The 114,584-nt window shown below is 34.9% G+C and overlaps 3 protein-coding genes and 2 long non-coding RNA genes across 8 annotated transcripts; all 5 read left to right on the forward strand.

The window, feature by feature from the left end:
• Window positions 1-1,309: 1,309 nt before the first annotated feature.
• Window positions 1,310-5,876, forward strand: LOC127836537 (uncharacterized). 2 transcript variants are annotated; one of them, XM_052363193.1, is made up of 5 exons: window positions 1,310-1,817; window positions 3,798-4,064; window positions 4,295-4,331; window positions 4,643-4,738; window positions 5,115-5,876. In XM_052363193.1, exons 1-5 carry the CDS (start codon window positions 1,806-1,808, stop codon window positions 5,501-5,503), a joined length of 801 nt encoding a protein of 266 aa, XP_052219153.1. In that variant the 5' UTR covers window positions 1,310-1,805; the 3' UTR covers window positions 5,504-5,876. The 2 variants fall into 2 exon arrangements, with proteins under 2 accessions (XP_052219153.1, XP_052219154.1); XM_052363194.1 differs by lacking the exon at window positions 1,310-1,817 and adding an exon at window positions 1,895-1,980.
• Window positions 5,877-12,626: 6,750 nt separating this feature from the next.
• On the forward strand, window positions 12,627-17,099 carry LOC127835311 (uncharacterized). 2 transcript variants are annotated; one of them, XM_052361673.1, is made up of 5 exons: window positions 12,627-12,733; window positions 14,822-15,082; window positions 15,656-15,692; window positions 16,163-16,258; window positions 16,502-17,099. In XM_052361673.1, the coding sequence occupies exons 1-5, from the start codon at window positions 12,728-12,730 to the stop codon at window positions 16,894-16,896; spliced, it is 795 nt and encodes a 264-aa protein (XP_052217633.1). In that variant the 5' UTR covers window positions 12,627-12,727; the 3' UTR covers window positions 16,897-17,099. The 2 variants fall into 2 exon arrangements, with proteins under 2 accessions (XP_052217633.1, XP_052217632.1); XM_052361672.1 differs by lacking the exon at window positions 12,627-12,733 and adding an exon at window positions 13,118-13,404.
• Window positions 17,100-26,562: 9,463 nt separating this feature from the next.
• LOC127835313 (uncharacterized) lies at window positions 26,563-59,094 on the forward strand. Its single transcript, XR_008028451.1, has 9 exons — window positions 26,563-26,672; window positions 27,150-27,198; window positions 27,922-28,115; window positions 34,157-34,246; window positions 51,664-51,789; window positions 53,689-53,848; window positions 54,150-54,236; window positions 55,852-56,011; window positions 58,469-59,094. It is a non-coding gene; the product is annotated as an uncharacterized LOC127835313 (long non-coding RNA).
• Window positions 43,826-48,430, forward strand: LOC127835314 (uncharacterized). The gene is made up of 5 exons (XR_008028452.1): window positions 43,826-43,988; window positions 44,501-44,767; window positions 45,164-45,200; window positions 46,193-46,288; window positions 46,986-48,430. It is a non-coding gene; the product is annotated as an uncharacterized LOC127835314 (long non-coding RNA).
• A 2,468-nt stretch (window positions 59,095-61,562) lies between the features above and the next one.
• Window positions 61,563-77,230, forward strand: LOC127836517 (serine/threonine-protein kinase Pink1, mitochondrial-like). Of its 2 annotated transcripts, XM_052363162.1 has the most exons (9): window positions 61,563-61,588; window positions 66,180-66,363; window positions 67,244-67,468; window positions 68,449-68,595; window positions 70,019-70,166; window positions 72,806-72,985; window positions 73,872-74,690; window positions 75,107-75,582; window positions 76,180-77,230. In XM_052363162.1, the coding sequence occupies exons 3-7, from the start codon at window positions 67,462-67,464 to the stop codon at window positions 73,891-73,893; spliced, it is 504 nt and encodes a 167-aa protein (XP_052219122.1). In that variant the 5' UTR covers window positions 61,563-61,588; window positions 66,180-66,363; window positions 67,244-67,461; the 3' UTR covers window positions 73,894-74,690; window positions 75,107-75,582; window positions 76,180-77,230. The 2 variants fall into 2 exon arrangements, with proteins under 2 accessions (XP_052219122.1, XP_052219124.1); XM_052363164.1 differs by lacking the exons at window positions 61,563-61,588; window positions 66,180-66,363; window positions 67,244-67,468; ... (1 more) ...; window positions 70,019-70,166; window positions 72,806-72,985 and having other exon boundaries at window positions 73,894-74,690; window positions 75,107-75,390.
• Window positions 77,231-114,584: the final 37,354 nt, after the last annotated feature.

Here is a 114,584-nt window from a genome sequence, read left to right on the forward strand (position 1 = left end):
GAATTATTTTATGTGCAAGGAAACAATAAAACTGATCATTAACCATGCTCTAAAATATCAATTATATGCATCTTTTGACGATTTAAAAACCTGAAACTTATAAAACGTTACAACCGCGAAACGATTGAATAATTTGGAGAGTTCTTGTATGATTGTAATATTTTGTGACACTACCTGGATTGTTTACATACCATTAAAAACCAAATTCCATAAGATCAGCAATGGATGGCCGATTGGTTTTAGAGTAAGACTTTTACTCAAAGGGTCAGTGGTTCGAGCCAGATAATATAAAATTGATATGTAATATCGCAAAAAAAATCACTATGCTATGATGTTTTCAATTTTAAATCTCACATTACACGGTCGTTTCCAATACCATACCTTTTATTCAACCCATGTGAAGGTCGCCGGCGTCTTATTTTCTGTTCCGTTTACGGCTATATTTATTTTTGCCAGTTATCGGTTGTATCAATGCGTCCTTGGCCCAAATTACACTACAGAAAACGTTATCGGTCGAGCTCATATTAGCGTTATTGACTTGCATCTATGAATAGTGTATTAACAGAAAAACAACATTTATGTCTTCGTTTGTGCGCGTGCAATAACAGTATTCTTTAATAACGTAATGTTTGTATATAATTTGAAAAAGGATCAATTTAATTTCTTCCTACAACTGCTTATGATGCATGTAGTTAATCAACTGCTAACAATGTATTTAATAGTAAACACAATAACAGCATATTAGTGATTCACTAAAATGCACGTATCATACAAGCATACCTTAAAAAATAATATATGACAGTTAACAAGGCTAACTGTTGTCCTTATAACCTGGCAATAACGTGCATAAAACTTAAAAGGTACTATCAATATATGTCACTAACGCGCATGCCATCGCAATTGCTTTATAAATGCATTATAGGTCTATTTACTTCCCATAAATATGAAAAAAATCAACTATCGCTTATGAAGAAATTATACTTTTTAATGCAGACGAATTTGTTTTAACTCATGCTCATGCATTAAAAAACGAAAATGAAACTATGTTTCGTAAGCTATGGCATTATACTTTTTGTTCAACCATGCGATTTGATATTTGATAGAATTAATTACAGCTTTTTTGAGTTCATCTGCACTGTATTATAGAGCTTTCCACACGGCACGACCGATTTTCCATTTTCCAAAAATGATATAAATAATAGACAGTACATAAAACATATACCTTTGGAGATAAAAAGTGCTGCAACGAACAGATAATTCGCAATCTGTTTAAGCCTGCCTGCATGTGGTTTCGATTTGTTTTACCAAGTAATAGCATGACCCCGTTATCTATACCTTCAAAGGGTATAGGTATGGGTAATTATCGACTGTCAACAAGGAAAGTGAATTTATTCATGTACGAAAACTAATTTTTTGTCTATTGGTGGTTTCAATTATTAAAATGTCCAAAGTTGAGCCAAGTATAGGTTTTTGGAAAATGGCATTTAAATGAATGGCATATGTTTAATGGTAATTCAATGGCTTTAAGCCAGTCTGGATCGATTCAGACCACTGCGCAATACCGTTGGATTGGTTGATTATTGCATAGGTCATATACCAAATGTTATTTAGCAAATTTAAATTTCCGTGCAAAATGATAGAATTGATCAAGTGGTCATTCACTTCTGTTCGCCACAAATTCAGCGCATACATAAAGCCGTTTGGCCTCATTAACGTTTCACATTTAACAACCTGAAGTGCATTGTGCAAGCAAATCACGGACGCACTGAACAAAACCACGTTTAAACTAGTTCAAGTCGATAATTATGCAAATGCAGGTAAATAATAACGATTTAAAATTGTCTAAAATATTGTTGGGGTTGAGTGAAAGACTAATCGTTTAATAGATCAGCACGTTTACTTTCGTTTTAAACAGTGTACGAAAGATAACAAATCCATTTCTTGTCCATTTCTTGGAATTTGAGGAACAACGAAGTGATGGTAAGATTGTTATATCCATCGTTGCAATTTGTGTGTTTATTTGTGAATTTTATCAATTTGATAAGTTTAAATGCAATGCATTTTAATGCTGTATTGCTTAATTTTTGCGTATTTTATGAAACCGTGTCTATTCACCAAAGTCTCGATGAAACTTAGCTTATGACAAGCTTGCATGGTGAACCTTGTTGTGATTGTATATGGGTCTTTTCGGGTAAAGGTAAAAGTCATGGAACATAATAATAGAAATGTTATCAGTAACTTCAGTTTTGATAAAGGTATTGCAGTTAAACTATGTGTGAATATAGCCCGCCTGCAAATCTTAATTTTGCAATTGAGGCAAATCAGGTCAATGACTCTAGAACTTAAAATAAACAAATAGTTTTCGATATAAACGTATAATTTGCAAGGTTGTATTGCACAAGCATTGTGTGTGCAAATTTCTTGTATGTGGACCTAGCATGGCAATTCATTTTTGGTCAGTCGAGTGAAGGTCAATCTTTTTTTGCAATCAATTGAAATAAACAGTTACTGCTTAAAAACTTGAGTTTGTATGGAAATACTGTGCTGCAATTGTGTTTACATGTATACATTGTTTGGGAGTTCATATGGGACTAGTTGGGTTAAGATCATGGTTAATATTTTTTTTAATGTTTCAAAAAAGTGTTCCGCCCAACAATTTGTGTTTTTATGCGGATCTGATTTTTGTGTCGCTTGCTTTTGCGCAAACCTAACTAAAGTGGCATTTTGGGCCAGTTAGATCAAGTTGAAGGTTAAGGTTACACAAAAAGTTGTCCGTTAAATAATTTGAGTTTGGAACAAAGGAATTAAGCTGAACATGAGTGCTTACAAGAACACCTAGATCGGGATGAATTATTTAATTCAAATTTATGTAACAAAAATGTTAGAAACCAAGATTCACAGCGTATTGCATGTTTCTTTCTTTAATTTATTTAAACCCTTTAACATACTGCAGCAATGTTTGTAAACAAATATGGTCTAGTTTCTGTATAAGCTCGAGTGCACAGGCGACCGATATTTATTCGATTTAGCTTTAAGGTGGTTTCCCAATCTTTGCATTGCAACATTTTATAAATAAACTTCACAGCAGTTTTTAGATGTTATCAACTCGACGGTGCATCCATGCACATTATCGGGTCCTGGTGGTAAATATATCGGAGTTATGACGCAAACATTCAGCGAAACTCTTTTATAATAAGATCATAATTCACGTACCGATGTCAGGAAATAAAATAAACAGTTCACATATGACATCAAACCATACCAGTATTTATTATCGAACACAACCCGAAATCGCGATTCAAGTACATGTAAATTGTTATTTGAGAGCAAAAACTTGTCAGGACAAGTAACTGTAAGTTCCGTATCTTTTATCGGCACCAGATTCAGCGAAATTTGGTCTGGCCTCTTCACAAAGAATTTATATGAATTTATCGTAAAATAATCTGTTTCTTTCCGTGTTCAGCAAATGCAGTGCGTGTAAAACACATTTAAAGACAACTAATAAATATGTTACTAAGTGAATTATTGTATGGCATTTCCTACGCAAATGGTCGGTAAGGTAAATGAATCAAACGCACGCATATTAGAGTCCTGTATGTTATTTTGAATAAAGTCATAAGGTTTTTGTTAAGATAACTCTTGTGCATATATTGCGAATATGCAATTAGTTTGATTGAATAATGTTGGCCCGCCATAATATTCAAACGGAATGTCATGAAAACTCATAAAGCGGTTTAACAAGCTGTGTGTTATTATTAGTATTCATTTATCATATCTTATTCCTGATTATTTAACAGAAAACCGTTTGCAAACCAGCGGTGTATTGCTTAATTACTATCACGATTGTGCAGTCTGTGGTATTCTTGGTCGTTACCAGTAACTGGACAACAATACGCAGAGTCAACAACGAGCCCAACACCGTACAACTGTGCACGGTGTGTGAGGTCCTCGTACCAATGATCGACAAAAATGGCATTGCCAGTCAAGTTGCAAAGCTCAAAGAACCTCCAAACTTGCAGTGCTGTGGAGGAGCAGCAGAAATAATTACTTTATCGGCACAGAAGGCAAGCAGTATGTTTACCAATAATAAGGATTTACATTCTGAGTTTTCTTTAATGTATTCACATGAATGTGTTGATGGTATGACGCAAGACAAGTTAAACGTAAAGAATGAGGCCAGTCTTTCTTATCTGATTGACACGTTTGCTTGGTTCTAAATATTTTATATCTAAAGAGCCTATATTATTTAAATATAAAATTTATTATTTGCATATATCCTCTTTTCTTTTTATAGCAAACAGCGGATATTTTCTACAAGCGTATTCGTTATAGTGAGTTATTATTTTGCAGATAATTACAATTTACACTAATATGACATTGTCTTTCCCATTATTATTATTCTTTAAGATGTTGCCAACTTTTTTTAGAAAATGATTCTATAAGCAAAAAATGTAACCATGCTGTCAGCGTTAGAGTAAAAGAAGACAAATGCTTCCGCCAAATATAACTTTTTTGGTTCAAACACATGTATGTCATGCATTGTAATGAAGGGCTTACAATTCTATGCACTTTTTGTGATTTATTTTTACGGCAATCATCAATATAGCTGAAGACGAGAATTCCATTCATTATTTAACTGTAGTGGTGCCAGAGGCTGTCTATAAGATGTGTGATTCGTCGGTAGATCAGACACCATATGTGCGGGCGGTGGGAATAACAGGGTTCAAACATGTTGGAGGTAATACATAACACGTGTTTAGTTTGGCTAAGCTGTGCATGCATATGTGGTTTCATTTATTGTTAACGGTGAAAAGCATTGTCATGCATTATCGTGCATGCATATGTGGTTTTGTTAAATGTTGACGGTGAAAAGCATTGCAATGTACTATCTAAGTTTATAACGCTTCTTGCAGTATTAATTTGTTTATGAAGTAATTTACCTATCGAAAGCTGCGACAATATGGCTTTTGTCGAATAAATATATAAAATTATATAAAATTAATTTTCTATTTTGCGATAATTGTGCATGACACATGTACTCGCACAATTTCTAAACGCACTTAATAAATATACGCAGAAAGTGTCAACTTGTAGTCCAAACTTCTATTTTTTAGCCCTCTATCAACCTCTCTGGAACCAGAACGGTCAGACGGTGACGCAACCAAGCATTAATCACATTACCCACTTGCAGGACGAGGGCGAAATCTTTATCCGTCTTGCTGGCTTGTACATGATTTCAAGCCGACTTGCCATTCAGACTAATGCTTCGACCATTGATAGTGTATTTTCACACTCTATTTACGTACTGTCACATAAATATGGGACTCGACGTTTGCTCGGAGAACGAAGAACGACTCTTTTCGGTGGGGACCAAACAGTCAGCACGTTCACAGCAGTCTACAGCCTTGACCTACACGACCGACTTTCTGTTGGCATCAATAACCCCGAACACATCGATGCACAAAGCAATAATAATACTTTCTCTATCCACTCTGCCGGGTAACGCGTTTAATCACGCATTTAAACTGGTACGTGTTTTCAAATATAATTTAAATAAAATCCGACAATGTTTTCTATTCCATAACAGTAAGAACCACATTTAAAATAGAAAAAAATGCTCTAAGGTCCGCGCGAACAGCTTGTCAGTTAATTTGCACATTTAGACGTGTTGGCATATTTTCAACAACAATGTGATCAGCTGTTTTACAAAAAAGACAAAGTGACCGTGATTTGAATAAGTACGTGTTTATGTAACCTTAATTTTCATATTGGTTACAATCGTTCGTAAACCGTCCCTTTCAGTGCAATGTTGTTTTATGCGTTACAAAGTCGTTAAATTTTGATCAAATTATTTATCATTCATAATGTTAACAAACAATTTCTTCTCAATAAATTATGCATATTTAATTTGTTTTGAAAATTATGTATTATTTTGTCAAAGTCTAATTCTGACCATTCAATCATAAATTCTTGTAAATAAGCATATCTCTATAGTTTATGTACCGTTCTTTGTTTACACGTTGCATAATTTCACCATTCAAAGGACTTTAGCACTCTTTTCTGCAGTCTCAATGCAGTTTCATTCATTGTGATTTTTTTTAATTGACTAATCATGTTTCCGGGTATATAACGTAAATAAAGATTCCTTGCAAAAAAAGCTGAAAGCACTACAATGAAAATACATCCTCTAATAATACCTGAAAAATCCGCGATAATTACAAAGAAACCACGTTTTCATCGAATGTTTATTTTCGATATTTCCTCAAACAACAAAATCTCAAACACAAAGTCGATATTAGCTGTATGTGCTATTATAACATTCCAATGGTCACAGAGGACGTGTACCCCCTGGCGAATAAATTCCATTTAGCTTCTGTTTCATCTTCGACAGGGCATATCTGTATCGTTTTCGCAAAACATTAATATGATTTATATATTGACGAACGTAATGCAAGTCACACTGGACGATGCTTCCACAGCGTTTTCTAGGCGTTTTTAAAACCGGTCAGAACGCCGTGCGATAAACGTGAAAAAGTCACATAATATAAGATATTGTATGGTTATCACATATGATCCTCAAGGTGTCCTTATTGCGCTCTCACGAAGTCATCATAGCGTCTTGACAACGTTCAACCCGTTCTCAAAATGAGATAGAAGCTTCTACTACAGGAAAAAGGCGTGCTCATGGATCTTTCGGCGTTTTAAATAAACTGTATCTACAATTTGTACACAATCTAACGTTATCAATACCTGTTTATCTTTCGACGCGAAAGCATGAAGTATTGATGCATATACATTGAAAAGCCTATATACAAAACTGAAATTAAATTTTATTTAATTAACCTATGCCAATAACGACGTTATTCTATCCAAAACTGTGATAAAACAACAATATAATATGTTTTTATTCATTTGTTACATTTTCCATCAAAATATTTGTAAAATGAAAAAATGTAGGTATTGAATAATTTCAAATATCACTGTGAAACTTAAATACACATATGCAAAATCAAAATTATTGTACAATTAGTATGTTACAAACAAAACAATTTGATGGTCTTGCAGGCCCAAATGGAATATGGCATTAACACATTAAACTGATTACGACATACACAAATATGCCGTTGTATTGAATATTTAAATAATCGTTAAATGTATAAAGATGGTTTACATTATATATTTATAATACACATCGAATAATGAATTATAGGATTTATATAATATAATATTGGCATAGTATATGTCTTGCTGGATCAATATAATAATGCCCTCACGTTATATATCCACAAATGCATATTGCATAATTTCAGATTGACTTACTGTAAAGACATTTGACTTAATATTTTATTTAGACATAACAATAATTAATTGTTTTCGTATAAAACAGTTCTTTATTTCCAAAAGCCTTGATGCAAAATAACAGGATCGCAGTCTTCTACATTTCTAATTGTCTAAACAAAAAATACGCATTTAATGCGAATATGTTATCAAGCATTATCATCTGTAGCTACTGAATTGAACTACCAGAGTGAAGGATCACATGACTTTATGCGAACCGGAAAGTGGTGCGCTTTTTTTCAAATAACTTGTTTTATTCTATATCCAATAAATTCATTCAATCGGCATTCTTCATATGTAACACGTGACCGTCCAATATATTCCGGTATTGGATCCAAAAAGTCTGTATTTTTTCCATACTGGACGGTTGAGTACAAGTGCACTAAGCAATTGTTTTATAACGATAAAAGCCGTTACCGAGAAAAAGTATCCGAATGTACTATAATCGACTCGGGCGCTTGTCTTGAAAATAGCATAGATGCAATTAAAGCATTTTAAAATCAAAATTAAAATGAAACAAAGAGCTGAAGAATAATAGAATCTATAGGATATAGAATAAAAAGTTTATAAGACGTTTAAACTGTACAATACGTGATATATTTGGACTCGCACACAGTTTGAAGTCATATTAACGGCTCGTCCAATATGACGTCAAACTGTGTGCTCGTCCAAATATATCTCCGTATTGTACAGTAAAACGTCTAATAACCTATAATTAACGATTTTTCTTCAGAATTTAAACGTGTGCATGAAAAACAGATTTATATGCTGCTTATGTCAATGTAAAATACATAATAATTACTTTATTTAATAAAAATGTGTTCCTGTTCAAAAAGTCTACTGCATTCATTTATACGGTTATGCAACGAGAAATTTTGTCACCGATTTCAGACGTATTCATGGATTTATTCTTATACATTAAGCTATCGTCACCAACTGCAAGAAAAACTGACTTTTATGCAATAAAGATTTTTGCAAATGAATTTCAATAACTCGAGATATTTGCAAAAGTAAAGCTCTTAACGGTGTGTTTACATCGTGTGTAAACACCAGAAATCCCTATTGATTCTGCACCCTGACTAGAATTACAAATATACAGAGTTTAAGCAAGCAGGGGGATTACCGTAGTCGGTTTAAGAATAAGTGTTACACAGTTCGGTCCCTTTTTACCTTTGATACATTGATGTTCCTATTTAAGGGGTGTTGCTGCAGTTTTGCTGTTTTTTTTTCCATCGAATAGATTTTGTCAAAAATGTATATTTAATATATACATACAAATACTATGTGAAAAATGAATAAAAACATAGGGTCAGCGGCCTTGTTTTAATTTTATTCACCATTATATAACATGTACTTTTTCAATAAAACTGAAAAATCTCTAATTGCGTAAAAATAATTAATAACCCATGAAATTGGCAACATGTAGATATTATATAAGCTAAGATACAAAATATATACAATTTAATTAAACCATACACTACCAATAAAATGGAGTACACAAGTTTAATTTTAAGAAATTAATTTTTTAAATTTTTTATGTCACCCAAACGACATCATTTTTTTTACTATTTTAACCACATAAATGGAATTTAAAAAAAATCTGCCAAATAGAATTCTGTGAAACTGCTAAAACATGTTCATCTACGTATATGAATCATAAAACACAAATAAAAAAAGGGGGTCACCGCACTTTTAACAAAGATTTTTTGTTTTAATTATCCCTACCGTCTAGACGTCAAATTTCATTAAAAAAAAAACAGCAATAAGACATAAAACCCAAGTACCGGTACATAGATTGTCAGAAATATGCATAAACATTGTTTACAATCTTAACTGGGATCACAACAGCTTACCAAAAAAAAAAAGATATTTAATCACAAACATACAACCATACAGTATCAAACTCGACCTTAATCATTAATAACTTACATGTTTACAGATTTCGGCATGTTTTGAAGTTTGTGTTTAAATGCTTTAAATCGATAAATGTAAACAACAGGACTAAAGAGTTCCAGTATAAAACAAGTATGAAATTAAAGAAAGAAAAAAAGTTTAAAAAAAAGTTAACCCCGCCTGGGATCGAACCACTGACAATTGTTTTATGAACCAACTCGGTCATTGCTGATGATACTGATACTATATTCCCTCATTCGTTTGTTAATTATGAGTAACAATATGTGCTTTTAAATAAAAATAAAATATATCGGGTATCGGACTGTGTCTTTCAATGATTACGATGACCTGGCAATCCCTTTTCTAGTTGATTTAGGTTGTCGCAATCTTAACGCCTGCATTTCTGTGTAAACGAGGCGAATCCACTGTCTAACAAGCAGCGTGCGTGACGAGTGACTTGCATCATGTATTATATTTGGTCGTGTCCGCCGGTAAGGACCCTCCACAAGAAGTTCCCAAGGACATATGTATTCTTGTTCTGACATAATGAAGCACAAATAAGAAATCAAAGGACAGTTAAGTTACATGGTAAATTATCAATTTAACTGAGCGAGTATCATATCGCATCAATAATTGTATCATTATATATTAAAAAGTATGTCTAAAACCTGACTGTGCATTACTGCGGTGGTTTATTTTTCAATCAAAAGATGGTACATCCACAACATGTGCATGTTGGTGCTCGAAATTGCTCAACTTCTGGATCTGTTGTGTTGCCTCCAAGATTGTCTTCACTTGTATCGCTGTCTAGAAAACGTTCCCCAATTGTTCGTTCATGTATTTGATCATCATCATTAGCATCTTCATCCACAGCTTCACCGTCTATGTTTTCATTTTCGTCTACCTGTGAAATAAAATATGTTATGTAAATACAACATTAATACAATTGAAAAACAACAACAACAAGTAATATTTTATTGAAGATGTTAATAATTTAATAAGATTGAACATACATTAAATTTTTAAGTTTCATAGTTTAAAGCAACGCAGTACCATAGGCTACGTATAAATATTTCAATCAATATTGAAAGCATAAGTGCAGTGATTCCATTTTAAATGAGGTTGTGATAACGTGACAACAGTAGAAAAAAGGGAGAAAACATTTTAAAATCCCTTTTAATTGTGATCATCAAAATCAAGATAGTACTTTTTTAAGCAATGCTTATTACAAGCGAAATATAAAAAACAGGTGTAATACTGTGAAATATTTTCTAAGTAAAAGTCAGGAAATATATTTTGCACGAGTGCTCGTGTCGTATGTCTTATGTCCTTATTTGTCGCGTTAGTACTACTCGTTGCAAGTCGGTATTTTCTTAACTACGCTATGAACGATAACCACCGCATCCGCCGCATCTGAGGCTATTAATAGATGCGGGAAAAAAACACTTTTTCTGATAAACAAGTATAGTGGGATGTTTTTAACCTCGTTTATAGTGCATGCTACATGTACTACAGCGGGGTTAAATGTGACATTTCTGGGGAAAGTTCTTTTGTTCTCAACAGATAGCGGCGATCTTTTGTATTTACGGATGCTAACAACGCAATAGTAGAATGTTAAGCTTGTTTATATTCACAGTTCTCAATTTATAAAACGTTGAATATGAGTTCACCGATTACTACAGGTATGCTATAGACAACCACAAACATGCTTTATAATCGATTAAACCGAATAAAAAAGAACAACTACATATAACAAGAAATATCTTTTAAAAAGGTAGTCGGCGTAAATGCTGACTTTGAAATAAAAATTGCAATTTACGTTTTTGAATAATTAAATTGAAAACAAAAGTTTAACTTTTGTGTTTATTTTTCACTTGTAAGTCGCATATTCACCGCATGAAATGTGTGTTATCATTGTCAAACCACACATTACTGTAAGTAGATAAAAATTATACTACCTGAGAACACATCATATGTGTCCTTACATGCCTTATTATGAGTATATTTCTTCACCATCGAAATATATCGTATGTTATTATTTGATTTACATGCAATGTTCTTTCGACCCATTAAAATCACACTATCATAGCCGCGTCATGCGAAAACGGGTCTGTTTTTTTGCTGTTCGCAATAAAATCACTCAATGTGTTATACATTATGTATCTCCTGACCAGACTGAGAGATGCGCAGGCTGAGTGGGCTATATATATGATGGGCGCATATGGAATATGACCCATTTTCGCATGACGAGGGTCATTAAAAATCTCATTGCGAATTGTAAACGGCACATTTTAGCACAATGCTTTTCGATACAAAATTGATTTCAAAATAGCAAACTTGTAAATAAGGGCAGCCTATCCAGACGTCCAGGAACGATTTCCAGACGTGCTGACCGAATACGGCAAACATTTGTGGTTGAATAATTAAACGATTTTCCTCTTACCGTGACACTATACTATTTCGGTAATGTTTGTTTTCTCATCTTGAAAGCAAAACTGTGTTTATCGATAGTCAATAATATCTTCCCCTGACGATTTAGTGAACGAGTACTGACTCTGAAATTCTGCGAGATGGATTTTAACGCGAAATTGTAACTGGGCCACAATTTGTGTCGTTTGAACATACAGAGAGAAGTCCGGAATTCCTTAAACTGAACAGTGCTACATCTTTTGCGCTGAGCACAGATACAGTGATGTAGCAAAAGTTCAGTGGCTTTATCTCGAATCAGCCTATGAAATATTCGAAAATATTCATGCGGGTCTGCTGACGTTATGTAAAAGTCATGTAAGTTGAAAAGCTGGGTAAACAGCTATGCCGAAAAAGCGCATTAGTGCTCTATACCTATGTTAAGGTCAGAGTTGTTGACACCGTGTGAACTGCTAGGGTAACAAGTGATGCATAAACAACAAAGTACGGTCAACAGGGCTGTCTGTATGACTAACTAATTCGTGAGTAAAAAGTATTGCTCGCAGATTTGTTTTTTTTATTTATTTTCATCAATTATCTTATTGTATATTTCGAATTAGTATATGGTGTAAATTATATTCTTAATGAGATAGGTATTCGATATTCCAACAATATTCATTTAATATGATGGTTATTGCAAATTGTCTTCATATTCAGTTCTAATTACCATTTTCATCATAATTTCTATGCTTTCAGAATGTCAACAAAGGGCCATGTTGTTGTTATTGTGTCTAAGTTATCTCTATAAAATAAAAAAGTGCACACAAATCTCGACCCGTGCAGTATGACACACTCTTTATAAATTTGAATGGCGTGTGTTCTTTTTAAACTTGCGATTATTTTGGAAAATTGAGTTGAGTATTAAATTATGCAATAGCGAACAACTTCGGTGCCTTAAGCGCTTTGATTTATTCCACTGCAGTGTTGCACTGACCCATTAAAGCTTGACCCAATTTCTAAAAATATTAGCAGCTAAGATAAATATAATTGTCAGTGCAGGCCTTATCCAGTGTTGTTATTTGCGTTGAACATGAAGGTAAGTCTCATTTATTTCCAATTTACAATAGTTTTTCTATTGCAGTATAATAGTTTGTGCATTTAATGGCTAATGCAGTTTTTAGTGCATTAAAGTTAAGCACTGTATTGCGCATAACAGAAAGTTAGCACATAGTTTAACAACGCGGGTTTTGTTCGCCTCTTATAACGAATATTATGTTATTGTTGTTGGTGGTGGTGCCTGGTGGTGGAGGTGGTGGTGTTTGAATGTTTAGATGCCGCTAGGTTGAATTGAAAACATGCCTATAACGTTATATGAACGTAAATAATCTCGTTGGGATCCCATTAATTACACAGTATTCAAACTGGCATTTTGATAAAGCTTAAAATAGACAGTGATTTGAAGCTTTCATAATATCGAATTCGTATTGTATTGTATTTGTGAACGTTATTGTTAGGAACAGTGTCTTTACCGAACACCAAAGACCCAAAGGATTTTTTCAACATGAATATGTAATTTTGGTGAAAATTTAGTACAGGATTCAGGTGCAAAAGGAGAATAAAGTGATAAAAAATATTTAAATAAACGCGATAAGCAGGAACATATCAAAATTGTGCAAATATTTACATGGAGGATGTGTCACTGCCATCATTATGTTATGCTTCGGCATGTTCAGCCTGATGTTTACCGTCAAAGTCAACTTTCACAAGGTTTCGTGTAAAGACTAATTTTTACAACGTTTATTTCGTTTCTCTTCATTACGTATGTCTAGAATGAACTGCTATTTATTATTCAACATGAATATAATGATAATTTAGCTTGAATACATACATGAGTCATACAAACGTTCCATGCGAATCAGTGAAAACCAGATGTTCTTTGTCACGTTTTTGTGACCAGTTTATTTTCGTTTTTGATATTTCGTTTGTATACATGTATCTTAAATCAGTAACAAATAAGTAACTGATCATTTTATCACTTACTTATTTGTTACTAGATTTAAGCGACAAAGGTCGTTAAAGCGGTATGTGAGTGTAGTATTCACTTTAAAAACTAGTTCTGTATACTCATGAGATTTTAACTTGTCAAACATCGCGTCTTTTAGAAAAATGAGGACTCCTCCATTGTTTATGCACAGAAAGTTTTTTCTATCACCATATCTAAATATTGCAATATTGTGTATAATATCGCTTGTGAATACTCTGCTTTCACTTTCTTATTCTCAATAATATGTTTAATCTACCACGACCGAATATATGTGAGAAATGCCCTTGTTTACCTGTAAAGATAACGACCGAATAATTAACCTATTTAAAATCACAATTGTCATCCAAATAAGAAACTGTTTTGTTAACGCTATCAGGTATTGAAGTTCTACTACCCAATAATTTATATTTTTATGTCAGGGTCTCATAAATATGTATATGCATACACTTACCGGACATAACGTTTAAAGTAAAACATATCTTTGGAATTTTGTAAAAGCTATCTTAATTGAACATGACCAGGAGAGAAACACAAGAGCAGCAATGTTTCACTTCTCGAAACTTTCACCAACTGAGCGATGCACAATGGCAACCCCGTAAACATAATTGTCGAAAACTAAAAAGTGATTTATGTAGTCTTCTAGTTGAATCCGTATTTTCACAATCCGTATATATTTGTGTACTGTTTTGATAGTTTAAGATTATTTCTTAACATAGAAAGTATCATAAGTATGATCATTTATGATGCTTATGACTGCACTATATATAAGATTTATGTAGAAGTCTTCACAAATGTACAGTATAATTATGATTATGAAAAATAAAATAATAGTTTTTAATTAGAATACTTCAAAATATACAATCGAAAATATGGGGATTATGAGTTAACACAATTTTTTTCAACTTGGTTTACGAATCGGTATTAAAAATAATGTACTTGATCGACATTAAGAGACAATGCGGTAAACGTTACTTTCAAAAATTTATTTGCAAAATATATATGATGTCAATTGTGATGGAAGTACGATAAGCAATAGTCAAATACACAATGTAATCTTATGGCAGCACAGAAGTGGAAGTTTCAAACGGGTACGTAACTTACTCGTTGGCTCTTAAGATAATAACACTTTCAAATTTTTAGATAACCGAAATCGTGAGCTATAGCCTTCTAACGGCCACAGGTCTTCAGTCGGTCGTATTTCTGACTATCACCATCACGTGGAGAAGAGAACGGAGTGAAAACAATGAACACAAGACATCAGAGCTTTGCACGGATTGTAAGGATCTGCTACCACATTATGATTACAATGGCATAGCAAGTAAAGTTGAAAAGCTCCGGAAATCTCAAGACTCGCGCTGTTGTGGAGGGACGGGGGAGATTATTCGACTGGCAGCACAGAAGGCAAGCAATAGTATTGACTAACGGAAATCGAATATAGAATATATTACAGAATTTTCATCTACTAGAACGTAAACTTCAGCAATTGAGCAAACAGTACAAAGACGTACTAATCGTTTGTATACACAGTAGATGAAAGAATGAAACACCAATTGTCCATAACGACTCGATGACCATAATTTATTATCATTTAGGTGATATAATATAACAAGTGTTTTACATATACATGCATGTAATTGATTTATATTAAAGAGGTAAACAAAACACTTAATAAATGTACTGTAAAAGTAACTTTCCATATTTCAATAAACAAGAATATGTAATTGAAACGAATTAAAATGAAAATATAGAAAATTCTCAGCTTACGTCTTGCAATCAGTTCGCTTGAAGCTATATTTCACAAATTGATCTTAAAAACAAACAAACAAGTATTTTATACAAGAAACCGAACAATCACGCGTAAAAGAAATATCAACCAGATTGATTTTGTTAAGCAGTATCTAAAATGTTACAAATGTCATTATTTTCTTATTCTGTTAAATTATGTTTACATATTTTTTATTTTAATTATGATAGGAAACAACAGATATGTTCTTCAACCGTATCCGCTATAGTGAGTATATAATTTATACTTACGAGAAGCTTTGTCAATTAATGATTTTTTTAATGCATTGCTTAACAAGTTAAAACCTGAAAACTTTCATTTTTGCGTTATTTTTATTTCAACATTACACTTAGATACGATATGTCCAGAATGTTGCCGCCATTAAACTCGCATGAAAAGGCATATTGCTGATCTGAAACTATTCTGAGTGTACATCTGGACAGAGCATTTTCTATAAACCTAGCGACCCCTGTAGCTTCTCTTTGTTGTTTACTTTCCTATCAGTTAATTTTGGCTTTGCTCTGAACAAAATTAATTTGTGAACATATCTCACACGTTTGTGAACTGTTTGTTGTGACTTGATGTCAAGATTGGCTAAAGCAATACTCGCAAACGTGTGCATTGTCATTGCTTTAAGTAAGTTGTCTTAAGTAGTTCTGGTGTATATGAACTTCATATAAAAATATCCTCGTCCACAGTGGTGACAGAGGCTGTATATCAGATGTGTGACTCGTACGTAGAGCAGACTCCTTACGTGCGTGCAGTTGAAATAACAAGATACATTGCTGTTGGAGGTAGGATACTGTACATGTTCCATGTGCACGTGTATGTAGGTTCATTTTGCAACATTTAGACAAGCCGTGTAATGTGCTTTCTAATTACAGACTTGCTTTGGTGATTTGTTTTGAATAAAATAATGTAAAGCTAAAATTATGGTGCGATTCTTATGATGACTCATACAATTATAATCTTTCAATTTCGAAACGCCCTTAATTAAGAAGCGGCAAATTATTGTAATGTTGACTTGCCTTCTTTAGCCGTGTATCAACTGCTATGGAACAAAAACGGTAGGACGGTGACTCAGCCGAGCATTCATCACATCACACACTTGCAGGACGAGGGTGAAATATTCATCCGTCGTGCTGGTTTGTACAAGGTGACAAGTCAACTCGTCATAGATACCAATGGAACAATCAGTGATCGTATATTTTCACACTTCATTTACGTTCTGTCACACAAATATGGTACTCGGCGTATTCTCGGTGAACGAAAGTCGTCGCTTTTGGACCGTCAAAATACGATAAGCATTTTATCTGCAGTATTCAACCTTGACCTACACGACCGGCTCTCTGTTGCCATAACGAATCCAGTACACATCGATACCCGCAACAATGATAACGTATTCTCTGTCCACTTTGTCGACTCCAAATAGTGCGTCTAACCTCACGTTAGAAGTGATGCGGGCCAGCATATTGTCATGCAGAAGGCAAAAATAATAAATGAGACCTTTGAGAACCTGGCCGTTTTCATAAGTGTCGTATCTTATTCGTTACCATACATATTAAAGTATTAACATCTAACATTAGTATCTCCAAAAATAAGTTAATATATATGTATAAAGTGTCTAAGAATGTGGCTTTTCTATACATTATTTTTTTAAAGAAAAAAGTCATTCGTCCTGCATAAACAAGTAATGCAGGCCGAAAGCTCCGCAGACCTCGAGTGATATTTCAGCTGTACGGAAGTACTTAAGAGACTGGAACAAATTGGAACTAAGAGATGGCGTTCTTTATCGTATAGTAGATAATGGGAACCAGTTGTATAAACAGCTTATAATACCGGAACATTTACGGAATGAAGTATTCCGTTCTCTTCACGATGATTTTGGCCATCATGGTAGGGATCGCACTAAGTCATAATTTAAACAGAGATTTAACTGGCCTGGTATGCACACTTTCATTAGTCGCACCGTAGCCAGTTGTCCTAGGTACCTTCGGCGTAAGGCACATGCAGAGTCAGCTCCATTGGGCAGTAGTCAGGTATCTGCCCCTATGGAAATGGTGGGCTTAGACTTTCTCGCTCTCGAGAAATCAAAAGGTGTCCATGAGAATATCCTCATGATCACTGAACATTGTAGCAGATATGCCCAAGGTTTTCCTACCACTAATCAGACAGCTCGTACAACCGCCCGTGTCCTTTTTGAACATTTCTTCGTCCATTACGGATTTCCAAAAAAGAGTCATAGTGATAAAGGAGCCAATTTTATGTCCAGCCTCATTCATGAGATTTATCAACTTGCAGGCATACATCAATCTCGGACCACTCCTTAAGTGTTTTTTTAATTGTAACATAATTTATATAACTGAAAAATCGGTAATTTTGAATTTTGATTTAGGTCAGCTTTTGATATTCAAACATCAAGGGATGTTTATAACAAATGATTTTTCACTAGATATGCGTTTTTATTTAGTTATTCTGATATAACTGTTTTCTGACATGCTCAAAGTAAATAAAAGTTCAAGAATATTAATTTTAATATATTTAAAGGGGCCTTTTCACAGATTTTGGCATGTTTTGAAGTTTGTCATAAAATGCTTTATATTGATAAATGTAAACATTAGATATAAAAAGTTCCAGTACAAAATCAAGAATAAAATTTAAAAAAGAAAAAAAAAGGTAACCCTCAGCAGGGCTCGAACCACTGACCCCTGTAGTCCTGGAGTAAAAGTAGTACCCACTTAGACCATTCGGCCACCCTTCCGGATATAAAGTATAATGTATTTTTTACTTTATAAAAGCAATCCTCGTAGTTTCACAGAATATAACGACAACAACAGAACTCTCCATTAATAATTCGTTTCGCGTTGCAACGCTTTATAATTTTCGCGTTTTTAAATCGTCACAAGATGCATATAATGGTTATTTTAGAGCATGGTAAATGTTCAGTATTACTGTTTCCTCACAAATATCATAACTAAAACGAAAATATGCGAATCTGAAACAACTTTTTTCAGTTATCGTGTTACCATCAATAAGCCTTCACTCGTAAGATGCTTCACAATTCAATAGTCCTATGCATGGATTGATTAAAAAGTACTTCCTGGAAATGATGACCATTATGAGATGCGTCTCATGCAAGTTCTAGATCACGATCAAGATAAAACTTTAAGATCAAAAGTAAAATTGACGAAATATGTCATTAACACGTTATCTGAAGTATTATTTGATCTAGCATGGATGGATTTTCACAGTACTTGGTGCGAACAATAAGCTTAATAAAGATAATTTCGAACGAAAATACCAGGAACCTATGCCCGATGTTAATGTCAGAATCAAAATCAAATAAAACATGACAACCGTCGACTTTAAATCTTTTTCGCAACCTATCTGCCCAGCATTGAATTCTTTTAAAATAACATGACAGATCTGATAAAAATGAATAACGGATTGTTGCGTGCAAAACACAAATGTTGATTTTAGTGCGCTCCGATAAATGTATTTCATTGCATTCGCAATTTTGTGTAAATATACGTAGTGTTTTTGAGTTAAGAATCCGTAAATTTACAATTATGTGGAAATTATTTTCAACTTTGTTGACATAACGTAAATTTGCGAATTAACGAAAAATACCGGATTCGTGATGATATTTGAATGGAACTGACGACATTTACGAAGAATGTTTTTACTAAGAAAGCATAACTTAAACCTAGTTGTTGCTTTTTTCAATTTAATCCAAGGTAAAACATTTTACAAAATCTTATAAAATATTAAATTATTAGTTTTTGTTGATTTTAGTGAGTTTTGATTAATTTAGTAAAATACTTTTGCTAATGCTTAGAAATATACAAAGTGATTTTGGTTAGCAATAATTTTACCAAGTATTTGAAAATGATTTTTAATTTTGTTGATGATTCGTATCTTTAAGAACTCTTGATATCTTAATTTATTTCAAAAGTTTATATTGTAAACTTTCTATAGAATTTGGTTGACTCCGACCAATATTTTAATGTTTTATCAAATGTGAGTTCAATAACTATGTATGTTGGTCTGAAGAATCACTTACTTTAACCAAGGATTTTATTGAATAAAAGTAGGAAAAATCAACTGTTTGTCTTCATTTTGAAACATAAAAAATACTGTCAACGGATATTCTCCGATGAAATTGCATTGAGTTATTTATTAAGTTGATCAATATTCAACGTCATTCGAAAGTCACATTTATTAAAAAAAAAATTTCTTAAAATGTTTCCGAGTATCATGTATTTTGACAGGCAGAGAACATTTTAACTAGTTTGCTTGTATCCCGCTCCAACTTCTTAGTCTAAATCAATTGAATGTTTTAACCATTATGTCTATATTTGCATGACCTCCATGCATGCAATATTTACATCTTTTGAATGTTAAGCTTTGTATTATACAAGTTGAATTATTGGCCACTATTCAAAATGTATTAGGTTTCCTCTCCAGCGAAGTGTTTTACAATTAAAATACAGCTGATTCTATTTTTAAATTACTTGACCGACATTCAACAGCATAAAGGATAAACATATTACGTTCTAGACAACCTTGAACAGTTCATGCCAGTTAAAGGGACATTTTTCACAGATTTTGGCGTGTATTGAAGTTTGTCATTAAATGCTTTATATTGATAAATGTAAACATTGGATCTTAAAAGCTCCAGTAAAAACAAGAATCAGAGCGCTGAAGGCACTGTAGGTGTTCGTTGTTGTATAAGTTTAGACGCAACTCAGTTTTAAAAATTATGTTATAGCTTTTTATTTTGCAAGGTTTTAAATGAACCCATTCAGATTTATAAAGAGTGTGTCTTAAAGCACAGGTCCGATGTGTTTTTTTAATCATTAATAACAAATATAAGTTAAGCTTCATTTTGGGAAAACAGGGCTTAATGCATATGCATTAATTGTCATCCCAGTACCAGAGACTCTCATTAAACGAAAAACATTATACAATCAGAAATGTCGTCCTTGATTAGCTTGTGCGCATTAGTCAGTGTGCACAGGCTAATCTTATTTGACATGCATTAAGTCCCGTTTTCCCTAAAAGCAGCCAATATGTACAGATTTCAATGATAAACAGTGAACTGGCCAATGTCGTCTTACAAGCTGTTAAACACTATTAGTCATATACACCAGGGACCCTGTATACACCCACTGCATGTGGTGGTTATCTTTCCTAGCAGACAATTATAGCTTTTGTCGTCTGCAACAGGCAGTGGTTGTCTTTTCATAGCGTAGTTAAGCAGTTGAGCGCATACTGATTTGCAAAATTTGCTCTTTAACATTAGCGTGAGCTAACGCTCACACTAATATAATTAAAGAAAGATAAAAAAGTTACCCTCAACTGGGCTCGAACCACTGATCCCTGGAGTAAAAGTCTAACACTTAGACCACTCGGCCATGCATGATCACGCAATCAGAGATGTATTTTATACTTTATATAAGCAATCCTCGTAGTGTCACAAAATATAACGAAAACAACAGAATATTCAATCGTTTCGCGTTGCAACGATTTATAATTCTCAGGTTTTTAAATCGTCAAAAGATGCATATAATGGATATTTTAGAACATGGTAAATGTTCAGTATCACTGTTTCCTCACAAATATTATAACTACAATGAAAATGTGCGAATCCGAAACAAAAAATTTTAATTTGTCAGTTTACCAAAACATGAAAAGGTCCCTTTAAGCTCAGTGTCATAATTTTAAACAGGTATTTACGTATTTATGTAGCTTATGGTAATGTTCCGTATCTGGAATGAACTAAATTGAAACCACGTGATTAACGGGATAATGTTATTGCGCAGTTGTCACTTTGCCAGGCTGGGTTATTTTTTTTCAATAGTTAAGACCTTTCCATATTTTGCAGAATATAGAGTAGCATTGGCTAATCAGGTATTTATAACAAAATGTATGTTTGGAATGACTCATATTTATTTGAAAGTGTGTGTACAACGCCGGAAATATAGAAGTCTCATTTAAACGCAAAATCCTCTAATTTGGAATCTGTGAAAAATGTTCTCAACATATGAGCAGGTGCCTTCGACACTGGATTCTATGAAGCAAAAACTAATTCATACAATTCTGTATCACAATAAGGCAACAACTCATCTATTCGACCGCAGAACAGATCAGTTGCAATTACATTTTCAGAACATGGCAGTTTACATCACTGAATAAAATAATCAGCAAAAGTGGTATACTTTTAAAGGGGCCTTTTCACAGTTGGCATGTATTGAAGTTTGTCAATAAATGCTTTGCCTGTATATTGATAAAGGTAAACATTGGATCTAAAAAGTACAAGTAAAAAACAAAAATAAAATTAAAGAAAGAAAAAAAAAACCCCTAAACTGGGCTCGAACCACTGACCCTTAGAGTAAAAGTCTGACGCTAAGACCACTCGGCTATCCGTGCTTATACAATGAATGATGCATTTTAAACTTTATAAAAGCAATCCTCGTAGTGTCACAAAATATTACAACAACAGAACGTTCAGTATTACTCTTTCCTCACAAATATCATAACTACACGCAAATTTGCGAATCCATAACTTTTTTTATTTTGTAAATTTACCAAAACATGAAAATGTCCCTTTAAATGTTATTGAATGATGTCAGTGTGATCGCATACACTGTTTTTATTGCAGTTGTCCTTGAAACTGATATTGGATATACCTTAAAGCAGATAATGTTTTTTCAAACTTAAGGCCAGTTAATTTAAATAAATTGTTTAATGTTTTAAAACTCGCTAATGGTGAACTTACACCATCCACTATTAAAATGGTCGAAGTATCAACTTCAAGAAATCTGACTTCATAATCTTGAAAGCGTAGCTTAGTAGTAATGCCACTAGGTTTTTATTGATTTGATTTAGATTTTCGCCTTGTTAAACTGATTGCCACTGACCGATCGGGCTTATTTATGGTATCCATGTCTTGAAGAGCATCTTTATTCAACGAAAATGTTTTAGTTTCTACTCTCTATTAGTTGTTTACAAGAAAACGAACAATATAAATTATTATTCAATAGCACATATATGCGTTCACTTATCTTATGATTTCGTATGGATGCAGGTGCAGATGAAAAAGCTGTATTGTTATATCCCTAAAGATGTGCCAGAGACATGTAATTTTCCGAAACGTTTTGAATGTATTGGAACTGCTATAAGTTGTTTAGCGATTCCTCGTTGCAGTAATGTTGTGAATTCTTGTTGTCTTCATATAAGATATAACAAGAACAAGAATATTTTTTATTTTAGTTATAACCGATTATAAGATTGTATTGCGATGGGTGCTAGAAACATCTTTTCTGCAACATTTGCCTTAAACAATGTCTTAACCGGGTTATCTAAATTTAACCACCACAAAAAAAGATAGTGTTTGCATACATCTTTTCCTATGCCATGTATACCTGAATAATTAAGTTCATATATTTAAAAAGGAGGGATTTGTAGGGGAATTGTGAACAACTTATTTAGACCATGGTATGTTAAACTACGTGAATGAGCGTTTGTGAACCCAATCGCATTATGGAAGAAGGACGTTTCGAACAGATAATTACACGAAAGGCTTAATTCAGACAGTATTTAATATCTTAATAATACTTTCAATAAGATCACAAATTGTGTTCATATATTAATACACGGAATCTTTGTATGGCATTGTGAACCACTTATTTTTACCATTTTATTTAACATTTGTTAAACTACATGAATTAGCGTTTGTATACTGAAGCCCATCATTAAAGAAGGACGTTTCGGGGAAAATAAACGGAAGGATTAGTTCAAAAAATATCAAATACCTAAAAAATATACTTTGAATCAGATCTTAATTCATGTAAATCAAAACTGAATTTTCGAAATTCCGTTGCATTTCCAGAACTTTAAAATAATACCGCTGATTGACTGCTGAGTCTCAAATAATGCTACACAAAACAATTTCAATTATACTTAACTCATTTCTCCAACATGTGTAATGTTATATGATTTAGTTTGTTCGTTTTCCATTACGAGTAATCGTTGAGGTTTAACGTTGTGATATCAATATATCGTGGATATTCAAGCCAAGCATTTTATGATGAAATAATGGTGTAACATCGCGGCATCAACCTTATATTTAAATTTAACGACAACACCAATACACCAAATTTAGTATTGTCTTTTAAATTGACATTCAATATTCAACTTTCCAAATATTCCGGACCGAATAAATATTAAGTATACATACGTCATTAATCGGGTCGGATTTAAGGGGCTGAGAACACTTGACGAGTTTTTGTTTATGCTACAACAACATTGTGCCATAAACCACAGGTAGCAGACTTGTATCTGATCATTTTACAATATGTATTATACTTATGTGTACTGAATCGGTAAGTTGTAAGGCATCGTAGGGCAAAGGTCATATGGCATATCTAGGTTTTAGTATTGATATGTCTTTTCATGGAGTAATTTAATGCGGAAAAATTAAAACTCAATCATTACGACACGTAAAAAACGTCCGTGAATGTAACGTCGGTAACAAAATAATTGGAACAATAACATATGACTCAAAATAAGATTATTTATGTAATGCAAATGATTAATGATATAAATTTCGAGATATCTGTCACTCATTATCACTTGAATGTAGATGTTAAAATGCACGGTTAAAAAGTGCAGTTTCCATCATGTGCAGACGTTGTTTGTTTTTCAGTTGTATATTGATATTCATCCATATTGTCAGCCAGTGTTAACAAATAGCATCTTATTTAAGTACTGCCATGTTCTTCGCTTTTTATTATGAGCCTTTCTTTTATGATTGATCCAAGGCATCGCTCTAAATTGTATACCTTTAAATCATTTCTTGACATAAAATGAAATGCGAAAGAAGAGGAAAAGTAAAGAAAAGTTGCACACAAAAAACCCCATAGACAAAGATGGAAAATAATTCTGATGTACTCGTCCCTTTTTTCAGTGACATAGATATACTTTATGTAGAAAGTTATTAGTTTTGTATGTTTACAAGTGCTTTAAATACTGACAATCGTTCTTTTTCAGTTTCAGTTAATTTTATAGTGCTATATATGGATTTGGTAACGTTTTTTTTTCTTCTAGAAGCAAAAATAATTATGTTTTTTACTTCAAGAGTTAATATGTTCATTTTTTTCAAATAAAAAACTTCAAAGAATAAATGATTTACATATCATTGTATCATGTATATTTAAGCTATGCAATAAGTCTGCTTTCAAATTATTAATCAGTATTTTGACAGTGTCACATTCCCAAAAAAGATGGTCGATAGGTGATTGTGAATCATGATTTCAATTCCACATAGACTTTTATGGTTTTTATTGCATTCGAGATTTTACCAAAAAAAATAAATGTAGTGTTTGTTAGCCTAAAAGTTAATATTCAAGTTGTCTCCCTTGTTTATCTTTTTGACATTCGTTTACAATAATAACAATAAATAACCACTAGAAAAGATTGCCCTTTAAAATAAGACTAAGTTACGCCACAGGGGCAACGGTTAGAAAATTTCTAGATGAAAGTCTTGTTCTATTCAGGGATCTAAACAAACGTTTGTTTAGGTCCCTCTTCAAGTATAATTAATTACTTTGTGTTTTGGCATTTTAGGTCAAAACACACCATATCAATTATTATACCATCTCTACTGATGTAGACCGTTTTAGTAATAACTTTTCAAACACTTTTACTTTTTGGACACCCCCTTTTATAGACAAAATATTTTTTTTATGGCTCTATAATTTCAAACAGTTGGGATTTTCATCCATTATTAATGATTCTTAATCTTTTAACAGTTTATATTACCGCGATATTTACCAGATTTCTTCTCTGTTTTCGCTTTGATCTATAGTCATGAGTACAACCTGTTTATAAAACCCTGACAGATGAATGCATAAAGAGCAATGAACCATTAAATGCATACATGCCAGACGTCCCGATCTCGGCGGGACAGTCCCGCGTTTGGGCCCTTTGTCCCGGCGTCCCGATATGAGACGAATTGTCCCGACATTCGTAAAAAACGATGTAAGGTCTATAGGTTTTCAATAAAATTCGCTATTTAAGCTCTGTTTCTCTAACACCACCGCTAATCCCTTTATTGCCCCCAATTAACAATCCGATTCTACTTCTCATGTGTACCAGTGTTGTTTATGACACCTTATCAGCGATTTATCGGCTAATTATTGATTTTATCAGGCATTTACACCATGGTGGTCTTCAAGATAGTGGTGGCTTATTGATATCGATAGTATAAACAATTGTTTTGTAAAATTACTTCTACGTCATTAATGAGTCTTTTACATTCAATGTTTAGTTCCAAAATAGCGGGATAATCCGAATGTGCAATATACCAAAATCGCAACAAACAGTCCAATAAGTGATACCCATCCTGTCTAGTGTAATTGGGTGTAATTGTAATAAAAACAACGAGATGCTTTGCATGAAAGTTTGACCCAACTCCAAAGCTAAAAACAACGAGGTGCTATGACAGTTTGACCCTACTCCAATTAAGCCGCGACAATTGACAAGTAAGTTAACTGTAACCCGTACTTTCAGTGTACTGGATAGCCTCCCCTGCGTTAATGTTTGCCATTGAAAGTAATATAATGAGTATTGTTGTCGTAATGTTCCAGATTTTGTAATCTAAAAAGATGAATATTATCTTCGTTGTTTGCTATTGTCTTATTTAATAAAACTGTTATGTTTCATATCAGATGTTTTATGTCTTGAATAAAAGTATCAAGAGTTTATGTTATTACTATACTGACTACAGTAAAGATGGAATGATAGATCGTTTTAGGTGTCCTGCTTTTTGGTCAAATGTCCCGACATTTTTTTATGGAATGTCCCGCTTTGGACCTAAAATATTCTGGCATGTATGATTAAATGTGTGTTATTGGCTTTAATTACCGTGTATACCGATAATAAACAATGGTTTCACCCAACATTATTTGAAATTATATCATATAATTTATAAAGGAAGCAGTAAATTTATGGACCTGTTTTCTTTCTACTATGATAGATAATTTAAAGTGATATTAGTCAACAATATGTTAATTAAATTTGTATCTTCTTTATAACAGATGCAGCGACATGTATTGCATTTGCCAAGGAAGCAATTAACAGATGTTTTAAGAAGGACACTAACATCCAAATACAGTAATGGAGAAACCTTGACTATTCAAGAAAGTATGAATATAAAATTATTTTATTTTTGTTTACTTAAAATATTTACCCAACAACATTCTCAAGATTATTTTGCAGTGTAGTTAAAGCTTGCATTATGTAATGCCCCATTTTCAAGGTTCTTGTACTTTTGAAATAATAAACCCACAAAAAAGTAAAAAAACATGTGTTTATAAAGCTTCATTATATTGGACAATGGTTCATATGTTCAAACTCATATTTAGTATCATGCTGTGTTGCAATAATTGCATAGCATTTTTTTATTCCCTAGTTAACCAACTAGTGCCTGGTATAACAAATTTTTCCAAGTATAATCCACATGAACTAATCAGTTCTAAAAACCTTGGTTTTGTGCAAACCCTGCATCTTTCAGTTTCTTGAATAAATTTGCAAAGATGCTGATTTAAGAAACATGTTTTTTGTGATTAACTGTAAAAGTAGCACAAAGTCAGAAACACAGAACTGTGATATATGTTCCAGCAAGGGAGAAGTTGAAGTTGCTGGTAGGAGGAGCACAGACAACGTGGGGGTATTGTATAAGTTTGCTGTTTAAGAACTTAAAACAATATACCAAAAGTGAACAATCTAACAGAACCCTTTTTTAAAACACTTAGTCTGTCGGCTGGTATTACTTAGTATGCTTGCAGTTTTGGGGATGATTTTATGTTTTATTAAGGTCAATTGGACTTTAAATCGTTGGATGTACATGTACCTTTAGAGAAAACTTACCTTTTATAACATACCATAGCACTCTGAGGCATTTCATGACATGTTATTTTTTAGTATGGTTTAATATTGGTCAAAGTTAAGATGGATTTTTGAAGTCCTACTTCAACCTATTATTTTAAAACATTTGACTTCACTTGTGGTTCTTGTTCATTTGCAGATATTTCTTGCTGGAGATGTATTATTTCATACTCATTTGAATATGGAGAGCTTTGGTCTAGTGGTGCATAATAATAATTTTTGCTTGAAAACCTGCTTAATTCCTGAAAAACCTTGAATTTATATTTTAAAATACAACAACTGCACTGTACGTTGAAACGCAATGATTTTTTAAAACAAAAGTTTTCCAACAACTCAACAAACTTTAAAAAAGACAAATTCCTTGATTTGTTGTTTTTAGTGAGAGTTCATCCTCCTCCATTAAAATTTGCCTATCCAAATTTCAATTAGGTTCCTAGCATTGTTATTGCAGTAACTTTAAAAAAAATTGTTTTGCAAATACAAGATTTATTCTTTGCCTTTACAGATCATCTACAGCTGACTCTCATGTAGCCCCTATTGCAACCAGCCAGGATGATATACCACCAAGAACAATGGCTCATAGCTTTCGGAAGGTCATTATTCCCCTTGGCACCAACCCAATGCTAAAGGAGAAATATATCAATTTCTACCAAGGAATCAGATTTGGGAGGATTCTGGAAGACCTGGACACATTTGCAGGTATATTTTGTCCTCCAGTCAGCTTACGTCGCAGTTTTCATTTGCCAAAATAATCATTACTATTGTAGAGATTTTTAAGCTCATCTGTGTAATACAAAGGGTGAGCTTTTGGGTATTCATTTTGTCCGTTGTATCTTTTTAGCTCATCTATTTTTTGAAAAAAAAAAATGAGCTATTGTCATCACCTTGGCGTCGGCGTCTCACTCTGTGTCCGCGTTGGCGTCCGGTTAAGTTTTGCGTTTAGGTCCACTTTTCTCAGAAAGTATCAATGCTATTGCATTCAAACTTGGCACACTTACTTACTATCATGAGGGGACTGGGCAGGCAAAGTTAGATAACTCTGGCATGCATTTTAACAGAATTATGTGCCCTTTTTATACTTAGAAAATTGAAAATTTTGGTTAAGTTTTGTGTTTAGGTCCATTTTATTCCTTAAGTATCAAAGCTATTGCTTTCATACTTGCAACACTTACTAACTATCATAAGGGGACTGTGCAAGCATAGTTATGTGACTCTGACTGGCATTTTGACAGAATTATGTGCCCTTTTTATACTTTGAAAATTGAAAATTTGGTTAAGTTTTGTGTTTAGGTCCACTTTATTCCTACAGTATCAAAGCTATTGCTTTCATACTTGCAACACTTATTAACTATCATAAGGAGACTGTGCAGGCAAAGTAATGTAACTCTGACTGGCATTTGGACGGAATTATAGGCCCTTTATACCTAGAAAATTGAAAATTTGGTTAAGTTTTGTGTTTTGGTCCTCTTTACCCCTAAAGTATCATAGATATTGCTTTCATACTTGGAACGCTCGCAAACTATCATAAGGGTACAGTAAAAGGACAAGTTGCATAACTCTGGTTGTCATTTTTACGGAATTATGGCCCTTTTTTGACTTAGAAACTTTGAATATATGGTTAAATTTTGTGTTTCGATCCACTTTACTTCTAAAGTATCAAGGCTATTGCTTTCAAACATCAAATACTTTCATGCTATCATGAGGTTACTGTACCTGGCAGGTTGAATTTTACCTTGACCTTTGAATGACCTTGACTCTCAAGGTCAACTTATTAAACTTTGCTAAAATTGCCATAACTTCTTTATTTATGATTAGATTTGATTGATACTTTGACAAAACTACTCTTACCTGACATACCACAATAGACTCCACCCAAACCATCCCCCGTGCCCTCCCCTCCCCCCCCCAATCACCCCCCCCCCCCCTAATTTTTTTTTTTTTTTAAGATCATCTCACAAATGACCACCACACCCTCACACTATACCCACCCCCCCCCCCCCCCCACCCCCATTTTTTTTTGAAACGGTTGAAAAACAAAAATATTTTTTTTATATTATTATTTTTGAAATACCGTCCAACCATCGCAGCCAAGAATCCCCTCCCCCCCCACCCCCCCCCCCCCCCCCCCCACTCCCGAATTTTTTTTATTTTTTTTTGCATTTTTTCCCGCATTTTTGGAAGATAATGTAATAAATTGCCACACACCCACAATTTTGTGATTGAAATTGAGAGTCCCTTCACCTTTAAAAAGAAAATAGATGAGCGGTCTGCACCCGCAAGGCGGTGCTCTTGTTTAATAATCTTGCTTCACTCAAGGGTCATATGATTTTTAAAGACTTATTCAGTAAATAAAAAATATCTTTACTGAAAACAAAGCCACTTAGCTTTGCTATGAGATGTATAAAATAATAAAGTTTTATTATAATCAATTTGTTAAAATCATGTCCCCCTGAGGTTAAAACTTGCCTTTACCCATGGATCACATGATTTAGAGAGACTTGCATACAAAATAACTTTTAAAATGTCCTCTGAAACGGAATAGGTCACGGGTGAATATTTGGTATGTAAAATTAAAGGAGTCTTCTCATTATCATCCCCTTAGTGTCATAATCTGCAAAATAACTTAAAACATCTATAGATGAAACCACACAGCTGCTTCGATTAGTAATACTAGATTGGTCATTGTCGGCTCAGGAACTACTTACATGTATCCCAGGTACTCTTAAGTATACTTAAATGTACTGGGCCAGGTACGGAAAATATACTAACACATACCCGGCCAATTAAGACTGTACCCAAGCTTTATTCCCGCCTAAAATACGATGTGGTAAAATGCGCTACAGAATACGAAACAAAATTCTCTTTGCCAAAAATCTTCTTCAAAATGATTTTTGAGCAGGAGTTTTGATAATAGAGGCCATGTTTTAAGAATATTGACATTAATATGAACATACTTAATTTGAAAAAAAGCCTACAACGAACAATTTAGGGATAGAATTCCTGGGTACGTTTCAGTATATTGTCCATACCTGGTGTACATTTAAGTATACGGTACCCAAGCCATCAATGATCATAGTGTGGTAGACTACCATATCGTATCAAGTGAATTGTTTAAATGTATTGCACACTTAAATGTACAAAATTTTGATGACTCTGATCATTTCCCCTTGTACGCTCAGTTAAAGTTCTGAGTTATCCGACACGATAAGTTATGATCGTTATATATGGCGCAAATATGGTCATGAAACGTTCATAGAAAATTTTACGCGTAATTTCGCGTCTTTGAAAGATAATATTTTAAGTACTATCCAAACAAATGTCAACGATGCAGCTTTAAAAATAACACATGTTTATAAGATGTCTGCCGAACATATGCTTTTTAGGCACAAAAACCCATTACGTAAAAAACAAGAGCCTTGGTGGGACAGGCAATGCTTGTTAGCAAAACGAAAGAAATACTCTCTTTTTAGACGCTTTCGTTCGACTAATAATACCGTCGATTTTTTAAACTGTAAGGTAGCTAGATCATCTTTCAAAAACATGTGCAAGACGAAACTATGCACATATCAACGTAAAAAAACGATTTTCACTTCTAAAATCAAGCAACAATCCAAAAATGTTCTGGAAATTAGTAAGACGACACACAAAGACGGAAACGAAAAGCAATTCTGTCTCACCTGGAAATGGCGAGATTATTTTCAATCTTTACTTTACAGTGATGACCAGATTCCAATCCATAATGTCCGTTTTGATAACAGTGACGATTATGATGTAAATAGCCCTTTTAATAGACCAATTAGAGATGAAGAAATAAGGATCAGTATATCTAAGCTGAAAACTGGTAAATCACACGGTAAGGATGGGATAGGAGTGGAATTTTATAAAAACACACAACATATTATAATCCCGATCTTGAATAGTCTTTTTAATCAAATTTTGGATACAGGTATATTTCCGGAATCGTGGTGCGAAAGTATTATAGTTCCAATATTTAAATCGGGCAGTATGTAAGAGCCGGTTAATTACAGAGGAATTTCACTGATTAATGTCATGTATAAAATTTTCTCAAGCATAATTGCTGACCGTATAAATGAGTGGGCATAGAAAAACACTATCATAGAAGAGTCACAAGCCGGGTTTAGATCTGGGTACTCGGTTGTAGATAACCTTTTTTGTCTCCAGAGCATGATTCAAAAGTATACGTCGAAACCTGGTGGTCGTTTCTACGTACTATACGTGGACTTCAAAAAGGCCTTTGATTCATTGGTTCATTTCAAGCTTTTTACCAACTTATATGACACAGGTATGAACGGCAAGATCCTAATTGTCTTGAAATCGATGTACGCAAATTTACGCGCACATATCAAAGTGTCCGGAAATATCATCACGCAACCATTCTGCTGTAACATCGGTACCAGGCAGGGTGATTTAAGCTCACCGATAATATTTTCATTATATATTAATAATTTAGTAAGCTACCTACGGGAACATTGTAGACATGGAATATTCATAACAAATGATATACCAGATATTTATTGTTTGATGTACGCTGATGACGTAGCTAATTGCGCGGACACAGCATATAATCTTCAATTACATTTAACCGCTGTTACAAAATTTTGCGAAGATACTGGTATGCAGATTAACCTGAATAAAACCGAAATCATAGTCTTCCGTAATGGTGGTCCTTTACGTAATTATGAAGCGTGGTTTCTAAATGGTCAAAAGGTTAAAGTTGTTTCAGTCTATAAATATATGGGTCTGTTATTAACACCAAAGCTATCGTGGACAGCTGCTAAAGCCAAGTTGGTGGCACAAGCACGCAAAGCATTCTTTTCTATCAAACAGTTTCAAGCTCCGTTTGGTTATTTTACCCATAGTGACATTTTTAAACTTTTTGAGACTATGGTTGTGCCCATACTCACATTTGGGGCTGAAATATGGGGTTATGAAAACTGTGATATAATTGAAAGATCACAGATCGAATTTTGCAAATATTTCTTAGGCGTCGGCTTGACGGTTAATAACAGCATGGTCTTCGGGGAATGTGGTCGATTATCACTTTGTTGTGTGTATATTTCTTTCTGAAATGCATAAAATACTGGTTTCAGTTTCTACAGATGCCTAACCATAGATATCCAGTAAATTGTTACAGAATGCTGAAGTCATTAGACGATATTGGAAGGAAAAATTGGGCAACATTTGTGAAGGAACTCTTATTTAAATACGGTTTTGGGTTTGTTTGGGTTTTCCCAGGACGTTGGCGATATGAATATATTTTTACAATGTTTTAAACAGCGCATACAAGACTGTAAAACCAAAGACTATCACCATGAGATGAATGCATCTCCGCGCTGCGACATTTACAAACAGTTTAAGTCAATTTTAAATCCGGAGAAATATTAAACAATAGATGTACCCTTTGAGTCACGTCGCGCATTTGCACGTTTTAGGTGTTCTAATCATAAATTGAACATTGAACTTGGCAGGCATTTTAACGTACAGCGCGAAAACTGAACATGCTTACTTTGTTTAACAAGATTTGACGTACATGTATTGGAGAACAAATTTCATGCGTTCTTTGAGTGTCCCCAGTACACAGATATAAGAACAAGTTATTTGTATAATTGATATAATGGCCAAAGAAACGAAACATCATTTAATATCCTAATGAGCAGCACTAATATTTCTGTTATTAAACAATGAACATTATTTGTGACGAAATTAATTAATTTCATTGGGAATATAAATTTACATTGATAACAAACTGTGTTATGTAATAATTTTCGTTGTACTTTGTTATGTAATAATTTTTGTTATATAATAGTTTCATTGAAAGACTCTACTTTTGTCACAAAATGCAAAAAATAATATTTTCAAGTCTCTCATATATGAATGATGTAGATATATACGTGTGTGCACTGGTATCACGGATTTTTGTATCTTTTGAAAATGTGTATTTGTTAAAACACCAGTGTACAAAAAAACACAACATTTTTACAAGGTGGCATTTTATCATTATGAAATTGTAAATGAATGCTGTATTTTGGACCGGAGGCCTTTATTTACATGATACCTAATAAATCTTGAATGACCAATTGAGCGTTAGAAACATCAAGTTGTTGTCCTTTTAAAGCCACACACCTTGAAATAAAGTACATGTTAATCAATACATATGGATGCAATTTAAACGTGTGCAAAATTGTTTTTAAATCTAGAGCCTTGTTAGCTAGTAATTAATTATTGATTTTTAATTTAAAACCGAAAGTAGGATTTCTATACGTATATGTACATTTCGACAAATGCGATTATTTTTAAGTTTTAAGCGTAAAAAAGACGGATTTCTACCTTGTAACCACCAGATATATTCTAATTGAGATGGATAAAATTAAATCTATAGCCTAGTTAGCAAGTCATTCTTTTTTTTCAAACAGTACCGCTTTTAAAACCGAAAGTAGGATTTCTAGACGTATACGTCCATTTCGACAAACGCGATTATTGTTAAGTTTTAAAGCGCAAAAGAGACGGATTTCTACCTTGTTACCACCAGATATATTCTTATTGGCATAGATAAAATATGTTTCTTATTTATACTTAAATTTTCTATACCATGTAATTCATTTCAAGCTGTGTGGCTTTAATCCCTGGGCATGTAACTGGCTATGTTTCATTACAAATTGCCCACTTTAATTGTTTTATGGGCAATGTTCATGCTATGCAAATGTAACTTATTGTTTCAGTTGACATTAGTTACGCGCACTCCCACGATTCTGCACACGCTGATATGAAGTCACCACTCAGGGTTGTCACAGCTCTGGTGGACAGAATAGGTGAGTTACTTTTGTAAATGTTGATATGCTGATTTTAGTTGTTCATATATTTGAATGCCTTTGATCATGGCTTAAGTATAGATATTGATTTTTGTGTTTAGTTTTTTTAACTTCTGTCTGACAATATATATTGAATTATATAGTACTTTTTTGTTTTAATGATCCATTGTTGATTGACCTCAACTCCAGTAGTTGATTGGTTTAAATTTATTTTCTGTATTGATGTATTATATGTGAAATATTACAGAAAATAGCTGCCTTGTGTGACATTAATGTTTGCACATTTTCTACTAATATAACCGGCTTGTAGCTTATTGTTTTCACGAAGCATATGTTACAGTGGCTTTCGTAATGATAATGATGATATTGATGCTGAAGATGCTGCTGCTGCTGCTGATGATGAGGATGATGATGTTGATGATGATGATTAAAATTCTGTTTTTCCTAAATGTCAGTGCTGTGTGAGCAGCCAATACTTCCTGACCGGGACATCAGCACCCAATTGTATAAACAGCTAAACCGGCGGTTAACCACATACCGGCTGTTAAAAGTCGGTAACATATTGGTTACTGGTCGGTAAGCGTTTGTATAAAATTTGGTTAGTTATACCGATCGGTTAAAACCCAGTTAAAACATACCCTGCTTCCCTAGGTGGGTAAGTACAAGTAACCGAGAGGTAACTTACACAAAATGGCCGCGGCGCGCGACATTATAAAAGCTAACCATTTAATTTAATGACGCACAGAACGTGTTTCTTATATTCTGTTATGGGTATGCCGTGTGTGATCCGATGCATCAATTTTGGCGCCCATGTTAAAATCATTTCTCCGAGAACAGGGAACAACAAAAGTACAAACAAAAAACAAAAGACGTTCGAACTAGTATCTTACCGTTAATAATCCTTTAAAATCCATAAATAATCCATTTAATTTAATAATTGACGAGTTTGCATCTAGGGTCTTTGATAATTATTTTAGCATAGTTAAATAAAGACCCTTATGTCATCATATCATTTTTTTCAAATAAGAACTCAATAAACTTTCTTCTTTGTCACACGCTACGTCATGTACTCTATGTACATTACTGCTGTTAAAATGAACCGGAGCAGTTTATCGAATGTGTCGTGTTCTGAGAAAAATGGGCATAATGCATGTGCTTAAACTGTCGTCCCATATTAGCCTGTGCAGTTCGCACAGGCTAATCAGGGACGACACTTTCCGCTTTTCTGACATTTTTTGTTAAAATGAAGTCCCTTCTTAGAAAAAAATCAATTTTTGGCGGAAAGTGTCGTCCCTGATTAGCCTGTGCGAACTTAACAAGCTAATCTGGGACGACACTTTGCGCACATGCATTATGCCCAGTTTTCTCAGAACACGACACAAATAATAGCCGTTGGTGAACTCGGTTGCATTTGCAGATTTCTGCATACAAAGATATATTTAAACTTGAACAATGTTTTATTTGTCTATGGTAAATTCCCTTATTGTACAAGAAAGTAAGTAAGTTTATTGTAAACATAAGCCAAATTAGAAGAATAGTCGAGCATGTTACGACGACCATGTATAATTTTTATGTTACATATAGAACAACTAGAAGAATAGACGTCTTTGTAAGCACTCTCTTGCAGTTTGGAAGCACCAGGGATTCCGCTAAATGATGCAAATCCCGACATCATTATCAATTTGTCCCTGGTCATTTTGATGAACTCATAGTTAAAATTTACACTTTATTTTATAGTGAATTCATTTGTAAATGAATTTGATAAAAAAAAAATACATATCGCTGTTTATAAGCGTGACACTTCGCGCGAAAATTACGTCATTATAAAATGCATTGTGGGAATGTTTTGGTTAAAGTGACTGGTGGTTAAATTCCACTATGCGCGGTTAGGTTACTTTGCGGTATATCGTGTTTATACAATCGATTTACCTTGAAGGTTACTATACCTGAATAACCGCAAATTTACCAAGGTTTGAATGTTACCGAGCGGTAACTTTAACCAGCGTTTATACAATCGGGTGCAGTTTTGTTCAAAAATCCAAACGCGAATCGACTGTAGATACTGCGCACACTATTTATATGTTAATGAATGTAGGTCATTTGCATCGAATCCATGTTAAAATTGTTATTGTTAACTGTAGAATTTAAATTGATCATATTTCATTTTATTTATAACAATTGAAGAACACAGTTAATGTTTGAATAAAACATTTTGATAGTATGATGTTGCACACACATAAATTATCAATTGTTGTTTGTTTATTCTGTGCATAAAGTATTTATAGATACACGTTGATCGTGCTAATTTGAGCTCGACCGGTAACGTTGTATAAAGTGTCCTTAGTGCCAAGGACACATCGATTACGCCGATAACCGGTTAACATAGTTATAGTTTAAATATAACCAAATAAGGACACTTAAAATGACGAATTTTATAACGCAAATATGTAACGATTTTATTGTAGGTAGGGATCTTCTCATTTAGCCATGGCTGTACCAGATAATTATCCGTTTTTTTTATATCAGACTGCACTTTCTGATAATATCAATTCTGTTTGGGTAATGTATGAACGTTATGTATTACCCTCAATCGTGCATCTTAGCAAATATATTATTGAAAACAAATCTAAAAGGCTTGAATTGCATAACATTATAAGATTTAATTCAGTGTAATATGTTCTATAAAATGTATATTAATTGTATTAAAGTAAATACGTTTTTGCTATTACAAAACGCACTTTTTGCACCAATTATGATATAAATGACCTTAACATTAACTGTGACGCTATCAGTCATAGTGGGTAACAGTAATGAGTAGGTTAGCTTTGTAGTGGCGGCTTAATCGGTAGATAATGTATTTCTTATTTAAAGTTAATCTGTTTTACTTGCTATCGAATGTCAATTGCATCCAACAAAACTATTTTATTGCTTACAAATATATTCCTGAAGTGGTGACGGAGATGGTCTCTAAGCTGTGTTACTGCTACAGAGATCAGAAACCCTGCACTTATTATTACTATCGCTGGCCAAAATAAATCATATGGATTTTTATATCAGTGTTGAATACAGTCGCGAAGATGCGTCTTGAAGGGAAATATTACGAGAGAAAGAGCAAGATGCTGCAAGTAGACTATCTTAGTAACGACTTAAATGCTTAGTTGACTTAAATGCTCCTTGGTTTGTAAAAATGATTGAACAATATCACCAAACTGGTCCGGGCACTTTAAAGCAGCACAATGTACTTGTTTTTACTCTTGTTTTGAAGTTTTCCCAGCGTCCGTAGCTAGTAACCATTCCCTTCAATACTTGTACAATCAAGAATGGTGGCGCTTCCATGTTCACAATTTGTGATCAAGGCTTTCTCATCTCCATTGTTAAATCTTTAAGATATATTTTTGGTCGAAACATTAAACTTTATGCTTTTGCATGAGAAATGTTTTTCGCGATCGATAGCTGTGTAAAGCTTTCATCAAACTTACTGCTGTTGGGATAGCTGTGTTTTCATTTAGATGCGACAGACACCGCATTGTTGCAATCGGTGTATATTCTTTTCGATAACATAACGTAATGTCGCCATACAGAGTTGAACGGGTATTATCGTGGGAGATTTTGTTACAGCTATACTGTAAATTAAGGAAAATACTTGGCACAAGTGTAGCCTTTGTGTTTCGACTTTTGCAGAGTCAATAACATATTACAATATAAGCATCTACATAATGGCTACGCCCGCTAAATTTCATCAGGTATAACATGCCAGCACTCAGTTGACAAAATTACGACCTTTCGGTTATCGTAAAGACTAAAGACCACATATCTATAAATGTTACATAAAACGCATTCTATTAAAAAACTTACGCGTCTCTCTGGTAAGATATTTTTCTAATCGAGATACAAAATATGAACTTGAATATACGTTTCGGGTTTAGAATTTATATTGCAACAAATTTCGTGAATCAACTTGAAGTCAACCTCGTTAAATTCGGACTTACAATTGAATTGCGATCTCGAAAAAAGTTGAATGTAAATAATAGTTAATAAGTCATTTTATTACATCTATATGTCAATGACTGTTAGAGTTTTTTTTTTATTTTTTTCGCGAGCGATATATTGTTGTATATTGTGTCGTAAGGGCATGACATATCGGGAATGAATTAGACCATAAAACAAGAGAATTAATGTGCATGTTTCGTAATCCCTATGTGCATTTTGACAGCTGCGCATAATCCCTTGTAAGTGATATATTCTGGACAAAATGTAATGTAATGTATGTCATGTCATTTAATTGGCTTCAGCCCCAAATTATCTGTTCGGATCTTTCCAATTTGTTGACGCATTATAAAGAAACATAGCTAATCTTTTATTCTCTATACTATAAGTAAATAATTACAAGTATAACATCATATTTGGTTAAAAACAAATTTTACAAATTTTAATCTTTCTTACATCAGGATACAATTTACATTTAATGGTGCAATACTATTTGTCTTCGAGGAAATTACAAAGGGTAATGGTATCGACCAGTTTCAACTCTAAGCTAAGGTGCACAGATGGTAAGTTTTGAAAGAGCCAATCTGTATTTAGAAAAAGTTACATTATTTAAATATAATTGGAATATAAAATCTGATAATTAATACATATGTTTAGCTCTACTTGACTCGCTTTAAACATCTACGACGACATTATATTGTCTTTAATAACATCACTCCTTTATTAACCCGCTTTTTACAAAATAAAATAAAGATAAATCTTATTTAATGTACATCTATATATGTGGCAAAAATGGGATGAAAATGTCTTGCAAAAAGCTTTGGAATTTCACTTGACTAAAAAAGTTTCAAATTACATGTTCACATATATTGGCATGTTTTCCTCTCACAGAAACATTACATTTTGGAATAAAGGGACGGTCAAATTAGACATCGCTGATTAGAAATTGTATGCGTGAACAATCAAAACATGAGTCAACAAAGATTTACGTTCCTTTTTTACAATAAAGTTTTCTAAAATACCAAACAAAAAATAAAACAATCAATCAAACAGTTGTACAAATTCGGCAATTAAACTATGACCAACTTTATAAAGTTATTAATAACACATGTTATGCACTGCTTTTTCCCTATGCATTTTTGGAAGTGGTTGAAGTGATAAGTACTGCATTTCATATGTAAGACGAGATTAAATCTATATATCTATATAAATAATGTATTACCTGTATCTTCGTTTCCAAAGTATCTTATTCATTTAGATATGTATACAGGTTCATAAAGTTATATATTGCGATTGTTAAACTCTCAAACTATATATTTACATAAGCAACGTAACGGGGCCATGTTTAAGATCAGTTGATGACCGCTTCAAATCAACACATTTTTTTTATTTCCCTCAGGATGGAGATTGTTGAGACTGTAACAAATAAAATTATCAGAGAACGGATGGAGATTGTTGAGACTGTAACACACAAAATTATCAGAGAACGGATGGAGATTGTTGAGACTGTAACACACAAAATTATCAGAGAACGCAGCCCGTTACCAAAATATATATCTTGTTAATCATACTTCTAAATGTTATTGATGAGGAAAATGAAATAAATCTTAATATATTGTGCATTGTTTAATACACGGATTATTTCGAAAATAATTTAACACTTAGATAAGATATTATACGCTCATTGTTAACACTCCCATACAAGGCCTCCGAATGCAAACAAGAAGCGCGTGGCTCTGATAAATATTGTAGGAGCGTTTCCGCTATCGATAAAAATCGACCTAAGTTTTGTTTCCTAAGTTTCTAAGATATTAATGAAGAATCTGATATATTGATTCGACCTAAATATAATTAGGTCAAAAATGTGCAAAGTAGGCGCCAGCATATTGAATAAAATACATATATATACCAGGATATAGCCAAATAACGAAGAAAAGTCACTCAAATAATATAGGTTGTACAAACATGGTATCCATATAATCACCGTATCGGTGTCATGCATTACCTTCATGCAGCTCATAAGCTGATTGTAACTTTAGTTATGAATTTTTGTCTTCGCATTGTTGACGTTAATATGAGTGCTGGTATCAAATATGTCAATTGATTCATTGGCTTTGAAAACTCGTACGCAACATGTACATTGCAATAACGACATTCATATGTTGTTTGTACATATCTCCGTTGCTTTAAGTTGTTTTCCATACTATATTTTATAAGTAAAATTGATGTTCATTTAAATTTTGAGCTATGAAAAGTTTAGTTAATTTTAATGCTAATTCTAGTCGTATATCCAGTTTGAACTTATAATTTCAAGAGACATAAACATGTTGTGTGTTGTTTTCGCATCAAATGGGATAATTGTGCAGCGTTCATTTCGGGACATACGAATATGTTTAATGATTGTACCGAATGCTATTGGACGGGCAGATAAGATTCGTATCCTCTTCATTTACAGTATGACGGTAGCCTTGTAAATCTTTAGTCGTCATAGCCGCATTCCACAAAAAGTCAATGCATTTAGTTGGCATTGGTTTAAATAAACTTAAATGCAGTTTATTGGTGTGTGACTAACTGAACACATTTTTTAAAGAAAAGTATTCAAGTAAAAGTATTCGAAAAAATTAAAAAGTTAGTACTAACTGAAATCATGCTTAGAATTATTGCATAAATGAAGCACCCTCTATGCACATTTGATGCATATGCATATTTCAGCGATCGTTTGTTGGAGCATTATAAAAAACCTGTGTGTAAGTTTGTTAAGCGAACTAATTCAACATTTTCCAAGCGATAAGATTAAAACTTTAAGTATGTCATCAACAGAAAGTGACCATGTGCATTGTTGTATTTATCTCCAATGATCAAACGATCTATGACTTTTTTGTTCTTTAACATGTATGACAAAGCGACCAGGGGTATTATTTGTAGTTACGTTTCTGATTCAGCTTAAGTTATAGTTTGATCCTTAAAGGTACCGTCAACCACGAATAACGAAAAAAGAAAAGTTGTAAAATACTGTATTTTTTCACAATTATTAGTTTATATTGATAAAATATCACAACTGGTATATTTACTTGAAAAAAAGTTATTAAGTTTTCATGTTTTCATTATATTCGGTAATAAATTTTACTGGGTACATGTACCAGGTAACTACCAGTTAACGCCAGTAGATGGATCATCATTCTCACGTGGTAAACCCAGGAATGTAAATTTTGCATGCGTAGTGAATTGTATATATTATATATACATAATGATTAATCTACTTTCGTGATTTATAGTGTGTATATCGTTATGTCACCTATTTTCGCGATGTGCTTTCGATTTCACATCGCGAAATTCTATTACCGAATAAACTGAAAATATGAACTTTTTTCAAGTAATGTAATATACCAGTCGTGATATTTTAATCATTATAAACTTATAATTGTAAAACAAATACGTTTTTTTTACAACTTTTCTTTTCTTTGTCGTCGTGGTTGAGGGTACCTTTAAGATCAATAAGAGACAATTTGTGCTACGTTTCCTAGTTAATATTTTATAAACTGATTCTATTACAGAGATCAATATGGGAAGTTATTAAATCGACTTTATTCAGTGTAGATGTTTCCGTAAATAAATGAGCGATATAAATAGCTTCAGTGTATTTATGTCCCGAATAAAAGATCAATTAGCAAGTCAATATAAATAGCCTCATTGTATTTATGTCCCGAATAAAGGATATGAATAAGTTAGCTAGTGGATATAAATAGCTTCAGTGTATGTATGTCCCGAATAAAAGATATGGATAAATGAGCTAGTCGATATAAATAGCTTCAGTGTATTTATATCCGAATACAAGATATGGATAAATAAGCTAGTTGATATAAATAGCTTCAGTATATGGAGGCACACAATAAAAGATTTGGATAAATGAACTAGACGATATAAAAAATTGTATTGTACATTTCGTATGCTCATAAATTGCTTTGGCAACTGATATCGTAAATATTAAAAAAAATTTTTTATTTAAAATTGCACATGTGATCATTTGACTATATTTTTTGGCAAGCTAACCATAAAATCATTCACCCGTAACAATCGGGCTCTTTTGCACGTGGGGTAGGTGAGGTTTCATCTTTTTGCACGTGCACATTGAATTAATTTAAAAATTAATATGTCCCGTATAAAATTTCTGATGCGCAACCGCGCAATCGGCATTTCGCAGGCTACCTTCCCCACTTGCTGAAGATTCCGATCGTCACGGATGAATTATTTTATCGTAGTGAAATGATCACATTCTCAATTCTAAATCAAATTATTTGCTCATTACTAAGATGGTTAAGTTTGAAAAATTCTGCGTTCGAAAAGTCACCAACTGTATAACAACACTAATATAATTCCAATTAAATTTTAATTTCATCATTCTCGGTGGGTTTTTACACCGAAAAACACAATATTAATTAGGAAAACAATATAGCTCGTCTGAATATTCATGAGCCCAATGTTGCAAGCCGGTCGGTCCTTAAAACGTGTAAGTTCATGCTTTTTAATTTTCACATTATTTATTTTACGATGCACGATTTTGAGAATTTTTCTTTTTCAGTGATTTTTTTATTTGTTATGTTTGACATTTTAATGTTGGTCAATTTCAATTAAATTTACATGAAGTACTAGATATGTCTTGAATTAGTCCGATTCAAAAGTTCAACAAAATCCGTTCTAAAATAAGGAAGCTATATTAATTTGAACACGTGTTGCGTTCGAAAAGTCTCCAAGTGTACATATTTTAAGTAATATAAAAAAGTTTAAAATTGGGGCACTCAACCGACCCTATCCCCCTCCCCAAGACTGGGCGTTAAATACACGTGATATGTCGTATAAGTTTAAATCTATTTAATATAAACAGTACTTTTACATATCTCCATCAAACTTCTTTGAAAGTAAATGCTTCTTTATCAAGAACTAGTGAACAGATTTATTACTTCCCTCTATAGCGAATATAGTTTTTGGAATGGACCCGAAAACAAACAAACAATTTCAATTATTATCCTAATACATGTAAATAAATGAATCGATATATTAAAACGACATTTTAAGGGCCATTAAATGTGCGCGACATATAACAGGAATATATGCAGTTGTCCCCCCTGATATTTTGGGGTTGACTCAATTCATCGTATATTTCCAGCACACCTTAACAATTGTTTTCTGAATCGTTTAAACCGTTAACGTAGAGTCAATGGACTTTTTAAAATTGTTATTTGTGTATGATAACGTAATTAAACATCATAGGGATGTTGCTTCTACAACCTTATTGCCAATGAATGTTATAAAAAGTACGTTTCCTGATTTGTATTTAACCTCACGGGTTCGGCATCATTTCCTCTGATTTTTTACACTTTGTCGAATATTAAACACTCAAGCTTTATAACCCACGTGTGTACTTAAGTTAGAATAAAACATAAAATAAATAAACATTTCCCTATGCAAACATAAATTGATATACACTTGCAGGCCTGTAAACCAGGTACATTTGAGCTCGACCGGTTATTGGTTCAGTAGCTTACTCATGCCCAGGTCAGGGACATCTGGGTAATTTGAAGTGTTGACTGTATTGATAACATTATGGTTTGCGTGATAGTGTTAAATGTAATCTACTCCCCCACAAACCTTCACCGAAAAACCGATTTTAAAGACAATAAAACTTTATAAAGAAACACATATAAGCCACTACGCATTTCATTTCTTTCTTTTCTTTGGATTGCCGTCAATGATGCAGGTACATATAAACATTTAAATGTTTTCTTTTCTTTTTTTGTATAAATATAATTATTAGAAATGAGAACCTCTGACATAATTTACATTGACAGTAAAGATGAAATACAACTGTTTACGAATAGTAATGAAAATGAAATAAAAAGTAATACATATTTAACCTAGATTATTTTATGTGTGTATATGCTGTTTCGCTAAACATATTACATGATGTTAATGTCAGACGTAAATATTTTGTTTCACATACTCATATTAAATAACAAACAACAAAACAAAAAAACACAATGATATTGACACTTATGTGTAACATAAAGGCATGAGAGTTTTGCAATCAAACGAAGATCAATTTAACTCTTTTATAGCTATTACATTATTATACTTTAGACCACCTATAAAAGAATACGTATATATTTAAATCGATAAATTTTAGTTTAACAAACGTAAATTTACCTGCATTTTCTGCAATATCGATGCTATTGATATGCATTTCCTCTTATTACACTTTTAATCACACAGCGTTTCGGTAAGAAAACGATCCTGTATGGCCTAATTGTGGCAATGGCTCTGCTATCTTTAGCATGGGTTATTATCACCGTATATTGGTTGAGAGTACGAAGTGTCAACCAAGAACCCAAGCCCACACAACTGTGCACCGATTGCGAGTATCTCTCAACAATATATGACACGGAGAACATCAACAGACAGGTTGAGAAGCTCCGGACATCACACACCGCAAAATGTTGTGCAGGGATTGAAGAGATTCTAAATCTTGCATTGCAAAAGGTGAGCAATTAGGCTTATTACCTTTGTTTTGCTTATTTGACAAGATAGAAATGCAACATGAAAAAATAATTATTAACGACGTATTCGCACAACATATTCACATGTACCTGCCAACTAACATATTTCAATTGCTTTGTTTACCAAAGTATACTATACTCAAGCATGTTGTGCGTTAAAGTATGCGTTTCAAAATATAACTATGGCGACGTAAGTGAAATTTTTTATTACATGCATAAAGTTGAATACATTTTGCTATAACGCCACTCACTTTTTTATCATATCTAGTACATTTTTTATAAATTAATCAAATATGTACTTAACAAAAACTTTGCTTTAACGTTTTTCGCTAAAATTATTATAAGAAAGTATCAAACAATAAATATTACTATATTTTAGGAAACGAGGTAATTGTACTACAGCCGCCGCAGACATTGTGAGTAGTTATAACACATATTATATAAACGGTATCCAAGTAAGCAGGCTAAATGAGATCCATATAGGTCCCGTTCGTGCAAACCATATGGGTCCCATATGGGTTTTGCAGCCGGAAAGTATATGGGCCCCATATGGTCTGCGTCTTGTTCCTATGTACGTTGCATTTTGGAAACATGCGGCTCCTTTATAGTTTACAATACGGACTGTCCATATTCATTTTTTTTATTTATTCGGCATGCTACCTAAACAGTCATTTTCAAGATTTCCACATCAATTAAAACCAACATTTAAGCAAATGGTGGTTTAGGCTGGGATAATGCCCATTCATTTTTTGACATCTGTCTGCCTCTCGCCGTCTCGTGATCACGGCTTCTCGTCCATGTCCTTCATTGTTTGCCTATACCTCCAAACATAATCTAAAAAACAAAATTAAAACCAAATATCTTTACTATTTACGCATGATGTGTCTACCTCGTCTTGCCAACATATTCCAACATAGTTTCATACATTTGCACAAAATTCAAACTGACCCTCGCAAAATGTCAAACACAACTTTATACTATCAAATAAAACATGTTATCAACTGTTCTTTAAACATTCTTATGAAATATTAACGTTTGACTGAATGAAGAAAACAAACTATTAAATAATGTAATACGCTTCAATTCATTTTTTCCAAACAGTTCTGCGATATGATATAATTAACGGAAGGTATCTGGGCATGCGAATAAGGACATGTCCCTGACAGACCATATGCGTTCAGTATCGGCAAGCCCTTAATGGCACGTCTATATGGAACCCATATGCGCATTTTTTGCTGGGATTAACTTACGAAATTCGAATACGTGTTTGTAATCACGCTGGTTTGACAGGAACACCATTAAGTGCAAAGCCTAATTTATTAGCTTTAACCCTTTTTAAAACTCATGTACGATTTTCAATATGTATTTAAATGAATCATACCATCACCTGCACATATTTTTTCTGCAGCAGTGACAGAGGCTGTTTATAATCTGTGTGATTCATACAAAGATCAGAAACCTTTTGTGAAGGCGGTGGGAGTTTTAGAAGTCAAACGGATTGGAGGTACGATTGATATTATTACATGTCATTACTTACAATATGAAGCTGTAATAAGTTTGCTTAATGTGGGAGAAAACAGTCAGCGAATAAGCTCTTGACCTACTCAGTGTCCATGCTCGCCATTCACACTCGAACGTTTCGCCTCTGATCGATCTGTACACACCATTCATTGCGCCATGGCTGATTAAACCTTCTTATCTGCATTGGTTACTTCCCGAATGACATCTTTTCTGTTGCGACCGTTTCTTGTTTGGATGTGAGAATCAACCATACAGCCATGCAAGATATATGTTTCATTCCACCTACATTTAAACCACTCTTTGCAATAGTCAGTAGATAAACTGAACGTTTCAATTTGTGAAAGGTACAACTTGTTTGGAAATTGATTTTGAAGTACTACGCGTGTATTTGTTTTCCATTAAATGTTTTAATATCTAGAAAAATGTTGAATATTTGAGCTTAGAATTTGGTTAATATTTTTTGCAATTCATTTAAGAATTGTGGGGGTATCGTTTTAACATTTGTTGCTTTAAAATTAAGAACTGTCGTAACAGAACATTGACATCATTACGCAACAAGCGAATAAACAAAATTGAGGCCATGAATATAAAGTGTATTTGCATGCTTGATAATTTGCACAAGGGGTATGAAAAACGGATCACCTGAGCGAACAGTGATATCACAATTATACTATTTACAGAACTGTTCAAGCTGCTGTGGAACGAACATGGAGCGACGATAGAAGGGCCAAGTACGCAGCACATAACGCATATAACTGATGAGGGGGAAATCTTCATACGAAGTGCGGGTCATTATCGTGTGCTTAGCAAACTAGTCATTACAACGAATAACTCTAGTCAGGGTGACGCAATATTTAGTCATTACATATATGTCTTGTCCCACAAGATTGGCACACGTAGATTGCTCGGCGAAACCAGGATGTCGTTAGAAGGCCAAACCCAAACCAACAGTATTTTTTCTGCTGTCTTTCAACTTGATCTACATGACCGCGTCTATGTGATTGTATCACACCAGGAATATATTGACGTGTCTAGTCATGAGAATATCTTTTCCGTATACCATTTCTAAAGCAGATGCATTTGTTGGTTTAGTGTATGTTCTTAAATGCATTGAAACGTTCATGTAAAACACATGTTTATGCTTATGAACAAGATGAATCACAAGGTTTATAATACAGTATATTTAAACTATTTTAAACTTGCACTTAAGTGATGTTTTTTTTGCACATTTTGATGAACGTAGATATTTTTAATTATTGTTGCATTGGTAATTTATCATATATATGGACAAGATGAATCACAAGGTTTATAATACAGTATATTTGAACTATTTTAAACGTGCACCTAAGTGATGGTTTTTGCACATTTTGATAAACGTAGATATTTGTAATTATTGTTGCATTGGTATTTATCATTTATGATACTTTATTGCTTTTTGTCGCCAAAAACCTAACTTTCCTTTATAGTCATAATTTTGTTTGAGGTACTTCTTTTGTCCGCTACGTTAGGTTTTAGGCGACAAAGGGTGTGTTATTTAATCCATCCGTGAACGTTGATTTTTTTTGTAATCTCTAATATTAGATTGATATTATTTGTTCTTTTATTCTTTTGTTTCATGTAAAACGATCATTCTTGTTGAACTTGTAAACGTATCAAATGCCTTTTGTATTCGATCCATACTCATAAACAGGGGTACACTATGTACGTGTATCGGTACCAAGAAGTGGTCACAATGGCGATGGCTGTATTCAGAAAAGAATCAGTGATCACAACACTGCCGGATTATACAACACACGGTCTCAATACTATGTGTGTGTATTATTCTAGATGTATCGAATTATAATTAAATGTTCACTATGGGCTTAAATATCATTTTTGGCAATAGTATAACACATATTTACATATACTTTAAAGTGTATACAGTCTAACCTGTCAATAAAGACCATTCAAGGGATTTGGTCGATGTGGTATTTGTTCACAGGTGGTCTTCATTCCCAGGGTCGATTGAAACTTTGCAAAATATGCTAGTAGTTTTTTTTACATGTACCTTATTTATGAATGTGCTCTTTTGTATAAATGTTTGAATACTTGTACATGTATAATGAAATAAAGGATTGATAAAACAGTTTTGTTTTTATATTTATTGTTTCCATTCGCTTATGTTTTTATTATTTATTTCATTAATCATATACATGTATAAATAACTATTGACATACACGTATATATACATGTAATTCAGAATGTTTTGGATTTGATTTTTGCCTACACCAAGATCACTAGCCACCTGTCTACAACTGCGTCCTTTAACTATTAAAATAATGACCTTAACGCGTTCTTCCAACGTCAAGAACTTACGCTTGGAAGCCATGATGGTTAACATGAACTGAAAATTTACTTATCTATAATCTATGCACGACTTTTTACGGAGAATTTTAAGAAGGGAATGACTATCAAAATGTTTGTATTTAAGGCATCGTAATTGATATGAAACCGTTAATTTCCGCAATAAGTTGATGAAAGCCCCAAACCTGTCTTTGATATTTTCGGCAATTAGTACATTAATCGCGAGTCACTTAAAATACAAAGGCAATTTTTTACACTTTTGACAAACAGTCAAACGCATAAAAGAAGCAGGCGAATACCAATTAGCAATGCGTGTAAAATTAACAAACAACTGCTATCGAGTGCAATAAACTGTCACTTGCCAATATCTCCATAGCGACCGACGTGTCCACTGGTAAGATGTGTATCACGTGACTTCACAGCGTCATGGCGGCTATTTTGTTTTTTTAAAGTTGCGAAATCGTTGATTTCTATGATTGCAGTGGTCGTTGTAAGCTATCAAAAAGGACTTTTGGGAATGTAAAAGGGCGGTCTTTGATGCATTCATTCTTCATGAAGCTTTTATTATAGCTAATACCTTAATCAAGATATGCTTGTGTTAAGTAATGTACTATGAAACATGTTTCTAAATATTTACAATGGCTATTTCATTCTATAGTCAGAACCTACTTCTAGTGGGGAATATTTATCACAATATGAATCTAAAAGCTGGTTATTTTAGAATAATTTTGAAATATTGCATACTTTAACCTCCAGATTGTTTTGTCCCTAGAATTCAGACAGTTTGTACGTAGGGCGTGGGCTCTTCGTTTGAGTCACATACATGTAATTGATCGAAAGGCTCGGTATTGTTTTTCAGTGACATTTTGACATTAATTTGCATGAATCTCAATAATGAACTTAATTCATGTCTTTATTTCATCTGTATTTATTACTATTGTTTACTTTTTGAGCCTTTTACTATTTAAAAATGTAAAGTGTGTTGCTTTTCCATGCAAACAATTTTGGACCGACACTGCTATCTGCCTTCGCCTTCAGCCCCGTCAGGCAGATCTACTCAGAATAATACTACTTTGCCTTATTTTTCCTGTTTGGATATCTTGCTGAGTTCAAGTTAAATCAAGTATTCAGCTGAAAACACAAACATGATAGTAATATTATGCTTTCTTTCCTGGAACGACGTTGTTGTGATAGACCGTGCGTGAAAAACAGGAGGGAATCTGTATTTAAGTGACCTCAATATTATGCGTAAACCTAAGTGTGCATTTTTAGGTGGTGTCGAAATTGGTCTTTAGCTCTGCCCCAAACCTGTCTTTGATATTTTCGGCAATTAGTACATTAATCGCGAGTCACTTAAAATACAAAGGCAATTTTTTACACTTTTGACAAACAGTCAAACGCATAAAAGAAGCAGGCGAATACCAATTAGCAATGCGTGTAAAATTAACAAACAACTGCTATCGAGTGCAATAAACTGTCACTTGCCAATATCTCCATAGCGACCGACGTGTCCACTGGTAAGATGTGTATCACGTGACTTCACAGCGTCATGGCGGCTATTTTGTTTTTTTAAAGTTGCGAAATCGTTGATTTCTATGATTGCAGTGGTCGTTGTAAGCTATCAAAAAGGACTTTTGGGAATGTAAAAGGGCGGTCTTTGGTCTTTGTTCGCAGGTGGGCTTTATTCGCAGGTTCAATATATAGTGAAATCGTTCGGGAGGAAATCGGTGTGGTCGTTATTGCCTGTTGGTTGCTATTAACAGGCGGTCGCTCGGGCAGGTTGGACTGTAATGCTTATTATATTATATTTTTGCGGTTATTAGGATTTTAGAATGTGCGTGTGCGTGAGATGATTTTGAATGAGTCTAAATAAATACATTAACGGCTGTGCCTCTATAACATTTTAATTTTTTTGAACTATTCGTTTATTTTTTTGGAACTATAGTTTTCTTTTTGTATTTTTTAATTGAATACTATGTTCTGAAATAGTATAAATTATTGGAGAAACGCTTCCCTAAATTGTTTGTCAGAAGACTTTACCGGGACTAATTTTTTAAGTTTCGATATCACTGGAATTGTTTTATGATAACGTCTTTTGTACAACAGTAAGTACATGTCATCCATTCATGAAATAAAATCATTTTAAAGCGGTGAAGATAATACCGTTTTTTTAGAACTGCTCATTATTTCCGAGAATCACATAAACGAAAAAACAACACAATTTCAGTGGTGTTCATCAAATGTAAGTACCAATCAATGTCTGGAGGGTATAGTTTTAACCAACCAAGCATTTGATCTGGTCATGTGGGCACATACTTTTAAAATCCAGAGTATCCGAATTTCACTTCTCATTTTGTATGCCTTCTTTACGATTTAATATCGGTGTTTCAACCAATAGAGTCCATCAAGATACACACTAATTCTTTAACGAAGGTGCACTCATCTCTGAATTTAAGCTACATAAGCTGGTTCAATCGTTCCTCCTTAAAGCTACATAACGTCATCAGTGACAGGTTTTCAGGGAAACACGATAACTTTTACTTTACTCCAACCCGTCTTAAGATTGTCCTCTTTGCGTCGCCAAGTAAGGATTGGAAACCGACGGGCTTGGGTTGAACAGTATAATTCACAACTTCTAAACCTATCGTTGTGACTACAAAACATGATCTCCTACTTAAAGGTCAGAAGAAAATGTGGCCAATCTGTACATTTCTGAACGGCTAAAATTTATAAACCGGTCTTCATATACTTTCTATATTATAATTGGTATTATTTATTCAAAATACACATGTCCACATGTTTATCACGTATACAATTGATGCTGTGTTAATACGCGTTACCCTTCACGCGAAAATTTGCAGTCAATATATATTCAGTGCTGAACAAATCATCGTTGCCGGTTTTTGTAACACTCACGGACACGTGGTAGATACACTCCAGTTTTAATACGTTTTAATACAACATTAATTGTACTGAACGTTTAATGCCGATTAAGAAGAGTCATTTTTGTTTTAGCATATTTTCCAATTGAACCGCTCAAACAGTAAAGCACGTCGATGAAGTGGGGGAATGGCATCGAAGGGCCAGAAGTCGTCACATTGGGTTTAAACCTTAGTCGGCATTCAACCGTGTGCATGACAGGTAGGCGGAAAAAGGATTTTTAAGAGTTTATCTTGTTTTCAAATAAGGCTGCGTACACCTTAACAAAAACATTTGTTGAGCAACATAACGTTCAACTGTGTATTTAAGGATTTGGGCGGATATAAAATATGATGCATTCATTCTTCATGAAGCTTTTATTATAGCTAATACCTTAATCAAGATATGCTTGTGTTAAGTAATGTACTATGAAACATGTTTCTAAATATTTACAATGGCTATTTCATTCTATAGTCAGAACCTACTTCTAGTGGGGAATATTTATCACAATATGAATCTAAAAGCTGGTTATTTTAGAATAATTTTGAAATATTGCATACTTTAACCTCCAGATTGTTTTGTCCCTAGAATTCAGACAGTTTGTACGTAGGGCGTGGGCTCTTCGTTTGAGTCACATACATGTAATTGATCGAAAGGCTCGGTATTGTTTTTCAGTGACATTTTGACATTAATTTGCATGAATCTCAATAATGAACTTAATTCATGTCTTTATTTCATCTGTATTTATTACTATTGTTTACTTTTTGAGCCTTTTACTATTTAAAAATGTAAAGTGTGTTGCTTTTCCATGCAAACAATTTTGGACCGACACTGCTATCTGCCTTCGCCTTCAGCCCCGTCAGGCAGATCTACTCAGAATAATACTACTTTGCCTTATTTTTCCTGTTTGGATATCTTGCTGAGTTCAAGTTAAATCAAGTATTCAGCTGAAAACACAAACATGATAGTAATATTATGCTTTCTTTCCTGGAACGACGTTGTTGTGATAGACCGTGCGTGAAAAACAGGAGGGAATCTGTATTTAAGTGACCTCAATATTATGCGTAAACCTAAGTGTGCATTTTTAGGTGGTGTCGAAATTGGTCTTTAGCTCTGCCTGAACTACTGTCCAATTGATTTACAAGTCCGGCTGAAGTGATAGGCCATCAAAAACTGCACAGTATGACTGATTCGGAGACGGCCCTCAACACTCGCCCAGTCGTGTCGAGAGGATCGGTGTCTTTGCCGGTTATTACGCCGTTATTTTCAATGAAATCTATTGTAAAATAATTATTTTGAGTTTCGTCGTTTAGATTTTTTTCAAATGCAATTTTTTTGTAAGCTTATGAAACCACCTTTCCAGTCATGTATAGTGATATATTTGCTTATTGCTAAGTCATGGTGAAAATTGATATCAAAGATTGCGAATTCTATATAAAACAAAGAAGGACATTAATTGGGGGTTGTGTAACCTTAAAAGAACTGCCAACCAAGTTATTCGTCTGCCAGAATGTTGACAATTGACCATCAAAAACTCTCTGTATTGCAAAACATAACTGCCAGATGTCATTTTGACCCAATTAAGGGCTGTTTGAAATTGGGCTGTTGCACTTGGGGTCCTTAGGCGGGTAAATGCTTGAAAATCACACCGAAACCTGATCCGGAGACATATTCTAAGACTACGTAAACACTCGGTATTGTTTTTCAGTGACATTTTGACATTAATTTGCATCAATCTCAATAATGAACCTAATTCATGTCTTTATTATATCTGTATTTGTTACTATTGTTTTGCTTTTTGAGCCTTTTACTATTAAAAATGTAAAATGTGTTGCTTTTCCATGCAAGCAATTTTGGAACGACACTGCTATCTGCCTTCGCCTTAAACCCCGTCAGGCAGATCTACTCAGAATAACACTACTTTGCCTTATTTTTCCTGTTTGGATATCTTGCTGAGTTCAAGTTAAATCAAGTATTCAGCTGAAAACACAATAATAATAATAATATTATGCTTTCTTTCCTGGAACGATGTTGTTGTGATAGACCGTGCGTGAAAAACAGCAGGGAATCTGTATTAAAGTGACCTCAATATTATGCGTAAACCTAAGTGTGCATTTTTAGGTGGTGTCGAAATTGGTCTATAGCTCTGCCTGAACTGCTGTCCAATTGGTTTACAAGTCCGGCTGAAGTGACAGGCCATCAAAAACTGCACAGTATGACTGATTCGGATACGGCCCTCAACACTCGCCCAGTCGTGTCGAGAGGATCGGTGTCTTTGCCGGTTAGTACGCCGTTATTTTCAATGAAATCTATTGTAAAATGATTTCTTTGATATCCAGGCACACGTTTGTCACCAAAATTAGTTAAACATTTTTTAAAACAATTACTGCAGCTCTGAAACCACATTTTGTGGCGATAACTTTGCCATTGTGTCCGACAATGTAATGCCGGCGTGGTGACTTATCCATTTGCAGCAAATAAAGCAACACAGACTATTGAAAGCTTACTCTAATTGTATCTCACTTACATTAGTTGGCACCGTAAGGGGTAAATGTGAACAAAAATCATTTTTGTTTTCGCAGATTACACGGAATTGAGCACCCGGGCCAGACTGACACTTTCCGGAGCCTGTCCGAGACGGAACTCGAGCCAAGGAATCATAGGTCCAGGTGTGACCGAAAACTTAAAGCTCATGTCTGACGATGACATTTATTTTTTGAGTCAGGAAGTAAAGTGTGTTGTTTTTCCATGCAAGCAAGCCCTTTTGTTGGGTTAAATGACATCAGAAATGCTGCTTCTACATGAATTTTACATAAAATGTGCCAAAAAAATCAAAAAAGTTTGTTCGAATCTTGTTCAAAACCTGCTTTGATGCACATAATTTGCCATTGATGATTTTTGTCACTTATTAAGTCATATGTTACATCTGCTTTGCTATTAGAATCGAAAGTGATGCCTTGTATGGAGTCTAAGTGCTGCATGTATGATGTAACCAAGGTCGGCTTTTCTACCTTAATTCTTGACGCGAAACGCTGTTACGCGTGACGCTTTCAACGCTAACTTTAATGAATAAATCTGTGTCTCATGGTATTGGAACTTTGTGATCTTTTTTAAAACAGATTGTACCTATGGAAAAAGTGCCTTTAATTCAAATTTGAAGGGGTTGGGTTCCCTTATAGGTTACATAACCCTAAACGGAAGTGGAATTTGGGGGGTTGCAGTCAGTTTGCTACTAAGCACATATGATGCAGGTTCTGGTGCATAAGATTTTAAAAATGTATTTGAAATGATAAGTTTTGGTATCAGTTTAAAGGTACATGTGTAATTTACAGGGCAAAAGGCCTGATTTGTGCATTTCTTTGTATGTTGATGGTTGCCAGCCTCAATAGTAGGGCATGGTTTTTGCCTTCAAATGGCAGTGCCGATAGCTGTCAAAACCGGTGCATATGTTCTAAGGTAATTATTTTGAGTTTCGTCGAATAGAATTTTTTCAAATGCAATTTTTTTGTAAGCTTATGAAACCACCTTTCCAGTCATGTATAGTGATATATTTGCTTATGGTCATGGTGAAATTTGAGATCAAAGATTGCGAATTCTATATAAAACAAAGAAGGAAATTACTTGGGGTTGTGTAACCTTAAAAGAACTGCCGATCAAGTTATTCGTCTGCCAGAATGTTGACAATTGACCATCAAAAACTCTCTGTATTGCAAAACATAACTGCCAGATGTCATTTGGACCCAATTAAGGGCTGTTTGCAATTGGGCTGTTGCACTTGGGGTCCTAAGGGGGGTAAATGCTGGAAAATCACACCGAAACCTGATCCGGAGACATATTCTAAGACTACGTAAACACTCGGTATTGTTTTTCAGTGACATTTTGACATTAATTTGCATCAATCTCAATAATGAACCTAATTCATGTCTTTATTTCATCTGTATTTGTTACTATTGTTTTGCTTTTTGAGCCTTTTACTATTAAAAATGTAAAATGTGTTGCTTTTCCATGCAAGCAATTTTGGACCGACACTGCTATCTGCCTTCGCCTTCAACCCCGTCAGGCAGATCTACTCAGAATAACACTACTTTGCCTTATTTTTCCTGTTTGGATATCTTGCTGAGTTCAAGTTAAATCAAGTATTCAGCTGAAAACACAAAAATGATAATAATATTATGCTTTCTTTCCTGGAACGATGTTGTTGTGATAGACCGTGCGTAAAAAACAGCAGGGAATCTGTATTTAAGTGACCTCAATATTATGCGTAAACCTAAGTGTGCATTTTAGGTGGTGTCGAAATTGGTCTATAGCTCTGCCTGAACTGCGTTCCAATTGGTTTACAAGTCCGGCTGAAGTGACAGGCCATCAAAAACTGCACAGTATGACTGATTCGGAGACGGCCCTCACCATTCGCCCAGTCGTGTCGAGAGGATCGGTGTCTTTGCCGGTTATTACGCCGTTATTTTCAATGAAATCTATTGTAAAATGATTTCTTTCATATCCTGGCACACGTTTGTGACAAAAATTAGTTAAACATTTTTTTAACAATTACTGCAGCTCTGAAACCACATTTTGTGGCGATAACTTTGCCATTGTGCCCGACAATGTGATGCCGGCGTGGTGACTTATCCATTTGCAGCAAATAAAGCAACACAGACTATTGAAAGCTTACTCTAATTGTATCTCACTTACATTAGTTTGCACCGTAATGGGTAAATGTGGACAAAAATCATTTTTGTTTTCTCAGATTACACGGAATTGAGCACCCGGGCCAGACTGACACTTTCCGGAGCCTGTCCATGACGGAACTCGAGCCGAGGAATCATAGGTCCAGGTGTGACTGAACACTTAAACCTCATGTCTGACGATGACTTTTTTTTTGAGTCAGGAAGTAAAGTGTGTTGTTTTTCCATGCAAGCTAGCCCTTTTGTTGGGTCAAATGACATCAGAAATGCTGCTTCTACATGGATTTTACCTAAAATGAGCCAAAAAATAAAAAAAAGTTTGTTCGAATCTTGTTCAAAACCTGCTTTGATGCACATATAATGCAATTGATCATTTTTTCACTTATTAAGTCAAATGTTACATCTGCTTTGCTATTAGAATCGAAAGTGATGCCTTGTATGGAGTCTAAGTGCTGCATGTATGATGTAACCAAGGTCGGCTTTTCTACCTTAATTCTTGACGCGAAACGCTGTTACGCGTGACGCTTTCAACGCTAACTTTAATGTATAAATCTGTGTGTCATGGTACTGGAACTTTGTGATCTATTTTAAAACAGATTACACCTATGGAAAAAGTGCCTTTAATTCAAATTTGAAGGGGTTGGGTTCCCTTATAGGTTACATAACCCTAAACGGAAGTGGAATTTGGGTGGTTGCAGTCAGTTTGCTACTAAGCACATATGATACAGGTCCTGGTGCATAATATTTTAAAAATGTATTTGAAATGATAAGTTTTGGTATCAGTGTAAAGGTACATGTGCAATTCACATTGCAAAAGGCCTGATTTGTGCATTTGTATGTTGATGGTTGCCAGCCTCAATAGCAGGGCATGGTTTTTGCCTTCAAATGGCAGTGCAGGGAGCTGTCAAAACCGGTGCATATGTTTTAAGGTAATTATTTTGAGTTTCGTCGTATAGAATTTTTTCTAATACAATTTTTTGTAAGCTTATGAAACCACCTTTCCAGTCATGTATAGTGATATATTTGCTTATTGCTCGGTCATGGTGAAATTTGAGATCAAAGATTGCAAATTCTATAAAAAACAAAGAAGAAAATTAATTGGGGTTGTGTAACCTTAAAAGAACTGCCCACCAAGTTATTCGTCTGCCAGAATGTTGACAATTGACCATCAAAAACTCTCTGTATTGCAAAACATAACTGCCAGATGTCATTTGGACCCAATTAAGGGCTGTTTGCAATTGGGCTGTTGCACTTGGGGTCCTAAGGGGGGTAAATGCTGGAAAATCACACCGAAACCTGATCCGGAGACATATTCTAAGACTACGTAAACACTCGGTATTGTTTTTCAGTGACATTTTGACATAAATTTGCATCAATCTCAATAATGAACCTAATTTATGTCTTTATTTCATCTGTATTTGTTACTATTGTTTTGCTTTTTGAGCCTTTTACTATTAAAAATGTAAAATGTGTTGCTTTTCCATGCAGCAATTTTGGACCGACACTGCTATCTGCCTTCGCCTTCAACCCCGTCAGGCATATCTACTCAGAATAACACTTCTTCGCCTTATTTTTCCTGTTTGGATATCTTGCTGAGTTTAAGTTAAATCAAGTATTCAGCTGAAAACACAAAAATGATAATAATATTATGCTTTCTTTCCTGGAACGATGTTGTTGTGATAGACCGTGCGTGAAAAACAGCAGGGAATCTGTATTAAAGTGACCTCAATATTATGCGTAAACCTAAGTGTGCATTTTTAGGGGTGTCGAAATTGGTCTATAGCTCTGCCTGAACTGCTGTCCAATTGGTTTACAAGTCCGGCTGAAGTGACAGGCCATCAAAAACTGAACAGTATGACTGATTCGGAGACGGCCCTCAACACTCGCCCAGTCGTGTCGAGAGGATCGGTGTCTTTGCCGGTTATTACGCCGTTATTTTCAATGAAATCTATTGTAAAATGATTTTTTTGCTATCCTGGCACACGTTTGCCACCAAAATTAGTTAATTTTTTTTTAACAATTACTGCAGCTCTGAAACCACATTTTGTGGCGATAACTTTGCCATTGTGCCCGACAATGTGATGCCGGCGTGGTGACTTATCCATTTGCAGCAAATAAAGCAACACAGACTATTGAAAGCTTACTCTAATTGTATCTCACTTACATTAGTTTGCACCGTAATGGGTAAATGTGAACAAAAATCATTTTTGTTTTCTCAGATTACACGGAATTGAGCACCCGGGCCAGACTGACACTTTCCGGAGCCTGTCCGAGACGGAACTCGAGCCGAGGAATCATAGGTCCAGGTGTGACAGAAAACTTAAAGCTCATGTCTGACGATGACTTTTTTTGAGTCAGGAAGTAAGGTATGTTTTTTTTCCATGCAAGCAAGCCCTTTTGTTGGGTCAAATGACATCAGAAATGCTGCTTCTACATGGATTTTACCTAAAATGTGCCAAAAAATAAAAAAAAAAGTTTGTTTGAATCTTGTTCAAAACTTGCTATGATGCACATATAATGCCATTGATGATTTTTTTTTCACTTATTAAGTCATATGTTACATCTGATTTGCTATTAGAATCGAAAGTGATGCCCTGTATGGAGTCTAAGTGCTGCATGTATGATGTAACCAATGTCGGCCTTTCTACCTTAATTCTTGACGCGAAACGCTTGTTACGCGTGACGCTTTCAACACTAACTGTAATGAATAAATCTGTGTGTCATGGTACTGGAACTTTGTGATCTTTGTTAAAACAGATTATACCTATGGAAAAAGTGCCTTTAATTCAAATTTGAAGGTGTTGGGTTCCCTTATAGGTTACATAACCCTAAACGGAAGTGGAATTTGGGGGGTTGCAGTCAGTTTGCTACTAAGCACATATGATGCAGGTCCTGGTGCATAATATTTTAAAAATGTATTTGAAATGATAAGTTTTTGTATCAGTTTAAAGGTACATGTGTAACTGTAACTGTAATGAATAAATTTGTGTGTCATGGTACTGGAACTTTGTGATCTTTTTTAAAACAGATTATACCTATGGAAAAAGTGCCTTTAATTCAAATTTGAAGGTGTTGGGTTCCCTTATAGGTTACATAACCCTAAATGGAAGTGGAATTTGGGGGGTTGCAGTCAGTTTGCTACTAAGCACATATGATGCAGGTCCTGGTGCATAAGATTTTAAAAATGTATTTGATAAGTTTTGTATCAGTTTAAAGGTACATGTGTAATTCACAGGACAAAAAGCCTGATTCGTGCATTGTATGTGTGTGTGAAAGTGAAGAAAACATAACTGTTGCATGTAATTTATATCTGTGATGTTAACTGTTTTCTAAGCATTGGTTTATCATATGTATTACATAGAGAATATTTATTTCTAGTGTAAAGTGTTAATTTTATTTGAGCAACTAGAACACATCCTGTTAATAAGTTTATGTGTGAACATGATTTACCTTCAGGTTATTCTATATGTTTCCTATATGATATTTATGTGTATGGTTTTGTGTAATTTCAATGCTTTAAAAGTCTTTATCCAATCTACAGGGAATTGTTTAACCCTACAGTTCTTCATCATGAACATTTTCGTATGAACACTATTATTAAATTGAATACAATATTATTGAAAGAAACTGCATGAAAACTACTTTTGGACTCAAATCGTACATCAAATCATTTCTGTCGTCAGTTGTCAAAACACCTATATACTGTTTGATTCCAATAATGTCGCTTTAATGGAATTACTATTTATATATATATTTGATTCTTAATATTAAATCAACTAAACTTGTTTTATTAGTAGTACAATTTTGCAGTAGCCCCCCATTAATAGTTTTATTATTACTTTACAGTACCGCCCCTGGATTTTTTTCACGCCATTGTATCTTCGCCTGTCAATTACGTCATAACTCTTTCTCTGTTCCTGGGTACATGTAAGCTACATGCATAGGTCATTGGGTGTATAACGTTCAATTTTATTTATATTTTCTCTCTGATAGGCGTTTCTTTTTTTATTTAATTATTATCAATTTAATTGTTTGCAGTCACATAAACAACCAAGCAATGTAATATGGAATTTTTACACCCATTATTGCTGCTTCTTCCTGTATTTGCGCGATGATTATCTGAACTATTAACTTAATGACGCTATATTTTTAAATCTTTTTCTATAAAGAAGGAATGTAGTTGACACTTGTTTGTAGTTTCATTTTATCGTTCGTCAAAAAGTTGTAACTCTGTTGCTCTGGTATCTTCAATACCATTGAGTAATTAAATTGTAATTAAATTGAATGCGTTTTAATTCCCTTTTATTATTGTTTGATTTGAGTTACAATGCTATGACGTTAAATTTTATTTACACTTAAATGTATTATGAATATTGTTGGGCCAAGTGTGCGGTTGAGCGCTCTATAACCGGTTTAAACCCCCAATGCTTTGCATTGACCGTTTCAAGGCGGTGACCCCAGCTTTATTCATATTTTGTGTTTATGTTGGTTTGTTTTGTGCTGTATTGTGCTGTTTTGTACTGTTTGGGCAATCGGTCACTTGCCTTAAATAAAGGACCAACTAATTGTTTTTAATGAAAATTCAATACTGCTCCAGCAGCTGGAGTTTCACTTCTTTATATAATATACTGACCATAATGAAATTAGACATTGAACCCAACCAGAAAGACACTATATTACACAGTGGCATGCTTTGGTGGCATGAAGGTGCCATTAAAAATATTTTTTCTTTACGTGCGTACAGAAAGCTACTCACGTGCGAAACTAAATGTTTCCATGTGCCGAATATCTAACAATTCTACTGTTGATAGATCTTTGCATGGGCGCACGAAAGCGACTACGTGTAAGCAAATATGGCCATTCACTTATAGAACCTACACATGCACACGCGAAGAACTGCACGTGTATACGTAAAGACTTTTCCGTGCGTATGAAGTAATCAATGTATCTATCAAGATCTATGTGTATTTATAGATCTTTGAATAAGCTGTGTGTGTGCGAGTCAGGTTTTCACATGCGGCCGTACGCGTTTTTCGATGACAAGTTGAATTGTTCAATATCAAATTAATTGTAAAGACATGCACGTAACCAACATGTTTCTCGTTTTTCTGCAACCATTTATCATGTAATTAGCATATAACATGTAACTTGTTATTATCTGACATGTTAAAGTTCACCACAGCTTTTTGAGCGAACCTCGCGCGTGCACCTTCCGATCGGCTCGGCGTTGCTAAACAGCGAGAAACACGTAAGCACAGCTCGTATAGGAACTCACATAGCAGTGATTCATTCTTACAGGCTACCAATTGTCTGCAACTCCTCCAGTGAATCAGCCTCAGGTAATTGTTTTGATTTGCTTTTCGTTTCTGGTGCTCTTTCTGTTTAGGGTCGACCAATTTCTTTGATTTGCGATTTCCTTAAATTTCGCAAGTGAATCACAAACAATTAAATTATTTGTTCAATACTAATCACACTTCTACTAAATTGAAAGGCGTTTTTCCCGAACTAAATAGAAAATTAAAGCTACGTAAGGTTACCCATTTTTTGCAATTGTGCTTGTAAATAATGATCACCTATATTGAATCGTGATTTGTACAATGCACACATATCCAGTGTCTCAAAGTTAAAGTTGTAAACAATAGTTTTAAAACTTCTAGATATTATTTAGCTTAAAAGCGGCAAGCGTACAGAGACACTTTCAAGTCAGTTTCCTGGGAATAACTAGTATTCGACTATTTTTGGAAATATTAGTTGAGTTCGACTCGAGCAGTGGACCGAAAAGGAACATCCCAGATATAAGGCCGAAACCATGAGTCGCTCTGTGAAAACGGGATATAATGCATGTGCTTACTGTGTCGTCCAAGGTTAGCCTGTGCAGTTCACAAAGGCTCATCAAAGATGACACTTTCGTCCTAACTGGATTTTATCTAAGAAATGAAAATATAAGTACGAAGCACTTGGGTTCAACTTCTCTGTGCCAAAGACTTAGTAGGCCAGAATCAGGCGGAAAATAGAACATGCAACCCTCTAAGTGCTGTGGACATGTTGTGCCATCCGGTCGAAATCGTCTTTATATTGTCACATAGTGTGGCTCCTTGTGGTAATAAAAATGGTAGTATGCATATAATTCAGTATAATAACTGTAAAGCTTAAAGATCGCATTTAATCTAGTTCGCCTTACTGTGCACTTAGTGTGGTTTCATTTACTTTCATTTAAGTGCAGACTTAATGTGCCCACACATTGGAAATTAAAGCCTTAGCATTATACAATATATTTGTTGTATTAACTGTCTTACCATGTAATCGTCATCGGAATCATTTGATTGCAACGGGAAAAATGCTCACGAGGCCTTTACTGATGTAGATTTATTAAATGATTGGATTTACTAGTATGTAGATTTACTCTTTTACTAGATTCCAACCTTAGTGAATACATAATATTCTGCTATAAAATTAATGACTGCATGTGTACGTCATTTTGCTATAAGTTACAATTAAACAAATTGATTATCCTGATTGTTAATATTAATTACCCCCCCCCCCCCCCTTATTATGCTTGTTTGATGTTGAAGTTCATCAAAGTTTAGTAGAGTGTAGAACTTGAACGCGGTTTTGATGAAGAACTGAGCTGAGCTCAAGTGACGCAATATTTGTTAATGCTTTTTCGAGGTGAAAGAAATTTGACTGGCTGCCTTGTTATGTTGTCAACATTGGACACCGTACGCTGAAATTTAACTTACCTAGCCTGACTGAACTTGTACACTGGTACCTAGAATAAGTAAACAACATATTAAGTTTGAAATTTATTGCATCATTCAATAGTAACAACAGTGTTGATTGCATAACAATGCAATAAGAAGATGCTCAGTGGGGACATAAAAACTAATCACCCCTTCTGATAACCCTCTCTTGATTGCAAAACATCAGATGGACCCAGTGTTCACATTTGTGACATTGCATCGACTTGACAAACACAACAGATGCACTGTTATGTACTTCAACAGGTGTGAACAGGTTACACACGCAGCATACATCAGTGTCTGAGTCATCCTGGTCACTTTCTGACATGGCACTTTGATCAACCCTTGACTGAATAGCTGATCCAGATGGTCCAGGTTGAGGGTCGTGCTGGGTTGCAAATTTTTCTGGTGCTTAGACTGCTCATGGTCCCTCATTGTTTTAAGAACTGGATCTAAAGGGATTGCCCTACCATTAACTATGTTGCTGAGGTACTTCCTTTTTATGGTTTTGCTGTCATTTGGCTTGGGTACAGCTGCTTTGCGTTTGACAAAATTCCTTAGCAGTAGGTTGAGTTTCACTCTGTGGTGCTGGCATCGCAGGGCTTGAATGTAGGACCTCTAAAGGCTTGAAGTGGGATGCATCAACAACTGATGGATTGTAGGGATGTATGTCTGTTTTTTGGAAAGATGTTTGTAGGTTACTAGCAGAGAGTGCCTTTGAATATGCCTGACACCCAAGACTACAAACGTTGTAGTGGGTTATACTCTTCCCACAGTTTGCTCCCATAAACTGATGGCACACAGAGATGTAGACAGGTTCAAAAGGTCCAAAGCATTCCACATCTAATGGTTGTAGCATCTGGCTGGTGTGAGCAGGCAGTATGAACAAAATCACGTTATGTTCACTTTCCCAGTCAATTAAACCAAGGTTTACATGAGACTTATGACCATCATACAGCAGGAGAACAGGTTTGTCTGGGGAACGTTCAGGCAAGTACTTCAGAAGATGTTCTTCAATGTATTTGCGAAACACGCTGGCTGCTATTGCTCCAACCAGATTCAGACTCAGTTCCATCAGCACCAATGCAACCTCCTTCCAATAATTTCGAACGCATTCTGGCCCCTGAAAAAAAAAAATATGGTGGCATACTATACCCCAATGCGTTGCTACATCCAATCACAGTGACGATCGTTCTGGAACCAGATGTAACGGCAGGAACTTTGGACTCAGTGGCCACTACTTAATATGGAGTATGTGACGTAGACAGGCCCTTCTCGTCTATATTGTAGACTCTTTCTGGTTTGTTCTTCAAACAATACTTATCCAGAATAGACCCCAGTTCGGTATAATATCTGGTCACTGACTCCATGTTGATGGCCTTGGTCCGTTGCAATTCAAGACCACGAGGTTTGAAAACTTTAAGTTTCGTCCACCTTAACATAAATCCACGGAACCATTTCAACAATAGAGGGTGGGTCCGTTTTTCTAGGTAGACAGCATACTCCGAGGCCATGGTAACACCTTCAGCCCGCCCATAGCCATATCCACACTCTGCCATGGTATTGATGTGTTCCACAAGATGGGCTTCCTCCTCTTTGGAAAACATCGGTTGAGGACCAAAATGTGCTCTTGCCGGATTCACTTTGCCCTTCAGCATGTGCCTCAGGGATGCTTCAGGTACCCCAAACTATCTGGCAGTTGTTCTGATTCGGGCTCCTGTCTGTCTGATGTGTATAAAGGCAGCATTCATAAAAGTGGGTAAATAACACCGGTACTTCCCTTGTGGGCTCTGGAAATAAAATTACATTTGAATCCAATTAGGGTGTGTGTGCAGTGCTATTCATTTAACGCGTACACCTTACACGATGGCTTAAAATAACTGAATTGACGTAATCCATCACATGACAGTCAAGTGATCTATGAATGAAACAAATACCCCTTGCAGACGAACATTCGTCATTTTTTCCACGATGAATTTAAGTAAATAATATAAAGTTCAGTTGTGATTTAGTAAAATCTCTCAAAATTACATTGAAATACATTAAATGCATCTATTCTTACATTTGAATCTCTCAATTTCCACAGGTTTTCCGCAAGCGATAGCGAGTACGTGTTTACTATGATTGATATCGAAATAAGGTAAGCGGAAGTCGCTTGTGTATAAATACTGAGAAAAACAAAAATGGCGCCCAAATAGGTCCGCGTCAAAACAGGTCACTCGACGATTTATATATCATAAGAGAAAAGGTATCCAACGATGATTTCACAGGTGTATTGAATAACACAATGCAAAAGCGTGAAAGATCAAACAATGCACAAATATGTCAATGTGGTTGCCAGCAGGAAGCGTCCATCTATGATTAAACACCTTTTATTTGATGAAAATCCACTAAGTATGTTAAAAACTGCTAAAAGTTTCACGAAAACGACCCCAAAATCGAAGTGTGTAATTCTCGACGTCCAAATGTCAGAAATGAAGGAAGGCGATTTTTGGTCGATTTTTCACAATAAAACAATAAAACCCCATAGTCATCAACCAAAGCATTCCCCCAAACAAGGAAAGTTAGATAAATTTAGTTTCGAATGAAAATTATCTGAAAGTTAAAATAAAATGAGCACTGAATCAGGTCATTTCAGCATTAAAAGGAATGAACCGGTAATACAATATTGTCAGTGATTTTCTTCATAACCTGTAAGACTTAACAGTCAATCAGCGCTCAGACAGCCAAATGCGTGGAGGTGTATACAATAACTGTTCTTTATTATCATTTATTGGTTAAACGCCTTGAAAGGAAGCCTTTATAGTGTAAATATGATATTTGGCAAGAAGTTATGACAGCCAAAACACACTATTCTCAACTCTCTAAAGTATGTCGCAGCTGGTTTTGAAAAAATATCTAAATGATCTACATCTTTTCGAAGGCTTATTGTATGTGTGTAAATTGTCTTCCCAGATTAGCCTCTGAAGTATGCAACGGCTAATCAGGGTGGACTATTCAGCTTCTTTGGTATGTTTTGTTAAAAGGAAGTCTTTTCTTCTGGAAAATCTAGTTTGGGTGGAGATTCAACTTCCTGATTAGCCTTTGCATATTGCACAAGATAACCTTGGGTTACACTTTGTGCACATGCAATTAAACCCTTTTTCGCAGAGGGCAACGCTTATCAAAATGTATTTTTATATCATAGCAGGACTTTATTCACGTGAAGAACTAGTAAGATGGCCTGGGGCCGCCATCATTCAGTCTCCTGGTTCAAGACCTGTCCCTGGCACACTTCGAGATCGGCCGCCACATCAGACAGGGATGAAACGCGGCAGTGTATGAGGCCAGGCGGAAATCTGCTGTGGCTGTTGTCACAGAATCCGAAGAAACAGGTAGAATCATGGTTGGAGTAGGTTATACAATTCATAATGGCTGTTATTGAATTTAAAAACCTCCATTCTTTGTTCAATTGTGAAGTCAGAAAGTATTACTAACCCTTTCCCACTCTGAGGCAAAGTGAAAATGGCTATATATAAAACCAGAACAACCTGCGAGTAATCCGCAGTCTGTTCCGGTTTAATGCTGTTTGCTGCTATTCAGTATCTTTAGGTTAGAAATGAAGCCTTAAAAACTTGAATCAAGTAAGTAAGATCTTAAATTAAGTAAAACTTTCTAAGGGAATACAAATGCGTCAAAGAGCGTTTATAAGGGGTAAAGGGTAAACGAGATAATTTGTTGAAAACATGAGAAGCACTCAGGGAAAACCTAATGCATGTGTGTTAAGTTTTGTCCCAGATTAGTTGTTGAATTCTGCACAGGCTAATCAGAGACAACCCCTCGCAGAACACTCCTCTAAACAAAAGTCCATAAAAGGCAGAAAATGTTGACCCTAATTAGCGTGTGCAAACTGCACATGCTTATCTTGAACAATACTTAATACTTTATGCAAATGCAGCAAAACCTGTTTCCCAGAGCAGGGCTCGTATATTTTACTATTTTGTTTGGGAATATACCTTAAATAAAGCCTAAAATAAACTGTATACAAATAACAATGGCAATCTTTGGCCAAAAAAGGTTTATCTGAATAATGCATATTTCAATGTATCTGTCATTTAAAACCTCAAAAAGTAATGTAAATGGAAAATTGATGAGCATTGTGTATAACTTTTTTAAGAGTTGTTGTTTTTCAAATGAGTTTCATGTTTATTTATTTCATTTTTATTGCAAGAAATTAGGAAAATACATTTTATTTATTTTTACTTGACCTCAAAGATGCAGAATCGGCAATCGACAACGAAGATTCAGATGCAGAAAGCGACATAACAGTGCTGTCCTCGACTAGCGAAGATGCCAGCACCCCCGTCATATTCTCCGTTCATGAGTATGGTGATCATTGGCACATCAGCGGTGGCAGCGATGTCGAGAGTGATGTTTTGGTACTGGACTGGACAGATGATGACGTGGATATTGATTACATAGATATAAATAACATGGAAGGTATATATATTTTAAGATATATGTTAGCCTCTCTATTTGAAAATTGGGTTTAGTACATGTGCGTATTATTTTTTGATTAGCCAATGCAGTCCGCACAGGATAATCAAGTACGGCAACTTTCTGCTTTAATGGAATTTTTCGTGTAAAACAGTAAAGAAGTCTTTTCTTAATAAAAATCCAATATAGGCAGAAAGTGTAGTCACTGATGACACTAGCAAGTCCGTTTTCCCATAACAATACTCACTTATTTGTTTATATTGTGATGTTTTTTTACTGCATGTTAGTGACTTATTGAAATGACTTGTGATGTGTTGGCATCTTTGTAAAATGGGGTTTTGTTTCAATTAGAGCCAATAAATTCTAGTTGAAGTTTGACAGATGTTTTCATTGTTAATTATAATAAAGAAAACAAACTTGCATATCATGCACTACGGATTTAGGAAGACTTAAAAGATGGCACTGGGTCTTTGAAGGGGCATGGGGTCTGTAAAGGGTCAGTGGTCCTAAAAACGGGCCCGGTGACCTCTTTCGTAAAAAATAGTACGGTGGTTTACTTTATATATTGTGAGTGACTTAATGTGATGTTTCCATTTAAGTACTTATATTCAATAATCCATTCAGCATATGTTCAATGAGGTATGTTCTTTAGTGAAAATGATTTGATGTAAATATCAAGTATTACTGCATTTTATTTAATAAAATCATCAATAGCCAATACAAATAAAATTGGGTTTTAACTATTACGAGAACATTCACAAATGTATAAGGGGAAAAAAGGTGTGATTTATACTAGTATTTTGAAAAGGTGGGACATACAAATGTAAGCACCCTCTCCCTGCCCTGCAGCTGTAGCTAAATCCTTATGTGCTCTGTTCAACGAATACCAAGAAGTTTCAGCCTCTGTTTCCTTCCAATGCAAACATACTAAGTACTGATGGTGTTTTAAATTCTATAACAATATCAATGTGTGTTTATTGTAGAGAGCCTAGCAAGTCAGACCCTTCCCCTCTCAATTGCAAATATCATAGAAGGAATAGAAACATTGGATAATACACAGATGTTGCCTGGAGGTGACAATGAGAGTAAAACCATAATGCACGAGTTGTTGGATTCAGTTGAACAGACTGGTAAACGTTTAACAGTAATTTCAATAGCTTTCGAAAATATTTAATATTTGTAAATACTCTGCAAATGATTCGCATATTCGTAAGTGAAATACTATGCAAACAACACAAATTGTGGGATAAAAATATATTTTGAAATAAGCTTCATTGCTTCATTTGCATTAAAAAGATGCAAGGCAGATTATTTGCAGAAATCCAAAGTGAGAGAATTTCAAAATGATTGTATCAAGTAGAAAGATTCTGCTTTAATTGAACACATACTTGTTATTGTTTTTAAATATCCTCGAAGGCCCGAATTCCGTGGGGGTCCGAATTCCGGTGACATTTGTTTTTGTCTCGTATCGCGAGAGTTAAGATGACGTCACGCACGCGCAGTTCGGTAAATATTGACAGATGTCAACGCAACTATCACCTGCGAAAAGACGCTCGAAATGAGACCAAAACAGGTAACACTCGTGTATAATGTTTCTCACGCGTTAATTTGTATGTTTTCTACTATTCCTAATTCATGGCCCCCTTTAAACCCCTTTATTTGGTCACAAACTCGCTTTTAAACATGTGACAGTCCGTTTGCATTGTCGGCTGGAGTTGACTCGTAGAAGTAGACCGGAAGTTTTCGTTTTTTCAATTAGGCCAACCTATTTTTTCTATTAGGTTGCTGGTCATATCCCTAAGACTACTTTTTCATATTTTTTCAGTTATATGCAATTAATTGCTGAATGGTCCCTATCACTTTCTCTGCTTTTACAATTTCTAATTCAGGCAAAGCCAAAACATTTGAAAGGAGGGTCCAGAAAAACAGTTTAAAGAGTTATTTTAAAAGAATATTTATAAGTTGGAGCTCTAAGGAGGGGTGACACTTTACTCTATTTGTGTTGTGATAAGGAAGAAAAAACGAATGAAAATACAAATGCATAAACTAATTGTTAATAAGTTTATATATTTTGACTGTTATAAAAAAAAATTAAAGAATATTTCCAAGTTAAAAAAAATATACAGAAAAACTAATAAATAGCAGTTGCTTGGCCAAAATACACCATAAGGTTTGAGTAATTTCCCTTTGAATGACGTCACCGGAATTAGGTCCTCTCTAAAAAATGGCAGACAGCTTCGACCAGGGCTACTTTACGAAGCCGAATCCTATTTATTTAATCACATATTTGCCAAATTCGGTTTGGTAAATGTAAATAGAGGATTATTCCATCAAGGTATGTACACAATTTTTTGTTGTGCTTGTTTACTTTCACTTCTTTTTAAAAATCGGTTCTTACCCCCACGGAATTCGGGCCTTCGATGATATTATACCATCATTTTACACAAAGAATTACCTTACCATAATTCAGATTCCCTGAAATCATAAGGCTCATTTGTTTTGCTAAGGACAAATCTGAGTGGTAAAGAGTTAAGCATGTTTGTTTTGTTATAGACACTGGACAGGAGGTTGATCTGGCCATCAAGATGATGTTCAACTATCACGTGAACTCCAATGCTGATGCGATACTTCGGGAGATGGAGAAAGAAACTGTGCCAGCACTTGTCAGCCATCCTGGTGAACAAGTAATGTGGGATACTGAGTATGTGGGAAAACAGTTTTGCAGGATAGTGGGTATGTGTTGGAAAAACAGTTATGTTGGATAGTAGATACCTCAGAAAACAGTCGTGTGGGATACTGGGTATGTGGGAAAAACAGTTATGTGGGATACTGGGTATGTGGGGAAAACAGTTGTGTGGGAAACTGGGTATATGGAGAAAACAGTTTTGTGGGATACTGGAATATGTGGGGGAAACAGTTGTGTGGGATACTGGGTATGTGGGGAACACAGTTACGTCAGATACTTGGTATGTGGGGAAAACAGTAATGTCGGATACTGGGTATGTGGGAAAACAGTTACGTCGGATACTAGGTATGTGGGGAAAACAGTTGTGTGGGATACTGTGTATGTGGGGAAAACAGTTATGTGGGATAGTGGGTATGTGGAGAACACAGTTATGTGAGATACTTGGTATGTGGGGAAAACAGTTATGTCAGATACTTGGTATGTGGGGAAAACAGTTATGTCGGATAGTGGGTATGTGGAGAACACAGTTATGTGGGATACTGGGTGTGTGGAGAAAACAGTTATGTGAGATACTTGGTATGTGGGGAAAACAGTTATGTCAGATACTTGGTATGAGGGAAAACAGTTATGTCAGATACTTGGTATGTGGAGAAAACAGTTATGTCAGATACTTGGTATTTAGGGAAAACAGTTATGTCAGATACTTGGTATGTGGGGAAAACAGTTATGTCAAATAGTGGGTATGTGAAGAACACAGTTACGTGGGATACTGGGTATGTGGGAAAAACAGTTATGTGATATACTTGGTATGTGGAGAAAACAGTTATGTCAGATACTTGTTATGTCGGGAAAACAGTTATGTCGGATACTGGGTATGTGGGGAAAACAGTTATGTGGGATAGTGGGTATTTGGCGAAAAAAGCTATGTCAGATACTTGGTATGTGGGGAAAACAGTTATGTCAGATACTTGGTATGTGGGGAAAACAGTAATCTCGGATACTGGGTATGTGGGGAAAATAGTTGTGTGAGATACTGGGTATGTGGGGAAAACAGTTATGTCAGATACTTGGGGAATAACCAATAATTTAGCTTCAATTGGAAAACTCGTTTTATTGCTTGTGCGCAAGTATCTTCCCAGATAAGCCTGTGCAGTCCTCATGACAATTTTGGGACGACACTTTTCGCTCAAACTGTATTTTCTCATAGAGAAGACTTCCTTTAATAAATAAATACCATGAAAGGGTCGTATCCTGTGTGGACCGCACAGACTAATCAGGGATTACATTGTATGCATGTGCATTAAGACCCATTTTCCAAGAGCAAGGCACATTTTCTTGTATCTTTATATCAATGCGTGAAGACGTCGATCCCATATGTATGAATGTTTGTGTCAGTTTCTTGTTTTAAGGTAATGTGTGTTTGTGAAAGATTTACGCATTGACAGACATTATATAAATATTACATGTCTGACAGGGTGACAGTAAATTTGTCAACTTGAGGAAATACTGTCAACCGAGGCGAAGTGACAGTATTTTTCCGAAAGTTGACAAATTTACTGTCACCCTGTCAGACATGTAATATTTATTTTTTTTATAACGAACAAACTATTCAAATATGAACAATTTATATGAACCATGAACAATTTTAATATTCAATAATTGTATTTAATTTCAGCAATGAACAACCATTAATATGTTGAATGGTTCAGATTTTCGGGCCGAGCAAAATGAACTTCGCTTTATTTGGAACCGACCTAGTAATCGATTAATTCCATCAATTTTTTTAGTCGTCAGTTATTTCTTTAAAAATATATTACCGAACCAGCTTTCCGTAGCTCTATTAATTTTTATTTTCATCACTTGATTACGCAATTTATGACGTACTCGTGTGACGTCATTTCGGTGACGAAACATTTTGGGACAACAATATGGACGTGGTGTTTTTTAACAGTAAAATACTGCGCATGCCCGAATGGGAGAGTATAATTTTTTACCATTCCGCACGTGATTGCTAAGGGAGCGGGCGACAGTATATTTTGGACAGTAATTTGTTTCCTGCTGGTGGCACGTGATTGCTAAGGTAGCGGGCGACAGTATTTTTTAGAAAGTAATTTTTTTCCCGCTGGGTCTGACTGTATGTATTTCTATGTCACGATGCCTATGGGAGTTTAGCATTGTGAATAAAAGTGAGGTATAATAAAATGAAATGAAAATTGAAAGTGATAAGATAGACTGCTTTATGATAAGTAATATGTTCAGGGCTGGTATTCAACAAACACTTCTTAGTTTGGCTTAAGAATACAGAATATTGTTTAAATTGGAATTGTCAAGTATTGCTATAGTTTTAGTCATACTTGGAATTAACCACATCTGTCTACATCATTCTTCATACAGAATATTTTCTTAATGAAATACCTGTTATTACCAGTGGTAACCTGTATATTCAAACGATGTATGTATTTTTCTTGGTTGTAAGTCTATTCTGTATTTCTTAGTCTTAAAATTAGATTGGTAAATACCGGCAAAAGTCTTGAAACTATTTTTTACTTGTCTAAAAATAACAATGATTTAACTTAATCGTCAGACAGTTAAGTGGTGTTTTTTTTAAACATTTGTCAACATTATGCAGAAATAATCAATCAATTTTCATGCAGCCACAAAGTGCGGAAGAAAAAGTTACCACCTCATCCAAACATCGTGACAATGTTGGGATTGTTTGTGGATCAGGTCCCAAACCTTCTTGATAACGTGTTGAACTATCCTGCCGCCTTGCCGCAGAGAATCCACGCTGAGGGAATAGGCAGAAACATGACTCTATTTCTAGTTATGAAGAAGTAAGCATATCTTGTCTGAGGATATCACTTCTCCCACAATGGTGCCTATGATTTGGCCATGTGATGTTTATAACATAGCTCATGAAATCATTAACCCAAACAAGCAAAGTTTAAATTGGGCATCACTCATTTACTGAGCCTTTCAGAAATAAAGTATAAAATCAAGGTTTATTTTAAATTCAAGACAAACAATAAGCGCATGAATCAAGGGGTCGATTGTACGCAAGTAACTGGTGTGGAATAAGTGAGAAAAATATTAACTGGTGTTCCAAATTGCAGCCTAGGCTGATTTTTTAATGTTTTCTTCCACACTTTTGAAAGGTTTGTACATTTACCTTAATTGACATTATCCTTTTACGCAGGATGATTTACTGATATCAATTTTACTTCGGTTAAAATTCTGTAGATGCATTGTCAATATTTAATATTTGTTGAAGACTTTATACGCAAGTGCCTTATTGTTTGAGATTTACTTGTATGTGCATTGTATGTGCAAGTTTAGGTCATGTATACGGTTTTCTCAGTACCGGTAGTTTTCATGGAAAGGTGGACTCAACAAACATCATACCTTGCATTTACATAAAGATGCTTCCAACAGGCAATCACAATAATCAGCTATTGGCCACAACTTTGAACACCAGTTAATATTTTTCTCACTTATGCCAGACAAATTACTTGCATGCAATCTATCTCCAGTGTATGCCATTTTTTCATAGAAACAAGCATATATAAAGAAAACCATGTAATTTAAGATGTTCACCTTTTCATTACCACTCACCATGACTGTCATTTAGATGTCTTAGAACTTCCAAAGTTGTCTTATGGCGACATTTGTGAATAAATTACTGAAATTTCATTTAATAATCTGTTGTACCAATGTTATCAGGTACCCAACGACCTCACTATGAAAGAGATGCTGGCTTTGTTTACCCAGTTACTGGAGGGGGTCGCGCACATGTGTTCTCACGAGATCGCCCACCGGGATATGAAGTGTGACAACATCCTACTGGACATTGACGCAGATGCCCGTCCTAGAAATAGCACCCAAAGATTGTTGGAAGTTCCTAAGAAATTGAAATTTAATTTAGGACCATAATGAAGTTTTAAAGCCTTCATTTTAAGATTCTAATGAGCAGCAACCAACATTAACACGCAACAGACTGCAAGTTACTTGCAGGCTGTTCTGGTTTAATTCTGGTTGTATATAGCAATATACACTTTTCCTCTGAGCGGGAAAGAATTGATAAAAACTGGTATATCAGTTTTACCTTTCTAACTGTATTATGAGTTATGGCTACACATATATATATGGAATCTTGATTTCATGACATCTGATCTGCTTAATTAATTGAAATGTTTAATTATTTTTAAAATAAATAATTTCGTTTCTTTTTTGTTGTTGATATTTTGCTGCCTGAAATTTGATTTCCTACATTATGTGTACTGCACAGGCTTATCTATGATGAGACATAATGCACATGCATTACGCCCTGTTTTCTCACAGTTTGTTTATATTATTTTTGTTAACGCCAGAAAATTTTGTCATTCATTGTTTCAGTTTAAAACTGCTTTTTTCAGATGGTACCCCTAACCTGGTGATAAGTGATTTGGTTGCTGTCTGGCAGACGACACATATGGCTTTGTGTTGCCCTACACCACTGATCTTATAGACAGGGGATGCAACACTGCTCTCATGGCACCAGAGGTAGGAGTTACCTTCTTTTATTTACTGATCGTATAGACATGGGAGGCAACACTGCTCTCATGGCACCAGCGGTAGGATTTACCTTCCTTGATTCACTGATCTTATTGACATGGGAGGCATCTCTCTTTCATGTCACCAGAGGTAGGAGTAACCTTCCTTTATACACTGATCTTATAGACAAGGGAGGCAACACTGTTCTCATGGCAACAGAGGTAGGAGTAACCTTCATTGATTCACTGATCTTATTGACATGGGAGGCATCTCTCTTTCATGTCACCAGAGATAGGAGTAACCTTCATTTATACACTGATCCTATATACAGGGGAGGCAACACTGCTCGCATGGCACGAATTAAAAACTGCTTACATGTATGCGCAGATTTTTTAAAACTAAAATTATGTTATATTTGTCTCCAGGTAGCTACAGCTGAACCTGGCAGATTCGTCCAGTTGGATTATCGGAAGGCGGACGCATGGAGTGCAGGCGCCGTAGCGTATGAGGTCTTTGGGGCAGACAACCGTTTCTACAACATTGGCCATGGGAGGCTAGACAGTCGCAGCTATATGCTGGACGAGTTACTCCCCTTGTCTGATTATGTGCCTGATGTAGTGCAGAGAGTGGTGGCCGCCCTGCTGGAAAGAGAATCAAAGAACGTGCAATGTGAAATATTGGCCTTGTTCTTGAATAACGGGGATTACATGTAACTAATGTGTGTTAAGTGGCGTATCAGATTAGCCTGTGCACTCACATTTATGACTCAATATTGATCAAACTTAGTCAGAATGTTTACCTCGACAATGTTTGAATATGGGTCGTGTGCATTCAAAACGTATGTCCCCAGGTCAAATGTTAGAAGAATATTGTGTCCATTCTTGATGGCACAATTATACAGGTATAGACTCAATTCAGATGAAACTTTGACAAAATTTTATCTTTGCTATATGTAGTTTATTCTAACACGGCACGTGCCAAATTTCATATAAACAAAGAAGAAAGTCGTCTATGGGTTGTTATGCAATAATTATGGGCGGAGCTTATTCACTGAAAGCACGCACTGTAACTAAACAAAACATGCCGATACATTTTTCGCCAGCGTAATAATCCGGTATTTTATGAATGATTTAATCCCTACGCATCTAAACTTCCGGCCGTGGGTTATTCGACAACAAACGTAAACGAATTATTTCTTAAATTTAATTTCTGGGTCAAATGTGTCCGAAAACAAAGTGACAAGGTCAAATCTGAGAAACTCAATCTTGATGAACCTTGGTTCGTAGGTTTATTAGGAAAATACTAAGGTCAAGTTTACATCTGGGTCACATAACATGTACCAAAACTAGGTCCCAATGGCAAGTTTGCTTATTTTATCTTATATTTTCGTTTATCTTTTCCAAACTTGACACTAGTGCTTACCAACAACTCTCATTTGCAAAATGACTGTCGGTTGAGAACCCTTCACCAATAACATTTGTTAATTGTTACATTTCAGAGACCCACTGCACGGCAGGCAGCAGACATTGTTCACCTTTTGCTCTTGGCGCCTTCCGATTGGTTGTTACCATGCGGCGGGATTCCAAGGTCAACGATCAGGTGGTGGATTGTCACCATGGCAACAGACGTTCACCTGGGGAAGAAGTCAACGCTGCGAGAGATGAAAGGTGTTTCCTGGACCACTTGAACATCAACAGCCTATTGAATGCTTTCAGTTACGGTGGGATGAACATTATCAGTAAATAAATTTAATGATGGGTAGGAGTTACATTTTTTTAGATATTTAGTAAGCTTTCATGTGTTTTTGTGCTGTCTTTTAAAAGAGTAGTGACATTTTGATTGAAGCTTTGCTCTGGAAAATCAGGTCTTAAATGTTGTGCTATAAGTGTCTTCTCAGATTATCCTGTGCAGTCCGCATAGGCTAAAAGAGACACACTATCTGTTTGATTTGATTGTTTTTTAAAAAAAGATTTTTTTTAACCGAAAAAGTCCATCAAAGCAGAAAGTTTCATGCCTGATTATCATACTTAACGCGCATGCATTTAGCCCCATTTTCCTAGAGAGCACTTCATTAAGATGGCAGTGTTCAGGAAATAGAAAGAAAAAGAGACATTATAAGACCAAAGAATCAAGTTACTGGAGAAACATTACAACGAGAGCGCCGATGGCGTTGAAAGACTATTTGAAAGATAGAGGGAAATAGTTCCTTCTGTGAATGTTTCTAAACCCTTGTAAGTGAAATTTTCTAAGACCATTTTCAGAAAAGAAAATATATTGCGTTTGTAAAAAATTATATTTCTTCTTTTAACAATCAGCCAAAATTGATAACAGGGCGAAGACACGTGAGTAGCAGAATTAAAGAACGAGGCTTAACTTGTATCCATTTATAATAGTTCCACGCAACGCCGCGTCTGATTTCAACCATTCACTGTTTTGAACATTCTGCGACGTAATGGTCTTGTCAACAAAAGATGAGATTGTCAAAATTAGCAGTAATGTGTACTCCCCATTTTAATTGTTATTTCATTAAATAAATGTTCTTGATTGAAGTACTTGTTTCATTCAATTGTTTACACACATTTTACATTCTTCGTTTGAGCCTTTTTTATCGCGTTTTTTATCAAAGATCAATCAATAATCTTGTTTATTGATAGATCTGTTGTTTTTTTATTGCGCCTGTGTTCAGCACAAACCTAATATCTTGTTGTGATCAGATACTGTGCCAACAAATATTAAATAACAACAAGTTTTCATAAGCCACGGGCAACAGATGTCTGGTCATAAAACATTATTGATGAAAACTACATGCAGAAATGTCTTCTTCTGGTAGTAGTATTGCGTACTCATTTTTAGGACTAATTTAGCCCCAGATACTTAAATTGAAAGTAAGTTGTCAGAAACTAAATACTTTATAATATAAGCCAATTTAATCATAAGTAAAAAGTGAATGACGGACATTAAATTCCTACGTTATTTTGACGATCCGGTTATTATCATCATATTTTATCCCAATGAATATTACACTATGTGCAATTTTTAATCGGAATTTGTAATATGTCATTATTAAATTGTGTGCTACATTTCGTATTTGCATCATATTTTCTTTCAGGTTTAAGAATTTTTGTGGGCATGAGAATGATAACATTAACAGTAAATCAAATACAGAGTAACACTAACAAGGAGATCTGTAATTAGCAAAACCTTGCGGAAACCCAAATTTCAATGAAGGTCATCTACTGTTCAAGGCCAATGCGCTTGTGAAGTATCAAGCCAATAGGTCAACTCGTTGATGAGTAATTGATCGGAAACAATTTTCACACTTATTGTCACAGTGACCTTGACCTTTGACCTAATGGCCCCAATTTCGATAGGAGTCATCTACTGTCCAAGACCAATGCGAATAAAAAGTATCAAGCCAATCGGTCGATTCGTTGAAGAGCTATTGATCAGAAACGCTTTTCTCACATATTGTGCCAGTGCCCATGAGCTTTGACCTAGTGACCCCAATTTTAATAGGCTTCATCTTCTGTTCAAGGTCAATGCACATGAGAATTATTAAGTCAATCGGTGAATAAGTTGACGAGTAATTGATCGGAAACGATTTCACACTTAGTGTGTAATAGTGACCTAGTGACCACAATTTCAATAGGGGTCATCGTCTGTCCAAGGCCAATGCACATGGAAAGTCGGTGAATCGGTTGACAAGGTATTGATTGGAATCGATTGCACACTAAGTGTGTAACAGTGACCTTGACCTAGTGACCCCAATTTTAATAGGGGTTATCTACTGTCCAAGGCCAATACACATGTGAAGAATCAAGCCAATCGGGCAATTGGTTGACACGTTTTTGATCGGAAACGATTTTCACACTTGGTGAGATAGTGACCTTCACATTTGAGTATCAAGCGAATCGGTCAATTCGTTGACAAGTTATTGATCAGACAATTTTCACACTTAGTGTGCTAGTGACATTGACCTTTGATCCAGTGACCCCAATTTCTGTAGGGGTCACCAACTGTCCAAGGCCAATGCACATGTGAAGTATCAAGCCAATCCGTCACGTTGACGAGTTATGGATCGGAAACCAACGGGTATACTGACATTCAGACTGGTACCAACAGACAGACCGACCGAAATCCAGCAAAACAATATATATCCCTTCTTCTTGGAAGAGGGGCATAATAAAGAATCAATTACAATCATTAACTGCGCTTTTTTTCTTTCAATATTGTGTGAAAAAATTGAAGTAATTTTTCTGTTTTTGAACAATTATTAAGGTGAATTTGAATTAATATAACATTTTAAATGGACATCATTTTGGTGATTTTCTCATACAAAACTGTTAAGAATATATTCTTGTTCTATTCATTCTTATATTTTAGTACAAAAAGCACTTTTCCATGACTTTTTTTGCTAGTCTTTTATCATTCTGACTGCATTTATAAAATGTGTTCATGCAAGCATGGACAAGGTATCATTTTTTTGAGTATTTAAAAATCAAATTAAACATGTAACTTTGATGTTAAATCTGCGTTTTTATATATCAGTTATAAATTAAAACGGCATATTATACATTATTGAAAAGATTATTCCCAGATTGATGTCTTAAAAGTTATTCTGACTTCGTATAGTGTAGTTAATTGAAAATTGTATTGAACTGTATGGGAAGATATATCCAATCCTGTTACATGTAATGTGCATTAAAATGCACTTTTTCTTGTAATAAAATACTTAAGTGATACATAAATTATCCTGTCATAACATTTTCTTTTGAAATGTGACACTTATGACATTTGCACCACCAATATGAGATATAATGTGTGCTCATTCGCTTTCACATTACACTTTATTATTTGTATGAATAATATTTTCTGCTAAGAAAATATTGTATCTGCCACTACTGGTTTGTTGTATGAAAATCACCCGTACACTGCAATTGAAAGATCAAGAGATGAATAGCAATGTGCTGCATCCTGCTCCTTTTCATGTGACTTGGCGGTTATTATTTACCTTATTCTATATGCCCATAGGCAAATTTGCAAATTTGACAAATGTGTCTAAACTGTTATCCCAGAGTTTCCCCTTACTGGTATTTAATTTAATTCCCGGTATGAATTGGTATTTGGCAAATCTTAGTTGGTTACAGAATTCAACTGATTCTTTTCAATTAGTACTTATTAAAATTATTTATCAGACAGTATCTCTCTTCAAATGTTTAACATGATTGTTGCATTAATTCAGAAACAAGTTCATGTAATCATACATAAAATGGAAAAAAATAAATCATAGAAAAAATGGCAGTAAAAAAATTCACTAGATTATGTGCCTTGTATATGAGATGATATGGTGATGTATTGGAATTTCTCATTAATAATGTGACCCATAGTTGATAATTATATAGTCACGTGCATGAGTGATGTCATATTACAATTTAACACCGAAATCGCACTTAATTCGATGCACATTACAACTGTTACTCTACTCGTATCGTTTAAACGATGTAGGTATTATTTGCTTTTTCGCATAAACAATGATTAAGTCCAATAAAGAGTTTAAAAAATGTGTTTAAAGTTTTAAAACACATTACAGTAGAGTATTTACATGAAACACATTGTGAAATGGAAGCCATTTTGCTTTTGCGCAGCCACTAAAACGCATACGTAAAACCGCTGACAATAAATATAAAGTTGGAGGTTATATTACACTAATTCCGATTCCCATAGCGTCCATTATAAAACTGACAACTTTCAAAGCATTTGCATTGCCTTTCCGACGTATCAATAATTTCGAATCTGGTATTATTTTAAAGATGGATATGTCCTCTTCCAATAATTGCAATAAAAACATACCGTCACCCAGCTTCTAAGAAAGTAAATCGCTGTCGAATGCACCCACTGTAGAAAACAATGCATTAAAACCTTACCTACCGGTATATTGTAAATTGTATGCGATTCCCATGTGCGTTTTAGAGAGACCCTCGCGTTTGCAGAATTGTTTCACGAACGAAACTTGTTTTAGTTTCTAAGAACGTTTTTTTCACGTAAAACGGTCTTCGAAAAAATCATTGAAAATGGTGTAAACAATATTCTTGGACGAAAATATTAGAAAAAAAGTTTTGAATGAAAATTTGTTAGAATATCCAAATACTATATTAAATATCTATTTCGTCTGCCCAAAATCTGGTAAGGCATCAAAAAGAACAAATTTTCGATACGTGAATTTGAAATACGGTATTACTAAAGACTATTTGCTTTCGCAAATAGTGTAAAAAACAGTGTACAACCATGTCTGCATGTTAAAACCAACATGCGTTGTTAGGGTTGCTTTGTTTGTAAGAACAAACTTCTTGTAAGAAGTGCTATATCAAGACAAAGAAATTGTTAAACCCTTGTATTACACTTAACTCCGAATAATTTGTTACTGTGTTGCAGTTTGGATGTGAAGTTACTAATTTTTAAATGAATAATGGGTCTATAGTAGTTGTTAATTACACAACAGAAAAATGATATTAGTAAAATATGAAGATATAATCTTTATATTTGTATTGAAGAAGATAGTTCTCTGTGATTTAAAAAAAATCTCTTTGTTATTTGTATGGAAACACAATTTTTGTTTTTCGTTTATTTATTAAATAGTGTTTTAAAAATACTAAATAGTGTATTAAATTGTATTTTTCTTTTAAATATTTTATGTTTCCTAAGTGTTTAGAATATTTTTCTTGAACAAAAGCCATTTTTCAGGAGTTTAGAATCACTAAAGATAACGTTTGTTGTAATAATTTTGTATTTGTTGATAACAGGTTATGCTATGCATTCTTGTTTAGCTTGTTAGTGTTTACGAGGTACCATACCACAACAATATGTTATAATTTGTAGATAGAAAACATGTTGATACTTTTTGATAAGTTGTTTTCAATGGACATAAGTCTCGCTCAGGGAATACGGGGTATCATAAAAAGAGAATAACAGGTTGCTGTCTGATCTTTTTGTAATATATCAGGCAATGCTTAGAATAATATATTTTATTCGTGCCGAGCCTGATATATTACAAAAAGATCAGGCAGTAACCTGTTTTTCTTTTTATCATAGCTCTACGTCCCCAATTTTGAAGAAATGATGAAAAACAAATCGCTTAAAAGCTGCAGTTTTAGCGGGAAGGAATATGACTTTTCTCGTTTGACGTGTTAATAATGACGTCATGAGCACGCGCACTTAATATTTGTAAAAAATGTTTTTTTTTGCAGTTTGTGTTGCATTTTGTGTTTAAAATATATTACATCTTGGTATCAAATTGTTTGTTTTGTTGAATCTGATTCGATTTTACTAAAAATGAGTACTTTATAGTTGATTCCGAGTAATATGACCATCCTCCAAACATGACTGATATAAGAACTTTCTGTTGACCATGATATAAAAAATACATCAGGCAACACTATATCAGGCAGATATCAATGCGGTGGTATGATACGTTTAGGTAAAGTGTCATCCCAGACTAGCCTGTGTTGATCTTCAAAGACTTTCTTTAAACATAAAATTCCATAAAGGCAGGAAGTGTTGTTCCCGATGAGTCTGTCGAACTGCACAATGTTATAAAGGGCGACACTAACTAAGAGTAATTACGGTAATCAGCGACAGCACTTTCCGCCTAGACAGGATTTTTGTTTACAACAGACTTCCTTTAAACGATACATTCCGTAAAGGCGTCAAATGCCGTCCCTGATTAGTCTGTGCGGGCTGCAAAGTTCAATATGGGATGGTACTTTATGCACATGCATGTAGCCCAAATAAAATCACCATTGTGTCTGTGCTACTTTGCTTGATCTTTTTGTCAAAAGGATAGTTGCGTCTTAATCCGATCTTAATAGTAATGACAACATGCGCTGATGACATATGTGCATATTCAAGTACTTTAGTGATGCCTTCTGTGATATTACCACGTGATTTTAGCGATGTTTGTGACTGCGGTGGTGACATCAGGGTGACTCCGACATAAATATGTTGTTTTGTTTCGTATAATCTTACTGCAAAATAAGAAGACACCAAAAATGCTTGTTGCAATATTTTGTTGTCAATTAAGGAATTACATTTTATCTGAAATCGGACATGAACAGTATCGATCGGAATTTATATGAGCATATGTATAGGATAATAACTTCTAAAGAACATAGAAAGTACCAACACAAGTATTGCTATGCTGAAGTTTTATTTTAAGGAAGTAGAATACATAAAATGTAAATACATTAATATACTAAATCATGGTGACAGCAAACTAAGCAATTGATCCACAGAGAATTTTTAAACTTTTAATATTTGTTACAGTGTATACTTTCTGATGTTTACATGCCCACGTTTTAAAAACTCCAATGCCGCATACAGTTCAAATTAAATGATGTATGTAAATATGTATGCACAGTATGTTAGCAGAAAGGCTAAGGAAGACGGTTTGTTATCTTCGTTGTTCATACGGTCTTTATATACAAGTTATTACAGTAAAAGAACGGGCATATTAGATATGGTCGGATATAAATTATTTTATAATATATTAAAATGACGATTTACGTAGCTTTTGTCGTGTATTCTCTGATGGGTCAATACTGTGTAACTCTTATACATTTGGTTAAATAAATATTTACTTTTTAGATTGCCAGTACCAAATGTTGTTTACGAAATCTAGATCATGTGCAAAGGTGTCAGCATAACGTGTTAAGATGCAATTTGTACTGTAGAATCGAAACTATATGTTGGCTACCGTCGAGGTCATCGGTAGCCTACGCTCGCAACTCTTCGTTTACGAAGGAGGAGAACCGAACCCAACAGGGGCATCCAGACATAGCTTTTTGTCCGGCCGGCCTCCCTCGTGTGCGCAGGGAACGGTTTCGTTGTTGTAAACCCAGCCGAGAGGGGTTTCACACAGGCAGTACTTGTCGCGGCACTCGATTAAGTTTTGTTGTTTTCCACAGCAGTCGTACGTGTGACATTTGATGCCCTCTTTTCGGTCGCATGCGTTTGAAGAGCGGACACCGTCCTCGACGCATTTCGCGCCAAACGGAACTAAGAGAGAACAATTGGCATTAAATAAAAATCATACGTCAATAGGACGTTTTAATAATATGATTAAACACAAACAACTATACAACCAGAATATAGAGCGTAAAATCGATCTCCCTTAATAAGTGACACTACTATGCAACAGAGAAAGTGTTTATATTATTATGAAAGGATCGAGACTTTTGAACAAAGAACGAATTTGTCGGCACGAATTATGCTGACCTATATAAAATATATTCTTAATAACATGATATATGAGCTATCAGTATTTGAATGAAACTTCCATCGGTGCATAAAAAATCGGCATTGTGCTTACATTCTGAGTCCATGTTTTTTTTTGTTTTGTTCAAAGCCTTTAAAGGGACCTTTTCACGTTTTGGTAAATTGGCAAAATTTAAAAAAAAGTTGAATCAGATTCGCAAATTTTCGTTTTAGTTATAATTTTTGTGAAGAAATAGTAATACTTAACATTATCCATGCTCTAAAATATCCATTATATGCATCTTTTGACGATTTCAAAACCTGAACATTATAAAGCGTTGCAACGCGAAACGATTGAATAATTTGGAGAGTTCTGTTTGTGTCGCTATTTTTTGTGAAACTACGAGGATTGCTTATATAAAGTATAAAATACAACACTCATTGTATGAGCACGGATGGCCAAGTGGTTTAAATGGGAGACTTTTTTACTCCATGACTCCAGGGGTCAGTGGTTCGAGCCCTGTTGCGTTTTTTTTTCGTTTTTTTAAAATTGTATTCTTGATTTTTTACTGGAGATTTTTAGATCCAATATTTAAATTTATCAATATAAAGCATGTAATGTCAAACTTCAATACATGCCAAAATCGGTGAAAAGGCCCCTTTAATATCTATTTCAGAAATGCCGTGTCATTTGATACACGTGTTTTTAATTATGTGGTCCTCGCTGCCATTTCGGTAAGTTGCAAATGATGCTTAAAAACTGTTGTTTTTTTAACTGTTATTGGATTGTCCTTCCTTAAAACAAGGTCTTATAATTGTTATATCGTGGATAAAATTTAATAAACAGACGAGCGAATAATATGGTATTTCATTAGCGCTTCCGGTAGTATAAATCAAACAGTAATGAATGGTCAATACAGTTAAAAATGTGTCAGTTTCTTGAAAAGTAAAGTGACGTTATAATAAATAAATACATTAAATATCTCTTGTGTGTGCTTTATATTTACATGTACTTTAAGAACTGTGTAATAATTATAGACATTTCCTTATCAAAAGACCTAATGTTCGAATGGTACACAACTTAGTTCAATTAAAACACGAGCAAATAATAAGGTATTTCACTGTCGTTACCGGTATAATGAACAAACAGTTATAAGGGGTCAATACCGTCGGTAATAGTATCATTTTATGTTGTGTATCTTAAGAAAAGCAATACTTTAATCAATCGAGTTTGTTTTGCTGTATACGTATACATAAATGTGGAACGCTTACGACAAGTGTATAATTTTGTTTAAGCATCATAGTGTAAAACATATAGCGCTTACGGACAGGGGCGCACTTTCCATCTTCGTTGCACGACTGTCCATTCGCACACTCTGTAGCACCTTAAAATAAGTATAAATCATAGTTATTAAGAGCTTCATCATAAACTTGAATTACAGTGATGTAAACTTGAATTATAATACAGTTGTTACTGTCGCGGCAGCATAGCGGATACGGTGTCCACCTGGCGTTCAAGAGGTCTCGCGATCGATCCTCATATCGTGAACGTTCTTTGGATTTCCCTGTATAACATTTCACCAATGTGCAATACAAAACTCAACGTATTGCAACTGTCTAAAAAATAGCACAACAGTTTTACGGGAAGTGTTTGGCACGCGTATTTGCTCGTCATTTTTTTGCGTCAAATGAACACCGGTTATGTGATTTCATAAACTGAGCCAAACAGGCAAACGTAAGCGCATATACACTTTGTATGATATTTAATATTACAAATATGTCGGATTGAAAGTGTTCAAACGTTTACAATATCTGCATTCGCGCGTTATGAACGTTTATGTTGTTTGTTAATAAGCCGATGTAAATTCCAATTCGTATGTGATTTTAAAACTGAATTTGAATCCTGTTCTACGGCACATGTAAAGAAGAAAGAGGTTACAAAAGTTCATTATCGGCTCTGTAAAACATGAAACAAATCGCTGTTACGCACACTATTTGATTGGTCTGGATTACAGTATATCACAATATAAAAGCAAAAGCAAAACGTGATGCAGCATTCGATGGGATTGGACTGAGACATAATCACCAAGTAAACGGCAAAAGCGTGATACTTATAGTGTACCAGAGGATCGGACTATGGCATATAACAATATGCATATCACAAGCGTTATGGTGCGCATCCAGATATTGCTAATTGTTTATACCTGACCACAACGAAAGAACACATGCTAGATTTGAATTGTTTTTAAGATATCACACGAAACAATAAAAATCGTATTACTCACAACATTGGACAGGGCCATCTTTTGGAATTTCACCGAACTCGCAGAAGCATTCTCCGACGTTGGCCGACTCGCAGTTCATCCCTGGTTTACAGCAGATTTGTCCGACAACGGCTGAACAATTGGGACCTGGGCATGAAGAGCAAATTTACTTGTCTTTATTTGACACGTTACGAATGTTATTTTTTTCACCCTCTCATGATTGATGTTTTTAAAGTTAAACACAATAAAATTTCCGACTGTAACAATTTACGCTATATGGTGTTCTGCTAATAAACACTATTAAAGGGGCCTTTATACGTTTTGGAAAATTGACAAATTAACAAAAAATGTTTCAGATAGCCAAATGTTCGTTGTTGTTGAGATATATCTGAGGAAACAGTATTACTGAACATTTACCATGCTCTAAAATATCCATTATATGCATCTTTTACGACTTAAAAACCTCAAAATTGTAAAGCTTTGCAATATTTTCTTCTTTTGTTTTCGTTATATTTTGTGATGCTACGAGGATTGCTTAAATAAAGTATAAAATACATCACTCATTGTATGAGCACGGATTGCCGAGTAGTCTAAGCGATTGCCTTTTAGTCCAGGGGTCAGTGGTTCGAGCCCAGTTCAGGGTTACTTTTTTAAATTTCATTTTTTTTTTACTGAAGCTTTTAAGATTCAATGTTTACATTGATCAATATAAAGTATTTAATGACAAACTTCAATACATGCCAAAATCTTTGACAAGGTCCCTTTAAGCCATTACACCGCGCAAGACAAACCCGACAAAGCTATGTAATGCATTTAAGTGATTAGATTCCCAACTTCCAAATATTTAAACACTTCTCTAATAGAGAGAAGACATGTCGATAGTTTCAGGGTGTCTTGCAGAGCACTGGATGATGAGGTTAAATTAATGGGTTCTAATTATTTTCTTATTTTCTAATGATTTGTTTTAAAATTAAACATATGAAAATGTCAAACATAGTAAACTTATATGACGTTCTTACAAATAAACACTAGTACATAATACTCTGCGCGTGAAAGCTTTATCTTTACAATGCTGATATAAATCCAGGTTTATTTCATAAGCTTGTATTAAGTAAATTTACTCAAGATGACCAGGTAAACAACGTTCTAAGTGTACATACAGCAATTGGGGAACTCGCCATCGAATTTACATTCGCATTGTATGGTCGTTTCGTTGCACTGAGCATGGTTCGTTACTGAGCAATCCGGGCCTACAAACGAATAAAAAGGTGAAATAATTTATTTCGTGTTTTTGTTCTTTTTTAAGATAAACATAAAATTTTCTTATATAAAAATTTACATTAAATGTCGTGCTAAAACTTAACATAAATGTCATTATACTACGCAATACAGCTTTACCCGGCAAACTTGAAATAAATCTAAGTGGATAAATAGATTTTCAAAGTCCAGCCATATTGTGTTTAAAAAAAAGGACTTGCATATAGAGAAGACGTGTCGAGTGTTTTGCGTTTTCTTTCAGCGCAAATTAACGTATTAGTATTTGACATTCAACTCAAATTCTTTTGTTCGAGTTATTTACTTGTTTTGTTAATATTAGTGTTTTTAATAGCATATTACAATATCAAAAATCACATTTAACTTTACAAGAAGTTCTTAAAATAACCACAATTAGGTTATTATCTGTGCGTGACATCTTTATCCTGGACTGCACAGGCTAATCTAGGAAGAAACTTTACGCACATGCATTCAACCCCTATGTCACAGAGCACGGCTCAAATGCATTTACCCTTTTTAAATATTTGAACTTTAGGAATGTTATGGAGCTCAATATTGAGTGCATTTTATGAGGACACTGAAAACTTACAATATAGTCTTAAATATGATGCCCGCTTGGTCTATCAGTGAAATACACATAAATATCAGCACTGATCGAGTGGCTTTATCACAAACTTTATGTTATTTCTTAAAAAAGAATTAAACTTAAACCAATAGAACGGAATAGCATCACAAGTCAATGCTAAATACATATTTAAATATAACTTGATGTTTAGAACACCATAACTGATGTCAGTGCTTTCTTGAAGAATCTGTATTCGAAAAGAATCCGTTTTTCTATTTATTCCACCAGGTTGTGTTTTTTAGGTGTAAAAAATAGATACCAGAAAAAATTGTAACCATTAAATAATTGTCTACCATTACAGTCATTAATTGGCACGTAACAGCTGTATATTGACGATGCTGACATAACTTACTTAATACAATAGAAATATTTTGTTGTTTTAATAAAGACAATTCAAGATGATGGGAGAAGAAGATAAATTATTGTACGTACAACACTTTGAAAAACTACATATACATGTGTTGGTGGTGTCGTAAAATTAAGCCGTGTTCGGATGTTTGCAATCGGGACATTGTATTGAATTTAAATAATTTACTGTAATAAAATAACGTAAATCATCGTTAGTCATCTAGTAAAAGTTATCAGCAACGTGTGATGCATTTGTAAATGATGTAGTTGTCGATATATTTTACAGCTGCTGATTTGTACACCGTTTAATGCCTCATCTATATTCCTTAATGATAAGGAGTAAGTATATTATCTATTCCGCGTTTTATTACAAGGTTTAAATATGAATTAAAATGATTTCTAAAAATTACATCTTGCCTACTTATACATACATCCATCATTACATGGCGCCTCGGTGTCTTGACATCTTGATTTAGAACTGCTACTGCCTTCCTCCACAATGTTTATGACGATTTTATACTTTGGATCATCGGAATCGGTATCATCGGAACTTGATTTGCATCCGCTACTGGTCTCCTCGGATTCGGTTTCCTTTAAATATGGTTTATTTTCCTCCACACATGGTTTTGCGCCGCCATGCACCTCTATAGCAGGCTTTGTCGCACACTGGCACACAAGTGCAAGGACAATGCAGTTAACCTGTAGAAGCCGAAAGGAACTGTCACGTGATTTCGTTCTAGAACCATTTTTTTCAACTTAGACTTCAAGTTAAACTTAAATATCAAGATGCATAATTAAACTTTGTTACAATGGAAAATCCAGATTTGACATAAACATGGACACTAAAGAACAGTATTTTGTACTGTATAGTCTCCTTGATATATTGAACAATAATGTCTTCCACATAGCAAATGGGATTGCGGTAATACTTTGATCATGACCTGTTATATTTTTTGCTTGAATATTGACCTAATAACATGCCAACCGAAATGAAATATAGCGATATTACTTTTTTTTAATAAAGTAAGTATTTTTCAATAGCAATTATAAGTACAATTATGACTAGTTCTCAACTACAAACTAGTATGACTGGTTCAAGGGCAGAGGCGTTTCTGCTGTCCGTAATACACAGCATGTGGACGGTTGCCTAACAACGAAAACAAAGTGGATTGGTTTGTAAACAAGCGACTTTTTATAATGAATATAATCTGAAATAAGCATTTTTTTAAAGTACAAGTTTATCATAAAATTACGTTTTTATATTGCGATCGTTGCTGCTGAATGGTTGCTATCATATATGATTATGTGTATGGTGTTTGCTAATGCCTGTAGCAAGATATGGGCTTGCAAGTTGTGATAATAAATACGACATGTAAGTCGAATCCAATTAGATGGGAGAATATATGTGATTGCCTGGTATATTATCTGGTTTTTGACCCGTTGTCCTGTGGTAAGGACAATGTAAGGAATGTACCTGTTTAGTTTAATTGCGTGGTCACTCTATATAGGGATTCCGACGATTCGGGGTCAGCAATAAAGTTTGTATGTGATTTTAATCGCACAAAAGCTCTCATATAGTTATTTCTGAGACCAAATAAGTGTGTGATGTTGTACATGTGTTTCCTGATTGTGTTTCTGCGTATCACCTAAATAAAATATATAGTTTTCCTTTGCTGTCCAGGTACATGCCTTACTAGTATAAAGATGCAAACAACAGGCACAGGCCAAGTCGTGTTTTATGAACAAACAACTACAGCTAGTCATAATTGCGCAAAAAAATGTAATTAATGATGCTGACTTAGATCATTTGTATATTCCAACGGCTACTCAAATAAATATAGCATTCGCTTTCAATGTAATAGTTATATTCAGGGATAATGTAATACTGATCAAAATTTGTGAATAGTGACACATACCTAGATCAAACAAACGTATAAATAAAATGTAAACCAATATACAAGTTATCATAACAATAACTAGCATTTTAGGCAAACATGTTAAATGTCCAAACGAGTTCGTTAACGACTTTCTAGTATGTACATAGAGAAAAATTTTGGAAGCTTTCCGGATAATATCTTGACATATGGTTGTCAGCAATAAAGTGAGGAAGACCCAAAAGCGTGCGGGTTTAAGAGGCTTATACCAAACGTAATGTTTTCAAATGTATGCTTACATCTTATGAGCGTTTGTGAGCAGTTACGATATTATTATTATTTCCTACTATGTATCTTCACTTCTTGCTGTACTAAGAGGAATGGTGACAAACCATTACTGTATTCATAAAATAAACACATCCAAATTAAATTCTAAAAAGTATTCGATAGTCTTTGTAGTGAGAACAAAAATTATTTCCTACATAATTTACAACATCACTTAGCATTAAATAAAAGTATTTATATTATAAAAAATATGCAAAAACAGTTGTTAATGTGCATTTAATAAAAAACGTCGACGCCCTTGAGTGTTCAAATGAACACAAAACCATGTGTTCGCTTACGGATATCGGTATCCATGAATACGTTTCCCTTAAGTTATTCAATGCTACAGTTTTATCGGTCCAACAAATGAAAAATATTATAAGCACTTCATTTCTTTTTATCAAATCATGCTTATCTACAAGTATAACAAAACGAACCCTTGCATTATATGAAAGAAATACTTTAATAAATGAATAAAAAGATGACTTACGATAAGTAGCCTCATAATGTTCACGATTTCCTCTGATTATTTGAATTTTAATTCAAACGCCGATGTGGAATAAATTCAACACCATCTATCGCCCTTTTATATATCTTTCAGACACGCCTCTCTAGATAGTCACACAGGCCGACATACATTTAAGCCAATAACAATTCAGGTTATTATGGCGTCATTAACACCAAAGCCAGTCATATTTCAGAGAACTGAAACGTCGTCAAAACACTTTTAATTGACAGTGATGCTTATGTCGGTTCGTCGTTCGATCGGAAACCGTAAACACGAACACAAGATAACAAAATATATTTTCCTTAATTTACATGTAACATATCGTTTTGAACGCATACGTTATCAAATAATGTTTTCAATGGCTTTTCTATAAGTTTTGTTGAAAATAACTAACAGCTACCATTATAATATTTTGTATCTTCATCTACCTGTTGGTAGTCTGGTATAAATTATATAAAATACACATATATTATATTATATATGGGCCGTGCTCCGTAAAAAGGTAGTTTAATGCATGTGCGTAAAGTGTCATACCATATAAGCCTTTGCAGTCCGCACAGGTTAATCAGGGACGACACTTTCCACAAAAACTTGATTTGTGCTAAGAAGAGACTTTTTTGAAACGATACTACATAAAAGCGGAAAGTGTCTTTAATGATTAGCCTGTGCGGACTACACAGGCTAATCTGAGACGACACTTTACGCACATTCATTAAACCCCCTTTTCACAGAGCACGGCTCTTATTTTCAAACACTTCAGTTGATTAATACATGTTATAACATGTTCTAGTCGTATTAAAATATAGAATTGGCAGATATTATCAAATACGAACATTATACTATTTTGCTTTTAAACACTTATTGCGTTGTTGTCTCGTGTTTTTTATATATTAAATATATTCAGACAATGTAATATTTTCGCTATGGCTACAATAACACGTTCGTTAGTGTTAATATTTGTTGTTTTTGGGGATTTTTCTATATTTCGTTTTTAAAGCTGTACTTTAAGGACTACACAGGATTGTGTGTGTTGTAAAATCACGCTTTATGCCGATTTGCAATATTGTGTTGTTTTTTTTGTTACACTTTGTTATTAAGTCTATTCACAACTAAAACAAGCGCCACGTGTCAGTGCATACCTTTTTGCACTGAAATATTTAAAAAGATATCATACGGAACCGTTTTACACTGAAATATTTTACTGTTAGTAGTAGTAGTAGTAGTAGTAGTAGTAGTAGTAGTAGTTTTAGTAGTAGAAGTAGGACGTCGTAGTCATTAGTAATAGTAGTCAGTTAATACTAGTAGTAGTAGTTTGTACGTAGTAGTATTAGTGAGGAGTATAGTAGTTAGTAGTAGTAGTAGTAGTAGTAGTAGCAGTAGTAGTAGTAGTAGTAGTAGTAGTAGTTTGTTATATTAGAATAGTATTAGTAAGAAGTAGTAGTATTACTTAGCAGTAGTATTAGTAGTAGTAGTAGTAGTAGTCGTCGTCGTCGTCTTCGTCGTCGTCGTCGCCGTCGTCGTCGTCGTCGTCGTGTCGTCGTCGTCGTGTCGTCTCTCGTCGTCGTGTTCGTCTCGTCGTCGTCGTGTCTTCGTCTCGTCGTAGCGTAGTCGTAGTAGTCGTGTCATCGTCGTCGTAGTCGTTGTGTAGTAGCAGTCGTGTCGTTAGTGTCGTAGTGGTGGTCGTCGTCGCCGTCGTCCGTCTCGTCGTCGTCGTCGTCGTCTCGTCGTCGTCTCGTCGTCGTCGTCGTCGTCGTCGTCTTCGTCGTCTGTTGTCGTCGTCTTCGTCGTCCGTCGTCGTCCCGTCGTCGTCCCGTCGTCGTCGTCGTCGTCGTCGTCGTCGTCGTCGTCGTCGTCGTCGTCGTCGTCGTCGTCGTGCAGTCGTCGTCGTCCCCGTTCTCCAGGTGTCTCGAGGCGTTTTTGTGTCACTCGAATGTTTTATTGGCAGCAAAGAAAGGTCGTTACCCGCCCTCCCTCCCCCCCTTTACTTGGTTAAATTTGCTATATTATATGTATGATATATGTGGCATATTTTGTTTTGGTTTATTAATTTTTATTTTCAGAATTTACGTCTATGACGGTTTAAAGAGACGTTTTTATACACTATTGTTGTTAATATAGTAAATGCAGTTTGTTTCAGATTTTGATACTAGATGCAGCCAACGGTATTTTTTAAATTGATATTTCAGTATGACTTACTTGTTGACACCTTTGCTGTAACATTATTTAGTATATTTTCAGTTACCCTGATGGTCTTTACATTTTGGATGCCCGCTTACTTCAAGCAGTCAATCATCAGTACTCCGTTCCATGAGCAAACACGCCCTGGGTCATTGCAGTTGGATGAAGTCCGATTATTCAAGATTCTATTGAATTTGTATTTTGCTGCCAATAACATGCCTTATACCTATATGTTGTGTTGTTGTTCGTTTTTGTTTTGTGAAGCAATTTAGATTAGGGAATAATTGATTTACTCACAATGAAATAGTGAGTAACAGCTTTTACTTCAATTCATTTTCTTTTAAATTAATACCAATGGATTACCGGTACGTATTTTCCTTAAGATTTGTGGAATTTCTTTTGATTCAAATACAAATGTGTTACATGTGGGCTGAAACATACATATCCAATATATTACGCACGTTCTTGTAAGATTTGTGAACGTTCTTTTCAATGAAATAAACATTTGTTACAATCGCGCTCAAAAGGCCTATTTGATTAATAATTACTAAGCATCTGCCACATATTGTTTAGAATTATATAACATATGTAATGGACACACAGTGAATTTGTTTAAGTCAAAGCATTGCACAAACTTGAGCCATTATGAATACTACAATCAGGAGCTGGTTATGTAAACAAGAATTGGATTGAAAACATGATTATTACACGTACCATAGAGTACTACATATTTGTTCATGTCAGTGTAAGATCGTGTAAGAACAAATGTCTGTTTCTTTTATGCCACTTTTTTCAAGAAAATAATTAACAGCCGTTTTCATTTCGCTGAAAAGTTTCCCTTTCTCGGAGTTTCTCCCGTGGCGTGCCTCAATACATTTCAAAACACAAAATGACGTCATTATAAAAGCGAAATTCTCCAGTAAATCTCTTTTAAAATGTAAATAAACGGTGAAAAAGCATAAAATAAAAAGAAAATGTGTTGGATTCGGTGGAATGTCGATTGTAATTCACTCGTGATTATAAAAAATATATTTATCCCACTTTTACAGCGAAATCGGTTGATTAAAGCCCCGTTGATTAAATTTCATCTATAATCAACGGCAAGGCTATAATCAATGGCACGAAATGACGTCATCAACTGCCGAACCGGGACTACTTTTTCCCACGCACCTCGTCACCTGTATTTGCCAAGTGCATCAATAATAAAAACAATCTCAAATGTTTGTCAATCTTAATGACCTTAAAACAAAGGAAAGTAGCAAAAAACGAGTTTTTTGTCATTTATTGTCATTAAAACCTAGTATTAGGTAAATTTAACACTATGCAAATAGGTTCTGTTGTTGTTGCTCCCCTTTGAAGAAGTCAGTTCGAGTTGCTCCCCTTTGACCGTAGAAAACAATCGTCTGGACCAAGAAATCCTGTGTTCATTTACAAGATGTACTCGGATATGCGTCCATCTGATTTTTCTTTAAAGCATCTTTTCTACCTGGCAATACGCACAAATGACACTGCATCCCGGTGATTCTTGCGTCAACAATTGGGTGTCAACAAGTTAGGTCAGATGCTGAAGGCCATGGCAAAAGACGCCGGCTTTCTCAAGCACAAGAGAATAACGAACCACTCAGTTCGCAAATTCCTGGTCCAAAAACTTCGAAATGCAAACATTCCACCCACTGAAACCATGGCCATAACAGGGCACAAAAATGTCCAGTCCATAACCAATAATTCCAACATATCTGTTGAACAGCAGCAAAAGTGTTCATTCTTGCTCAGTCCAGTAAATGTAACAATCCAACAGATTCCTCTTGTTCACCTTCACGCACTGAAACTATGGCCGAAATGCAGCCTAGACAACCGATGTCTACCGTCGAACAAGTTGATCTTGATGTTCGCCCCACCCAGTCACTTCACTTGCAAATGTCTTTCTCTAGTTCGAACAACTTTGCCTTACAATTCTTTGGTGCCACTTTCAACATTCAAAATGTTAATGTATATAATAGCTTAAATCCAAGTAATCTTTGTTATTTTGTCACGAAATAACCACATATTATAACAAAGAAGGAAATATTGTGCACCTCGTGATCGACTCGATAGTTTGATATCAAAAGTGAATTGTGTGTGGTGTTAGGCTACGTTGTAAACAAATGTAGTTCCTTGTGTATAACAACTTAATGCCATATTGATATCATAAAACTTAAAGACTTGCAATTCAATATGATTAAAATTGTAATAAATAACGCTCGACACTTTGTTACAGAACGATATTCTGATTAAAAAAAATGATTATTTGATCAGCGGTTATTTTTGGAACGCGGAGTAATACACTGACCTTGGTTACACTACAGTCATTATCAAAGTACGACAAACACTCATGAAAACTTATTTTGTTTAAATAAAAATAGTTTACTGAATAAAAAGTGGGATAAATAGAATAATAGGTTAGTGTTGATTATAGATCAGGTTTATCATGCTCGGCACGAAAACGAAAAAGCACTCGCCAAGGCTCGTGCTTTTTGTTTTCTAAGCCTCGCATGATAAACCTGATCTATAATCAACACTAACCTATTATTCTCTATTTAAAATTATTTTTGATAATCTAAAAATAGAAAAGTTCCGAAAATTTGTACTTTTCACCGGTGAAAATAACAATTTGTTCTTTTCACTGCTGTTATTTCACTGCAGAAATGTCATATTTTATCATTAGATATAAAAGAAATAGTATTACTTTTAGTATACTTGTAAGATAAAAAGAAAAGCTAAAATAACAACTCGACAAAAAAGTCAGCAGTAAAACCCACAATTAAGGACACCTATTTTTTGCATTTTGTACCAAAATTACATCGTTTTGTTAAATATGGCACAACTAGGTTTTATATTGAAATTCTATGTATCAAAAACACAGTTATTTCACTTTCGTTCAATTCATTTAAACGTGAATGTAGAAATTTAGCTACCAGATAGCATAATGAGAGAGACACCAGACAACTAGATACTTTTCGCTCTGTTGACTAATCTCTGCAAAACAAATATAAAGATTGCTCTTCAACGTGTTTTGAATTCTTGCTGTTTGAATGTAAAAATGGCAATGTAACGTCGTTTATATTTAATACAAAATTAACTTTGTCAGATGTTAATTGTCAACGCAATGAATAATAAAGACAGCCATTAAAATAATACAATACAATTCATGACAGTTTAGTACAATTCTCATAACGGTTAAAAATAAAGACAGACAGAGAAAATAGTTTATTAACGTCTCACTTTTGTACATAAAACACAGTAAAGCAGTACACAACCATTATATATAAATAAATATATATATATGTACAAAACCACTCTAAAAGAGTTACGAGAGACCATGGTTCTGAAAATTCTAAAAGTGTTCAACGATTATATACATCATATAATCTTTCACATCTGTTAGAAATATAAAAAAAAGATTCATAAGGAAAAATTCGATTTAAAATGATTAATCTTCTTAACATAAACAAAAAGTACAACTCTTAGAAATATAAAAAAGATCCTTAAGGAAATTCGGTTTAAAATGATTAGTTTTCTTGAAATAAAAATATATATATATATGTGGCAGATTATTTTCCTTTTTTTATCCAAGACTTAATTATTGGATTTTTTTTTCAAACGTTTCAAATATTATGTATCCATTAATTTCATAGAAAAAAAATGACTCGTTAACAGCGTGGTAAACCGCCTTTATATACCATCACTGTCTCCGCCACAATTGGTGTATCAAAACAGCAACAAAACAGTAACACTGAATATACTCCGCTACAAATTGAGACGTAATATAGGCGGGAAAATACATTCTCCGCAAAAACTTAATTATTACTTTTTGATAAATTAATATACTCCGCCGTAACAAAAGGCAAATGCACGTGGAAAAAATGTAAGGATAACAAAAATCGTGAAAAACGTTGTTCCTACAAAGTAATGTCACAAAAGAAACGTAAACAAAATAAACAAAACGGCAATACAGTAATAATTCTCGTGTTCTTCACGACACTCCCGGCCGAAATGTCAATAGTGTGTAGCATTTTGCCAACTGTCATATTGAATTTCAAAATCTTCATGAATATTATCTTTCACGTGGTACACGTCTGTTTGAAAATGACAGAATAAAAACGTTCTACTTTTGTAACGTTGTCTGTAGCTACGGCGATGGCTCCAGTGGTTGTACTGTCATCTAGAGTACATGGCGATTCTGGCATAAACTCGTCATCTGTGTTGACGTCATTCATTGCTGCACTGCATGCGTCAGATATAGTTATTGGAGACAGCGCGTTGATTTCATGGTTAATGATGACGTAATCAATGTGTGAGATATCATCCGAAGGCTCTTCTACCAGAGACAACCCGTCGACGTCCTGGTTAATGATGATGTTATCAATTTGTGAGATATTGTCCGAAGGCTCTGTACCTTTATCACTGGCCCCAAACTCCAGGATAATGTCCGTATAGTCACTATCAAACGACAGGACTTGGTTTGATGACTGCACATTTTCTGTCACACATTCATCATTATTGACACTATCATCAAGTTCAATAGAATCCAATTCGTTAATTGGTCTAGTAAGTCAAACAAACTATCATCACTAGATCACATCACTATATCCATCGTCTCTCTTCTTGTTATCGTTGTATTGAGATTTGCTGGATGTTTGTTTTGATTTTTCGAATGCCTGGACTTTTGATATTTTATGACTATTTTGAAGATGTTTAGAAAGGTAACTCCGTCTAATATATTTCGACGAACAGCCTTCTTCCGTACAATTCCAATAACGTAACTGTGTGTGCTTTTCCTTGTAATGTCTCGTTAAATTCCTTTAATGGGAATATACATTTTCACATACGTCGCGGAATTGTACCATCGTGTTTAGATATATACGTCCGACGCATACGAAATTGAAGTTCGAAATGGCTTTCTGCATTATAATGTTATATTCTGCATTTTGACTCCACATTTTAAACGAGGAAATCAACACCATACAAAAATACGACTATGTTATTAGCTATGCTCCGCCGTAAGGTACACGTTTTCCTCGAGGAGTTTTCAATGCACGATTTTTAACTTCTTTTCATGTCCGCACTTGATAATATACGTATACTCCGTTGAACAATATAGTTTGGTCGCACAAAATGCACGAGTTGAATTGAAATTTATAATTTTATTCATGGTGTTTGCTCCGCTAGAGTTTAAAATGATATAACGTAATTAAGTCATAACACGACTATTGCTATAAAGTAAATATTTTATATTGTCTATTCACTCTGAGTCAAAATCTGGAATAAATAACTGTTTTATTTTATTTTTAGCAACGTTGGCAGCCTGTCGCATTGGACGTACTGGAATATTTGTCACTTTTTCACATGGTTTTAAAATTTGTTGGTCAGTTGTTCTGTCATTTGTTACCTCGATTGGATAAATAAGATTTCATGGACGTTTGATATTTCGTCCAGACGGTACTAACACTTCTGCAGAACGTTCATGCTTATCATTGCTTTTTATTAATGACTGGATGCGTCCCATTTGCCAACATCCTCTTGGCAGATTGTCTTTAATCAGTACAATATCACCCACAGTCGGTGTAAATATTGACTGAACACGACTTGTTTTTAGTTTGCTTTGAGTTCTTTCTCGAAGACTGGTTAAATTATCTTCGCGCCACAATTTCCAAAACGTATTTAATTGTTTTTGTCCATTTTCCCACGTTTTTAATAGGCGATCTACCAAACTTTCGTATGGATTGAAACTTGGATCTCGTTGACATGAGTCATTTTCTGAGATTCCTGTTTTTGGATTCAAAGTTAGAAAACAATTCGGTGTTAACGTAACGCTTGAATTAATATCTTCGCTGACGTACAACAGAGGTCTTGAATTCAAAACCGCTTCTACCTCTTTCAGATAAGTTAGCAATTCAACATACGTCAACATCTTATTTCCTATCGCTTTGCGCAAGGCACTTTTAGCTATTCCTATTAAACGTTCGTAAAAACCGCCCATCCATGGAGCCAAATCTATAATGAATACCCATTTTATGTTTGAACAAGAAACATAATTTTCCACATCGTCACTCTGCAAGACACGTTTCCAAACCACGTTCATTGTTTCACTGGATAGTTTGAATTGAGAGGCATTGTCGCTTATGATTTCTTTAGGAGTTCCGCGAACTGCAATAAAACGCCGGAGACCTAACAGGAACTCTTGTGATGCCATGTCTTCCATAATCTCCAAATGTACAGCTCGCGTTACTAAGCATGTAAATAAACATACCCACACTTTTTGCGATCGATCGACACATTTTATGTATACGGGACCGAAATAATCCAAACCAATACGGGTGAAAGGACTTGCTTCATGTACACGTCCTTTTGGAAAAGGAGCCATAGGAGGCATCTTATATGCCCCTCCTTCGTAGCATTGGCAAATCAAACATTTCTTCAAAACCTTTCTCACAATTGCACGGCCACTAGGTATCCAAAATCGTTGACGAATCTCACACAAGGTTTGTGATACACCACTATGAAGTAGCTTTTCGTGCGTCCGTTCTATGATTAAATGAGTAAATTTGTCATGTTTTGGAAGTAATATTGGAAACTTGGTTGCTGCGCTAAGGTTAGCGTTTTCTAGTCGACCTTTGCAGCGAAGAAGACCTACTTCATCAATGTAAACTCCGAGCTACTTCTGCAATTTATTGCGCTTATTGTTGTTATGTATATAATAGAACACTTCTGTAAAATTCTTCTTTTGAATTTGTGTCAACCACATTGTTTCTGATTGTTTAATTTCTTCACTTGTAATAGGTACATTGTCAATTGGAACTCTTCTTAGTTTTTTGATGAAACGCAATGCTAGTGATGTTATTCGTAATAACGTGTTGATTGATGAAAATCGTTCAATATTAATGCCTAACGGATTGTCACCCTCTTGTTGTACGATATAGTCACTGCATTGAATTTCGCTTTTGTCCGTTTTATTGAAATCTTGTTCTTCGTCATACGAATCGATGTCAATCTGGCCATTTGGACAATCTTGTTTTGGATTTTGTAGCCACTTTGGACCATTCCACCACATTGCATTATTTTTCAGTCTATCATCCGATGATCCCCGACTTGCAACATCGGCTGGATTGTCGTTACTTGCAACATATCTAAACTCTATATCTGTGTATTCTCTGATTTCTTTTACTCTATTTTTTACGAATGTTGGTAGTTTCTTGTCCGAATCTATCCATTTCAATGCACACTGAGAATCTGACCACAAATACATGTGTTGTATATTTGTAAACATGTTTGTTTTTACGAATTGGAGACAACGTACTCCAATTAAAATCGCCATCAGCTCTAGCTTTGGAATTGTCAGTTGTTTGATTGGACAAATTCTTGTTTTGGAAAACACAACATCCACCTTAACACACATTATATCCATTAGTTTCGTGTAGGTGTATCACACAAGCATAAGCGTTGACGGAGACGTCACAAAAGCAAAGTAATGTTCGCGTAACTGATTCACATACGTCTAACAGTTCAATGTAACGCGGCACTTCAATTTGGTGAATATGTTCAATGTCTGATTCTATTGACTTCCATTCGCGTTCGTCATCTGCATCCTACCATTGATCCCAATCATTATGTTTTTTCCACAAGTGTTGGAGCAATATTTTACCCTGCACTGTCACTGGTGAAAATAGACCTAACGGATCAAACACAGAGGCTATTTGTTTTAGGACGTTCCTTTTGGTGAAAGCGCTTGTTTTATGACCCTTAACGTTTGTGCAAATTGATAGTGTGTCCGTTTCAACATTCCATACATTACCAAGAACTTGTTCAGTTGATCTTTTGGTTAAATCTTCACATTGCATGTAATTGTTGACAGCTGTCACGTAATCGAATGTCAATGTATTTAGTGAAAGTAAAACAAGTCTCTGATGTCTCAAAATTATTTCTTTTATTTTTCTCTATTTCCTAACATCAAAATTGTACTTATAGTTTAAACATTATTTTTTAAGTCTATCTGTAGTATTTTCCTAACCTAACCGCGGAGGCTGAAATTGGAATATTCACTGTGCGCGCTCGGCTCGCTTGGCCCGAATGGCTCCTTGTCCGTTAAAATTACCCCGCTTTTATACTAGTCCTTATATAAAATGCTTATATAAATGTTTATATAAAGGCTTATATAAATGGTCATGTTCTGAAAAATGTTCTGAAAACATGATGGTCCCAGCAAGTAAACAACCCGTTATAACCCGTTACATTACACAGCTTCCCCTTTATTTTATTTTTTTTAAATATTTTATGATATTAAAAAAATTAATGGTTATATTCGTTCCTGGAGTACAATGCATGCAGATTACTTGCTAAGTTCCTATGATATTAAATATAAGTTTGTTACTAAATATGATGATTACAAGATAATGACAATAAAATACGACAATACACACAATCTAATACAATGATGCATGTACACCATGACTATTTCATTTGGGTGGATTGAACAGTGATCGTATTGACCAGTCGTAGTTATCTGTTTGTTTGAGTTGTGTGACCTTATGTGAGCGGTAATGTTTTGTACCTTTTAACATACGAGAATGTGGTAGTGCATGCCGAGCGTGGATTAATTGTAAATCCGATTCCTGTAGTTCTTTGAAGCAAAAACGGCATACGTGTCTTTTCATTATGATCTGATGTGGAGTGCCACCTTGATTGCAACAATGTGTTCAATCGCCGCCAAAATTGAAGCGTAGACAGATTTGACAAAGAATTTGTGAATGTACGAATGACTTTCCGCGGCGACTTGTAGTAATGAATTGATGTGCGCGAGCATATAGCTGCTGATTATCAGTGTGGTAAAATGTAGTGATGGACATGTGTTTGCGAAATTTCCTCGGGAGTGACGTTGACCGTATGAGAAAGCGAAATGCTTTTATGGATTGGATATAATCCAAACCGTATGTTCCTATGATTGCTTTGCAGAGGAAGTTATTCTGTGTGTAATTTACGCTTGATAAGTGGTCGTACATTTGTTGATGTAAAACCGGTATGTCGAAGTAGTCAATGAGGAAGACCATGGTGTCAATATGTATTTTCCCTGACGTCATCATGTATGTGAATATTGACATGTCATGTGTGTGTTCTATTGTGTCCATGTCTTGAAATGTAGAAATAAAGTAACGGATTTGTTGTAACTGGGTTTCCTCAATAGGTAGTGTGGTGGATATGACATCTTATATGTATAGTTTTGGTGAAAATCGAATGAGGGCCTGAATGAATTTGAGTGAAATAGCCAAAAACTGAGGTGGATGATGACGTCGATGGTGAACATTGTTTTAAATGAACGAAGAGTAAAATAAATGCACAGATTAACGTGGTAAAAAGTCTGTTTAGATCAAAACTGTTAAGTCCGTAGTGGCTTCGGTCGTAGTTCGTCTGGGCGTAGAGTTGGGAGTGTGTGCGTTGAGTGTAGGTCGGCAGGAAATAGTGATGTTGTGGAGTCGGAGACGTCGGTGTCGGCGTAGGTAGACGACGTCGGCGTTGGTTTGGTATAACGTTCGGCTGTGTTAACGTTTGGTTACCGGTAGTCTAGATGACGTCGCCGTCGATTTGGGTTGATGACGTCGTCGTTGATCTGTCGTAACGAGCGGAGGGGTTGATGTGTGGATGTCGCTGGTATGGAGGACGTTGTCGTTGATCTGGCGTAACGGTCGGCGGTGCACTTTCGGTGATTGTCGGTGTCTGCGGTAGAAGAATGTGTGGAATTAACAATTAGTGTCATTGAGTAGCACGGTGCGGAGAATAGTCGTGGTGTAGGGTACATGCATCTTAATCACGTACAGTTCACTGTTGGATATGATATAGTCCAATACTTTCACTACGTTTACTGGCGTATCTGATATAATCCAATTTTCACTACGTATGTACAGTCATAAATCGGAATGATCGTAGACGAATAAAAGGTGATCCATCGCTAGTTATATACAGTTAATATGCGCGGTTAGGTCGATCGACGAAGTAGTACATTAAACAATGTTCGTAGTTATTATCCTTTTCAAGTATATAGTTATTGTTACGTTCATTATTGACGATAGTAGATAATGTCCAGTAAACAGCCCATGGCGCTGTTTATGGTTCACAACTTGGGTTGGATGTTAGATAATGATGTTGTTAACAAGTTGTTATCGTCAAGGATCATCCTGATGTCGTCGTCTGAAAGGGTTGGTCACCCTCGTAGAGACGGGTATAGGGATGACAGTGTTCTCGGTTGTTGCAGGGGTGCTGAGGGCTTTCTGACCTCAGGCACGAGAGGTTCGTGCGCCACATCGCAGGAAGCCACGCCCACGTAACCCGGGGGACTGATTTCTCCCAGGCGCATATCATCGTTGGCAGATCGGAATTGGGCAATTATGGGACGATTAGATCGGGTCATACGTTTACATTTACAGTAAATGAGGAGTGATGCACCGGAACTCAGAGCGGTCGCCACGCCTATGACAATGTATCCCCATAATGGGAAGTCACCGGATGTCGTGTCAATGTCATTTAATTGTCTGATATCCTGCAGTTTTGTTATTAAAGCTTCCATAGGTATTTCTCTGATGTTTGATAGTTCATGAGGCATTTCAGTTTTAGTGAAATTAATGAGAGAGGTATGGAATGGTTTCCAAATGGAAGAACCCTTAAAGGTAGGTAATTCGATTTTGTCGGTCTGAAGGCGGGTTTGACTGGAGTTAATGTACCAAGCATTTAATGTAAAGTGTTCATTGTATGCGCGGCAGTTCATGGCGCGAGCGGATATTTTATTTTGGGAATGGTCTTGACATATCGTCACGAGGCGTAGGTCTTGTCTAGAGACTATCGCCCAGTTACCAGATCCTAAATATTTGGCATCAGGTAAGATGGTGTTAGGGTGTATGATCACCTTGCAATAATCCTTTATGTGCTGAGTGTTGTTAATCATAATGGCTATGACGCATAATTTAGACATGTCCACTTGGTAGAATGGAGATTGTACGTCACATGTACGTCGCGCTTGACAAGTTCTCAGTTCATGATCTGTCAATAGGCAGTAGTGATTTCGCGCTTGATCAATCAAGAAGCCCTTAGTTTCAAGTTCGTATCTAGCGGACAAGTTATAGTGGAGCTTATTGTCATTGATAGTTTCGTTAGCAGGTGAATAGGGCATATCGAAATTGAATACTTCATATACCTCGAAAGAAGCTCCTATCTCAAGGAGAGGGATGTCCATTGTAATGATAATAGCGGTAGGTGACATTATGGCGGTCGTCGAGGTAGATTGGTAATAATGCCATAGATCGGTCTTGGGATTAGCTGGTAGTTGTAAATTATTTGGCAATTTTGTCGCAATGTCTAATAGTTCGTCTTTCAGGTGAATAGGTAAAATAAGAGATGGAAAAGTTTGCCAGTGCTGAGCATATTAAGTTGTCCTTTAAAAGTTTATAGATATAGTGATGCGTGGAAAACAGCCTGACGTAATTCCTCAATCATGATCTTCAGGGAGTTGTAATTGACCGTATAATCTTGAACAGCATGGGTCATTGCCTGCAAACGCTCATATGTGTGCATGATTTTTTCGTCAAGTTGTCTAAGAGTAGATATCAGAGTGTTAATGGAGTGGCGATTTTCAGTTATGTGTTGTTGGGTAACATTGAGAATGGATAAACTATTTTGTAACACATGGATAATAGTTTTTTGACTTTCTTGAAGTTGATTCACGTGCGTTTGAATATTACGGATGTCAGAATCGTCAGCTGTGCCGAAAAGAAATTTAAAGAATCCGCCTAGGGGTAACAATGAGCGTTTCTGGGTATGACTGAGCGTTTTATAATCTAGATAACTGTCAAGTACGTTGTCATGGTCAGAACGGATGTATTCGATTCCCGTATGGAGTTGTGCTAATGATTGTTCAAAAGCGTCCGTTTGTAATAGTAGGTCATTCCGTTTGAATTGGGACGTCATGACGTTCGTGGTATTTGTGATATCATCCAGTCTGGTTTCAAGCTGGGTAAGAAACGTACAGAAGACGGTGGTATCGAGAAGTAGGGCTATTTGCCAATGAGCTCTGGTCACAGACACTTCGTTAACTTTTTAAAATATAACATTTTAATTAATCTCAAGCCCCCCGATCATGCGCAACGATAATATCAAAACAAATGATGGCAACATCATCTGAAATATTACAAAGAAGAAGTATATTATCACGATTTGGTTACTACACTAAATGCTATTTACATAACTTGGGGTCATTCAAGCGTATAGACGTCAACGTTGCTCGTGCTGCCGTTACGGTAAATATCACATATGATCAGCTATTGCCTCTAGGCACGTGAAAATCACTTTCTTAATAGATTTATTAGATTTTTGACGTTGTCGTATGGATTTTCTTTTTTTATGCTTAATAGCTATTTCGTCAATTTGCATGTGATTATCGGTTGAATCGGTGTCCGATTGACATGGGGGCGGATATTGTTGTTCAACCCTATCGTATTGACGCGTGTCAGATTCGCTAGAGTTTGACGCATTGTATTTAAATTGTTTGTTTCGTAAATGTTTTTGCAATTCCGCTAAAGGGATATCTTCTTCATTGTCAGAATTGTCCCGAATTTGGCGGGTTTGCCTAGTAATGATAGGTAATCCTTGTATTGATTTACTTGAATCACTATCAGACTCACTATTTTCGGCAAAAGCTAAATTTGCTTTCCTTATGGGGCGTCCCATACAAGTATTTGATATAGGCCATTCATTTATATTAGCATGTCTTATTTGGTCAGCATGAACTTTAATAGTTGAGTTGTCTAATTGATTCTTTATTACGTATGTTAACGGTGATTTTTGTTCGATAATACGATAATATGGCCTCCATTTACTGTCTAATTTATTTGTACGTTGAAAGTTCTTATAGTAAACGGGGTCGTTAATTTCGAATTTGATGTCTTTTGTATTTTTATTCGCATATTCGGCTTGTTTATATTTAGATTTTTGAATTTGTGCACACACCTTTTTAAATTATTTGTGTTGTTCTTCTAATATTATTTTATGATAATCTTCACCGTGATATCTACGCCTAGGTTTTAACAAATTGTCTATGGGAAGAATGGGGTCTCTGTTAAATACTAAAAAGAAAGGCGAATGTTTTGATGTCTCTGAATTGGAAAATCGCATAGCTGCCAAAGACATGTTTAAATGTAAATCCCATTGCTGTACGTTTTCTTGAACGCGTTTTGATAGTATATTGTTCATAGTCGAGTGAGAGCGCTCATTTTTGCCGTTAGCTTCGGGGTGATATGTGGACGTTTTGACATGTTGGATATTCATTGATTTTTCTGTTTCTGTAAATGCCGTGCTAGTGAACTCTTTACCATTATCGGTAATTATCCTTATGGGACATGAATGACGACAATAAATCTCGTTCACTAATAGGTGTATTACGCTATCAGAAGATTTATCTGGCGACGGAAATGCTTCTATATATCCTTAATATTTATCTACGAAACATATTATAAACCTATTTCCGGAAAGCGTTGTTGGGTATGGCCCGCATATATCTATGGAAACGACCGAGAAAGGGAATGGCGGTATTGCGGTTTCCGATGATACGGGAGCTTTAATTGGTTTCAAGTTTCTACTTTGACAGACAATGCATTTCGACACGTAATCATTCAATTCTTTGAACATTTTAGGCAAATAATATTTCTCTTTTATGGTATGAAAAAGTCTTTGAGAACCACCATGTCCATTTTCGTCATGATATTGATTAATAATTAAACCTGTCAGGTGTTTAGGTACAAAAAGCCTAAAGGCAGGTTCTTCATCGACGCTCGATATATAGTATAATATCCCATCAACCATAATAAATTTATCATCTTCGTGTTTGTTTTGTTTCCCTAATTTCAATCTCGTTTTAATCTCAGATATGTGTGGGTCTTTTCCTTGTTCAATTTCCATGTTACAATCGTTTATTTTATCGGGTTCTATTGTCTCGTTATTTTTAACTGTTTGTGGGATCGTGCTATTATCAATTATTTGTCTGTGATCGATATGTTTAGAGTCAATTACATTAAGTTCGCGCGTCTGGTCCAGTCCGTTTATTTTCGAATTAATCGTATAATGTTTATCGTTAATATCTAATTCTATTTCCGTTTGGTCGCCTCGGTCATTGGTTATTTTGGTGTTTGAGGGTCGGCTTAGAAAGTCGGTAATAATATTCTTTTTTCCCGATATATACTCAATTTTCAAATTGTAACCTGCTATACTTAAGGCCCATAATTCTATTTTCTTGTTTTGCATCGGAGATTCGAGAAGAAATTTTAACGGCCTATGATCAGTCTTGATAACAAATTCGGCGTTGTGTAAATAATGGTGTAATTTATTTAGACTGTAAAATATGCTGTAACATTCTTTCTCAATAGTACTATATTTACATTGTGTTGGGTTTAATCGGTGTGATAGGAAGAATATCGGTTTTTACATCCACATAATCTCCGGTTTCGTTATCCGCGCATTTATGAGTTAAGCAAGCTCCTATGCATTTATCAGAAGCATCAGTATACAGAATATAACCTTTATTTGGGTCCGGATAGGAAAGGTAAGGAATTTGCGTAAATGAGTCTTTTAATTGTATGAAACTATCTTCACATTGTTTTGACCATGTAAATGGGACATTCTTTCTCGTGAGATTAATGAGAGGCTCGACTACTTCTGAATACAAAGGACAGAATCTCCTATAAAATCCCGCTGCACCTAAGATAGATCGTACATCGCGTACGCACTTTGGCCTGGGGAATTGTCGGATCGCTTCTACTTTTAACGGATCTGGCTTTATACCGTTTTGATCTATGATGAAACCTAGGTATCTAGTTTCTCTTTGTAAGAATTGGCATTTCGATAGTTTAAGCTTTAGGTTATGTTTACTGAGACTCTGTAGTACTGTATCTACGTGTGATAAATGAGATTGCAAGTCAGGTGAAAATATTAGAATATCATCTAAATATGCTACGGCGAATCCTTCACAACCCTTAAATACTTTATTAGCTAATTCTTGAAATATTGATCCCGCCCCAGACGCACCGAATGGCATGACGTTAAAGTGAAATAGACCCCTGAACCCTGAAGCAAAGGCTGTTTTTTCTCTGTCTCCTTCTTTTATAGGTATTTGCCAATACCCCGATATCAAATCTAAACTGGTGAAATATTTACTTTTCCCTAATAACGCCAATATATCATCTATTAATGGTAATAGATAGGCAATTGGTTTCGTAATTTTGTTAAGCTGTCTGAAATCGACGAAAAACCTTTTCTCTTCTTTATTATCTTTATTTGAATCAAGATTATTTTTCTTTTTATCTACTAAAACAATAGGGAAACTCCACGGACTTCTTGATGGGCTTATTATGTTTGCCGCTAGCATTTCGTCAATAGCTTTATCTATGAATACCTTATTGTTTAATGGTGTTCGATACGGCCTTAATTTAATGGGAGGATGGTCCCCTGTATCGTTGTTAAATTCTATCGCTGTAGTTTGTGTTAGTTCTAAATTATTTCTTGCGAAGAGAGTTCTGTGTTTAAAGAGTATTGGTAGAATATTTTCGTTTTGATCTCCAGCGACATGTAAATCTGATAGGATCTCATCTTTAGACAAGCCTGATTTGGGTGTATTGTTTTTGATAACGCTTTCTATGGAACATATTTCATTATCTTGGATAGATTGAAGTTGGCCTATGGGACAATTACGTTTGAGTCTAATCGTTTTATGGGTATTGTTTATAATTAGAATAGGGAATTTACGATCACGCGTTGCCTTGACTACTGAGTTAACAATTGTTAAACCGGGTTCATTATCAAAGAAAGAATTACTTATTCCAGTGAAGTCATAATTTTGATTTGAGCGTATGCCGTTTCTTTTAGTCTTAGCAAGGAGTCTATATGCAGTTTGTGGTTTAAGAACGGTATGTCTAGTTAGCCTCGCTATTATTGAAAGGTGTACATCTTCTTTCAGAGGTACATAACAATCTTTTATCCTTAAACATCATAGATCAAAGTATAAACGGACACCGTTATCTTGTAAGAAATCTCTCCCTAGTATTACGTTCCTATTTATGTTTTCAACAGCAAAAAATGGATGTTCAATATATATACTCCCTATTTTAAATTTTAATTTTACATTCCCGCGAACGTATAGCGAGTTACCATCGACCGCCTTTAGATTAATTTTTGTCATTTTAAGTGGTGGTTCGTTTTTTAATAGATCATAAGCTCTTTTACTGAGTACGGAAAGTTCCGCTCCTGAATCTATCAAGCTCCTAAATTTACAATTTCCTATTGAAATGAGGCAAGAATTTGGATTTCCACTCAAAGCAATATTATACGTCTTTACGCTTCCGTCATTACCATAGATCCCTTTTTGGTAAGACGTTCCTAGTTTTTTTTATTAAGGTACGGTTTTCTTTGAGTACATTCTCTACTGAAGTGTCCCAATTTTCCACAATTCCAACAGTCTATTTTGTCTTTCCAATTTTTGTCATATTCGTTCTTACGTGCGTAACCGTTTTGTCCCATTGCGTAACCGTTCTGACCTACCGTGTATGCATTTATTTCGTTTTTCCTACGTCTACAGTCTTGTATAATATGACCCTGTCTCTTACAATACTTGCAAGTGTTTGATGATCTCAAATGATCAATTTCCATGGGAACAGGTCTATTAAGTAGTGTTTGAACGTGATTATGACTCAAATGTGACCTTAATTCGAATCTTGCTCTTATGTTTTGCTCGGCCATTGCAGAATTGACTGCCAACGCTAAAGTAGTTGGATTTTCTCGCATTAATTTAAGGCGTAAATAATCATGTCTCAGGCCATCAATGAAAGTTCCAATTAACTGACTTTCGATCATTTCGAGGTTATCCTCAACATTTTCATACGCTTCATTAGATAAAGACAGGAGTCTTTCCGCGAATAATTGGACATTTTCGTCGGGTTGTTGTTTGACCGTTTTTAAGAGAGCGAGAGCATAATGAGGGTCCTGGATTTCTGCGAATCTTGCCTTAAGTTCATTTTTTAAGGTTGCCCATGACTCATCAAGAAAATCAGTCAAATACCTCTGAATGTAATCGCTAACAAGTCCCCTACTAGATTGGTAAGCTACTAACTTCAATTGATCCCCCGCCAAACGTGAAAGTACCCCATATTTCTCTATGTTTTTGATCCAATTTTTGTATTCTTTAGGATTTCCGTCATAAGTTTGAACTACCTGTGAGACGCTTTGAGTTCCGATAGCATTTGATACACCTCTAATTTGTTCGCTTAAATTTTGAAAGAATTGTGGGACCGCTTGATCTGCCATCTTAGATAATTAACCATAGGAAAATAAGTCAGCCACTCATCGAGTTCGCCCGTTTGTTGTGGAGGTTTGGCACGATTTCGTCCTTCTGGCCCGTGAAAGAAGTGGCACTTCCGTTGATCCTGGGTTGATCCTGTCACTGCGCACCAGTTAAACACATGTCACGTAATCGAATGTCAATGTACTTAGTGAAAGTAAAACAAGTCTCTGATGTCTCAAAATTATTTCTTTTATTTTTCTCTATTTCCTAACATCAAAATTGTACTTATAGTTTAAACATTATTTTCTAAGTCGCTTGGCCCGAATGGCTCCTTGTCCGTTAAAATTACCCCGCTTTTATACTAGTTCTTATATAAAATGCTTATATAAATGTTTATATAAAGGCTTATATAAATGGTCATGTTCTGAAAAAATGTTCTGAAAACGTAATGGTCCCAGCAAGTAAACAACCTCCCCATCATCCTTAAAATAGTATCTTAACCCAAATCAACAATAGTTCGTGGCCTGGTCAACCCCCGTGGCCGCCAAGAGCACCAGATCATACGATGTCCTGAATAAAGTCTGGTCAGTTTACCTTAACATAAACTAGAGCATCTCATCATATGACAGTATATGTACCCTTACATGTATGATAGTCTACTGGGACAGGTAAAGTGTTACAGTTATAAACTTTTACATTACGCACAAACTTCATCTCAACTTTTCATATACATATTACTGAAATATACCCATTATCCTTTCATAAAATAAACTCATAAGAAAAAATGATAAATGATATGTTATAAACTATTACAGTACACACAAACTTCATCTTTTACATTGCATATACATTTTACTGAAATATACCCATTATAACACGTTACATTACACAGCTTCACTGTTTGAAATCCATGATCGAAGGTTCATTGACGCTTCGTTAAATATGTGTTTGGCTTGGTCATAGTTCCATCACGCCTTCTTCAGAATCACTTCCGGTTATTAGATTGTCAACGTATAAATCACGCTGTTATTTGTTGGCTATTTCGCCTTTGTATGATTCCAAATGGCATTTTAGCGTAGCTCCTAAGAAAATGGTGAAGATATGTATAAATACCAAATAAATGTTAAATTGTCCATTGTGCGTTATAACATTCGCGTATTGTCTCAACCAACGTCCTATTCTTTGAGTCTACCCGACCGATTCAAACTATTCTGTCACATCACATTATCCATTAAAAACATAAGAATGTGTCGACATCGACATTGGAAGTATTCATTACAGATCTCATACAGCCATAAAGTGTCAGGGGATTCGACCAATCGCTAGCTCTGGCAAAGTTAACATTGGATTATTACAAACAGACTGCAGGACATGGGTTGGTTTTACTGTCGATAAACATGGCATCAATTAAAGCGATAATAGCGATGAAAGACCGTTGCCAAGAGAAATGATGACACAATAGGAACAATCTACTGATTGAGATCTACATGTATTCAATTTAAAATCTAACTTTTAAACAAGAGTGTCGTATGTTGCCATAGTAAATAAAGGGATAGTAACAAAGGAAAATCAGAAGGAGGTTACATTTTAACAGGGTACTAAACAAACAAGCGAATATGTCCAAATATGGTCCAGCTCAAAGAGAGGTAGGGTTTTGTAGGAAGATTGGGAATGGTTTAAAGAAACACACGTATAAGTAAAAAGGAGCCGAGCGTTGGTCCTAGACGATCATTTTATCTGCAAACTGTCACAGACGATAACCAGAAAATATTTTTTTTTTGTTTTTGTGCGCTACTTAAATTAATCAAAGCGCTGAAGGCACTTTAATTTTTTGCTTTTGCATTTTTTTTTCAAATTTAGGTTAAAACCTTTTAAACATCAAGTTTGAAATAAATACAACCCATTCAAATTTATAAAGAGAGTGTCTTAACGCACAGTTCGAGCGAGATCTGTGTGCACTGTTTATCATCTTATTTATGTTATAGAGATAACTGAGACAAAATAGAAACATGTCCCATTAGACATTCTGAAAGCATTGAAAATATAATGAAAATGCTATAATGAGGACCAGTTAATATACAATAAAATTAGCAATCACCATCATATTAAATTAACATTGTTGGCATATCGAATACCCATCACACTAAAAATAGAATTTCATGATAGGATTGAGCTACGCTGGTCAATACGCCATTAAGACCCGTTTTCGCATGACGCGGCTATGAAAGTGTGATTTAAATTTGTCGAAAGAAAACTGTGTGTTAATCAAATATTAACATACGATATAATTCGATGGTGAAGAAATAAACTCATACGCCATATGAGGACACATGATAAAAACTCCCGTAGTATATTTTTTATCTCTACACTATTGTGTGTTATGACTATATTAACACACATTCCATGCGGTGAAAATGCGACATACGAGTGAAAAACACGCTATTAGTTAAACTTTTGTTTTCTTTTTAATTATTTGTAAACGTAAATTTTTAAACTTTATTTAAAAGTCAGCATTTATGCCGAATATCTATTTAAAGATATTTCTTGTTATTTTATAATTGAGAATTGTGAATATATACAAACTTAACCATTTACTAGTGCGTTGTTATCAATTGAGAATAACAGGAGAAATCACCTCTACCTGTTGAGCACAAAGAACTTTCCCGGGCATATCAGATTTAACGCCGCTGTACTTGCAACCACTATCCACTAGGTTACGCAACAGACGCAACAGACGCGTAAAAGCGTATTGAACTCTTCATATCCCACTATACTCACTGGGAATACACAAACGTTGTAGCATGACCCTCAAGCCAACGTTAGTAGGCGTTGTTTTGAAGATGAACTTGGGATTTCAGTAGGACCAAAGTCATCGCCCGTGGAACCAAAAATAGAAAAATGCTCTCCGCTAAATTACTCCACTTTGGATTAAGGCATTGATTCAGTGTTTTGAATAGGTAGTTTGCATACTTACGTATCTTGTGAGTCCAACATGGTTCCGTCAACGTCATGAGTAACGATAGAAAGAAACACACAACGACACGATAACTGCAGTTGTGATGGGGTATAGTCCATAAACAGGTTTCTTGCATGCAGGCATAGCCTCAGTTTGCATATGAGGCCATGGGACCCACGTCGTGGTCCACATGACAAAAACGTATGTAAGGATGGAGGTATAGCGCTGAAATTTTGAATGTAGGTTGCTTACATGCGAACCTAGCCTGGGATTGCACAGTTTTTTAATTAAAATTAATACCTTTAACGTTGGAAACCCGGTTTTATAGCATTGCAGTTGTTCGTATAAAGATATAAGGGAAAGTTTGATTGCAAAGAAGCGATCACAAGCTTACTGTCGACTTTTATTCCCAACTGATCATGCCTTTAAAACAACGTATGCTACTTACACTTTGTGAGCGGAGTCACGTTGGAGAAAACACTGACCGACATCAAAAAGAAATTGTGAAATCAGGTAGACAAGAAAAACAACACACACATATCAAGAGTGTTTTTTAAGCTTCATGTTGTATATCTACACATAAAGGTAATAAAGAACATAACTGTAGAATGAGATAAATGAATGAAATGCCATACATAATAACACGGAAGTGACATATTCTCTGAGCGCAATATACCCTTTGAATGAAGCTGAACTTCAAAGAAATTGTAACTTGAAAAGGGGTTTGGCTTTATGCAATAAATACTGTAGGTAAATAAAAGTAATAAAATGATAACTTTTTATAAGGAACAAAGCATGATATACACTGAAAGCTTTATACGTAAATGGACATCTGCGGACAAGTTTGCGTCGACCGACGAACGGACGTGACCGATATACGGACACAGCGAATCCGGAATACCATCTTCACCTCGTAGAGGAGGTAAACAGAAATCAAAGTACTGACAGTACTGGTGTG

The sequence above is a fragment of the Dreissena polymorpha genome, chromosome 6 (genome assembly GCF_020536995.1).
Source record: "Dreissena polymorpha isolate Duluth1 chromosome 6, UMN_Dpol_1.0, whole genome shotgun sequence".
NCBI classification, from domain to species: domain Eukaryota; kingdom Metazoa; phylum Mollusca; class Bivalvia; order Myida; family Dreissenidae; genus Dreissena; species Dreissena polymorpha.

Excerpts from the sequence above, each read along its gene's own strand:
- LOC127836517 (XM_052363162.1), top strand. Across the intron at positions 70,167-72,805 it reads CAAGTAATGTGGGATACTGA|CCACAAAGTGCGGAAGAAAA; the intron begins GTATGTGGGAAA and ends ATTTTCATGCAG. Across the intron at positions 72,986-73,871 it reads CTATTTCTAGTTATGAAGAA|GTACCCAACGACCTCACTAT; the intron begins GTAAGCATATCT and ends CAATGTTATCAG.
- LOC127836537 (XM_052363193.1), top strand. Across the intron at positions 4,065-4,294 it reads TTACTTTATCGGCACAGAAG|CAAACAGCGGATATTTTCTA; the intron begins GCAAGCAGTATG and ends TTCTTTTTATAG. Across the intron at positions 4,739-5,114 it reads AGGGTTCAAACATGTTGGAG|CCCTCTATCAACCTCTCTGG; the intron begins GTAATACATAAC and ends TCTATTTTTTAG.
- LOC127835311 (XM_052361672.1), top strand. The coding sequence starts at position 13,348 with ATGTTATGCTTCGGCATGTTCAGCCTGATGTTTACCGTCAAAGTCAAC. Across the intron at positions 15,693-16,162 it reads CTTCAACCGTATCCGCTATA|TGGTGACAGAGGCTGTATAT; the intron begins GTGAGTATATAA and ends CCTCGTCCACAG. Across the intron at positions 16,259-16,501 it reads AAGATACATTGCTGTTGGAG|CCGTGTATCAACTGCTATGG; the intron begins GTAGGATACTGT and ends TGCCTTCTTTAG.